The 144,179-nt window shown below is 39.0% G+C and overlaps 3 protein-coding genes across 8 annotated transcripts; 1 reads left to right on the top strand and 2 right to left on the bottom strand.

Moving 5' to 3' along the window:
• Window positions 1-55,222: 55,222 nt before the first annotated feature.
• On the bottom strand, window positions 55,223-124,444 carry stpg2 (sperm-tail PG-rich repeat containing 2). Of its 6 annotated transcripts, none has more exons than XM_040031613.1 (15): window positions 123,876-124,443; window positions 123,665-123,796; window positions 123,235-123,338; window positions 122,924-123,091; window positions 121,783-121,941; window positions 117,838-117,950; window positions 116,537-116,648; window positions 108,719-108,823; window positions 99,619-99,778; window positions 98,040-98,203; window positions 97,727-97,819; window positions 75,431-75,596; window positions 73,271-73,386; window positions 58,607-58,807; window positions 55,223-57,991 (listed from the first exon to the last, which is right to left on the bottom strand). In XM_040031613.1, the coding sequence occupies exons 2-14, from the start codon at window positions 123,768-123,770 to the stop codon at window positions 58,640-58,642; spliced, it is 1,734 nt and encodes a 577-aa protein (XP_039887547.1). In that variant the 5' UTR covers window positions 123,771-123,796; window positions 123,876-124,443; the 3' UTR covers window positions 55,223-57,991; window positions 58,607-58,639. The 6 variants fall into 6 exon arrangements, with proteins under 6 accessions (XP_039887547.1, XP_039887545.1, XP_039887548.1 ...); XM_040031611.1 differs by having other exon boundaries at window positions 123,665-123,975; window positions 124,109-124,443; XM_040031614.1 differs by having other exon boundaries at window positions 117,838-117,947; window positions 123,665-124,444.
• A 3,177-nt stretch (window positions 124,445-127,621) lies between these two features.
• On the top strand, window positions 127,622-134,050 carry LOC120733424 (bri3 binding protein). Its single transcript, XM_040031609.1, has 3 exons — window positions 127,622-127,954; window positions 129,192-129,294; window positions 129,910-134,050. The coding sequence occupies exons 1-3, from the start codon at window positions 127,778-127,780 to the stop codon at window positions 130,329-130,331; spliced, it is 702 nt and encodes a 233-aa protein (XP_039887543.1). The 5' UTR covers window positions 127,622-127,777; the 3' UTR covers window positions 130,332-134,050.
• An 820-nt stretch (window positions 134,051-134,870) lies between these two features.
• On the bottom strand, window positions 134,871-143,857 carry wdr31 (WD repeat domain 31). The gene is made up of 10 exons (XM_040031608.1): window positions 143,531-143,857; window positions 142,890-142,961; window positions 142,587-142,719; window positions 142,249-142,323; window positions 141,990-142,134; window positions 140,230-140,330; window positions 139,981-140,048; window positions 138,733-138,874; window positions 138,134-138,296; window positions 134,871-138,012 (listed from the first exon to the last, which is right to left on the bottom strand). Exons 2-10 carry the CDS (start codon window positions 142,934-142,936, stop codon window positions 137,816-137,818), a joined length of 1,071 nt encoding a protein of 356 aa, XP_039887542.1. The 5' UTR covers window positions 142,937-142,961; window positions 143,531-143,857; the 3' UTR covers window positions 134,871-137,815.
• Window positions 143,858-144,179: the final 322 nt, after the last annotated feature.

The raw sequence follows: 144,179 nt of genomic DNA, 5'->3' as shown, positions 1-144,179 counted from the left end.
TTTTGAAAAGTACTGAACAATTTTCACACTGATTTTAAAACATTATAGGTTACGCTTACTCCTATATGCACAAAAACAGCACCCTGTTCTCTTTAGTTTGCTGTTTTTCTCCATTTACTCTCACTGCAGTTTTTCCACAGTCTTGACATTTAAGGCATTGAGCACATAAGGCACATAAGGCTGATTATGTACTTGCAGCATTTTGCTTAAACCGTGGCCTTTAATGATTTTGTTTCCTCTTACCGGTCGATGAAGCTCAGAAAAAAAGCAGGCATATTGTGGATTAGTGGCTAGACAGAGAGAGAGAGAGGGGGGGGGGAGAGAGAGAGAGAGAGAGAGAGAGAGAGAGAGAGAATAAGGCAGACCAAAAAAAGATTGAGTGACAGAGAAAGGAGTGTGAGTCAGAAGCAGTGAATCAGGAATTTAATGATACCAGATAATGCTGGGATGAGATATTCTGGGAACCGTAGCATAGATACCCACGAGAAACATCCACATTATAACAGTGAGAAGGGAGGAAGTCTGATTTGGCCAAAAATATGCTCTAACAGAATGATAAAAACTTTGTATGCAGTGAGTAAACTAGAATTAACTTAGTGAATTAAAATAAAGTGAATTTTAAAAAAAAAGAACCTTTTCCTAATCTGTCCCGTTGCCTACTGGTGGTGGTCAGAGGGCCTGGTGGCGCCAGTGTCCGGCAGCCTCGCCTCTGTCAGTGCGCCCCAGGGTGGCTGTGGCTACAATGTAGCTTGCCATCACCAGTGTGTGAATGTGTGTGTGAATGGGTGGATGACTGGATATGTAAAGCACTTTGGGGTCCTTAGGGACTAGTAAGGCGCTATATAAATACAGGCCATTTACCATTTATATATATTTTTCCTCATTTACAAGGTGTAAGAACTAACTTTGTTACCATTTCTCAGAAAGACATCTAAACTGCTTTTTCTCCAAGTGTGACAAAAAGATGGCATTTCTGGATATTAGATTATATGCTTAATATGCAGTCTGGATAATATTCACAGTTCTTTTGTATTGCATTTTTTAAAATTTACAACCATTGCTCCCTACTTTGTTGAAGATCTTTTGGCAGCAATTACAGTCTCAAGTCTTTTGGAGTATGATGGTTTAAGCTTGGTACACCTATTTTCGGGCGGTTTCTCCCATTGTGTTTTGTGTTTGGTAACTTCTCAAGCCCCATCAAGTTGGATGGGAAGCGTCGGTACACGGTACAGATCTCTGCAGAGGTATTTACTTGGATTCAAGTCTGCGCTCTTGCTGGGCCACTTGAAGACAAAGCAGTCTCAAAGTCAGTCCTTCTTAATTTTGGCTGTGTGTTTAGGGTCATTGTCCTGTTGGAAGATGAATTTCTACCCCAGTCTAAGGTCCAGAGTGCTCTTGAGGAGGTTATCGTCAAGGTACATTATGGATTTCATCTTTCCTTCAACCCTGACTACTCTCCCAGGTCCTGCTACTAAAAAACGTCCTCACAGCATGATACTACCACCATCATGGCACCCCTCGTTGGGGGCATTTCACATCGGGGACAAATGGTTAACCTTAATTTTCAGTGAAAGCCTAACAAAAGCCCGTCAAGATTTCTCTTTACAGCCAAACTTATAATTCACGATGCTGGAATTTTAAACTATGAGTTACTCAGTGTGTCTGCTTCTCTTTCGGTCTCTTCTTCAAAAGCCTCCTGTCCCCTGAAAAGACACCAGCACTTACAAAAGGAAACACCTACGGACATGAAAAGTGTTCCCCCTGAAAGTGAGAAACATAAAACCTGAATTTAAAGAAAAGCGAAGGAGATGAGGCCAGAGGAGGCATGTGAACACAAACACACGCACACATAAACATGCACGCAGGGGGGAGAAAGCAGAGATAGTGTTGCATGATATCACAGAGAATCATCCACTCATATGCGTCTTTTCTATCTTCACTCTGACTATGCCACAACTCAAGCTGATTTTCATGGTGGACAGGATTTGATTTTCCCTAACCAATCACTGGAGACCAAAGTGTCTGCCTGAATCTAAATTACTTTTCAGATCAACACTGATGCTTAGCCATGCAAACATGATGGTTTTGCTGGGGATTTGGGAGCAGAGTAAAGTCAAAACAAGCTACAAGTTCGGGGCAATAGTCAGGATACAGGGTGGCCATGTTTTGATTTCCAAAAAAGAGGACTCTTGGCCCAGTCATGAAGAACTTTAATAATACTGTTTGCTTAAAGAAAATGTTAACATATTTAAATGATGCCTTCTCTGTGCAGTTAATGAATGGTGAAATAAAAAAATGTGATATAGGCTTTTACAAGTCAACAAGGGCAAAAAAATAACTTAAAAACCTCTGGAATTAAATAATGGTACAGAAATAAGGCCTCATCTGTATAAGAAAAATTACCAGTACCGGGACGGTACGAGGGACTTTTTTTTTTTTTTTTTTTTTTGCAGTTTGTCTGAAAAGCTGCAGTTGCGCTTTGGCATCTTTTAAACATCACTAGGCGCTGCTGCGCGCTGTCTGTCCCGTCTATGAGCGCAGAACAACCGCTCACAAAGCAGCTGCTCAGGGATGAAGTCACACATATGGGTCCTCTGTAGGGAAATCCGGACATTTTCATTAATCTCGAAAATCCCCCCGGATGCCCCGGACAGAACGTGAAAAGTGGACATGTCCGGGGAAAAGAGGATGGTTGGTCACCCTACCCTGTGCATATACTGTAGTCCACATTGTTTTTGCTCTTTTGTGATACCAACAGCTTAACAACACTTGGCAATGGCTTGAAGGTGCTGTTAGTCCCACCCATCCTGCTGATTGGCTCATTATTAGGCCTCCTGTGGAGCTTATTGGACAGATTTCCAACAAAGACCGTGCTAGTTTATGTTTAGATGCCCCACAAATCAGTCACTGGATGGAGGGAACGGATTCAAAGGTCTGGCCCCGTGGCATGAGATGGTGGCTGTAAATGTGTCTTCCAGCATAAAATGCCACCAAATACAATGAGCTCTCTCTAGATGAGCAGTGTCAAAGGTTCCACTCCGCTGAAGAAATGTACAATGCATTCAAAGCTTAGAACAGTACTCAACCATTATCAAGACCCGCAGCACAATATGAACTCCGTATATCAGCACACCTCGTTAAGCTGTCATAAGCATGAGTTATAGCAGTGCAGCAGACATGACAGAGGTCGTAAAGCTGTCTGCTAGTATAACTAGTATGTCATAAACTGTACTAGCCACTTAAGCTTGGCTGCTTCAATAGTAACATACGTCAGGGTAGCTGTACCACAAAATGTCAAGTGTGGGTAATGACCTCCCTCACAGTATAAAACAGGATTTAGCCTTTAAAATTGCAAGAATCAGTCGGCAGTTTTCTGATTTGTTCTCTGTAGCAGCTAATATTAGATCCAAGATCCAAAATCACAATGCTTCATTTATATTTGTGTATAATTTGAACGATATTTGAATTTAAAAACTGAGGTTCTGTTTGTTTGTATAGCTGCTGTGCCACGATTTATTGAAAAGATCAGTGTAACAGTCTGCAGATATCACACCAGACTAGCACACAGCAGAAATGTGTTGTTGGTTTTAATTGAATTTGCCTTCATTTTAATGACTCAGCAGATGTTTCACTGCAGGTGAAATAGACTGTGTTATGTTGATTTAGAGACACACTGTGACAGGCTAACCTGACAAGTGAATGCAATACACGGGGGGAAAAAACATGGCTTTTTCACAAAACATTGATTTTTTTTTTTAATTTTTTACATTCCAATGTCCTTGGAAAAAAAAAATCAGTGTTAGTTTTAAAATATTTTTTAAAGGAGGTATAAAAAGTAATACCACAGATTTTTGGGAGGATTACCTGAAGTGCTTTTGTCTTGTTCTTTAATTTTGCTGTTTGAAATTTGAAGTTTCTGACTGAGCTGATGTACTGAAAAACTTCAAACTTCATTCCCTTTTTGAACTTCAAAATCTCAGTGTGAGTCCAGGGTACAATTACAGGTGACCAAATATCATTTTAATAATTAGCTTTAGTCAATACCTTTTTGATTGTTCATGCTCAAATGGCTTTTTTTTTTTTGGTTAAAGGTTAAGTGTGCGCCAGTTTGACTTTTGTATTGATATGCATGAGCTACTTAATGATAACAGTCCAGTTCAAACATGAGAGCCTACTTCTGCTCATTGAGAAACCGTAGCAAAGTATGTGTTGTTCCTTGCTGCAGTCTTTTTCTAGTCTGCTTGAACTGCACCCGAATCTAGCCAGAGGTAGGCTAATGCATAATGTTTAAAAATGTCCAATTATTTTTTTGTCTGACTGTCACTGCATCAGCAACACTTCTCTGAGCAGAAAGACCCCCTCTAACAGCCAGCAGGAGGGTGTAAGTGACAAACAGCAGCGTAGGGGGTCCAGTATCACTCATGGCCAAGATCATGATTTTTGCATTGAATCACAACATGAGCACAACAGTTCAGAATGGCCTGTGTGTGAAGCATCTCATCATGTTCGCCTGCTATTGCTGGACTTGTGTGTAGAGTGACTTTCTACAGAGTAAAAACCTCCCAGTTGAAACTGTGAAAAAGTTGATCTTGGCTGTGTGTCTCAAAAGTTGTACGGCTTTGTTGTCTGTAATTGTGTTTCTGTAGTGATGGCTGGAAATATCACTCTTGGGCTTCTATTAAAAAACTGACACCGGCTGGTCATTTGGTAAAAGCTTCTGTTATTTTTACAGAACATGAGATGTCTCTGGATGTTAACTCTGCTCTAATGTTAGTGCTGTTAAGTTGTTTGTTCAGTTTCCCCCTGCTTGCATTTGCAAACTCCTTAAAATCCCCTGTTGTGCCACTTTTTAAGATGTTTTATCAAACTGCTTGTTTTAACAGAGAGGGTTTTTCTAATCCTCTTCACAACAATTAGCAGTGAAAGTTGATGAAATGGCAATTTCATAGTAACTTAACATATTTCTAAACTGCTCTCATTGCTTTTCCCTCACATATGTACTTAATTAATGTGGTATGTTGGCTTGAGGTGGTATCTGTTGCAGAAGTATGTGAGTTCATTATTTATTTATCACAATTATGTGCTCTGATATTTACCATAGCTTATCAGCATTCTGTGTCTAAAAAAAAACATTTTTCACAAATTAAGGTCCAGTAAGCTATAAGACAACAGACTTTTATTTCTATTGATTTTCATAACAAATTCAAGTAGCAGTTCTAACAATTGATACAATTCTGCTTTTGCTGATGGCAGAAAACCTAAGACGGTAAGACTAGTTTGGATATGAATCATTACATAATTTTATCATGTCTTACTTCATTAAGTAACAGTCGCGTTTCAAAACAATTGGTGTTTATTGGATTCCAGCTGTTGCTAAGACACATCGAATGCAGAATTATGGTCTGTCTCCTCACCATTAACAGAGATTTCCATATGCTTGCTCCAGATGCCCAGTGTCTCTACTTCGAGCTCATTATCTGCTCTCTGTTTACAAGCTGGCAGAAAGGAAATCATATCTCATTCCAAGTGCAGCTGGAAACATTTTGATATTCAGCTGTCCATTTATTTTAAGTGTATGCTTTGCTCATTACAAACACCTCTTATTCTTTCATTATAGGTAATAAGATGTTATCAGATATTATCTGTGCAGAATACCAATGTACTCAATAAATGGATATCTGTTTCTCAGAGTTCTTCCATATTTCCATGTCAAACAGCAGCAATAATGAATAGGAAATAGGAAAAATTTACACTTAAATCACACTTCGGATCGGCAGGAAGAAAATATTCAAGTTGTAAATCTTTACAGATATACACTCTGTAATTTATTAAAGGAAAATGGCATAACAACAGTCACTGGAAACCAAAATCACCAAACCTTTGAAGGCCGGATTGAAAAACACACCAAAAATCAAAGCTGAAAACAGAATAAATTTCATAGTGTGGCTCAGTAATGTGTATGGCCTCCATTTGCACTTCCGACAGCATTTGGGCTTGCTCCTAATGTGATGGTGTCGTGGAGGATCTCCTAGGCCCGGGTGCTAGGGATATTTCAATCTGATATTTGGATCAGCCATCAGTCAGATACTGACTCAAAAAGCTGCATTAAATATAAATATGACAACAAGCCAATCCACAGTCTGACACGTTCTCCATGGTTCTGTATACCTCTCGGTTTACTTTGAGCTACACCAGCATCAAGTGGCAGATGATCAGTTGATGCTAACAGCATGAAGCTAACAGCAATAATACAGCAGGGTGGGGGCTGTATTATTGCTGTTTAAACAGCTTCCATTTGTATGTTTTTGTGCAGGTTTTTTACTTACCTGCAACTTGTGGTCAAAGTGAGCCAACCAGAGTGAAAAGAACTGACGACAATGATGCTTTCTCTCACTCACTAGCTTGCATTAGCGCATTACTGCAAACAAGTTTAATGAACAACACCAGTACATGTTTTATTTTTTAACTGCATTAATTCTTCCCTTTTTTTCATATATTATTTAACAAATACACATGAAAAAATTAAATATAATTCGATGTATTTATTTGTTACATTTTATTTTGTAAGTTAGAAACGTCATTTCAGGTGGAGTGTCAAGTTTCCTTACACATAAAATTATTAAATTAATAAATATAAAATTATTATTACTTGCGGCAACTAGTAAAAATTGGAATGGGATGTCCCTCGTTGGTGCTTCAGTGAGCTCCTGGACAGTCTGAACAATCAGCAGATGCACAAATCCATAACACAGCCGAGGTTATCAGGGTGGGTGAGTGCCATCAATATCTTTGTCATCCGGAAACTGCCAACAGACTTTGGCAACCCAGAACCCACTGCACCAGGTGTGACAGTGGGTCTGAAGATTTCATCCCTATACCTAAAAGCAATCATGGTTTTACGAGCTAGCACATGGAGACCTGTGTGGCATTGAAGGATATGCCCCCAAGGCCTTTGCTGACCCACTGCCAAACTGGCCATGTTGGTTGCCACAGTGTCTCAAGAGTCGTTCAGGTCTTTAACATGCTTTCCATCTGAACCTGCATTTATCTGTGGAAAGAACATGGGACCAGTGGTAGACATGCCAGTTCTGTGTTCTTGGACAAACACTGATCAAGCCATTCCTGGTGCTAGGCTGTGACCACAGATTCCAATAAATGATTGGTTACACACACCATACTCAATCTATTTCTGATAGTCTGGTCAGAAACAGATACCATAAGTACTCTGCTGGAGGTCCTTTTGTAGGGTTCTGGTTGTGGCTGTTCTCCCTTGCACAAAGGAGCAGATAGTGTTCGTGTTGCAGGGTTCATGCCCTTCTGCTGGCCTATATGTGTTAGCTAGTCATGTGATGGCAGATAACTGCCTGCCAGTACTGACAAAGATCCCAACAAAAACCAAAACTAGAGAAAAATAAACTACTATTTTTGAAAACGCAGCTTTTTCTATGATTTCTCAACCATAAGCCGTCTCCACAGGCGTTTCAGAGAATATGGCAGCACATCCAACCGGCCTCACAACCGCAGACCTCGTGTAACCACACCAGCCCAGGACCTCCACATCCAGCAGGTTCACCTCCAAGATCGTCTGAGACCAGCCACCCAGACAGCTGCTGGAACAATTGGTTTGCACAACCAAACAATTTCTGCACAAACTGTCAGAAACCGTCTCAGGGACGCTCAACTGCATGCCCGTCGTCCTCATCGGGGTCTTGACCTGACTCCAGCTCGTCGCCGTAACAGACTTGTGTGGGCAAATGCTCACATTCGATGGCGTCTGGCACGTTGGAGAGGTGTGCGCTTCACGGATGAATCATGGTTCACATTGTTCAGGGCAGATGGCAGCTGAGAATGTCCCAGTTCTTGCATGGCCAGCATACTCACCGGACATGTCACCCATTGAGCATGTTCGGGATGTACTTGACCGGCGTATACGACAGCGTGTACCAGTTCCCACGAATATCCAACAACCTCGCACAGCCATTGAAGTGGAGTGGACCAACATTCCACAGGCCACAATTGACAATCTGATAGACTCCATGCGACGATGTGTTGCACTGCATGAGGCAAATGGTGGTCACACCAGATACTGACCGGTTCTGGGTCCCCAGACCCCCAATAGCGCAAAAAACTGCACATTCCAGGGTGGCCTTTTGTTGTGGGCAGTCTGAGGTACACCTGTGCACTACTCATGATGTCAGATCAGCATCCTGATGTGGCACACCTGTGAGGTGGGATGGATTATCTCAATATAGCAGATGTGCCCACTACCACACATTTGGACTGATTTGTGACCACTGTTTGGGAGGGATGGTTATATTGTGTATCTGGAATGAATTTTAGGTCTCTACGTCCATCCCATGGGGAATGGGAGCAGTAACAAAGGTGTTGCGTTTATATTTTTGTTGAGTGTACTTTAAAAAGTAACTGTGGAAAGTAAATTTATTAAAAGTTACGTTGTTGCTGAAGTTTAGATTTGTGACGAACAAATACAAATAAAATTTAAAAAAAATCAGCGGGCTATTTTAAAGGCTATCAATTTCTGGAGCTTCTCAGTTTTTTACCCTAAATAACCATGGACACAAAGCAACATTCATCAAACTGTTATTTTACAGTTACCTGCAATTTAATACACTTTAAACCAACAGGACACCAAAGAAAAAATATAATCATTGTGTTTTAAAATAAATTCATGACATTTCTGCATGAATATTTTACAAATTTTACATATTTGAAGCAATTGGACCTGTTTTTCATAATGGCTCCATTCTTCTTCTTTTTTTGTAAAAGCCTGCAAAGCCCATCATCAGTCCATTGCTTTTAAAGAGCATGTGACCAATAACAGGACTGAGCTCTATTAGAAGAGCTCTTTCTCCAAGCGAGGTGGATAAGTTTGACCCTGCTGTGAGAGAAATTAAAGGCCAGGGCTGTTAGTTTCCACTGCCTTCGCTTTGTCATTGTATCCTTTGTTCGTGCATCTTTTTCTGCAGTAAGGAAAAGGATGCAGTATGCATTGCCTCGTTTCCCTCTATTTTTTATGCCTTTATCATTACTTTTTCTGCTCTTGTGCTTTATTTCATACTCTTCCATCCCTCCATCTCCCCTCCTCTTGCTTTTTTACCACTGCCTTTGTTTTGTTTTGCCTTTGAAATTTGCGCCTTACAGTGTGATAATAAGCTGTCTGTCTAGGGGTGCAATGGCACCCAAGAGTCACTTTCGGTGCTTGTGCGTCTGTATGTGTGAGCTTTGGTATGTGCGACAAAAAAAGACAGCTGAGTATTTGTACGAAAGTGCCACAGTCCCTTTCTGTTTGTGCGTGTGAGTGTTTGTGTGAATGCAGACATATAATTGTCTGCAAATGTGTGTTGTGTGTGGACGTGAAGGAAAGTGACAATCAGCAAGTGTGAGCGTGTGTGTGTTTGTGTGGCATCTGTCAGTTTCCCTCAGACTGTGAAGGCAACCCACAGAGCAGGAAGCAGGGAAAGGCGCCACACCCCCCGCTGGAGAAATAGAGAATGAGCAGGGCAGATAATGCCCTCTTATCTTCCCCACCAACCCCCTCACCTCCCTTTTCTCACTCTAACCCACCTCCCCCGACTCCCCAATACAGACACACACAGACAGACACAAACTCCCCCTTCCTCTCCCAGCACACTCTCAGCAGGGGGGAAAAGCTTTAAGTTGGATTTGGTAGTGGCAGCGGGAAGAGGAGGGGTACTCACGTTGCAAAGACGCCAACCTCATAACTCACACAAACAAGCATTCACATTTTAGCCAATTTGCACAAGAAATAAACCCGAGTGTACAGAAACATGCACACTATCTCAAATTTTAACTTGTGATAAAACTGCCTGTAGGAATCTTTATGTTTAATTTAAGCAGGCAACTTAATTAAGTGTAAAGACTGTGTTTGTGTGTGCGTTCAGTTTGCATTCACTCAGCATTCATTTGTGTCAGTCAGGATTGACAGAATCTGAGGAATGTGCAGAAATTTGTCAGGATGATAGCAGACGTGGCACGAGGATTCATTCAGAATCTACGCAGGCAACACGAAAATCTGTAGGGATCTCAGTTGCATCTTCCACTAAATGAGCAACTTGTTACAGATTTGAGAATTTGTTTGTGCTCGTCAGAAAGTTTTTTGTTTTCTGCATCTGAGGTTGTCATGGTAACAGTATGTACATAGTAATAGCGCTAACCATGCCCAAATGATCAAACTTGAGTCTTATGCAACTGTAAGCAATCACTGACATTAGTGATATCAGATTTAAAGCCCGGGGTTGAATTTTTTTTGTGTTTAATTTGTTCAAAATTGATTAGATGATTGTTAGTGTCACAAAAGTTTATTTTCCTTTTTGTGATACTCCTCCTTTCTTTTTATGTCCATACGTGTCTTCCTTTGACCACAAGGATCCATATGCATTAAGATAGCTGTCTATTAGCCTTGGCTTTCTGAACACATTCAGATTGTTCCATCACCCACACTGGCTGATGCACTCACGCTTGCCTTATTTTACTTTGGGTTTCTATCTTAGACCTCCACTGGCTTTCAGATACCTAGACCCAGACCAAGTATGTGGGATTCCACCATCCCCCATCTGCCCAACTACCAAAGCGTACCCTGGACTCTTGGCTGTGCATCCAACGAAACCCACCCATGAAACATACCTTTACTCCCTCTCAGTCCAGGCAGTTATTATCTTGTCAACTTGCAACCACTTTCAAGTTTGTAGTGAAATCTTACATCTTTTCTCTGAGTTACACTGTAAGCTCTGTGGTTAAAAGCTACCCTGGTGATACATTTCCCTTCTTTAAAAAAATCTTTACTTTTACCTTCCCTTTCAGATGATTTGTGACAGAAGTGTAGCAGCAAGAGTGAAAGGTAAAGGTGATAAGATGGTAGTTAGACCTGCTATGATGCTATGATGTATGGTTTGGAGATAGTTGCACTGACAAAAAGACAGGAGGTAGAGCTGGAGGAGATGGAGCTGAAGGTGCTAAAACTTTCAGTGAGAGTGATGAGGATGGACAAGATTAGAAATGAGTACATTAGAGGGACAGCTCAGGCTGGGCTGTTTGGAGACAGAGTTAGGTTGAGAAGATTTAGGCATGTGCGGAGGGCAGTGGATGTAGTGGACCAATGATATGAAAGCTGGAGTTACTAGGCAGGAGGAAAAGAGGAAGAGCACAGAAGAAGGTTCATGGATGTAGTGAAGGAGGATATGTAGCTGGTGTGACAGAGGACAGGGTAAGATGGAGGCATTTGATTTTCTATGGCGACCCCAAAAGGGAGCAGCCAAAAGAAACAGAAGAAGAATTCTTGGGTTGTATACATCTAGTATAATAGTTTCAATTTCCTGAATGATATGAATTATTCCATACCTGTGCAAGAAACGGATTCCTCCTCAACAGGCAGAGAGTGCCACATCGAGACAGCACCCATTATACTTGTGTTACAGCAATAAACTTCTGCACAACAACTGATAAGACACAACCAACTGTGCTTCACAATGCAAACTCTGTAGCATGCAAACAGGAATAAATACATTTAGACAGTTAAATTGCAAAAGCCCATAGTGGGGACCACTAGTTAGCCAGTTAGCACAACAATCTGTGAGTAGACAGGAAAGGCTCTGCCACTACAGTATAGTTAACAATAGAAATGACGGAGGAGGAAAAAGAAAGGTCAAAGACACATCTAAAGAACCTGTGCAGGTCCTCCACACCCAGACAGGGGAGCATGCCATATTTAAGGCTAATAAGTGTTTTCCTGAGGGCTGCATATTTTCTGCCATGGGAACATTTTGAGTTTAAGCCGAGTGACAGATAAGATCCCATCAAGAGAATGAGCCACTAAGATGACTTGGTTTAAAAACAGTGGCAATTTTTGCCATTTCAGTCAGAGTCTGACAAAGTCAACAATTTTCCACTAAAATTTCTCCAGAAATGTCACTAGTTTATATAATTTAAGTACAGTTTGCTATAATACTAAAGTCAGAGAACCCATTTTATTTAATGTTTTGGATATGTGGTTCTATTTTATCTCTGTTTTGTTTATTTCATTAAGAGGGACTCTGTATTCTGGTGGCAAGTAGAAAAGCCACCAGAATGTTTAAAAATATCCCAGTTCAAATTTGTGGTGATACCACCCAGCGCTAATAGATACTGAACACCTTATCTTATTGTGTGCACTCTCTAATCTTTGGTAAATCCTTTATTGTTCTAATTTAGCTTGAGAAAGTCACAGATGATATGATTCTGATTCAGTTTTTGTTCCTGGAGCTACTGGCCATGAAACGTACCACAGACTGGTTTATAGTTCATCTAAGGTGATTGTCATCGTTAGTTGCAAACAAAAAGGCAAAGGCTTTTGATAATGTATCAAACTAATATCAGGCTTAATACAATCTCTCAGACATCAGTCACATACAATGGAACTGCACGGTATCAAATCAGGCAATCTGTGGATAAAATTAATAGCTTCAAGTCTGCTGATGATTATAATCTTCTGATTGTATTATCTTCACAAGCCCCCAGTGGGAATCTACGTGTATTATAACAGTCATTATTATGTTTATAACTGTAGTTGGGGGAGAGGTGTGTGTGTGTGTGTGTGTGTGTGTGTGTGTGTGTGTGTGTGTGTGTGTGTGTGTGTGTGTGTCTGCGTTTTTGCGTCTGTATCCCATTATCTCTGTCGTTAAGCACAATAATGGCACTCACTGTGGGCACCTCAGGCTATGTTTTGAAGATCTCTTGTGCACACACACCGAAGCTGTCTTCAGGCCTGCATCTCTGCCTAATTGGAAAGGGAATAGTTGCGGTGTGGGCGATCACACCAAAGCCCCTAGCTCATTGACACAAGGTTAAAGACCCATTAACTTGACCAGTAGAAAAATTGAGGAGAGGACAAAAGGGAGACCGGGTAGACGAGAGATAGCAAAAAGGAGAAAGAAACATGCAGAGAATCTCCAAGGCGGGCCTCTGCAAGCTCATTAATGTGAGCACCTGCAAGCCCGCCCAAAGCTTTGAAAACACCATCACGCAGCATGGAAGCCAGAGTAATGCTGTTTACAGGCCTGCTCATATTTGAGGTCTTTTCATAAAAGATCATGTTCGAGTTTTTGTCACAACACAATGTAGAACCGGGCCTGAAGAGACAGTCTCCTAGTGTTTGCAATTACTATTAAAGAGGTTAGGTGCTACAGTTGCTAGAGTTTGGATGATGGCATTCATTATGTAAATAATAAGTAGTTTCCTTTAAAGAGACTCTGCAAAAGTCAAAAATACATATCACCTGGTTGACAGAGCACTTTATTTGCAAAAGCAAAGAAGAAGCAGTAACCACATAATAAGTTCACCACACATTATTTATTGAGTAAAATGGGGACTGCAGTGATCTGTTGAGGTTTTTCACTTTGTGTGTGTCTTTGTTTTCATGTGCGTTTTTAAATCAGTGGGCACATAGGTGTGTGTGTGTGTGTGTGTGTGTGTGTGTGTGTGTGTGTGTGTGTGTGCGTGTGTGTGTGTGTGTGTGTGTGTGTGTGTGTTATCATTCAGAGCACCACATCAATCTAAAAGTGTCGAGAATGGAACATCCTCTTTCCTGTTTTTGATTTTCTGAGAAGCACGGTGCTGAAAGTAGTGAAGTCCAGAGGGTGAAGGGCTGGGCAAATCAATTCTTTTTGAGCTGAGCTTTTGTCTGAACTCTAACGCGTGTTTTGCTTCTGAAATCGAATGAGAAGGCTTGTAAAAGGAATATTCATGTAAAGAGAATAATTAAGAAGGAAAAACAGTTTCTGGAATCTTAATATGGCCTTGCCAGCGTGGTGCCTTGACTTGATACACGCAGAGGTCGGCTGATGTTGAGTCAGTTTGATTATTATCACAAAATATTTGCACACATTTTCACTGAAATCACATGCCCTGCAACCTAGCAAGTGGATAAAAAAAAATCTAGGGGCCAAGTTAAACTTGCCCACTCAATTTCTGTTTTTCCTTTGTACTTCTCACCTCACAGCTCCTATTTTTCACTTTTGAATCTGCCATCTTTTATTCTTTTTGATAATCCTCCTCCTCGCTCATTTGTTTCCCTACTTTTTTCTTTCACTTTTTTCTTTGAAACTATTTTACTGTGCGCATCTCATTATAGTGTACTTTTTTTCATGTCTTGTGCATGTCGATGGAGCATTCATTACTTCTTCCTAGCCACACCTACCCTAACCTAAAACAAAGACTTGTCCTGATAATGAAAGATATAGCAGTAAAACAGCACAGACAACACAGGAATAACACCTGTCCTGATCGTTTAGTCCTCATGTTGTCCTTGTAGAAAGTGGCATGTGTTGGTGTTTTGTCCCTGCACTCAGCACTGAGGTGTTAAACTCCCACTTAGCTCTCAAACACACAAGTCTTCCCTTCAGCTCGTTTACATCATTTGAAGTGACAACATCCCATTGCAGCCATGCATACGGGCCAAAGTCTGTTAACCCAGCACACACCCTAATGTATGCAATCACAGATACACACACACACACAAAACAATGAGTGCCAAGACACAGCAAATGTATCTGACATGAATGTTCGTAGACTCTCGCCTCTTTCACAGGAAACAACTGTACCGCAACAGAGCGGTGACTCATAATACAAATAGCCTTCGTGTATTGTAAAGCCTCAAAAAAGACTATGAAAGAAATAAAGAAAGAAATCAAGAACCTAAAAAAGGGAGAGGAAATGAGAACATGAAAGGAGATGAAGAGATTGACAATGAGTCTATGACTCTCTGCTCTGACACTTACTGCACACAGCATGTTGCACTGCCAAGCATTCTTTTGTTTGTAACGTGATTTTTCTTAGCCTGCTCTTCAGAAACAAATTACCTGAGATTGAAAAAAACACAGAATTATTTCAGCTCAGTTTTATGGCGCTGTGATAGTGTATAGATACCAGGTGTTTGTTTTGTCACAGTCAGAGTGATTTTACAAGTAACATATTTAGGCCGAAAGGTGATTAATTCCATCCATTCATTCATTAATTTCCAGCTGCTTACCTGAGTGTGTGTTGGGGGAGGAGCAGTCTAAGCAGAGACACCCAGACCTTCCTGTCACCAGCCTTGTCCTCCAGCACTTCCAGGTAGACACTGAAGCATTTCCAAGCCAGTCAAAAGATGCAATCTCTCCAGCCTGTCCTGGGTCTGCCCTGAGGCCTCCTTCCAGTAGACCATGCTTTCAGCCCCTCACTTAGGAGGTGCCCAGGAGGCATCCTGGTCAGTTGCCCGAACCACTTTAACTGACACAGAGTTATGGTTCTACTCTGAGACCTTTTCCAAATGGCCAAGCACCTTATCTTATCTGTATGGAAGAGTCCAGTCACAGTCACGCTCATTTCCATCACTTGTATCCATAGTTTCATTCTTTTGGTTCCTATCCAGAGCTTGTGGCCATAGATGAGGGCAGGAATGTAGATTGACTGGTTAATCTCTCTTCACCACAACAGACCTGTACTGTATCCACATTACTGCAGGCGTTGCATCAATCTGTCTTTTAATCTCACTCTACCCTTAATACTTAAACATACAACAACAACTTATCCCCAACCTGGAGTTCATATCACCTTAGACCAGGGATCGGCAACCTGCGGCTCCGGGTGGTTTGGGAAAATAATTTGGGTTTTTTTTAACCCTCTCAAGGCAGGCGTTGCCGATCTGCAACAGTTAAAAACTAACAACCTGATTACCCCACATGCATATTTTATGCGTTTTTTTTACTCAGAAGTACCACTGCAGGACTTGGTTGTGCATTAGCAACAAAAAGTTTAATTTGAGTCTGAGTGGGTTAAGTAATTAGCTGAAGTGTATTTTATTTATGTTAGTTCTTTTTTTAAACTTGTAGTTCTAAATTGGAAGATTACTGTGATATTGAAATATAAAAATAAAATTATATTCTATTATTTTTTTGATCGCTCAAAATAAGCGTCACACTTGCGGAAGCCGATATACCCACCGAAACGCCGTGCATTTATCGAGACTTTCAACCCCAGGTAGGCCAATTATGGATCTTCGGATCCAGATTATGTCAGCAGCTCCACCGTGAACTATGTTAAAAACAAACACCGCTCACGCTTCACAGATGACAGCTTACAGTCCTGCATAAAGATGAAAGTGACTTCGAACAGCCCCGATTTGCAGACGCTGTGCGCAGAGGTTCAGGAGCAGAAAACCCATTGTAAACATATCACGGTAGACCCGACGATGTTTCCATCAACATGCTTTTCAGCATCACTTTATTGACCACTTTTCACACACAGTAGCTGTACCCACACAGCCGGCTGTAGCTTTTCAGCCCACAGCCCGACATACACCAACAACAGCATAGATAGCACAGACGTTAAGGCGGCGAGGCGTGATTGTGGGTGCCGCTCAGGTGCGTCCGCCTCCCCTGCAGCGGCGCTGCAGACCACGCCCCGCAACACACATCAACCAGGTAAAATACATATTTAGGCAGAATTTTGCAAATACCTATTTTTCATCTTTTAGCAGCATAGTGCTTCTTTTTTTTTTAAAGTCAGGTCAAGGCTCCAAAAGCCCAAAGGTGATATAAGGGTGGCGGCTCACAACAGTTTTTGTTTGCTACATGGATCATTTTAGTTCAGCTGGGTGTCTTTCCTTTTGTTATATTTCTTTAAGAGTTCAAAATGTGTTAATTACATAAATAAAAAAGTAATTTTCTCTATAGCACTTCATGGATTTAAGCAACACACCTTAGTTGTTCACACAAAGCTTAAAGGTAAAAAAAACAATATATACAGTGTTATCTTCATTTTAGATGTTAAAAAGTATTTGCGGCTCCCAGTGTTTTCTTTTGCGTGGCTCTTTGGGTCTTAAAGGTTGCTGACCCCTGCCTTAGACCCATGTCTTCAGCTTTGGAGGTGTTAATTATCATTCCTCCTGCTTGACACTTACCTATGAACTGCTCCAGTCCAAGATGGAGGCTGTCCACTGATGAAGCAAAAAGAACTACATCATCTGCAAAAGAAGAAAAAAAAAAAAAGCAGAAAGGTGATCCTGGAGTCATCAAACCAGAGACACTACTACACTACTGCTACTTGAGAAATTTTGTCCAGAAAAGTCATGAACAGAGTGGATGACAAATGCTACACTACATATTTTTTGAGACTATACGTCAGAACTTGGTATCAAGGAAAACTAGAAATTTGATCAAATGTGATAAAAGACTGGAACTATGACTTTGTAAACCTTGCCATGTAGTTTTGCTGCACATACCTAAAAGAAGTGTAAAAATAATACAAAGGAAAATAAAATAAAAGTGTTATTTCCAATGCTTCATTCAAAATCCAGTCTCCTCTGAAAGTCCACTGACTTGTACTCTGCCGCTGCCTTCTTCCCTTTAAAGTGGATTTCGCAGCTTATTCAACCTGGAAGCCGCCAATTCATTCATGAACATGAATTAGAAGAAATAAGTTTTCCATTAACTGCTAAAACTAACTAACTCATAATACATCATAAGAGAAAAACTAAAAGAGAGGTAGAGGGTGACTAGCAGAACACAGAGTCTGCATGTTAATGAAACATTCACAAAATGTAATCTATCATTCCTGGATGCAAATTTCATTTTCATTTTCATGAACAATTTTTTAATAGAAGGACTCACATGCATTGATTTTGTCCATGTTTTAAAGGGACAAAAAAGTAAGAATTTGGATGTTGGAGAAGTCATTACACCTTTTGTATCTGACACCACATTTTTCTTCTACTGTCATTTTCACTCATTATCCAGTAAAGTTTAGAACCAAAACTACTTGGTAATAGTCAGAAGAAGATGAAACTGAAACATCTGGGGGGGGCATAACAATCCTTTTCTTTATATTCTTTGAAAGATATTTTCTAAGGGTGTTACTAGTCACAAGGGGATGCTCATAATCAAAACGCAGAAGCTAAGGCAAGCAGAAGAGCACAGCGAAAATAAGAGAGATATAATACTGGAAGATGTTAGGCAGAGTAAGAAATGCACTGAGCAGATGGTGGTGTGCTCTCAGGTGTATAAAGACCTGCAGAGAAAGATCTGTTGCACAGAGGGAAGGCGGTAGAGATCCAGAGATAGGTGAATAATGGGAGGTGCTGAACAGGAACGGAAGGTTGTGCGAAAGCTACAGAACATGGAAGTAAACTGAAAAAAAGAGCTTAGAGGAACTGGTTAACGGAGGCTGGCGTTCAAGATCGGAAGAGAGGATGAAGAGAACAGAAGCTGGGTGCAGTAAAGGCACGGATGGAGGCATGGTGAGCAGGTTAGAAGTTGAGGTGAGAGCCAGCAGGATACAAGGTGACCAAAGAGATGAAAGACAGGGTTAGAGGCAGTGAAAGTTAGAACAACTCAGATATGCTTCATAGGTGGAAAGAAGGGTGGATGGAGAGGAAGGAGAGTAATAAAGGATCAAAGAAAGATGTTTTACAGAGCAAATAGATGAAACGGGGCAAAGATGGAGGGATGGAGAGACAGACCAATAAAAGGAAGAACGTATGGATGAAAGGGAAATGGGTCACTTACAAAGTATAGAATGGAAGGAAATGAAAAGGGGGGGCAGGCAGATAAACGGAGAGAAAAAAATCTGCAGATATAGACAGATTACTTATGGAAAAGATAACAAAAGGCAAAATTTGGCTGTAAGGATGGAGAAACAGGATTCAGAAAATGCCAAGATATCAAGCCCTTCCTACTTGATCTTACATATATTGTTTTCTTATGTTTTTAAGCTTAGAAGGCGTTTTCTTTCTCCCTCATCTCTTTAACTCAACGGCCACTTTTCTTATTTCTGTCTCAACATGTTAACATCAAGGGTGACCCTTTTAATTAATGAGCTCTTGAGCTGCTGGAGAGGTTACCTTAGGACAGAGTAGGGCTTGATGTTCCCTTCTGCTCCCAGTCATTAAGGTTAAGTTAACTTAACCAGCTCTACTTCACACTTGCAATAAAGATATGTGAGTGGTTTAATTCCTCTCATTTGGCTTTTGGCAGGATAGCAATAAGAGTATGTTAAAGTATCTATCAAGCATGAGCTTTCCTTATCTTTAGCCAAGTGCTTTTCCTTGCCTTAAAGGAATAGCTAATAGTAGAAATATGCTTGCTTGCTTGCTTTCTTACCAAGATTGATTTCCCATCTTCGTGTAAAAGATGAAGCCTAGCTGCCTGTAGCCTTAACAATCTGTCTGGAGGTAACACAATGCTGCTACCTTTGTTTCTTCGTAAGCCACACTGATTTTATGAGGTCGCTTTTTTTTGTATTCTCAATTTCTCAATGAAAACAAGACATCAGCATTGCTCAACCTAACCAAAACTTCAATTTTACATGCCCTTGGTAATATATGCAAGAAATCTAGACTAATAATCTCCTCAAATGCCCAGAAAATTGCAAACCAAAACGTCTGACACACACACAAACACACCAGTTGCAGCTTGTACATCACGTCTCCACCTTTTGTTCCCTCTTCCTCATCTACTCTCTTTTCCCCCCCTCTCTTTTTGTTTTATACACATGATGACCTTATCAATGCAGCTGTCATAAATCCCTTCTACATGCTTGTTTTGTGTGTCATCGAGATGAGGAAGAGTATGAGAGAGAAGGTTACAGACAGACTGACAGAGAAATCCCATTCTGTGTTCAGCGTGAGTGCACCTTTTATCTTGTTCCCTCTCATTTGTGAGGGTTTGATCAAAACATTTACCGACGTGCCGATTGGTACAAAGACTAATCAAATTCGCATATAAAATTATGTCATAAAACTGGACTTCACAGACTGATAAACACACTCAAACACCAAGCCTGTCCCACATGAAGTCTGTCTTTGAGCGTGAGGACATGCTGATTGATTGGTGCCTTGGGGGAGCTGTCCCTTCCCATTAACATCTATGTGACTGTGGGATTGTGTGGATTGTGTGGATTTTCTGCTAGCGGGGTCTGTGTGAGCATTTCTTTTGTGTTAGATGTTAGAATTTTAAAAGGTTTTCCATTAACAGAAATATAAATCAAAGCAATGTCACCCCAAGATCCATTTATTAGCTGTTCTGGAAATTTTAATCAGATAACATGATGATGATGTTTGCTGAGAAATTAATGGATCTGTAAACAGATATATAGTACTATATTTGCCTATCAAATACAATATACATTATATTCGTACATGTACAGTCATTGTACACCCTCTTTCAGTTTTAAAGTTTTATGTATCAGGAAAAAAAAACATCCCTAACTGGTTTTATAATGAGGTAAATACAACCTCAGATGAACAATGTTACATGACATAATACATCGTCTCATTATATTTTTATCAAAAAGTAAGCCAAAACACAGAAGTGGTGTGCAGGAAAACTAAGTACAGCTTACTGCTTGCATTGGAATGAAGAGTGTAAGCAGAAGCCAGGTGCTGCTAATCAAATGCACTTGATTAAATGATCATCAGCAAGTGTGAGCCCCTCTATTAAGGCAGCAGTGTTGGCAGTTTGCTGGTCTAGAGTATTTAGGTGAGGAGAGACATCAGTAATGATCTCAGAGAAAGAACTGTTGCTGCCCATCAGTCTGGGGAGGGTCATAAGGGCATTTCCAAATAATTTAAAGTCCATCATTCTACAGTAAAAAGGATTATTTACAAGTTGAAAACATTCAACAGTCGCCAGTCTTCCCGGGAGTAGATGTTCCAACAAATTCACCCCAATGTCAGGCCATGCACTGCTCAGAGAAACTGCAAAAAAAAACAAAAAACCAAGAGCTACATTTGAGATTCTACAGGCCTCAGCTGGCATGATAAATTTTAAAGTTCGTGACAGAACATTTAGAAAAAGACTGAACAAGTATGGCTTGTTTGGAGGGTCTAGCACAGTGGTGCAGGGGTGATGATTTAGGCTTTTTTTCTTTTGTTTGAACAACCATTCTACAGAGTGGCTAAAAAGAAAAGAGTCAAGGTGTTGAACACTTTAACCCGACTGAAATGTTCTGGTGGTAACTCAGCAGAGCTGTGCATAAACATATGTCCACCAACATCAATGACCTAAAACAATGTTGTGAAAACAAATCTCTCTCTGGTGAAAGCCATCTAGACAGACAGGCAGACAGACCAGGCTCTGTTTATGCATTAATATTTGACCTTGGAAACAGTGCTGTACTTGATGAACAATTTCACTGAAAGGCTTCAGAACACCTCCACCTACGTCAACTTTTTGGTTAAGTTGTTATGTCAACTTTTGTTTCCGAGGTCAAGAATGAACTGAAATCATAATCGTGTACTGAGCCAGTTAGATAAATCATCCTCCACTAAAGTACACTTTTGGCTTGAGTTCAAATTTGGTGCCTTTCGCCCATAAACAAACAAAAAAAAAAAAACATCTGCCATGCTCTAAAAGTATTTTTAGCAAAATCCTACAATCGTAAATTTCTTACACATTTGACATGTGGAATTATTTTGAGCCTGATAGTTAATGATAAATGACTTGTGCTCATATATAAGCAATTTATATATAAGCAATTTGTCCTCAAAGCATTAGCTGCAGTTGCATTTTACCATAGCGCTGCTTTCTTATTATAAATGGATCTCTTAGATATAATAAGATTACCTCATTCCTTACTTTTGTTCTTCTCACCTCATCTTTCCTTTTCAGAGTTTGTATGCTACGCTGAATGCTAATTAAGTCTTCTGTGATTATCTTTGTTTACAAATGAAATAATTACAGGGTATGGATTACAAATTCATGCAATCAAATTGCTAATTACTTTGTTCTATATTTAAGAACTAATATTTAGTAACAAACAGCATGTCTTCTACTTCTTCTTCTTCTTCTCTAAACATGCTATGATCAAAACAACTTTCCCCATTACTTTCTAAGTAACATCCACCAGACTATACCAAATGTATATAGCTTGCTTTCACTATATGACAGAAAATACTGCACACAACACTCTGCCCAGTGTAATGTGCAGAACTGTAGGAAAGAACACCCACACCCCCAGAAGCTAAACAAGCCCTTCCAATCTACTTGTCAAAATTATATTGCTTTGACCTTTTCCCTTAGGTCTACCTATTTCCCAGTAGCTATATGCAGAGATTCACTGAACTGCTGATGTCTGCACCACCTTCCCTCTTTCTACACATTTGGATAAAAAGGTGATCTGGGGGGAGAAAATATCTACACCTGCAATTTCAGCTCTTAATTTATACAGACAGGACACACGAATGGCAAACTGAACTCCCTGGAGCGTTTTTCTTTACCACTCAGCTGTTCCAGTAAACAAATGGAAAAATATATGTGCTTTGAAAATCGACTCGCTGGTTTTCTATGTTTGTGTGCTTACCATGTGGCTTTCCCCACATCAAGTAAATTTGTGTGAAGGACTTGAAAAAGGGCAGCTACAGAGAGCAGATACTTGTTTACCCTCTGTTATTATTTGTGAGGATGATGTTGTTGGTAGCAGGTCAAAGAAAATTACAGTTATCTAGCCGTGACCTTAAACAACATTGTACTAACGGTTCAAAGGTACCTTGTAAACAAGGTCAACAGATTTTAAGCTAAGTTGGTCATAACTTGTTTTTCAAAATGCAGTGTAATAATTGCACCGGTTTTACCATCTACACTTTGCCTTGCTGTTTATGATTGACACAAGTCTTTATACTGAAAAGCTGTGACTGGGTTTGCAGTACATAGTCAGCTGCTTAGTACCAGCACTTTCCACACAGACCAAACCAAAGCAGGGGAATCTGCTTGTAAAACATCAATAATTACATGTATGCACTCTATAATCTTTTATGTACCTTTCAAAATTATGCAAACTGCCAATTCCATTTCTATGTACCCCTATACCATCAGAGTCCAGAAGATGCAGGGTCATTGTTTTTCAAATATTTTGTCTGACCACAGATCAGTTTGCCACTTTGCCTCGGTCCATGTTAGCTTAGCTTTGGCCCAGAGAAGACAGATACATTTCTCGATCATGTTCACATACATCTTCTTATTTGCATGACAGCGCTTTAGCCTGTATTTGAGGACAGCACCACAAGCTGTGTTCACAGACAATGATTTCTGGAAGTGTTTCTGAGCTCATGCCGTGATTTCCACAATAGACTAATGCCTGTTTTTAATGCAGTGCTCCCTGAGGCCCTGAAGATGACGGGCATCTAATACTGATTTTTGCGTACAGAGATTTCACCAGATCTCATGTTTTGATGATATTATGCACTGTAGATGATAAGATATCCAAAGTCTTTGCAATTATCAATTGAGAATCGTTATTCTGAAATTGTTATACAATTTAAAGACACATTTGTCTGCTGATTAATTTCTGTGCCCATTGTTACTTCTGAGATGCTCTGCCACTCTTAGAAACTCTTTTTATTTGCAGATGCGTTTTTGACCTGCCACCAAATAATCTAATTTGTTTCACAATGTTCCAGCTGTTTCTTTTTAGTACCATGTACTTTTGCAGCCTTTTGTTGCCCTCATTCCAACGTTTTTGAGACAGACCGCTGCCATGAAATTGAAAAATGTTGCAGGTTTTCTGTGTTCTGTTGTGAAGATAATATGGGTTTATTAGGTTTGCAAATCATTGTATTCTGTTTGGATTTACATTGTATACTTCATGATTGTAGCTCAGGGGTGGGCAACTCCAGGCCTGGAGGGCTGGTGTCCTGCAGGTTTTAGACGTGTCCTTGATTCAACACAGCTGATTCAAATGGTTAAATGACCTCCTCAACGTGTCCTGAAGTCCTCCAGAGGCTTGGTAATGAACTAATCATGTGATTCAGGTGTGTTGACCCAGGGTAATACCTAAAACCTGCAGGACACCGGCCCTCCAGGCCTGGAGTTGCCCACCCCTGTTGTAGTTGTATATTTTGTCCCTCCTGACAATGGGTTGTCACTACTTTACAGAAGCCTTGCCAGTTGTGACCCAAGCAAATTTTTTTCACCAGCAAGTTTTTTTTTCACACTCTGAGCACTGTTAAAAGATCATCAGATACTTACAACTGTGAGCAGTGTAATGTTTGTGTATATGCAGCCTAACATCCGAAGCAGTGTAACACAAAGGTTATCCATTGTGTCACTAATTCATTTAAAATGAAGAGGATGGAAAGCAGGGTTGTCTGAGTCAATCTATGTCATAGATGACTGTTTCCCAGTGTCCTTTGATTCACTGTCCTCTTGTCACACCCTAAGGAACAAGTTAGCACTTTTATGCGTATGCATTTGTGTGTGTGTTTGAGTGTAACCCGAGGCAAGTGCCAGCTTCTACGACCAGATTCCCCCACCTCCAAGCGTGACACGTTAGCTAGTGGCAGCTGAGGGCAAGGACATGATGTGAGGGTTAGATAAAGGTGTGTGTGTGTGTGTGTGTGTGTGTGTGTGTGTGTGTGTGTGTGTGTGTGCATGTGTGTGTGTGCGCGCACGCTGTTATTCCCTTGCACTACTGCATATGCACTTTTACCTCTGTGTGCAAACAGTGTACATCAGTAGTACATGACATAAAATCACTGACCATGATTTTTAAAACTTCCCTCATGCTGGAGTGATCGCTCAGGCTCTTGGCCAAACAGTCATAAAGTATGATTGACTTCCACCACTGAAGCTTTTATTTAAATGTGAAAAATCTCATGAATTTTTCACATTCATGAGATTCATGAGATGTGTGTGTGTGTGTGATTTACATTGCTGTGCTTGAGAGCCACCATCTACCGGAACCAAATTCCCTGTGTGTGTCTGCACATATACTTGGCCAATAAACACGATTCTGATTCTGATCTGATTCTGATGAAATTGTATAGCACTCCCCAGACTTGTGGGGCGATCGTGGCTCAAGAGTTGGGAGTTCGCTTTGTAATCGGAAGGTTGCCGGTTCGAGCCCCGGCTTGGACAGTCTCGGTCGTTGTGTCCTTGGGCAAGACACTTCACCCGTTGCCTACTGGTGGTGGTCAGAGGGCCCGGTGGCGCCAGTGTCCGGCAGCCTCGCCTCTGTCAGTGCGCCCCAGGGTGGCTGTGGCTACAATGTAGCTTGCCATCACCAGTGTGTGAATGTGTGCGTGGATGACTGGATATGTAAAGCGCTTTGGGGTCCTTAAGGACTAGTAAAGCGCTATATAAATACAGGCCATTTACCATTTTGTTAGCCTTGATGATATCAAGTTGACATCACGTTACACATGAATTTAGCACTCATGTTTACTGTAATAATTTAGTGTATTGACAAGAAAGTATTTCAGTAACTTAGTGCTTGCCCAAATGTGTTCAAAAGCATGTCTGTCTTCTATTCACAAAAAAGTCTTTCTTCAAATCAGTGCATAAAAAGTCAGCATTATACTTATTATACAATCTTCAGCTGACAGGTATTTATCATATTGGCATGTTTCAGCAAGACATGGATTCAGATAATATAAATCCATATCTTAGAACAACTTAAACATGGAAGGAAAACATTAACATATTTTTGGAGAAGCATTTAACAATACATAAAAGCTACACAAGTTTTTTTTTTTTTACTCCAAGCCTTTCATGATGACACATGTGATTCACTAAACATGAGGAAATTTTTTAGCCAAGCTAAATCTGTGCTGAACAGGGATCACTTAAGCTGAAAAGGGGTCATTTGTTTGCCCTCTTTGGAGTACACTAAAGCCCACTCCACTTTACATTAATAATCCTCATTCCACCTGTTAAAAACTGCCGATCTGAATTTAAAGAGAGTGTTGGCTGACATTGACCACTGAGGACAAATACAGCCACTTTACCAGCTTTATTCACCTTCAAATAAAGAGACCTCTCTGCTGCAAACACTTCAAGTTTGCACAAAACAGCAGAATAAAGACCGATCCCAGAGCAACACAATAATGACAGTCGGTTGTAGACAACTTTAACCAGCCGATAACAAACACACAAGCACTAAGCTAAGGACACACTCAGATGTACACATGTTGGTTGTGTGTGAGTGTGAATCTTCCCTAGTATACTATAACCTTACCCTTCACAACTAAGTGCTGAAAGCTAGCCTAGTTCTAAATTATCGAACAACAAACATCCTCACTGCGTGGGAAAGAATTGATTTTATAAGTCCACATAAACATAGAAACACACACACACACACACACACACACTCGATGGTATAACAGTATATGTATTCCTGCCAGGTTTGACTCGTGCTTATATAGAAACTGCGATAGCTGCGAGTGTAAGTGGCATAAATGCTTGCTTGAAATGAAAAGATCAAAGTAAGTCGGTCTCAGCGATACCTATTCTGATCTATTGTTGTAATGAAACAACTTGCGAATACACGTTGAGGGCTGCTCAAAGACAAGCAAAGAGGAAGCAAAGGGCAAAAAAATATCCACAGAAAAGCTGCTGGAAAAAAGAAGTGAGGAGTGGAGAGAAGAGGATAAGGAAAGGGATATGCTGGGCAGGTTAAATGTGGTGTGGGGATACGGCGTAATAAAGACATCTTGCCTCGGAAGCTTTAGTGTTCTTGTGAGAGCTGCAGACACAAACAGCAGAGGGATTAAATACAAACCTTAGACCCTTCTTCTCCTCTCTGTTGTTGGTTTTATCACTTTATGGCTCTTCTCTTCAAATCCCTAACGCGCACTTGATACATGCTGTTTTTAAACGCCTTCTTCAAAATAAAACTAAGCTGTTATTTTTTGCCTCTAATTTGTGTTCTGGTATTATTTTCATTTATTTTTTTCATTTTTCTTTCAGTATCCTTATACAGCCATACTCACTCACTCCACTGAAGTTGAAGAAATGGCCATAAACATGAATGATCTACAGTCATTACAAAGTTTTCATCATTCCAAAAATAAATTTAGCCTCACAGACCTTAACAGTCATGTGATTACGTACACAAGCATCAAGGTGCACTGGTCACTTGGTCCAGACCAAAAAATCTACTCGGAGGAGCATTTACATTAGATTTATGATCTCTTACTCCTGAACCACTTTGATTTTTACAGATAAAGAGAAATTTAAGAAATTGAACTTCCCCTTCTGATGACTTGCAGTAAATGTCACACCATGTCACTCCTAAGACTACAGAGACTACGAAGCTGTGAATCTTTGTAGAGCTTACAACACTGTTTTGTTTTTGTTGTCTTTTTCCTGTGTTTTACCACTTTTTTTTACTTTCCCTCACATCCACTCTGAGAGATTTTGCAGTCTCCCTACGGGAATTTGCCAACATGTGTCCTTATATTCTCAGTGATTATTATTCTCTCAAGTGAGTTTATCCTGAGTTTATCCAAGCACTTGATGTTGCCAAGTGCTTGCTTGTGGGAGTGGTTTAATTGTTGGAGTTTTCTCTGTATTATTGTAGGGTCTTTGCCTTACAGTATAAAGCACGACACAAGTCGAACTGATAAATTCAAAACCTTTGATGACAAACTAGCCAGAAATGCACAGAAGGAATCAAGGGTACTGAACGGGCCAATCACAACAGTTGTGGGCTGCACCAATGCAACAAGTATTATATTATGATGCAGGATTTAGGAGGGGTTCATACTTACACCATAGATTTAACATAGAAGTATTAAGTCTGTGCTCAGTTAGTCTCAGTTATGTTTTGCTTGAGTAAAATTAGCAGCTGTTTCATTGTTTCATGCTAACGATAATATGATGAGAATCATAAAAGGTCCATTATACAACATAAAAAAACAGAAGTACAGAGTCTCATTATTAGCTGAAATATAACATGCACATAAATATTTTTATTTCTTTGGATTTTTAATGGCACCAGCTCTAGACTGCTTCTCACCTTTTCAACGCAGTGTTAGATGTTGCTCTTTTGGTCTATTTATAAACATGGGGAGCTCTGTTTTGTTTCAAAGGTAGGGAAATACACAGTCTGAATGCACAGTCAGTGTGGCTTGAATAGAGAACCTTGGATTACCACACACACACACACACGCGCGCACACACACACACAGGGATGAGCAAAGGACAATGTTACAACACAGTATCTGTACATGGAAAACTGATTTTTGCTGTAATCTTCATGATTATAGGAGATTTAAAAAGAAAGTTATGCAACTCTGCACATAAAAAAATCAAGGCCATGGCTGATTTAAATTTGAACGCTTTCTTCTTTAGAGTAGTCTCCTTGTGCATCTCTGGACTGCTTCCAAAGTTGCTGTTGTGTGTGTATATTGATGGCATCAGCAAACTTAACTATAAAGGAAACATCAGTTTTGTGTCAAACTGACCCAGCCTTGATGTATAGGATCATCACAGAAGCAAGCTAGCTCCAACCACAAACAGGTTTTCGGTGGAAGAAGAGTGACCAGGAGCTTACTCGACAATATTATTTCATTGAACAGAATGAATTTGTACCCCAGGATGAGTCTGACAAAACTGAATTCTACTAGAACATCCTGAGATGTCTGTGGTGCATACCATTTTGTGATCTAATTTTCACTCTACCCCAGCTCTGCTTGTCAGATCTGACTCCCTGCAGCAGCTTTGTCCTCTTCTCCAAAATGAAATCTAGCATGCATGGCAGCTGCAAGTTCAACTGGTCAGAACAGCACTCTGGGGAGCAGTCTGAAAATAATAGAGGGACTGGAAGTGGTACAGTGGCACACGAGGAAATATAGCGAGCCAATTTAAATAAGGTGAGATTGGCTTTTAATGAGAAGAGTATGAGACAACAGCCTGTATATAGGTTGTGATCATCATGTAACTATTATGAGTACTAGAGGCCACGGTCATTTAATATGGTCAGCTTGTTAACAGTACAATGCAAAAATTGCAATTTCATTTCATCTTTAGGAAGCACTCATTTAAGAACACATGCTTAGATGTAAAACTAACTGTAAGATATAGAGCATGCCAGCTTCATATTACAGAAAGCTTTTGCTTTCTTTGTTAATCTAGTAATTCAATAAAAACTAGTCTTTTTTTTTTCCCCAGTCCCTGCCTAAAACATGAATTCATGAACCGCAAGAGACATGAATCATAACAAATTAGCAATCAAAATCAGTTCATTATACCTTACTCCAGGAAAGCCCCTTAATTATCCACAGTGTCCCATCATCCTCACACCTCAGCACCTGGATTCTGGAAGAAAAGATGAAGCACGACTGCACAGCAGACCGGCATTAAGAGGAACACCCAAAGTTAGCAAAGAAAGTTACTCCACTTTTCAACCAGATGGTTGATTAACAGGCTTACATGAACGTGGAGTAGGCTTAATGTTCTGGTTTGAATTACACAATTATGATGTGTGTGTAATATGAGCAGCTCCATCATGCCCTGAAAAAAGTGCTTTAATATTGCCCCCACATGCCAGAAAGTCCAGCTTGATCATAAGACAGATCAAAACCATATCACATAACCTAGTCAGCACTGACACTTGAGGAGTTGTGACAGCTCTGTTGGCCAAATTTACTCATGAGTAACTTTCACCGATGGAAATGTCTGTCATTAGGAGTTTCTGCTCGCTTACCAGAAAAAAAATGTAAAATGTAAACAATAAATAAAAAATAAACCTTGGACAAAAATGGTTCCACATGTCGCTCCTCCCTTATCTCAGATGGAGTAAAAATAAGACAGAGAAGCTACGTGCGTCTGGGACACGCCTGTGGTTGCTTGGCTGCATTGCTGTCCCAGCATCACAGTGACTCCAGGAGGGGTTGGTTCATCAGATCAAACTTTATTGCCAGCCAGATCATTACCCGAGGTTACAGATACCCTTAAACAGGGAGTGGAGGACACACCTCACACATCTTCAGTAATACTTTTTATGTGTCAAAACATAATCATCTGTTTCCAGAATGCCTGTAATTTTACGCTCACTCACATAAGTGGCAACCTGATGGTTCCCGCTTCTCTAGGCTTGACGCATAATGGGCATTTGGCCAGTGAGACACAGAAAACGAAGCGATCCGTGTGATAACACTCACACACACTTTTTTTTTTTTTTTTTTTTTTTTTTTGATCAGAACAGCTTGTCTTACTGACTAACACACAAGTCTTCACGGACCATTAACTTGCTCCAATTAAAACATGAAGCAATATGTTGTTTTCCTAGCGAGAGTTTTTAGATACTCCTTCATCAGCCCTCGGGGATGACACCTTGAGTCTATTTCTGCGTCTTATCCCTGTGGTCATTCACATATGGTTGTTTGAGGCTTCTGGGTACTTACAATATGGTCAAGGAAAAAGTGGTTACTTTGAAACATTTTTTTCTTGTGAGATACTTGTACATACATAATACTAACTTGAGAAAGAACTCTTTCTCCCAAATTTCTTTGCAGTGTCTATGGATGAAAAAGGAACTTAGCATATAGCTAACCGTGACAAAATAACTCATTGCTATTGGTTCAAATTCCTTTGGAAATCTCTTTTAGACCTTTTGTCAGGGGCTGGGTTTGTGACCCAGCATTTTGAGTTCACTTTGTATTTTTTGATTTCTTATATGATATCAAATCAAATCAAATCAAATCACTTTTATTGTCACATCACATGTGCAGGTACATTGGTACAGCACATGTGAGTGAAATTCTTGTGTGCGAGCTTCACAAGCAACAGAGTTGTGCAAAATACAATAATGTAAACAAGCAAAATACAAGAATGGCTACATCTGAAACTAATAAATATATGTACAATATATGATAGTATATGCATTTCTGGATGTGTATACTAAATATTTTTCTACGTGTGTGTGTGTGTGTGTGTGTGTGTGTACACATATTTTACAAATTAAATAGAGTAAACAATAAATAAAATATATAAAAATATACAGAGTTGAGACATGTGCAAAACAGTGGCATTACTGTACAGTATGGAGTGCATAATGTTAAAATTGATATTGAATATATGCTTAGTTCTGGTGTTGCCATTATTAGTTAGGATTTAATTGAGTTTTATTCTAGTTTAGGTTTCCATCTATGTGAGTCTGTTCTTGTCTTCTGTGCTAGTTGTCTTGTCTACGTCTCTCAGTGTTTCCTGATTTATTTTGAAAGTCTTGTTTCTATGTTCATTGTGCTTAATGTACCTTTCCCTGTGGTGTCATGATGTTCATTTGTGTCAGCTGTTTTCCCCATACGTTTCCACTTCCCCGTAATCACCTCTGTGTATATTTAGTCTGTGTTTTCTTTTAGTCACCGTCAGGTCGTCAAGTTTCATGTATTCTGCTCGGGTTATGTTCAGGTTTCATGTTCTTGTACATCATAGTTTCTCGCACGTCCCTGGTCAGGATAATGCTCGTGTCGGTTATCATAGTTATCACAGTGTGGTCAACAACAAAGTAACAATTGGAACTTTAAGAGAAAGGAAAAAATACATTTATTTCTGTACCTACAGGGTACAGAAATGGTAAACACAGCTAAACTCCTACAACATTTTCGCACTACCTCCTACGTAAATATGGCAGCATATAACATATTTCTAACACAGCATATAAAAAATAAAGTGCAAGTACAACTGCTTTAGCCTTGGCAGTTGTGACAGCCACTTTTACAGCTTTTGATTCAACTCAAATGTTCATTTTAGGTTCTAGTTTATGTTGCTGTATTAGAGTGAAAAGTTGTTTTTTCCCACTGCAACTTAGGTGTTTTTCCCCTGCAGACATAGCAGCTTTGATAACTATTACTGTTCTAATTTTTTTGCAATATGAAATAACATGTGCATGGCAATAACGACAGTGCCTTACACCAGTGCCTACCTCTTTATCAGAAATATTTATCTAGAAAATATAAATACTTAATCAGCCTTGGTGCATATTTGTGTTAACAAACAATCCTATAGCTATTTGACACAATGGATTCAAATTAAATTTCTCAAACTGATTTGAGATAAATATGGGAAACAAATTATAATATGTCAACTTTAAAATGACTAAAGCTGATCTAAAAGAGGTATTGGGGGAAAATAACAAATTAAACATTTTTAAACAATATAAATGAACTGAAATGTGAAACTTCACTCTTGTAACAAACTGACACTATACTGAACTTAAAATTTAAAATATATATATACGAAACTATCATAACACTGACATCCTTGTGGGTAATTCTAGACACAAAGCACAGGGTAGTTTCCATCTTTTCTATGTTGGGTGAAGTTTTATATTGTTTAAACTTATAACTGTTTATTTGAAAAACAAGTTTAATTTATTAATGACAGTTAATTCAGCAAAAGAAATTCATCTAAAATGTACAATTGTGTATAAGTGGTGATGCATTAAAACCTAGTCTGCTTTGTTTTTTATTGCTTTTCTGTATGGCTGTTTGTTGCATTTTATAGCTCATTAGTCATTATTGAGGCAACATTAAATCTCTTAGCCAACGACTGACTTGGGAACAATGTGTGGGTGTGTGAGCGTGGCTCCTTAGCCACATTAGACTGCTGTCTATCAGTGTGGGAATGCAGACAAGCTGAAGAGATTTAATGCATATACAGGAAACTCACTGCTGTCAGTGTGCATTAATTACTGTAATATTGAAGTTATGAGACAGATGCAGCCACCTAGGTACAGTTGTGTACTTATTAGATATGTTGCTAACTTTCAACTAGCACTTCTTCTTTCAGCTGCTTACTTTTAATTGGTTGTACAAGTGGATAACCTGCTTCCACCTCACCCTCTCCCTATATGCTCCTCGGTCACCAACCCTCTACCTCTCCTCCTTCACTACATCCATAATTCTTCTTTATAGTCTACCTCTTTTCCTCCTGCCTGCCTGCTCCATAATCAATTTTTTTTTTTGTCCACCATATCCTCTATCCCTCCTCTGCACATGTCCAAAAAATTTCAGTCTTTGCTGTCCCATGATATAGTCACCTCTTACTGGACATCATTATAGGGTGACCACACAAAGCCCAGCTGGAATGAGGAGACATTCCTCATTTCATTTAATTACATATTTAAATGTTGATTTCAGTTCTGCTTGTTTAGGGAAAAAATAGTTATAATTTTTTTTTTTTTTTTTTTTTTTTTTTACAGCTCATTATATTTTAATAACTGTATTACTTCAATGCAAAACTGTACATGCCATGGCCAGAAAAATAATTTTGTCTTATCAAATCAAATCTGAGATCTTTGTGACTCACCCAGGATGCCCCCTACCACGAAGTAAGCAAATGGCACACATTTAGTTCACTCTTCTTGCTCTCTTAGCTACAAGCCAGGTTAGCTTATCTCAGCTCTCTTCCATTTTTATTAACATGAGCTTTAACACTTTATGGCTGACTCAAGTAAGGTGACTACTGTTACTTTTCTGTGGTACTGGCAGCGCTGGTAGCTACTTCTCACACACCGGGGGAGACTCGCTGCCTACAACAAACCTGGCCGCTGAGTGAAGCATGGAAGATGAGGACTTAATTTAGCAACCTATTTGTTGTCTGCTCTCTGCTGCTCTGGGCACTGTGAACTCCTGCTGGAGTTCCCCGTTAAACTGCTCCACTGTACACTGTGCTGTGATTCTCAATTTTTTTCTATAGTTTCTGGATAGCCTGTAAAACTGAGTCACTGCATTTTGGCTCTCTAATTTAGCTTTGTGAACGAGCTGAGTACCGCATGTATGATGTCTGTGGATGTGGTGTATCCTGGTTTAGTCGAGACATTTTTTCCCCCAATGAGCTGCCTTATTGGAAACACTGATGAATAACAAGGTATGCCTCTTTGGATGCACTCATTTCATTACATGGGTTTGTTTCATGTCTTGGGACTGATTTTTGTCAGATGACAGTGCCTAAATGTTGCATAAATTAATTAAAAAAAAGGCAGTTTTCAGTTGTTCAAATAAAGAAACAATGAGTGATATGATGGCTATGACCTAAACACATTGTTTTTGTTTGCACAATAAATGAATTGTCTCCCCAGCTCATCTACATATGCAATGGGAATCATATGCATGGGCATTAAATGGCATGAATCTGCAAGGATGTTTAAAGAATATAGAACAGAGCACAGCATGTAGTCCAAAGCTCTCTGTGTGTGTGTGTGTGTGTGTGTGTGTGTGTGTGTGTGTGTGTGTGTGTGTGTGTGTGTGTGTGTGTGTGTGTGAGAGAGAGAGAGATCATGTGTAGCATAATCTGTTTGAGAGAGCCAGGTCTGGGGATTTATTCCACACGAAACTTAGCCCTGCAGGGGTTTAGAGGGTGTATAGACACACTCCCTGCAGCATCACTGGTCATGATGAAGGAGGCAATTTGAAGTTATGCTCCTATTTTCCTGTATAATAGCTCAATATACAGAGCAAAACTGGACAGTCTAAAATATGCATAAATTGGGGTGTTATAGAGGCGGAAAGAAAAACAGGAATAGCAAAGGAGAGATATAAATCTTACTTAAAATGTTTTTCTTTTTTTTAAAAAAAATGTCTCCTTCACCTCTCACACTTTAGTGGTTCACACAAAACTACATCAAGACATAAAGCTCCACAAATTGTAAAATATTTCTCTCTGTAACTTCATCAAGCTACTTAATCATGGTAACCTTGCGTGGATGTTTTACTTCACATTACATTTTCAGAACGGCAGTGAACTAAAGGGACACTATTAGAGTCTTTAAGTGTCCTCATAGTGATATATATGGAAAAAGAGCAGCATAAAAGCCTCCCAGCCATTTCACAGTCGCGTAATCTCCGGTAAAACAAATATAATATCACAGTCTTGCATATAGACAAACAAGCCAATGGGCAGGAAGCACATAGAGTAAGATACAGCTATATTAATATGGAGCTTATGTGACAGCGATTTATTTTTGTCTATCTTTAAGCCTGTGTTCACAAAGTGATCATAATTAGCAGAGCGGTTATTAGCTGAAGAAATGTAATGTAAATTTGAGGCACACCAAAAGGCATCCAGCATGAATAGCAGTGACTGTTGTAATTGTATATTGCCTTTAATTTCACAAAGCTGTAGGTTTGTTTATACTTACAGGTGTAAATGTAATACGCTAAGGCAGGAAATGAAATTTTGAAACGGTACTGATAAGAGCAAAATTGGCTGCAGCTTTAGTAACGGAAAAAAACGTAGAGGTCACTGCACCCAACTATATCTGAAACAAAATATCGTTATATTAGGTCCATTTATCAAATGTCAGCTAAAGCCAACACTGCTCGTTATCGCTGTTTCAAAATGGTCTTATGTATCCGCCTCTGTCAGACCTAAGGAATGTGGTTTGTATGTGGTGTATTGTTTACAATGCCTCTCGTACCACAATCTGTGACACAGTAGTGTTGAAATAGTCATATGTCGAAGTGTCAAAGGGTCGCTTCCCCGGTCAGATCATTAAATTTCCAGGTGCCCAAAAACACCTGGCTGGGGTTGAACAATGGGTGGCCCCACATCAGCTATTATTATTGCAAATGCTGTGTTACAGCTGGTTGGGGTAGTAAAGGGCAGATCCCATATCAGATCATTAATGCCTCCTGCAGAGCTGAAACTGAGAGAGGAGGGAGAGGCTGAGGAAGAGAAACGGAAAGAGTTAGTGAGGCAGATAGATAAGATGATGCCTCATGAAGTGTATTATCTCTAATCGAATTTTTTCTCCTCAACTCCACAACCAGTGTTGGGGAGTAACGGAATACATGTACCGCCGTTACGTATTTAAAATACAAAATATGAGTAACTGTATTCGTTACAGTTACCGTTTAAACAGTTACTACAGTTACTTTGTTGAAATAAATGGACTACACGGCGGTACTTTCCCGTTTCATATTGTCGCGGGTCAGGACTGTTTGGGTTTTGTTTGACAGCTACGTTCTGTTGTTCCAGGCGGCAGCGTTACAGTTGCCATGGTTACAGGGTGACGCTCTCTCTGCGACTGTGTGTTTCCTGGGTGAGAGAGCGCCTTTTTGTTGTTGTTGTTGTTGTGCTAAGCTAATGGGCAGAATGCTACTGGCATAGCCCTAAAGAATGTAGCCTCATGGGCAGTGTAGTCCGTGCTGCAGGGAGAATGGACTGCCATACCCGTGATGTGTCTGTGAGCGCGAGGAGGGAGAAAAAGTAGAGTTGAAAAGTACGACTTGTCACCGAGCAGAAACGGGAGCTGGAAGCATGTAAATATAATAATAACCACTGCAGCCTGACGAGCCCAGTTGTAAGTACGCTATTAAGACTCGACTGTACACCGTGTTCGTGTTTTCCTCCGAAACAATAAGTTCCGTTGGAGCAGCCTTTCAACACCTCTCTCTGTCTCTCGCAAGCAAAGTTGACCCAGACAACAAAGTAAAGCTAGTTTTCAGCTACGAGCCCGACACGGAACCCGACGTATTAGTCAGAGGTCCCTTTACTACCGTTCGGAGCCGCGGACCTTCAGTAATAGTAATAAATCACATTCATGTAGTTGTAAACAGCATGATAATATATTAAGTAATCCAAAGTATTCAGAATACGTTACTCTCATTTAGTAACGTAACAGAATACGTTACAAAATACATTTTGGGGCATGTATTCTGTATTCTGTAGTGGAATATATTTTAAAAGTAACCTTCCCAACACTGTCCACAACATAGCCGCAAAAAACTTGTTACCTGTGTAGCCATCAGACTAATTAAGAATGACCACCACTCTGAGATCCTACACAAAGATGGAACCACTGCATAAAATTAGAGTCACAGTTGACAAGAAGACTGGAAAGAACATGTGAACCTAGCTTGTGAACAACCAGGTGGTAGCCTTTGTGGTGTCCTCCTATTAAAACATTCTTATCAAGTGTTTATCTGTTTATTGACCGTACACAGCAGTGTCCAAATGAGAGTCCATTTACGATGGCATCTTTATGTTATCTAAAACTTGTGTTTCCACCGGTAAGAAACCTAATTTACGTGTAAGACTGAAAACTGTTCAGCTGCACATCGTAGCTACATAATTTACATGCCTGCCTTCCTACCTGACTTGCGCTCAAGTGCAACTACAAAAAGCCCTTCCAGTGATCACTTGGGGTCAATGAGTGTCTGCGTGTGGAAGTGTGAAAGATGAAAATGCAGAGGGAAAATGAGAGAAAGAAAAGGGAGTTGTGAAAGAGAGAGACATCAATCTTCCCTGTGCCCCCTGTGGTCCAAGGTACCTGTCCTGTTTCTGACATCAACAAAGCCAAGCCTTCTGGGTAGTAATCAATCAGTCACACTCCGACAAGCTGGCGGAACTGAATGGTCTGTTAGTGCGAGTGTGTGTGTGTGTGTGTGTGTGTGTGTGAGTGTGTGTGTGTGTGTGTGAGTATTCAAGTGTATGAATGAGTGAAGGGAGCACATTAGCCAGGCTAAAGATGTGTAGAAGGAGAGAGATAATGGAGTGTGGACGGTGTGGAGAGAAAAAAAACACAAGTGAGACCTGTGTGTGAAGGAAGAGCAATGAGGAAAAATTACAGTACAGAAAGCATGAATTTAACAAGATTATATAGAGAGTAAATGGCTGAGAAATGGAAAGGAATAAAGGGGGCTGGGCAGAACAAAAAGACTGAGACAAGCTATTTTTCATAAAATCACACAACCTTTCCTGTCTTTCACTATATGTAACTGGCCCACAAAATGAGAATGGCTGCATAAGCATGCAACTGTCTCTAACACTAACAAAAATAAAAAGTCCTCTGTGAGAAGTCTCTATTTCTGTTGCCACATATGGATGCTAGGGTCAAAAGTTTGCAAAAACAACATGAAAGCATGGATCCATCCTTCCTTGTATCGATAATTTAGGCCCATGCTGCTGGTGATGTAACGGCATGGGCATTAATTTCTTGGTGCACTTTGGGCCCTTTAGTACCAACCAATGGTTGATTCCAGCAGTATAACACCATGTCACAAAGCTCACAGCATCTGTGTTTGTGAGCATGTGTGTGTAAGAAATAAAGGTAAGAAAACAGTGACTGCTGTTGGCTCTGATATGCTTGTGTTCCAATCAACCATGGCCAAGCATGCAAAATACCAGGATTCTGACACCAAAGCATCATCATTAATATTATGATTTAAACCATTTTCATGCTGTGATATGTCAAAATGTTTCCCATGAACCATGGTGGGCTTGCAATTCCCAGCATGACTCCACTACAAAAGTAATAAACACCTGCTGACCACAAGAAATTATCACAATCGCAGTTTTAAGTTGAGAAGCATCATCAAGATGCTTAATCATGGTAACCTTCACATTATTTACTTCACAGAATTTAATTTAAATATATTTCTATGTAATAATAATAATAATAAACTTTATTTATAAAGCACACTAAAAAACCAAGGGTATACCAAGGTGCTTGACAAAAATAAAATAGGAAAAGGGAGATGGGAGGGAAAAGAGGAAGGACCAGGTACGTATCAATTATAAAAACCTTGACAATCATAAGATATATTTGAAATTATTATTATGAAGTATCAGGTGATATATGATGCTAACTATATTCCATAATATTTCTTTTACTTTACAGCCAAAAGTATCCTTTGAAATAAATGTCAATATAATTTATAACACTGGCTTTCTTACTTATTCCAGTACCACTGGAAGAGTTGCACGTGGCCATTGCTCACGGTCATTTGGTGGAACACTAATTACAATGTACTGTACTAATCAACTCTACTGGAAAAAGAATAGAAAAGCATTTTTATTAGACAATCATTTTATTTTATTTGGGTTTTTTTTCTTTCCTACAACCTTGTCTTTTTACAGAATGTCTTCTGAATGTGATCAATGAGTCCCTGCTTTAAAAGTCCAATAAAAGAAAACTATAAATGTCACTGTAAAAGTTTGTTTAAAGTTAAAAAGATTGTTGAAGGTTGTCAGGGGATTTTTAAAGCCTCATTCTGCTGAAAGATGTCAGTTTACATGTTTTCTGAGATCTCCTTAATGCCCCTTAGTCATCTCGCAATGGGATGTCAGACCACCAATCCGGCACTACAATAAACTGGCCCTCGTAAATCACTAAGGATCTCTATTGAATTAGCCCTACAGTCAGATCAAATCTAGCATAATTGGTTAAATGCATTATGCTGATTAATTGGTTCTGCAAGCTGTAATAAAGTCACAAGCAGCTCATGGAGAGCAGATCTTTGTTTTGTCTTTTTTTTTTTTTTCATCTTTTTTTCCTTCACTAAGAAGTCTTTACGAATGACTAGGCAAATGAAAGTAAGTATCCTCCTCCTTTTTTACTGTCAGTCTCCCACTCAATTCTCCTTTTTGATTGTTCTTCCATTCTGTATCTTAGGCTTCCAGTAAAAGCTCTTTTTGCCGCCACCCCCTTTCTATCTCGTTATCTTCCTCCCTATCTTCTGATGCATAGGCTTTTAGGAATGAAAAACTTTGCAAAGCAACAAAACTGCCCATTCTAACAAAGAAAATCCCATTCTTCTTCTCTCTAATCACAGCCCCTTCATCAGTAAAAGCCCGAAACATGCTGCCTGTATTTAAAGGACTGCTTTTGTGCTCTGAATAATGCTATAATTGCTGCACACATTTTGGAGAAAGAGCCACAAATCCAATAGATGTTCCAAGAGGAGAACTATTTACACTTATCAAGTATTTCTTCAGCAAAATCCAACTTCTCAGAAATTGACAAAACCCAGTCTTCTTTGCACTCATTAGGTGCTGAGCATAATCATCTGCATATTAAACCTATGTTTCATACAGAAATCCTCAAAACCTCTGCTAAGCTGCCGTGTTTTTGTAGTAAAGTGACTCAGTGTGCGATCATGGGGTGTAAAAGAGTAAAGTAGTAAAGGGAACCACCTGATTTGCTCTATAATGTTATGCTGTTCATGCAAACCAAAATTTTCCTATTCTTGTTTCATATTAAAAGATTTCCACCTTTAATCTTCTGGAAGGCTTTGCCTGTGGAACACATGCACAAACTCCTAATTGCTTCTTATAAAAACGAATCTCTAATATTTGGATAGCTTGGACTTTTAAGCCTAATCTGACTTTTATATATTGGAATAAATGAACACCAGCTTAAATTTTTAAACGTCTCTTTTGGGTGTTTCCCCGGTAATAATGATGGGAGTTAAGGATATTGAGTCCAGACTGGATAAGCTAATAGGTGCAGGAACCATTACCAATGTGAATAGTCTAAGTTTAAGTCTAAGGTTCTGTCTTACAGCTTGAGATTGTTAAACAAAACTGGATAGATGGTTAGTCATGAGACAATCTGGGAGCCCATCTGTTACCCTGCTGTCTTAGTCTTTGGTATAAACAGCCAATATTTCAGGCTTTCTGCTAAAGCCAAGCTGAGGCGTAAAATAAGGAGGCAAAAAAAACTGATACATGACTATAGCTAGTGGACGGCATGTGAGCACATGTGTTCCCTCCTTAGCTACCTGCTTATAATTTTACCCACAGCCAAAACCTTCTAAAATATAGCTGTTCATTGTAACTGCAAGTGGACTACAAATATAAACCAGAAGTCTTGTAGGACTGAAAATATTGGTTCTTGGCCTTTGTATTCTGTATATTTAGAAGCAAATATTGGTTTATCTAGATTAATTATATGAAAGCACATTCTGCCATGGTGAAACCATAAAACTGAGTATGCAGAGAAGCACAATGTTTCCGACAGGTTTGTGTCTCTTTTTGAAGTTATGAGATAAGCATTTGTGATTTTGCCATCTTTGCGTTTCAAAACCTGATGTCATGATAAGGCGCAGATGCGACTGTGAAGCCACACGCTTATTGGCTTACAGCTTGTCTATCACAAGTCATTATCCAGTGACAACATCCTGGATAACTCTCCTTTCTGACACTTGTACTGCATCATAAATGCAGCAGAAAAATGTTTAGCCCCCAGCAGAGGGCTGTTCTTCCAACAGACTTCTATCGAACTAGAACTCTTTTTGCAACCACAGGTATCGCCCTCTGGTGCCCTTTAAAAAGAATGCACAAGTTTGAGGCAATAAGTTGCGGAAACATTTGTAAAATATCTTTTGGGGCGTGGTTTCGATTGTTTTGATATGTGTACAATCACCACTTAGCGTGGTTAAGCATATAAATGTTCATTAGGTTTTATTTACTGAAGCTATATTTACCCTAAAACAATAACAGGCTACAGCTAATGTGACTTGATCTTTTGCCTGAAAAGTTTGCTGTACCATTCATATCATGGGAAATTAGAATAAATATTTATCACGTATGTGGAACATGTCCCTCGTCAACAGAGATATTACACAGTCTGTTCCTACAGCAATCTGGCCGCCAAGCATCAAGGCTATCATCCAACATCCATCCAAAATATCAATCTCTCAACTGACCCAGAGCTACAGCGTTATTGTAATGAGCATGTCATGCTTTGACACGACTATAAGAAGGAGGCCCTTCTCCGTCCGCATCGTCGCCCGGCAGTGATCCTGTTTGACAGATTAAGCTTTTACCAGAGTTCTCTGGCAAGATACCAGGAAGGATCTTTTCTGTGAATGAAAGCTTCTCATGTGTCCTTCTTCACTTGAGACCATATGCTGCTACTGAGTAAGGCTACATCCATTCTGTTCTCTTTGCTGCTTTTTTGCTTTTCATTTTGCAAGAGAGTACAAAATGGGCTATTTTAATTAGCTGAGATGGAACATATTTGGGCCTCATGTGTTCCTAGTTTATCCCATTGTGTAGAAAAGAGTCTCTCTACACTGTTTTTTTTTGTTTTGTTTTTGTTTTTTTTGTTTTGTTTTTTTAATGTGCATCATACAAGGTTGAGAACTAAGGGAGACAGAGCTGTTGCAACAGTGGCCCCCAGACTCTGGAAGTGTCTCCCTCTGAGCCGGAGATCTGTGGACTCAGTGATCTCTTTTAGAAAACAGCTTAAAACTCATCCTTTAAAACTTGCTTTTGAGAAACTTTTGTTTTGATGTTCTAGCATTTTTTTGTGACGCATTTTGTGATATTTATCTCAAAAGGTACTATATAAAAATTTTCCTTCTTTACTTATTCATCTTAGATTGCTTCAGCAGTCAGAAAACCTTTACAACATGAATGTCACTATCATGCGACGGTGCTGGTGCTCAACTGTAGATACGAAAAGCTTTTCCACTGCATCACTCTATGAATGCAAGACTAATTACTGGTCATTTTTGATCATTATTAGTGTTTTAAAATGTATTTGTTTTAAATGCTTCCTTTTTCCACTTGAAATACAAGAGAATTTATAGATTTTAACAGCTAAGGCATATCTATTTTCAGAGACTTTTTGCAAGTCTCTGAAAATAGATATGCCTAGAAACAATACAGATTCTTCTGTTAATACAACAACAACTAACGTGTTATGAGATTCCAAAAACTATCATCCTGAAAAATGTGTTTCATACAGGAAAAGAGTAATGCTTTTCACAGATTACAGTATGTGTGTGATTTATTAGCAATACGCATGGGGTTATATTCCTGCACCCACTGTCATTCTAAAGTTAAACAGGAGATTAGACAAAAGTTAGACTTGTGTGCTCATCGGCCCTGGGTAAAAGTAATTTGCAAAGTAATTATCCACAACTGGAGTCTCTATTACCCAGGGACAGCATTAGTCGATGGAAACCGCACACAGTGTATCTTGTCATTTTACGCAATTCTTTCATTCTTGCATGATCTTGTTGCTCCTCTGTCATAACACACACTGGATGCAAAGATATCTACAGCCTACATTGCAAAACATAGTGCCTAGATAGTTATGCAATTATTCCTGTAAAAATTGTGTTTATATGGAAATCTCTTGGTGGGTTATAATGTTTGCACCTGTACACACTGTTTTTCAGGAGTGTTTAGTTTAATAAATCTCTACAGTGGAGATGGAAAATAGAAAATTCAGAGAGCTCGCACACCCACAGTAGCCAAGTGTGCACAGTGCCCATTTTGCATTTTGGCATGTCTCCTTTTTCTAAGAATACAGCAGGACAGTGCACACCCCCACACACACATATACAGACGCCTTGTGCCTGTCCATGATCCTAAGTCTTAAGGATTATATATGAGCTGTCAATACTCGATCAATACCTTGTCTTGTTAGCTAAATGAATGTTGTAGTCAGCCAAAACGGTGACTGCAGTTGTAATAAAAGCTGATCATTTCTAATCCATAAAGTCAAAAACAAGTTGTCTTTTAATTAAACCCTATTTAGTCATTACTCATAAAAAAACCAAAAAAACATTGCTCTGTGTTTGTCTCAGCAGACAAACACTAGTGTGCCAAAATTTTAATTGACATCTGTTGTTTGTTTCTCTTTTAGGTTTATTCTCTCTTTTTTTGTGCGTCATTTCCCTTGATTATTCCTCCTCTGTTTTTTATTTTAAACTGCTGTTTTTCTGCTAGATCAACTGATTACAACAGCAGCACAAACATTTAAACCAAAAACAAACTTTATAGTTTTAGTTTCAAGGCATCATTATTCAGTGTACTGGCTGATTTTACAAATTAAGCTAAAGTTAATTAAGTTGTATCTTGTGCGATCGCTAAACTGCAGAGAAGGTTTGTTTTACAGCCGCTGAAGCAGTGATCCTTTTCCTTGTGTGAGAAAAGTTAAAGCACTGCACCTCACAATTTTTATCAATGATTGACAAGAAAAAAAGGATCCGTGTTTAATTTTGGTTAAATGAAGGTCAGCATGATAGCTTCAGAAAACCCTTTTATGTTTTTCACAACAAAGTCATATTCATTCACTTTTATTTGCACCGCAACTAGTAGGCGAGTATTTCATATTATCACGTATCTTTATGTTATACCTTTGGATAATTTCTTTTTTTTTAAAAAAACAATGCCACTGTCAAGTAATATTGACACTGTTGTCTGTCACAGGGCAGAGTCACAGACAACCAGTCTATGGGCCGGGCTTGTTTATACTGTCATCGGTCTTTGCCAAATGTAGAGAAGACTGAATTAATAACATACAGAGAGCCGAATTGAAACCAATTATTAAAAACAATGAAAAGTGTCCACAGCTGCATTTCTCCCATTTGTGGCGAAGGTCGTTGTCACTCCCTTTCCTGTTGTGGCCCACTTTTCAACCAGTCAGCATTAGACCTACGCTTTCATCATTCAGGTTGTGTAACATGCTGTAGGGTTTTTGGAGGACTGCAATGCAAGAATATTTGCATACGTTGGATACCCCTCTCCATAGCCTCTGCACAGACAAACAATTACCCAAACAGAGCAGAGCTATGCCATAAATTAAACATCAAAGTTTGTTTGTTTGTTTGTTTGTTTTTACCAAAAAATGAGTTTAAGTCACAATTATCAGGTGACCACAAATCTTAAAAAATTGCTAACCTGTGTCAGCTGAATGCATTTCTGGGTTGAGCAGTCTAAGCAGACAAGTCCAGACCAACCTCTCTCTGGCTACTTCTTGCAGCTCGTCCAGCGACACACCGTGGTGTTTCCAGTATGTCACAAAACTCTTCCCCCAGGAGGCATCCAGGAGAGATCCTGATCAGAAATCAAGACCACTTGAACTTGAGCCAAGACCAATGTTAAGAAGAAGCAGCTCTACACGAGCTTCTTCTGAATGACTGTGCTCCTCACAATCTCTAAAGGATTGCCTTGCCACCTGTCGGGGGAAGCTAATTTCTACCACTTTTATCTATAATCTCATTGTTTCGGTCACTATTCACCGAGCCGGTGGGATGAGGGTTAAAAGGTGACGTAAGTCTTCTCACAGTTTTCAGATTTGCCACATTGCTGCACTGCATAAAGCATATGCATGGCCTCTTTGTTATTAATGGAGCTTGCATACAGGTTCACTGAAAATATTAAGTTTCTGTCATGTTAACAAATGATGCAGCATGCTCATAATCAGGCAATCTAAAGAAGTGTGCATCTTTTTCTAAAGTGTAGCTGTGTTGCCATTAACAGAGAGAAAGGAGAAGTATGAATACACAGACACAACAAGGAAAGGGTGGTAGCTCAGACAGCCCTGCTAGCTGGTCTGTTTTGCTGGGCCATCAGGTGGGCAAGCATGACTAAAAAACTCTAGTAATGTCCACAGCTCTTACAAAGACACAAATATATTTAAAAAAATAGAGTTATAGGAATTCAACAAGAGGTTGGATCACAAAATCTGCATGAAACTTTGTCCCTGTTATTATTTAATGCTTTCATTATTTTATTTTGTTCAGTTCTATTCATTTATTTATTGGTTTAAGATGAAAGCCAACATTCATCTCATCCCCGGCACAACAGCAGCAGCCAAGAATCACTGGGTGGTGGAATATCAATTTTGGATACAGAGTGGAGGAAATGAAAAACATTTCAAACAGAAACACCATCTGCCAAAATTCAAGGTTTGGAGAGTGCATTGTTGTGACACTGATGTAAATTATGTAGCAGTTCATGTCAGTACTTCTGGCTTGATAATTACTGCCGCAAAGGCAGTGTTTATTTACTGTTAATCCTGAAATCAATGTCACATGATTGCACAAGCACATTCACAGATAAAATATAAGTGCAGCTGGGAGAGGGGGGGCTGATTGCTGACAGAAAAATTAAATAATCAGAAAGGTTGAAATGAAAATCACATCTTCCACATTGCTTGGATGTGAAATAACAAAATCCACTTGATGTTCAATCTGTTTGGTGCCTTCCAGCCCTTCATGCCATCTTTGTCCATCAATCTCACATGAGGAGAAAGATTGGATTAACTTCATTTTTTTTCCAAGTAGTGTTGCTTTTTTTAAAAAAAAAAAAAGTAAAATTATTTGGCAATCTGCCTCTGGCTTCAGAAAATAGCAGTAACCTCGTTTTGGATGCAATATCACAACTAGATGAATATGCAGCTGGCAGTGGAATCATCCCTCCTCATTCAAGTCCAAATAATGTCTTTCAAACCAGAAAGGCACTTTCAAATGCCATCCTCTGCAGATGTCACTGACCTACTTCATAGTTTAAAAGAAAGTGATTCTAACGTATACTGAAAAATCCTTTCTTGGCCCGTGCACCACTTCTCCAAGTTTTATGAAATTCAGCTTGCGAGTTGCATGATCCTGCTGACAGACATCTAAACAGATAAGACAGTTGGTAATGATCGCATGCCTCCACCTCGGCACGCGCTCTGGCAAAGGATTAAATCTATGAGTTTTCTCTGCTGAATGTTTTCCTTTTGTCTTCACAGTTCATGCCTACAAAGCACACTTTTATTCACTGGCTCAATCCCATTATCTCAGAGGCTAAAAGAGTTGCTTTTCTTCCTATCCATCTACAGATTCAACTGACCTGACTTTGCAAATATTACGTTTTTTGTAATCCTTTACCCTTGTGCATTTGCCCTCGATGTTCCTGCTAACGCCTACTCACATTCATTTCCTTTCCATAAAAGTCTTCCTTGCCCTGTGATCTGAAATCAAACAATGATTCAGTTCCTTTTACTGATGAATACAGGCTATGCTGACACATGCTCACCTCTCTGCTGTTTATCATTAATTAATATGATTTGTTCTCCCACCATCGTTTTTATTATTCAGATACTTCTGAGCATCCTTCGGCGAACTTGCATGCCTCTTGTCTGTTCTTTGTACTCCAACTGTGAACTAAAATGAACTTTGATTCTCACTGAAGACTCCCATCTGTCATCAAAGCTGAAAGTCTAAAATGAGCTTTTTATCTGGATGGAGGATGGGAGTTGTCCTGAAAGGGAAATCAATATACCTTTAAAACATCAAACTGCACAGACATGTTTAAAAATGGCTTCTCCCAGCATGTCCTAAAATAAAAGACACACTTACACAGGACAGGAGGGTGCAGCAAAACCGAAGGTATAGTGACAGCTCTTGTTTTTGTGGAGATTCTGGTACCAGTTTTTTAACACATTCAAAGCAACTGCTGATTGGGATATGCTAATCAGGATACTGTTTTTGCTCATCTTTGTGGCAACGCAACCCTGGTAAAAATCTGTTTGAAAGGGCGCTTTGATAATGATACTGAAATGAACACAGATGACTGTGCAAATGAAATCGAACCCCTATTCTTTAACTGTAGTCTCCTGATGAAGAAGGAGAGTGGAAAAACAAAAAAGCTCACATTGGAAAGCTAAGCAGCAACAAACATTGATTGAAATTAAACCTAATCCCCAAGCGTAATATAAATGGGAGTGGAAAAAAATGTGCGGCTCCAACATAAACGAAAAAAGTCAGCTGAGACTGAAGAAGTCACTTGGATGAGTGATGAAACGTTTCTCCCACCGAAAACGCTACATCCAGATGAACACAATAAACTTTTGGACATTTACTTACCTGGATGATTGAGAACGCATCAATACGAGATATCTTAAAGCACTTAAGGCACCTACTCTAGACTAAATCTAGGGTGGAAAAGGTTAAGAACACACATGTACCCTGTTTCAAAGTCAAATGACAACAACCCAGGAGTCCTTAATTTATTGCATTGGTCTTCGGTTGTTCATTTATCCATTAATCGTTTTTCGTTTGGTTAATTTTCTATGTCTTCTCTTTCTTTTTTTAAAACTATTTTAAAGGAGCCTATTGGTCTTTAGCAATAGTTCTGTAGACTTTCTGTAGGTCTTTCCATGTTTTTCCTTTGACATTGGTTGCTTTTTCAGTCCAGTCCTGATCTTTTCGGATGAATTTTTGTTTTTGTTTAAGTCACTATGAATCATTCAGTGCAAGCATAAAAAGGCATCTCTGTTTCTAGCAGCTAGTTGCAAAAACAGATAATTTGTTTCCATTTCTTTACCAGAATCTATGAAAAATATTAAAAATAACACATTTTGATGGACACAAGACACCTACAAGGTGTTTACAAAGACCTGGTAGCCAAGACCTTCCATCCTTGGCCACGGTGTGCCGTGTGTACTTAAGTAATAAGAAAAAAAACAGTGACCTGACACAGGACCTGAGAGATCCATGTGGCCTTTCAGCTAATCTAGCTGCTATTTGCTGAGGCTTCATCAGTGTCTATGGAAGGGTGGCTGTGAACGAGTCATTTTTAAGGAAGAAAACCAACAAGGAAATAGAATAGAGATATGTTACATTTCACAAGGACTGAACTCAGAATTAGTCACGAGGTCTTATCCAATCCAACTTTTACATTTGTGTTCAAATTGTTATACGTGTGGAGGAAAGGGGTAAAATAGTGAATGTCAGCAACCATCTCTAAATTATGGTGGAGGCTACATCATGGTTTGGGCCTGTATTTTAGCCAGTGGTCATGGGGATTTTTCCATTGGTCCTGAGTTCTGGTCACATCTTGGTCCCAAGTACAAAAGTTAGTGTTGCCCAAGAAACCATTTCCATTAGTTTTCAGCTCCAGTGCAAACTGCTTATGTGTATCTTTCAATCCAGTCAATGTGCAAGAAAAAGTTCAACGCACAAGAAACTACAAACAGATAAAATACAGATACTAAGCAAATTATTATAGTGAGAATAACTGCAAAAAACAACCGGGCAAAAGAACCGCCTCTTACAAATTGTATAAGAAACAAACTAGGGGTTAAGTAGTTAATTGGAGAACTAGAAAATATATACAAAGAATATTTTTCTGTCTCAATGCAGGCTGTCAAATGTAAGGATTTGCAGCTTTTCTTCATTTACATCTTTTGAAAGTGAGCCACTTTGGGTTACTGACAACGACTAGAAAGGAAAACTAAAGCAATCAAAGGCGCAACTGGAGATTAGAGAAGCTTTTTTCCCCCACACTATAGACGATCATCCAACTCATAGAAATTTAATGAAGGGATTAATGAAAATGATCATTAGTTGCAGCATTAAAATGAAATATTATGTGAGACGTATATAATTAAAAGCAAAGTTTAACCTGCTTTTGGCACAGCAAACAGTTCTGGTAATCGGTTGGTATTTTTCAGGCATAAAAAATATTCACCGGTTTCATCTTCTGTGTTTTGGACTTGTCAGCACAACAAGTTAATTAAAGTTGTAAACTAAACCCTGCTAAGCAGCTTTTCTGTGTGTTTTCTTTCCACTTTCAGACAAAGAATTGGTTATTTTTAATGATAAAATCAATTGTAAAAATACTTGCAGCCCTGCTCAATTATGCTTTTCCTGTGCTTGCTTGCTTTCAGTTTCACTCAGTCTTTGCAAAAATTACTTGATCACTTACTTTTAACCAGGCTGTTAGGCACCATTTAACCAGTAAATAGCTTGTTTCTAATGAGACTCTGCATTTAGAAGATGCATGTCAAAGTCTACAGCACAGTCAGACAAATGACAATGCAAAGGGAGTGAAATACTTGACAACATAGAACAGCTTATTGTATCATATATTCTAAAAAATAATACATAATGATGAGAAGAGCCACGGTTTTAATAATCACGCAGATTTGTTTGTGTGCTGTTATATTTATGATTCTCTACTTTGCATGATTTGCCATGAGACAACGTTCCAAACAAATCTGTTCAAGAATGAGCCTTGATAATGGCACTGAGATGAACGCAGCAAAATGTGGAAATGAAATCAGACATCTATTCTTGAACTACAATGCCCTGATGGGGAGAGACAAAGGAGGAGGAGGGAAGGGCGTACAGGTAAATTAGATTGAAAGGGAGAGAGAAGGACCAGTCAGCCGAATGTCGAGGAAATGGAAATAAATCAAAAAGCCTGAAAAAGAAATGATATACTGTGGTAAGATGGAAAAGAAGAGAGTAGCAGGAGGGAGGAAAGAGAGAGCAATGTCAGTGAGGAACTCTGAGGAGGAAATCAGCTGCTTTCTAATGGGCGCTGATTGCATCTCCTCCTAAATGTCAAGTACATTTCCATTTAAAGTGCCCCGCTACTTAAAAAGGCATGATGAGAGGCACACCCAGACCACACACTCACATACACCCCCACACATACGTACGTGGGCTAATACACGCAGTCACACAGTTCACAGATTCACAAACACAAACAGGAAGGTAAACACATGTAAGCAAATGGCACAATAATGCACACAAGAACATTTGTCATTTCTTCAAACATCTCTAAGTTCATGAATCATGCCAAAGTGACACATCAGCCAGAATACACTTCAGTCTCATCAATAACATCCTCACACACACTCACACACTTCTTTAGCCTTCATTTTCAACCCACCCTCAAATCTGCTCTGAACCAATGAGGCATGTGCTCCCACCGGGGTTTGGTAATGAGTGCCAATCAGGATCACCGTAGCCAACAGCGAAGACCAGGAAGATAGATGAGTGGCCAACAGGCCCCACTGCGCTGGAGTGAACAGAGCTCAGGGATACATTCAATATGTCACAATAACACACACATGGTCTACCACCCCAACAGCCCCACACACACACACATACACACACACACACTGAAAAAGCTTGGTGCGTGACAAGAACACATTTTCCCAGCATCTGCCAACACGCAGAAACGGAGGCAGCCGTTCTTTATTATCTTCTCTGTCACATATGCACAACAAAGGAAGCTCACAGGCATTCATGAAGTAGTCACAAAAAGCTTGCACAAACACAATATGTGCGCATGCAATTTCACACTCTCGGTTTCTTTATTTTCAATCAGCTCAGCGACCGCAATTCTCACATCCAAAGTGCTCTAATGCAAACAAAGAACTTACATATAACAACATCTCAGCATTACTTTCACAACTTCATGAAATGAACTAATATAATAGGAAACTAAAGTCCACCTTGTGATAGTCTCACACTATCCACAACACCACTAAGTTTCTGAACCACACCAATATTCAAACTCACTGTGATGTTAAACACAGAGCGGAAAAGTGTTATGACTGAAAAAAAACCTGTCTGTAGACACATAAATGCCTGCCAAAACCTTCTGTGTGGTAGTCTCATCTACAGTCGATGACTTCTACTGCATTGTGCATTAATATGCTGGGCATAGCAGCAGGAGGTTACAGGAGATGGGGTACACCTGGGGTCCAGCTCAGGATGTGGCAAGGGTTAAATGGAGGGAACTTGTTGTGACCTTATATTCCACTCCAGAATAAAGAGGATAAGAAGAATAAACAACATGATTTTTATTTGTATGCTGTTCATAGTAAGGTGCTCTGAGCTCTCCGTGCATCAAGAATGCTAAAATCTTCCTTTTTAAGTGTATTGCAAGAGAGGACATATGGTGTGACTTTTTGTACTTACACATCCTTATCCTATACTACACCAGTTTGTGTGGTGAATATTATACCATAGCGTGCGTGCACGTGTGTGTGTGTGTGTGTGTGTGTGTGTGTGTGCAGAATTGGATATTAGCAGCATCAGTGCGCATCTGACATGCACCGATCAGGTATAATATTATGACCACTTGTGTGATATTGTGTTGGTCCCCTTTTGCTGCCAAAACAGCCCTTACCAGTTGAGGCATGGACTATCTTAGACCCCTGAAGGTTTTCTGTAGTTTCTGGCACCAACATGTTAGCAACAGATTCTTTAAGTCCTGTAAGTTTGGCCTGATCCTCCATGGATCAGGCTTGATTTGATTGAAATCTGGGAATTTGGAGGTCAAATCAACACCACAAACTCATTGTTGTGCTAATCAAACCATTCTTGAACCATTTTTGCTTTGTGGCAGGGTGCATTGTCCTGCTGAAAGAGGCCACAGCCATCAGGGAATACCGTTTCCATGAAAGAGTGTACGTAGTCTGTAACAATGCTTGGGTAGGCGGTACCTGTCAAAGTAATATCCACATGGATGGCAGAACCCAAGGTTTCCCAGCAGAACATTGCCCAAAGCATCACACTGCTTTCTTCCCATCCGTGCATCCTGGTGCCAGGTGTTCCCCAGGTAAGCAATTCAGATACACCCAGCCGTCCATGTGATGTAAAAGTAAACATGATTCACCAGACAAGGCCAACTTCATGGGCTTCATGGTATCATGGGCCCACTGTTGGTACTTTAGGCGATGGACGGGGGTTTTCGCATACGCATGAAACTGTGATGCACTGACTATTCTGACACTTTTCTATCAGAACCAACATGAAGTTTTCCAGCAATTTGACCTACAGCAGCTCATCTGTTGGATCGGATCACATGGCCTTCACTCCCTAAGGGCATCAGTGAGCCTTGGCTGCCTACGACCTTGTCGCTGGGTTACCACTGTTCCTTCCTTAGACCACTTTTGATAGATTCTGACCACCACACCTTAATATACCACCACTAACAGGTGCCACAATAAAGAGATTATAAGTGTTATTCACTTCACCTGTCAGTGATCATAATGTTATACCAGTTTGCTGTATCTGTAATCTGTAATTATGTATCCCTGAGAAGAGAAAGTGAGGCTGTTTGAGAGTCCTACCCAGTATTTAGCATGGTTTTATATAATGAGCAGTAAGTTAAATCAATATCTCTCTGACAGTCTCAGTAAAGACTGAAAGTTATCTTTGTAAAGATATAAATTATGAACAAGCTATTGCACTGATTGCATTAGAATTGCTATACACTTCATATACTCATTGCAAACATTCACACAAAAATATACTCTGCTACACAGCTCAGACTCTTAGAGTATGAATCAGTGCTCAAAGGCAAATCATACATCTAAATGCGAACATTAGAAAAATGTCCACAATTGTATTAAGAACATGCTAGCACACGCAGCCATATAATATACTCTTCAAACACAGATAACCTTTAAAGCCCACATACTGCACAGCTTGGACTTTTTCACAAGCAGCAAGTGGACCTGTGTAGTAACAGTGTTAACATACGTAGTCAATAACAGCTCAGCGACATGTGCTGTACAGAATATCAATAAGAATATTTTGATATTATATTATATATCATACCACTTACTCTCAGTCAAATGTTAACTAATGCTCCACACACATGGTAATGTGGCCAGAGAACTTAAAAGCTGTGTAACAGTGAATCAGTGCATCAGGAGAAGCAACCTAATGTAATACTGTCTTGATAATGATTAAAATAATTACACAGCTGGAGAAAAGGCTTAATGTAGTGTCACATCAACATAAGCTAATCTGACCCAACTTGAATATTGCAAAAAGAAATGGCTAACACCTTGATGTTATTCAAAAAATAAGGAAAATAACAGGAGAAGAAATGGCCATGCATTTAAATCCCACTTATTTTGTCATTAAATAAAATGGTCTGTTGCATTTATGCCAACACCATAAATAGCCCAAATAATATTGTAGCATCAACATATACTAGTTTAACCCGCTGCTAGATGGTTGCCAGGTGGCCAATGGTATCATAATACATTAAGTATAAATGAAGTTTTGTGGAGCTAAATTAGATTTTACTGCGGTGAAATAAAGCTGATATAATGTTTTTATAAGCTGTTATAGTTACATAAATGTTAAAAACTGGTCATGTTAGCCTGTTGCTACAGGGTGATGATGATGACATCTTAATATCTGCTATAGATAAGAACCTTCAGTCTCTTATGATGAACTTGTGTGTCAAGTTTGGCTGCTTAGCTCCTGATTATGTAGTTGGCATACAAATAAACAAAAAAAAAGGCAGTTTTCATGTATTACAGTTAATAAATAACTTCTGGAGTCATCATTACAACAAAACTATGTAAGGCTAGTTTCCTCTATTGTTTTTAAAAGCCTAAACATGTAAATAAGTGAAATAACCTTCATCATGATGAACATCAAGATTCTGAGTGTTTAGCAGCTGAGTTTAAATATGTTGTGTGTAAAGTGTACAGTTCTTTACATAAGTGAAGAAGTGTGATATGTAAAGTCTCCTGAAGAAAATGTGCTAATGAAAAAGTACTGCTAATACACCAGGAACAAGCAAGTGTTAAAAAAACAGAGTTGACAACTTCAGCAAATAAGGGAGACAGTTCTCAGACACAAATGTATTAATTAGTGATTTGCAAGTGATGAGACAGAGTGAGAGGCGCTGGAGAAGCTGATGGCATGACTCAGAAATTACGTCAGCATGAAGTACTGAGGAAAGGAGCTGCAGAGATTTGGGAAATATATTTTGATTGAAGCTGTTGATGTTTGGAGGGGTAGGGGTGGGGGGGCAGCTAGTTTTTAGTACTGTGTGAATCACATTTGCATTTTTTATTAATCTGAAGGAAGCTCCACGCACCTGCAAAAACACTGGGAGATCATGAGATTTTTTTATATTCAGTGGATGATGGCAAAGACAGAAAGAAACGCTATAAAGGCATTAAAAAGCTTTACGGAGGCTAGTGTACCAGAATACTTATAGCCACAGAAGCGTAGTCAAGACCAAGACAGTATTTTCCATGTAATCCAAGTACAACAAGCAAGTTTTTACTCTTGAGAGAATTTAATTGTTTGGTAAATGTAATTTCTTAAGAAGCAGCATCAGCATCAAGCAGCTGCTTGACATCTCATAAAAAAATTAAAGAAGTAAATAAAAAATGAAATATCCATCATTTGCCAATTTGTGCTACTTTAAGGCAAGAATCACCCACAGCAGGTGGAGGAAAGAGAGAGGAGTTCAGAAGTGATGACCACAGAACGTAACCCTGGCTCATTCTTCTCACTGTATCTTAATAAAGCCTCACAGTCTATTCTGCCCTTGTCAGCGCTTGTTAACCTGCAGATTGATTCTTCTGGACTACTGTACATCTTCTTTAATTAAAGTCACCGGCTAATCTGGCTTTCCACCAAGCTGTGTAGCTGTCATCACATGACGATTGCAGTTGAATATATCCCATTAGATTTGCATGCATTGAAAAAAGGAGAGGTAAAGTGATCTGAATATTTTAACGTGCTTCAAAAAGCATCAAAACAGAATGTAACTCTGTCTAGTTCTTCTCACTGTTCTTCTCACTGTATCACAATGGAGCCAGTACACTATACTTTCAATATAATTCAATATATGATTGTGTTAAAACCCAGTGACACGTGTGGATGAGATGGAAAGCCCCTAAGATCATAAAAAATGTGTGTTTACATCAAAGCAATAAAATTTATAAGGATTTGTTAATTAACCTAAATGGCGTTTAATGATACAGAAAGGTTACAAGCACTTAAACACATTGAAATAAACATTTTGTAAGTTACAATTAATAATATGGTGAATGCTAGTTTCACTATGAATAATCCAGTGAAATCCTTTTACTGGGAAAAACTTTATTTTCACCGTTACCCTGTGAAGAGAAAGAGAAAAACATACATTCAAACCATCACGATGATAGACTTATTTAGTAATTTGTGCAGTTTTGTCTTTTTTAAAACGTTGATATGCCTTCACTAAATAACAGTGTTTATCACACAATATGAATGTTAATTTTATGCTTGGTTTGGCCAAAAAATTATACATTTGCTAACATATTTGGACAACATATGCCCAAACATTTATTTCCCTGAAGCAGTTATTTCTGGGAAAGAAAGCTTTAGCAGCTGTTAGTTTTTTCGTGTCTTTTTTTTCCACCCATGCATTTCATGTACAAAAGTAACCAGTAAAAGCACCCATTAACTTACCCCCATTTTACAATTATCAAGAGGTCTGTCAGGGACAGTTTCAAGGTTTGGCAGAGTTAATTATATTTAATAAGGGCTCACAAGGAGAGACGGTGCTTTAGTAAATGAGGTAGTAAAAATCCATTTATCTCCCAAAGACAATAAATAGCCACCATCAGGACACAGCATAAGGACACAATACAATATTTCTTCATCCCACACAAGACATGTGTAAGTGACAGTGCTTGGTGCTGTGTGAGAGATGAGAACTGAAGAGAAAAAAGAACCCATTTGTGCATCGATCACTTTTATGCCCCTGGTCTGTTTGCATATTTTAGACCTATAAACAACATGAATGATGTGCCGTGTAATGCACCATAATCGAGATTTATTCGGAGGGTGTATGGGAAGGAGATGTTCATGATCTGAGAATCAGGAGGGGCAGTTGCAGCTGTGTGTGCGTGCTTGTGTATGTGTGTGTGTGCTGTGATTTATTTGATTTAATTAGATCGCCGATGTAAAACAGCTCGCAGGGGGGGAAAAGGTAAAAACGAGTGCCGAGGGAGGCATAAATAACACCACGCTCTTTCCTTCCTCTCTGGCTTTTTTCTTCCTCTGGCTCTCCTTTTCTCTCTGATCTTCCCTCTGCCTGTATACAATCTCTCTTTTTTTTCCCTTTTTTTCCCCCCATGTTCCACTGGACTCCTTTTCTTCAACCCTATCCTCTTTTATGCTTCCCTCTGTCTTGGTTTTACTTTACATCTCACCTCCCTCTCTCTACCTTCTCCTCCCTCTGCTCCGCTCCCAGCTGAATAATGATAGGGGGTAAACACCTCATTAGGCTAAAAGGCCCACAGGAACAATCAGAGACATGGTACTCAGTCCAACCTGTTACTCTGAATGTTCAGAGAAACATTTTGAACACGGCAGGGCAAAGAGACATCCCACACAGTAAAGGGGGAGTGGGTGGTTTGAGTCATTTGATGGAACGGTTTTTATTTTTGTTTTAAATAGATGGCCAAACTGCATCCTGGCAACAAGATGTGCACGCAAAGTGTCACCTGTGCTTCTACTGCAGATTATTAAAACACTTGTTGTTGTTAACTTTGTCTGAAAGTGAGGAAGAACTCACACAACCATGAGTAGCTGATTTATGCCGAGCAATCAGCGGAGGTAAGAGACATAAATCTACACTCTCCGGTAGTAACTGCCAGTAAAAGTAGTTCATCCAGCATCACAAACTTCTATCACCTCATCACATCCACCCATCTTACCTACACAAGGTCAGGAACTTTTGAGCAGGCTTGAATTTCCTAACACGTCGAGTGAAAAAACATCCTTGATTTGAGAAAGTATTCTCAGACTGCTGCTGAAGATTTCAGCAGTCTGAATCAGAAGACACTCCCAGCAGAGTGAAAAGTGGCCGGTCAGCTGAAGCTCCATATTTCACAGACATATGAAAGTCTTTCCATTCCCTCTGCAAACGCACAACGGCAAATAAGTGCTCTCCAGCAACATCAAACTATTTCTTTAAGGTTAACTATTTCTTTCTTTTTTTTCCCCCATCACGGTGCCACACAGCTTTACTATAAAACCTCTTCTCGACTCTTCAGCCCGTCTCCACTTTTAGGTATATCAAAGCCCAACAGCGAGTACACTTAATATTTCATACCGCAGTCAAACCTCAGCTCTGTGCATGATTAGTAAAACTGAGTGTACAGCACCAGGTAATTCCACAGTAGATAAGCTGTAGCGTTGTTTTTACAAGGAGAATATAGTTCTACAGGCTGCTGCTGTTGGTTTAGATGTATATGTTGTGCAGCATGTGTATGTGTGCATCAATGCGAGGACATACAACACGTCTATGTGACTTCCACACTTGTTTCTTTGGCAGTCATTGCAAATATACATAATACTTGCTTCATGACTTATGCATGTTAAGCACTAATGTGTGGCAACAAATTTATATGAATTCTAAAAATGTGCTGGTTTACTGGCATTAACTAAGGAGTAGCTTCTCATGACCTTAAGATGCATCATGTGTGAGTTCAAAGATTAATCGTATATGAAGCAGTTTGCTCGCCAAGCACTTTAACTGTGGGTCAGCTTCTGGTTTAGTAGGCAACTCTCTTGTGTATTTCCCACACCGTCGTACATCAGTCAGCAGTATCCTCCACTCCCATTGATTGCTCCAATCACTCGCCTCAAAGTCCAGATTAGTTTTACTCAGGACCCGCCCACTTAGGGTCACCAACAGTTGCATTGACTGTCATCTACACAAGTCATTAGATTTTATTGGCGTTTCTCTAGCTGCTACATCGCCATTTGTCTCTTCCTGTGTGTACGCCCCATCAGGGGTGTGATCTATGCTAGCATTCATCCAGCTTTACTGTTATTAACTATAACAAGAAAAAAAAAGTACTGTAGCAAAACCTTCACAACATTTTTAATATTTGACTCATTTATGCCAGATTGGATCTTTCGATGCTTGACTTAAGACAACAACATGCCCTATGGAATAATAACAAGTTAACAAATCAGCAGCAGCATTATTATCAGCATTATTCATATGAATGCCTTTATCAATGTTACTGATATACAAAGTGGTTTATACAGGGGGAAAATAATCCACAACAGCCAACTTCAGATGAAATGTTCTTAGTAGGTATACAGTATCACTCTGTGACAATAATGCAAAGTCATCTTCTTCCAAAGTGCTGCCTAAAACATTAAGGAAAAACAAATATGTTAATCAGTCAGCATTATGCACTGTAAACTTGATGTTTAAAAAGATACTGGCTGTTATAATTAGCTTAAATGAACTGTAATTTACTCTGAGGGCAATTTCTAGCACTTGAAAAACTGAAACCTATTACCAGAACAACAGCTCTAGGGAACTTCTCTGTTATTTGATAGCCCATTCTGGGCTTAGACACACACTCAAACACAAATATCACACACAGTAAAACAAACAGCTTGGGCAGATTGCAGACATAAGCTTTCAAAAAGTGGCTGGGAGTAAAAACTACGCCAAATGCATAATGAAATGCACTCATACAACATATAAAAATATTACTGTCACTCACAATTAGTCTAAAAACCTCCTAAAGCCTGATATTGAATTACAATACATATTGTAATTGCACATTTCTGTTACTGTATTACATGAACAAACTTACCTTGTTTTCAGTTATTAAACTGTAACTTTACTCACTTATTATCTGCTATATATTCAAACAGAATGAACATGACATCAATATTCATGAAAACTCAACTTTTCTCAGAATATGAATTTAAATGTAATGACCTGAGGACTGATCTTTTCCCCCCACTAACCTTTCATCTTTAAACTCTGACCCACAAAGAACTCTATGAACTGCTGGTGGCGATAAAGGTGTTGGGTGTGCTTGCTTTAATGGCCTTGTGGGCTGTTAAAGGCCCATCAGCCACACGGGGGGAGCAGCTGGGACTCAGAGGGTTGTTGAGCGTCACGTTGAAGGTGCCCTTCAGTAGTGTGTTCATAATACTTGGACTCAACTGCAGAGACATAAACAAAACAGAGATGAGGGACAATGAAGGATGATGAAAAGTTAAATGGGTGTTCTCGGCCACCCCTCATTTCTTCACATGTTGCTTGGAACATATGCAAGCATACCTGGAAATACAGGTTATAAAGCAAAACGTTTGTATAATTCTAATGAGCTTGATGAAAGTCAATATTTGGTATGGCCACTATTATTCTCATAGCCTGATCTATCTATTACTTTTGCAAAAAAAGTAATTAGATTACTGTTACTTTCCCGTAAGCAGGTTCGTTCCTGCGTTACTAAACCGTGATTTTGTTTGTGAGAGTGTCTCATGAAAATGAGCAGTAACAGATGTGTGTAGATCAACAATGAATAATAGTGCGGGACAGAGTACGACCATGTAGCGTTTAAAGGTTGGAAGTACTTGCATTACTTTAAGTTGGATTCTGTAAAAAGTGACAAAAACATTAGCGTCCGCTGTACACTCTGCGTGGGAAGAAAACTTCTTTCTACAGTGAAAAATTAAAGTTCAAATCTTAGCAAGCAGCGAGCACGCTGCCACAGGAATGTGAAATTCAGAGAAAAAAACCCCTGGATCCCCCCACTGACATGAGCGCTGTGGTTACCACATCCAATTCCACTGGGCAAACTTCCACCGGCCCCACTCCTGCTAAACAGGTGAAAATAGACTTGAGAGCGACAGGACTTAGTGCTGCTGAACCATTGTTTTTATTTATTTTTTTGCTGTGTTTTACTTGCATCTATTTGAAAGAGTGAGTGTAAACACAAAATATAATTTTATTTTATATGCTGGAATATGCAGAAAATAGGTTTAAATGTTAAACAAATGTCTTCATGTCAAAGACTGTTGCATATAATTTAATTTCTGCTTGATGCAATGTGCATAAAGTTAAAAGATTAAAACTAATAAAAAAAAATGTAAAATGACACTTTTTCATTTAATTAAATTTTATATGATGGATTATGCATAAAAAATAGAATTGGGCTGAAAGGTCTATTGCTTTATTACGTATTCAGGTTGTGTATCATGTTTGTTTTTTTTAAAAAGAAACTAAGTAATACGGTAACTAATTACTTTTGAAAATAAGTAATCAGTAAAGTAACTGGATTACTTTCTCGGAGAAGTAATTAGTAACTAATTACTATTTTCAACTAACTTGACTAACACTGGTGGTGAAGATGCATGTCTCAGGTCCTGTGTCAGGTCTTTGTTGGATTCTTTTCAGATTTTTTTCAGGCAATTTTCGTCTGCTATATATAGTTTTTTGGGTCTATCACTTTTCACACTGACACCATTTTCAGATATGTCCTTTTATCCATTTGGCTAATGCCTCTTTAGGTAGAAATGGAAACTAACTGTCACGATCTGAGGAGGCAGACCGCGCCGTGGTGTGTGTAATGGACCCAGGTGCGTACACACGAGAGTAGACTGGAGTGAACTTAACTGAAAGCGAGCCTTTATTATGGCTGAAGACAACATGTACAAACAAAGCAGGGATAGCGTGACTAGGCTATAACTAAACTGGGAAAACTAATACTGTGACAAACTAAGAAAACTCAGAGACTATGATGATCACTGCAAAGACTGACCGTGAAACCATGGACGCGACACAGACTACATGAAACACAGAGACTAAATACACATGAGGGATGATCAGGGGAAGTGGCCACACATGGGAGCACAGCTGACACACATGAACCCATGAACCTAACGACAGGAGAGGTGAAACTAAATACACTGACATTGAATACAGACTTTCAAAGTAAAACAGGAAACACTGAGATTAGACATGACGTGAACTAAACATAACCACGCAGACATGACGCATGAACCAGGGAGACTTAGTACAGGGGAAGACAACAAGACTAAACAGCAATCTAGAAATTAACTAGGTGAACTAAGCTAAGGCACAAATAAATACAAAAGATACAGAAAACTCAAACACTGGGTCGCTCGACCCAGGACCATGACACTAACTATGTGTTTTTGCAAAAGGCTGCTATTAACAAAGTACCAAAAGATATAAATTAACATTGGTTCTTTGCTACGTTTGTCTGTTATGTGTAGACACACCACTGGTTCACTTAAGTTAGGTGGCTTTTTATGCTTGAATGATTCATAGGTCAGTGTTAAGTGGCTTAACAAAGGAGAAAAAAAACATTCTTCTCAAAAGACACAGAACTGAACTAAAAATGAGTGAAAACGCAGCCAATGTCAAAAAATCTTTAAAAAGACCTTCAAGCCTAGGTTATTGCTGAAGATCACTTTAAAATCTGGCTCTTTCCAAAGAAAATCGTCAAGACTTTTGCACATTACTGTATATTTTTAAAAAGCGAAAGAGAAGAAATAGAAAATTAACCAAAAAAACCCCAAAACAATTAATGCATAAATGAATAACTGGAGGCCAATGCAATAAATTCAGGACTCATGGGTGGTTGTCATTTGACTTTAAAACAGGAGTAATGAAGTGTTCTTAACATTTAGGGATTTAATCTAGATAAACTTCAGTGAATTCACTCACAGTGTATGATCCTGCTGACAAAGGTTTTGTATTGTCTTCTAACACACATGGTCTGCACACTTACTAATTTCTTGACGAAGCTTAAGAAATTAGTAAGTGTGCAAATTTATACTAAATTTCTTCAAATTTAGTATAAATTTGAAGAAAATTTATACTAAATAACATATATTATATTATGGTCAAACATTTTGTTCAGTCCTACCATGGACTGGTAACAGATCCAATGATATAAAGCCCAAATAATTTAAAATTAAATAATTATCTGAAGGGCTTAATTATTTCCAATATGCTTTTAGAGCGAGGGGTCATTAAGGTTAAAATCACAAACATGACTCAAAAAACCCTTACAAATACTGGGTCTGTTAGTCCCTGCTGGAGGGGGAGTCTTACAGAGGAAAAAACTAAACAAAACACCACGTTCACTTCAAAGTCTGCCCCCTAAAATCACCTCCCAAAAAACCCACAGACATACACACATATATATGCTCTATGTACTCACACACTTCATCAGCTGTCCTACTCAGGTACTGCTGAGCCTTTTCTGCAAAGCTCTATCTCCCTCTCTCTCACTCGCTCTCTCTCACCCCCCACTACCTCCATATAACCTCTGAGCACGTACGTGCACACACAGACACGCACACATCAGTATGCCAGAGGTGCTGCAGCAGGATTTGAGAACACTGGCGGCACGGCTCAGATCTCAGTATTGATCCTAATGGGAAAAGGGTTGCAGGTTCAACTCCAGGTCACCCTCGGGGTTACTGGGGAGGTCGAGGAGATAGGGGAAGAGCCCTTGGAAGTGACGACACCATTGGAATGGCAATGATGAGGGAGATTATGGGATGCTTGAGTAGGTCAAAGAGGGGAGAAGGTAAAGGGGAAAATTGCAGGTTGGTAATTGGTGGTGGTGATTATGTTACTTGGTATGTATGAAGACATATTCAACCGCGCCCATGAGCACAGACGAAGGAGTGCAGGATGCACAGTCGTCCCTATAACACACACACACACACACACACACACACACACACACACACACACACACACACACACACACAGTGAAGGAACGCAAGCATTTGCTACCCACAATCCAGCAAAACAAGAGACGCAAGAGAATCAAATTACTTTTCATGAGCAGCTCGTATTTACCAGTACTTCAGTCGGCCAAAGAACAGATTATACACCTTTAGAGTCCGTCCGTCAGTTTGACACAAAGTGTAGATGGAACAGGCACGAGGTCTGTACATAACAACCCTGCGAGATCTATTCAGGAAAACTTTACAAGACTGAGAACAAAATGAATGCCAGGTACCAAAATAGATTCTGATCCAGCCAAAGAGTGAGACAAATATGGAGACAAGGACCCAAGACCCTAATCAGGCTTTAGAAGTTTGTGAGCTCAACAATTTTTCTCTATTTAAGGCATAGCACTTGTGCTCCACTGACCAGTAGAAAAGGCTAGAGAAGGTCCTAGAAGTACATGCCAGCAAAACCAGGTATTTTGAAAACTATGAAGGACTTTATTTTGTACAGCTTGCTTCTTTTTTGCAGGAGCAACACTATATATAAAAATATGGAAGATGAATGCTGTGTGCATAAACCACAACTTCACAGAATCCCTTTAGTCTTAAATAAATAAATAAAAACAAAATAAAACAACAAAGATCTAGTGTGTAACACACTGATTCGTGCTATTTTTCTTGCCAAAACTCCAGACTTCATAGCTGGTTAAAGCCATGCAAGGACCTTCCTTTTTAAATGTATTTGTAACTCCCACAGTGAAGTATATTCAACAGATTAACAGTCAATTAAACTGTACTGTAGTTTCCAGCTCTTTTAAAACACACATTTTCCAAAGTCAACAAGAATTAAAAGTAGGAACATGAAAACTCACACACAGTGAGAGCCCTTACAGGCCACAGGCATCACACTGAGAAGCATATCATAATATGTCAACTGCGTCAAGAAAACCTTATGTTCTAAATCATAGTGACTAAGAGCCTGAGTAATAGTAGATTTTTATGAAGGGTGCCAATAAATACATACAGTATATATACTTGTACAGCAGAGTGATATTGAAATTTCAAATCTAAAGAGTTGTGCAGCACATGAAATAGAGCTTTACTCTATTTCATGTGCTGCACAAAGTGCTGAGAGTATTGTCAAAAATATACTCTTTAATTATTAAACTACCACTTATTTATTTTTTATTTCAAATGAAAAAACTTAAGTTTCTTCTTTTCTTGCGTCAGTATGTGTTTTGTACTCATCTAGCATATATATATACCATTAAAGAGTACAGCATTTAATGAATATTTGTTTCTGCTCGACATCCGTTCCCCGAGTCGTTTTACATTTCCATATTCCATCCACACTTTTCTCTCTGTTAAATGAAGCTCAGCCACTAAGAACAGTGTTACTGTATGAGTGAGAAAGGTAATCAAGCCTGCTCAAGCAGGTACCTCACATAGTGCATTTAATGGAAACTCTAAATGAACCTTCACAGTGGACAAATGCTGCTCAAGTAGATAGCTTTGTGACATTATGTACATGTATGGACGAATGATCATGCGCACACTTATGCTGAAATAGCTACTGTTCCATTACATGAAAAGTCTGCTTCAGATTTCAGACGCTCAGAACACATTTCCAGCTGTTGAATTTAACTACCCTCTTCAGCAGCTCAATTTTCTGCTTTCTGTCTCTCTGCTTCTCTTCCTCCACGCATTTTCACCACCTTTTCAGCACCAACTCACCTCTACCGCCGTTTCCCCTTCTCTCTCTCCCCCCCCTGCCTCCTTCTCATTACTACCATGCTACACTCTGCCTGCTCATCTTCTACAAGCACTTATTTATCTCCCTTTCTGCTCCACTTCATACTATATTTAACGCTGCATGGCCCGTGGTGTCATATAGAATCCCAGTCACACAGCTAATTACTGAGCAGCGAGCTTAAACTTGCATTTCGCTATTAAAAAGGAACTTGACTTCCTCCAGCTAAATGGAGCCATATGATTATGTACAATGCAATAGAATCAGTCTATAACCCATGAATGAAATCTTTTTTTATGTTCTTGTATGGGGCCTTTACTTCATTATACATATGTATGAATACCAGATGGACATCTAAAATTATTTAGATCACATGAAGGTTGAAAATAAAAAAGTACTTACAAAACAGTGTGCAGTGCTTCTGGTAAGAGGCATCATGAGTAATCTGAAATGCCAAATCTAGTTTACCAAATTGTATTAGCTCATCTTAGAAGTGACTGGCAGGTTTGCAACATATGTTCTTCTGCTGCTTAAGGTGGGATTGAGCCTCTTGAAGCCTCTAACACATTGCAAGAGAAAGTCATTTACACCTACAAAAAAAATTCCAACTGACCTATCATGCCTCCTCCAGAGGCATGCATGAGAAACTGGTGCACCCAAATGAAGTATATACTTGGACAGAAGAAAGATACAAATTATGCTGTCGGAGCTCTTGGGCAGCCAGTGGAGCAAAACTTAGGGCCTAATTTACTCATCTGCAGCTCACTTCTACAGAGAGCATTATTAGCTGATATTGAAGATCTAATCATGTAACTACGCTGCTACAAAGTTTAGCAAAACCAATTTACTCTTACTTTGAGACAATTATCTACCATCTTTAAAGCTCTCTGTGATGGTTAAAGTAGCTGCAGACAAACACTCGATGTGGATCTCAGTTCAATACAACTTTTACCACCCAACCCCTTGGGGGAGAAAGGATGGAGATAGGACAGGTTGAGGTGGGAGCAGGATCATATCAGATTTTTCAACAGTTTTACTAGCTACAGTAGAAATTCCCACAGCTACACTTCCCTCTTATAAGAGAAAGAAATAAAGCAAAGAGAATGATTGTCATCGAGAGAGCAATGACAAAAACATCCAAAAAGATTATGATAGACCGACTTGAATGTCAAGGAAGGTGGTAGGTAGGCAGACTCACCAAACATTTTGAGCTCCCAGAGGAGAGAGGTGTATTTACAGCGTCCTCCATCTTGTGTGATACTTACAAATAAATGTAGAAAATGTATCAGCTCATAACAACCAAAAAGAAAAGGCACATAATCTTAACAATGCAACCTCTAACATCTTTTTTTTTCCCCCAGATATTTTTATTAAAGTTTCTGCATCCATTTTTACAAAAGACAAATTGAACAATATGCCGTTTTCTTTTTGAAGAACATAAAACAATATGAAACATACACTCCCACCTCATAATTATAGGAGTACCAGTGGGTGTACAAAAAGAAAAAAGAAAGGGTCCAATCTAATAATACGAATAGTAAACCCTGGAGTACAAGATAACAGTTCCTAAGTGTACGAGAGAGATGTGGAGAGTTTCAGAGCCCACACCCCCACACAGACACAGAAAAAACAAAACACACAAACCAAGAAAAAGAAAAAAACAAACAAAAAACCCCACAAACATAATGAGTGGTCAGCTTAGTTGTAGAGATAAGTCAAATCTGTAAGAGAAAAGAAATATGTATAAAGTAGGTAAGTAAATGCCATCATAAGGCGCAGGCACAATAGAGTCCATATACTTAAACTTAAACATCTTACTTAAACATAAGATAAAATAAAATAGAATAAAGTCTGAGCTGGCTAATTGGGAGCGTTGCGAGACCGCAAAGTCTGAACATGGTCAAAAAAGGGTTGCCAGGTCTTAAAAAATTTGGCCATAGACCCACGCAGGGTGAATTTAATCTTTTCGAGTTTGCTAAAATGCAAAGCGTCTCTGATCCAGATTTCCCAGGATGGGGGAGAAGGGGACTTCCAACATAACAATATTCTGCGTCTTGCCAATAAGGTGAGAAATGCTACCAGATCCGCTTGGGGCGTCGGCATGACAACTGTATCAGGAAGAACCCCAAACAAAGCAGTTAAGGGCACAGGTTGGAGGGTTAGCTGGATGATCTTTGATAAAGTCAGAAAAATATTAATCCAGTATTGTTTGAGGGATGGACATGACCAAAACATATGTATTAGAGAGGCAGGTGTTTGATGACAATGGTCGCAATCAGGGCTAAGGTTGGGGTATATTTGAGCTAGTCTGGCTTTAGTCCAGTGTACACGGTGCAAAATCTTACATTGAATCAGCCCGTGTTTGGCACATAATGAGGAGCCATGGACCCGGTAAAGAATTTTATCCCAAGAGTCATCCTGAATCACACACCCCAAATCCTGCTCCCATGCCATTTTAATAGCCGAGGTTGAGGAGTTGCCAAAGGAACATATTCTCCCATACAGACAAGAGATCAGGCCCTGTGATGAAGGGGGAGGTGATAGAAGGTTATCAAAGTCATGACAAGGAGGTCTAGATGGGAACTGAGAGGATTTCTCCTTAACAAAACTCCGGATTTGTAAGTAGCGAAAAAAGTGACTTTTTGGAAGGCCAAATTTCAATGAGCGCTGTTCAAAGGAGGCAAATGTATTCTGAATATACAGATCAGAAAAAGACCTGATACCCAAGGAGGCCCACAAATAAAAAGCACCATCAACTAACGAAGGCTGAAAAGAGGGATTTTTCAAAATGGGTGACTGAAGGGAAAAAAAGGTCAACTTAAAATAACGACGAAATTGATACCATATTTTCAAGGTAACTTTGACAATAGAGTTATTATAAGAACCTGCACTCAGAGGCTGCTTTTGGGCATAAATCAGGGCTGGTAAAGAGGATGAGGCACAAGAAGAAGTCTCCAAACTCAGCCAGGCCGGGGCATTATTCATGCCTTCCCCCTGTAGCCAGTACCTGAGAATACGAATATTACATGCCCAATGATAGAACATAAGGTTTGGTAAAGCCATCCCCCCCATCTTTTTCGGTCTTTGAAGATATGTCTTGCGTATTCTAGGGTTTTTTTTGTTCCAAATGAACCCAGAGAGAATCTTGTCTAATTTAACAAAAAAGGAAATTGGGATAAATACAGGGACACACTGAAAAAGAAAAGAAAATCTTGGGAGGATATTCATTTTAATTGTATTTATGCGCCCTGCTACAGACAGATGGAGTAGAGACCATCTGTCCAAATCCTGCCTAACTTTCTCCACAAGTGGGTCGAAATTAAGCTTGAAAAGAGCATGGAATTGACTTGTAATTTTAACCCCTAAATATGTGAAGTTGTCCGATACAACTCGGAAAGGCAGTGCTGTGCACTGATATTTCTGTGCAGCAGCATTCAGGGGGAACAGTTCACTCTTAGCGAGATTCAGCTTATAGCCAGAAATAAGGCTAAACTGTTCAAGTATTGAGAGCACCAAAGGAAATGAGGATGCTGGTTCTGAGATGTAAAGAAGCAAATCATCTGCGTATAAGGAGACCCTTTGTTCTATACCATTTCTAGTAACCCCGGTGATACCTGGGTTTGATCTCAGCGATATGGCCAGGGGCTCAATTGCAATTGCAAAGAGCAACGGCGACATGGGACAGCCCTGCCTAGTCCCCCTAAACAGAGGAAAAAAGTCAGAACATGTGCCATTTGTTTTGACAGCGGCAAGCGGGGAAGTATAAAGAAGTTTCAACCAGGAGATGATTATTTTACCAAAGCCGAATTTATCCAAAACATAAAAAAGGTATCCCCACTCGACCCTGTCAAAAGCCTTCTCAGCATCTAAACTGATCCCAAACTCAGGGCTGTTGGAGTCTGAGGGATTGTAAAGAACATTAAACAAATGTCTAAGATTAGAGAAGGCATATCTCCCTTTAATAAAGCCTGTTTGATCCGGGTTAATTACAGATGGCAAGACTGCTTCCACACACATCGCTAAAAGTTTAGCAAGGATTTTATAGTCCACATTTAACAAAGAAATGGGACGGTATGAGCCACATTGTAATGGATCCTTATCCTTTTTTAAGATCAAGGATATAGATGCCTGCAGTAGAGAGGGTGGGAGGGATCCAACTTCCAGTGAATGCTTATACATATTTATCATGAGCGGGGCCAGTTTAGGCATAAATTTACGATAGAACTCAACAGGAAACCCGTCCTGTCCGGGACACTTAGAACACTGCAATTTGCTGATAGCTTGCAGGATCTCTTCTACAGTTACTGGTCCCTCCAGCTGAAGGCTGTGTGTCTGATCAATTGATGGGCGCTTAAGATGATTGAAAAAGGAGTCCAAAGCCTCAGTGCTAAATGCACACTCAGATGCATAAAGAGATGAATAAAAGTCTCGAAATTGGTCATTAATTATTTTAGGATCCGTAGAAACACCGCTTGATGTCTGAATCCGAGGAATGGAATGTGCAGCTGCTGCACTACGAAGCTGATAGGGAGAGCAGTTTACTGGCCTTATCCCCATACTCATACTGGGAGTACTGACACTTCAACAACATCTCTTCAGCCCGAGCAAAGGACAGGTGATCAAACTCAGTCTGCAAAGACAGCCTGTCATTATAGACCTCTGGTGCCGGGCAGACAGCATACAACTCATCTAATTGCGATATGCGTATTATGAGCTCGGACAACTTTGCTTTCCTTTGATTTGCCTCAAAACCAGCATAAGATATAATATGTCCCCTGATAAAAGCCTTAAACGTTTCCCACAAAATGGAGGGTGATATTCCGGGTGTAATGTTTGTCTCTATAAATAAGTCTATCTTGGAATTCACAAATGTGATGAACTTATCGTCTGACAGCAAGCGTGTATTCAAACGCCATGGAGCTGGTGGAGAACTTTGGCCCACTGCCAAATCTAGAGTCAACGGAGCATGATCTGAAATGACAATAGCACTATGAGAGCAAGAGCGAATCTGTGAAGTAAGTCGACTGTCCAGTAAAAAGTAATCAATACGAGTGTATGTATGATGAACAGGGGAGAAAAAGGTGTACTCTCTACGTGTGGGGTTGAGAAAACGCCAGGCATCAATAACAGAAAATTCTTCAAGGAGCATATTAATAATTTTGGAAGAGTTGGATTGCCTACCAGGCTTATTTGAGGATCGATCCAGCGGCCCGAGCCAACAATTAAAATCGCCACCAAGAACCAAACAGTGGGAAGACAAGTCACATCTAAATGACTATATAGTATGAATTTACACACAGTTAACGTAGCTAGTGCCAACAACTAGGGCTGGGTATCGTCACTGATTTCTAGAATCGATTCGATTTTGATTCACAAGGTCCTGAATCGATTTGATCCCCGATTCGATTCAATCTGATTCGATTTGATTTGAATCAGGTAAATTTTGCCTCAGACAGTCAGAAATATTATAATTCTGATCACGCATCAGTACATTTCCATATTTTTATTTCTATAAAAGGAAAGCTGACACTTGCGAGACTTTATCAAAGGTGTGAGCATCACAGCAGATGCCTTTGTGTCAAAGTAACTGAGGATAAAACAGAAAAGCATGAAGGCGACTTTCCTGGCCTAGGATTTTATAGCAGATGACCTTAAAAATATTCTGCAGTAGATCAAAAACGAAAGAAAACCATTAATCAACACATGAACATTACCCGATGCTGCTGAAGTGAAGCAGAGCAAAGTTACAGAGGTTTTAAGAGACACAGCTAAGCCTTTTGCAATTTTGCATAATTTTAAAAAGTTTACATTTGGTCAGTAGCCTATTGAACAGCAGAAATTAGGTTTTCTTTTCGGAAGTAAGTAAAAGGAAAAAAAAAAACAGGGGCCGACAGCGCTGTAAACAACGGTAGACTTGTACGTAACAAGCAAGCGAATAATGCAGAAAACAGATTTTTAGACGGGAAATTGTTCTCGAAGTACAGAGAGAGAGAGAGAGAAGCGAAGTTTGGATCAATGGTCAATATTGTTTGGAGAGAGATAAAAACCTGCAGCTTCAGAATCAGCGCAAAAAGGGCGTAAACACAAAGGGCGGACCCGCCGAAACATCAAAATAAGCGAGCTGTCAGCTTTCAGCCCCGACCGTGTCTGTGCCGTCGGGTGAGAAAGGCAACCTCTCACTGATTCTGATCTGTCGGCGGGTCCACGCTTTGTGTTTACGTCTTTGTGCAGAATCCGTGTACCTGCTCTCATTTCCTGTTTAACTGTTTGGTGGTTATTGAAATTTTGTGAGGTTTAACCTGAGATTCTGGCATTTCGGGCAAAGTACATTTATATTTAAAAATCGATATCACGTTATCCAAGCCAGAATCTATTTTAATCGATAAATCGATAATCAAAACCCACCCCTACCAACAACCCAAGGCAGTAAAGTTACAGATGCAGACAAATTTGTTGGTACCATCTCACAAAAAATAAAAAAAAAACTTTACAACCAATTAGCAGTCAATACTCTACTGCATTGCCAACAAGTTGCACTCATCAGGGCAGACTGATTCAGTCTGAACATTCAGACTGAAAATAGAAGGCGATTATTTAACAACTTTTGCCCATCTGAGAGCAACCGAAGTCAATTTGAATTGGGCTAAAATTGTTTGGAGACTGGCCACCTTCTACCAGGCAGCCAGTGCAATTTCCTTGCAGTGAAAAGCGGCCACCACAATTACTTGTAATCGGTTGTCAAATGCAAAAAAAAACAACAAAAAAAAACAACACCTAGTCATAATGAGGTTGCCATCCTATTTTAACCCTAATAAGACTGATCTATTGTTAAGGCCTCTGACTCTGACCTAATTCTTCATGCAAAAGTTTTTTTTTGTTATTTTTTAAAAAGCACATTAATGCATATCAAACCTTTGTATAAAGTCTTATGGGAAAACGTGCATGTTTAGAAATCCTGTGAGGAAACAAATTCTCACATGCCAAGACTGACTTACAAAAAGATACTTTGCTGAACTTGTGATGTAAACTGCACAGAGGAGGGGAGAAACTCTAATTATGCTGGAGACAAAGGAAAAACAGACTGAAGACTCTAGAGATACATCTGATATATTAGAATACAAAAGTAGAGTTGAGCCTCTATTGGTTATCTCTCTGTGCTGAACCCTGACTGAGCCCTGTGGTGTTATATCATAAACAAACTAAAGGTATGACTACAATAAGTATTGTTTATCAAATGCACTGTGACTACCCTGAGGCCTGACAAACATGGAATGATCGTCATTTTTCATCAAGCATGTGCAAAGTATATTCTTTTGAAGTTTACACTCGCTTTGTTATCCATTGTTTACTTGGAACAAGTCTTCCCCTTGCTATTGCCGTTTCTGCTCTTCTGGCACATTACACAGTGTGCATTTACCAGTTACTTTTAATTTGTGTTTTGCTGCCTGATTGGCATTATCAGTCAGGTGGATAAATTCACCAGTGCCGGTCATATTCAATTAGGCCTGCAATGTTGCTTTAATTATCTGAGACATCTCACCACTACTGTGCTGATACATTTATCACATTTTACTAATGTGCTAAAATTTGATGGTGTTAATTGAACTAAAATTGTGTCTGTGTCAGTGTCTCGAAACACCTTTTGAGGCAAATTTCCTATATGCTTTTGAAGGGCAAAGCTTCTGGAGAAAAAGTCTTCATATTACAGATACAGGTAAAACTAGAAAACAGGTAAAGCAGGGAGAGAAGAGACACAGACTGTAGACTACAGAAGAGAAGACAGTAGAAAGCTGAGAGATAAAACTACACAGAGGCAGCAGGCAGACTGGGACACAGGCAGACGGAGAAAAAAAAGAGCTCTGTGATAACATCGCACCCATGGACATGAACATGATGATGAACTGTGTAGTGAGATTTGAATCAAACCTCGGGTTTTGTCTTTGATGTTCGCCATTCAAAATCAGCGGGGACTGGCGAACAACATTAGCACTTTCTTCTCACTCACACACATTCACCATCAGTGGAAACCCAAAGCTGTAATCTCTATTAAAATGCACTAAAACAAAGCAGAGAAAGATTATGCTCTGGTTAAGTTTCATTACAGCTACATTATGCTTCAGTCATGAAGTGCATTTGTCTCTGTCAGTCCTCTGTGGTGGCTGTATTAAACGACATTACACTTAATAAAAGGCATCTATTTTTACCCAGTTTAATTCAACCAGGTAGGTCAATTAAGAATAAAGTCTCCCACAAACTGAAAACCTGCCCTGTGCAGAAAAGCACATCAGCCCAGGAAAGATATTGAAGTTTGGATTTGTTTTTCTTTTTTCTATTAAGCAATCAATTTCTTCCGCACAGCTCAAGGTCACTGGGAGAAATGTGATAGATTCTGCGGGGATTACAACTCAAGTAGTGTCAGACGTTCTGGGTATTATATCTCAGGTCTACACGACACACACAAAGAGCAACCGCTGTGTCCATATATGCTAAAAACTCAGCATGCATCTGCACACTTAAACTTAGGTCTGTAATGTGTCAGAAGGTGAGCCTGGTTAACTTATGATTTCATGACAAATGAAGCAGATAGAATATCTGAAATTGATTCAACTGTGGAATTTGTATTTCAAAGACATGCTAGTGAGAGGTGCCATTGTTAGGCTGAAAAACCAAAATAAACCTATCAGAGAGAGCAAAATCTTTAGTCGTGGCTAAATTACCAGTCTGGTACAAAAGGAGTGCACCTAGCAGCTCAGCAACACCAAAAGACCCAAAATACCACACAAATAAAGTGTATGAAGACAGAGTTATTTCCGGGGTTAAGAAAAACAACTTTACAACACCCGGAACAAGTCAAGAACACTGTTAAGGAGATAAGAGTATCACTGTCAAAGTCTACAATCAAGAGATGCCTTCATGAATTCATAAAATGTATAATGTGTATAAAATGTCTGTAATGTAACTTTGTTAAACCCTTGAACGTCAGTCATATAATTGTTTGATTGTAAATCCACTGTGGGGGTATACAGAGGCAAAACTATACAAACTGCATCAAATTGTGGACATAAATCTACTTTAGTTCAGTCAAGCGCACTGGGAGTATGGTACAAAGTGAGGATGTTTTACAAGGCTGACATTAATAGATCTTTTTGTACTGTTACCCAATAAGTGTCAGGTCCTGGGCTGATGTTCTTGGGAACTTTGAATCGATCTTCTTTGGAGGACATCAGTGCCAACTTTGGAGCAGATTTTACACTTGGGTTGTACTGGCCGGGGCCTGATGAACACAAACACACTTAAAAGCCAGTAAACATACAAAGAACACTCTTTTTACCTTACCGGACTTAGTATAGTTTTGTATTTCCTGATTAGTTTTTATTTTTATTTATTTTTTACGTTTTGGTTTTAATTTGATTGTAGTTATAATTAGTTTCCTTTTCATTGTTTGAAAATGTTTATTTTTAGTCTAGTTTCTATTAGTTTTCGTCTTAGTTCTAATCTTTATTAATTATTATTGTATGGCAGGCATGTGTCAGAGGCAACATTTAGCAAAATCACTACAAGTATTACAATAAAAACACAGAACCTTTTCAAAACAGCTCACTCACAGTCTTGTGGAAATCCAAAGTCTCAATAAATATTTCTATGAAAGCCTCATAAAGGCAAATTGTGATAACATTTTTACCAAACTAACAAATACAATATGTTTATTTTATTTTCATTAGTGTTCCAAGTTCAAAAAATCATTTCAGTTAGTTTCAATTCTTTCTAAAAGTCTAGATTTAAATTTAATTTTAGTTAACTAAAATCTTTTTTCACCTTTAGTTTTTCATTTAGTTTTAGTTAACTATAATAACCTGGCCACATACTATCACCTTCAGGCTAAGCAATCATAAGATCTGAGCCAAAAAAATCCCATCATATTCTTAAATTGTTAGTACAAATCTATATTTCTGTTGATTATCAAATTCTATACAAGTTTTAGCACAATTAAAACTAAAAGAAGTAACTGCCATGTGACTCTCTGGATAAAAGGTCTACAGCAAAGCTGTGGCAGATAAGAATTGTAATTGTTTTTTGTAATCTCTGGAAAATGATATACCTGCATAATACTGGACTCTGATGTGAATCAGAGGATGGACAGAGGATGGACACAATCCAATAAAACTTCAAAGCTAAGGTTACAAGAATAATGCTAACACCCAACTTTTAAGGAGTTATGATAAGAACTTTTACAATTGATTTTTTAAATGGTTTAATGGACCCCTGGGCAAGATATTATATTCACTGCATTTAGAATTGTGATGAGGGGACATAAAATATATAAAGAATTCATCATTGGTCTAACAGCTTTAAAGTAAGACAACAGTAGGTGCTATTCAGCCCCAGTGGCTAAATGCAATCAACTTATGACTACACACATGGTTAAAAACACCTTGAGCAACTGCTAATGTCACAGATCATTATGAGCACCACAGTCATTAATTTTTGCTCAGAAATAATGCATAGCTAAACGCTCGGTCCTACCATTATCAGAAATATGATCACGTTAGACCCAGCATGATAAGTAATATAATGTTCCATATATTATAGACCTATTCATAAATGCAAATTCAACTATGGGGGGAAAAAAAGCATGTGCATATCAGTGTGCTTATTGTGCGTCTCTAAGTTCACGTTAAGTGTCCATATACGCGTGTCCACATAAGTGCTTCAGGGTGGAGATGTATAAGTGTGTGCGTGTTTGCGTTCTAAGCAGAAACAATTCTGCAAACAGTTCAAATCTATTTATATGCAAATTGGATTTTGGTTAAACGGTTTGAGGTTTCTCCTGGGTCGAGTCCCTTGGTGAAAGGGGGCTAGTCATAAATTATCCAAGTAAGTCATGAATCTATCAATTTTCGAACAACATTTTTCAATGGGGGTGTAACTCAGGTAAATATTAGGTTTGAGGCCCATAGAGATGAAACTAATTGGACTGTATGATAGCAAAGGGAGGCACAGTACAGTTTGTGAATATTTAGCTCTGAAAAGAAAGGAAGGACTGACCCACACATAGACCAAGCCGTTTCTCTTTACATAATGTCCTTGTGGGTCTTTATTATAATGTGTCTTGAGGGGGGCCACTGAACCTGTGGAGCCCAACAACATAGAAGACCAAAATGCTAGACGCAACAAAGCTAACACTTGAAATTGGGTTTAACGCTTTGTTTAGTGTTTAGGTATTCAGTTAGGCATTCAGCTGTGGAAGGGTTATGGTATGGGGCAGGGAAATGCATTATTTTGATTGACAGACCAAACAAAAAAATCGAGTGCTACACCTGGCACGCTGGAGTTACTGTGTAGGAAGAAATCATTTCTCGGTGCAGCAGACAGGAAGCAGCTTTGCCGTTTCTTAGCGTCTTCACTTCGGGGTTCTAAGTAAGAGTGGCCATTAACCTTCTCAAATGTCTGACTCACATTGTATCTGCTGGGTGCAGGGGAATCCTACAAGAAGAGAAAAGCAGAGCATAGGAGAGTAATGATATATTAGAAAAAACTGACACTAACATTTATGCAACAAAATGAAATGCACAAATGTGCAGTTTCCACTTTTAACATTTCACAGCTGCAAGGTCAGCCATCTGTTATTAGAACACACTCACATGATCCCATTTATTATAGTGTCACTCATGTATGCATGAATATTGGCGTGCAAATGCAAGGTAATCCAAACAGTGTCAAATCATCTTCGTCAGGGCTATTGTTTTTATCTAGAAATAAAACAAGCAGTGAAAAACTACTTTAGTTAATTGATGTCAAAATGCAAACTAGAATTTAAAAAACTGAACAATTTAACAAACTCAAACAATATTGTGAACTTACAAAACTAAAAATAAGTTGCTTAAAAGAAAAATGCACCAATAATGATAAACACATGCACAGTTGTAGTGTTTGTCATTTTGGTCAAATTTGTCAACACATGTTTGTGAAGAATGAAATATCTGCATAAGATTTACAGTTATGTTTAATATGGCTACTGGTTTTTAGGCGGATAGTGTGCAGTTTGAACTGCGATACCTGTGTGACCGCACATATTCCCCCCCAGGGAGGCGTCTGAGGACATCACCTTGGGAAAAGGCACCCACCCTGTTGAGGGGCCCTAGTGTAGCACGCAACTCAGGCTCCCTTCAAGTACCTAACGGTTATCGCAACTTCGGAAGTGACGTGATGCACACAGACATCATCTTTAAAAGCCTGAATGGCACAATGGCAATCATAAATGCCATCATGTCCCGTAATTGTAAAACGGTGTGAAAATGGAGTTGGCGTACAAAGTGAAATTCAGCAAAGCCACCCTGTGCTCTGACAGACATGCACAGCTGGAAACTGAGAATATTTCGAGCCTGAAAAATGAGATCTGCTGATTCAGAGTTTGCACACTTTTTTGTGAAAAAAAAAAAAAAGTTTAGAGAGAAACTCAGAGTTTGAATGTGTGACAGAATGACCAGCAGCTAAATTGCCAACTGCTTTCTGCAGCCCAATCAACCAGGCAGGCTAAGATGCCGCGATATGTTTGAAGTTCATGGTGACAGAGTTCGCGGCAGGGGCAGTACCTGCCTGAGCCAGTAAATTTGGTCCAGCTGAAAAGGAGAAAATTAGAAAATTTGTAGAAAATTTGCAGAGGTTAGACAGAAGAGCTGCGAAGGCAACCCACACCATGGTTGCCGGGCAAGACTAGATAAGACACTGACATTGACGGCTCCACAGGTGGTGGATTAAGCAAGCCGCTATTTTCCGCATTGTTCAGATCCAAAGATAATTCATAGCTGTGCACAGTGATGCAAATAGACAGGGGTTGGCTCCATGTCGAGGTGAACTCGGATATCTGAAAACAGGGACAGGTGTTTCTTTTTTTTTACCCTTGTCACCTCTGAGTGTATTATGAACTGCACAGCTTTAAAGAACTTTCTCCTCAAACGTTAGCTCCGGGATACCTTTCAGGAACTTTGTTGTGCAAAACAAGCTGCACCCCTGAGAAATTAAATTAGTTAAATTAGCACACCCCAGGCAATCTGCTCACCAAAGGGAGCACTGCTAGCACCAACAGGAGGAGTTAAACTAATGTTAAACTGGCAGCTGACAACAACGCCAACTAGTAATAGTTAACTATGATGACTGAGCATTGTATGTATGTGTGTGTGCTCATATGTGGGCCTCATATGTGATCACATCTATCTTCAAAACTGTGACTATAAGTGTCTTTAACCAGGACATGAAACTGCATGAAATCTATCTGTTGTACCAACCAAATCAACCTAAATGTGCACATACACTGAAAGTTTGTAGATACTACACTCCTACAAAAAACAATGTCAGAAACAGATGGCATCTCCAACATGTCACAAGTAATTTCTTGCACATAGACTACATATCAGATTATTATAACCTTAGTCTTTATAATAAATATTAATACATAGCTAATTCACAGAGGTACCCTTGGTGATACCAGTGATAGAATTTTAAATCTGAAATGGAGAATGGGTGAATCGCGGGTGAAACTCGCACTTCAACTGCTGCAGAGGAACCTCAGTTACTGGGGATTTGTCAGTGGGTCTCTGAATAATTGATGCTGAATGCTGAATATAGCGGCACGATCCACTTATCCTAAACATAGGAAGGCTGTCATTTACCTCACGCTGTCATTTCCCAACTGCTGCATTCTCCCTCTCCTCCTAGGGAGCCGTCCATCTTTAATCACTTTTAACTGCGGCCATTTAGCTTTTCATTATAGACACAGCAGGGGGACAAGGTGGCAAGCACAACATGTGTACAACAATATAACCGTACACAAAACATGGAAACATTCAATTTGAAGATGCACATAGAAAAAAATCATTTCTATGTAAATGTAAAACTGAAATTGAAAGAAGGTGAAGAAAACAGTGACACGGTCTCCTGTAGTTTGCCTGGTTTGGTTGGTGTCATGGTTGATTTAATACAACTGACACCTGTAGGCACATCTGTGGAGCCCTATGGTCTATAATTATACCGGAATATGGAACAAACCATGTTCCCAGTAGTAGTCATCAACTATTGACAGCACTCAGGTTGACTTTAATTACACACCCTTGACATTTAGACAGCTCAATACTTGCCTTCTACACACACACACACACACACACACACACACACACACACACACACACACACACACACACACACACACACACACACACAAACTTTTCTTAATGATTCTGTCACATTGCCCTTGTCTGTCTGAAAGTGACTGAGTGAATAAATACAGTAGATGCTAGATACATGTTTGTGACAGCCAATGGTACAGAACAACATAAATTAAATATTTTTATGTTGGTATTTTTATAATGCAAGTCTATCAGAAATTAACAGAATATAACTATAAGTATTAATAAGATATTAATTAAGTAATGGTATTTTTCTAATGCATGCTCTCACTGAAGGATTAAAAAATAACTACAAAAACTGAATATGTATGCGTCTCCACATCAGTTGTTAGACCTCACATTGCTGTGTCAAGTGGCTGGTGCTATTTGAAGAAAACAAATCTTTTCTCAAGAGGGCTGCTGCACAATTTCACATTATAGTGAGGGTCTCTGTGGAGCATTCGGTTTATTCATGAAAAATGTTTGGAGCACACCTCTCAGAACTGTTACCTTGATCAAGAAAAATGAAGTTGTGGGAACAATTTTTCCTTGTACAAAATTTTATGTTTATTACGGTTATTTCTAACTATTTTATTCAAAATTTTTACAATTTCAGCCATCATATACAGGTATATGTATAAATGTTGGTTATTTTTTACTTTTTCATGCACATACATAAAGTATCATTTCTACAAGAACAGCCAGAATACTATCCTTTAGTATTCTCACGCATCCTCATTCACAGCTTTAGAAGAGTTTCACCATGGCTAAATCCAAACACAAAGTGAGATATTTCATATTATCTTTTTACAGTATAGCCTTTCTTCCGCACCATCTCCTCTCATACTAATGACTCAAGCACACTTGACAGTGGCTGTATTAATGATCTGGCGGTACGCGTAGTGACAGCTTTGACTAATGGTCAGGCATAACATATGAGGTGTATGTGTGTCTCTGTCCATGTGCACATCCACGTGTGTGTGTGTGTGTGTGTGTGTGTGTGTGTGTGTGTGTGTGTGTGTGTGTGTGTGTGTACATCCCATTCTTCATCATCTCATTACTCTTAAAACCTTTCACTCTTCTTTTCAGAGTGGAATGCTATTTTCAGACTTTCAGACTGTACTTCCATGCTGGATATAATATATTTTGACTTTCTACCTCTCTCTTGCATATATGTATGTATGTGTATGTATATATAGATAGATAGATAGATAGATAGATGTGTGTGTGTATGTATGTACGTATGTATGTGTCTTCGGAATAATATTACCTGTTTCCAGTGCAAAGACTTTCGAATCCTTAAATTCTCTGTTTAATTTGCTCTCAAGTGTAGGCAATTAAGACAGTTAAGTCCATGCAACACTCTACTTACTTTTCAAAAGTGCTTAGACATCTGGGGCTGTGATCAACACCCAACAAGAGTACTGTTGGCCTAAATACTAAATAATTCTAGCAAAGAATTTCCCTTCAGCAAAGAAAAAACAGTGGGAGATTGTGTAGTTCACCCAGCTGCTATATAAAGGGTGTTACTGGTTGATTTAGAAGAAAAATAAATTAATGGATTGTAAATCTATAGACACAATAATATAATTTGTTTATATGACAAGCACTGCACCATTTTTTTGTTTAATCAGCAGCATTTGTTTTATTTTCTTTTGTGTGTGTTGTTTTGCTTTGTGTAACAAAATGGAGTGATGACATTTAAATGAAAGGAGAACACCCAGAAAGCACTGTCTATCAGTGTGTCATAGGCACAGCTGGTGTCTCATCACAGAGCCTGATAACCATCTGTCTGATTTTAGTAGTGGAGGTATGGTTGGTGTCGTAAGGCCTTAATGAGGTTTTAGACAGGTCTTCAATATAGATGCAGTGACAGAAGGAAACCATATGGGTCCCATTTGCTTCCTACTCACACTTTATGGGCAGCAGTTATTCTAACAATTTGCTGACAGCTACAATTTTCTGCTGTGTTTTGTAGTCTTGTAATCTTGCTTTCTCCTTAATTTATTTTTATCCTTGTCTTTCCTTGCATATTTAATATTACCTTATTGCCTTGCCTTTCTCTTTCTTACTTGAGTTTCTTTTTGCGCTGATTTTTGCTAGCTAGGTCTCCATCACTCATTCTTTTGCAAAAGTGCTCAACTTCCTGCTTTAACAAACTTAAATCTACACATCCATAGCTGGTTGGATTCTGAGGAACAATTGTATGGAAGTTTTACATTTCTGTCTTGATGAACCACAGTGAACCGAGACCTAACACGCTTTTCTTTTTTTCAGTCACATTTACTGTTATAATCAGGGATGCTCATATTAAATATTGCCTGTAATCCTTGTAGGCCAAAGCTCAGGCTTCAGACAGCTTCCGACAGTGTTTTATAATGTCATTTGGAAGAAATATAGTCACCTCATTGATTAAAAAGAATGCTTTTATGAATGGAGGGAGGAATTGGCTTCAGTAACATCAGGGGCAGAACAGTGGTACAGTGGTTAGAACTGTATTGTTGCCTCAGAGCTTAAAAGTCCTGGGTTTGAATCCACCAACCACCCAGGGCTGAAGCAAATTAATGGATGTAACTTGTTTCAGACAAAGGATGAACTGACGCTCTGCACCAAGGCTGAGTAAAACCCAACAAAGTTCTTCTAGTGGCGTCCAAGAATACAAATCTGAAGCTCAAAATGTGAGCATAATAAGTTCCCTTTAAGTGACTCCTTCTGACTGATTTATGCAGCAATCATAGACCAATCTATAGAGTGGGGCAGGTTAATAATCCTGTATAAAGTCTGACACCCACAGCTGGGGCCTTGATGATCTATGATAGATCCAGCAGTGTTCCAGAAGTGCCCAATTGAGTATAACACCCACGCCAGGCCTTACACCTTACTGGGCTTTACTTTTCCTGTTGTCCCCTGGCCGCCTGCCTAGATGACTGTGCACTTGGCTCCTAAAATCATCACCTCCTACTAAACAGCTGTCCATAGCCAAATACACACAAAACACACAGCTGCTGCATAAAACGGATACATGCCCACACCTGCATATGGCAGCACACACACACACACGCACTCAAAAAAAGGCACTAAACACACAGCTGCTGGCCACAGCTGGTGCCCATAGTTTGGACAGAGAAATACACGTGTACATAGGCATGCACATACACAGAGTGGACACAGCTGCTTAACACATGCGTCTCCTTCATCAACTCGAAGAGTGAGACAAAGAGAGAGAAACATCGAGAAACCGATTAACCGTCAGAGAAAAAAAGGTAATGCGAGGGGAGAAAAATATCTAGAGATGGTCAAACCAAAAGATAAATGGTATACAAGCAAAAAGAAATCTGTAAAGATTAGAACAAACAACTGAAGCTGAGAAAACTGGCGGCATAAGTGAAATGCAGTCCTCTTAATAGACAAAGACAAGATCAAATTAAAGAACCAGGCCTGCTACATCTCACTTCTCCTAATCCAATCTACACGTGGAAAATAAGTTTTTAATTTGTTTAAATACTGATCTCTATTCTGGGCAGTGTCACAGGTCTGCAGGTATCTGCTGACGATTCCATTATTCTCAAATAAATAAATACAAATGGGACCCAATCTCTCGCTACTTTCAAAAGCAGGTCGATACAAATAAGATTTGACAGAGCATCGTCCTGACGCTAGACAGAAAAGATGCATCTGAAAGGCTTCATTTATCAAAATCGCAGCATTTTACATCTGGCTTTGTATTAATGCTGCTAGCTGACAATATTTCTTATTTGACTCACTCTAAGCAACTGATTTGAAAGAAACAGTGGACACGTGAAAGGAATCATTACCTACTTTATTAAAGACTTTCCTCACCAGAAAGCAGAGGGCAGACTGGTGGATGTTAAACTGAAATGTTGTTTCAGTGCTTGGCACCAAACATTTAATTTAATCCTAGAAAAGCAAGCTGACCAGAGAAACTTTTAATTAAGTTTCTGAATATGCTTCTAAATGATGCTTCGATATTTTGGCATAGAGCATGTTATAGTAATGGGTAAACTTTAACAAGTCAAGCAGATGACAGACAACCTTATTTTTTGCCTTATTTAATTAGCAAAATAAACAGTTTCCTTTTAAGTAGCATTTTAGTGTAAGAAAGGTTGTTTACATTGATGATTCTGATCAGAATCATCAATCTGTTTGTTATATGTCTTATAATACAGTGTAAAGATGTGAAATCAATGGAAAATATCTGCTAATTAATTAAGAAAATGTAAAACAAATGATTTTTTTTGTCTGTACATGATACAGATATGAGTATTTAATGACAACAGCCCAAACACCATACCAGCAATGCACATGATGGGTGTGGCCTCTGCAAACGCTTGTTGTACTTTTATGAATTTGCCAGAAGTCATGTTGTGTTTATCCACCTTCTTTCGTAAAACGTCTTTTATTCCGAGTCACAGACTGAGGAGGGGCTGTTTTTCAGTTGACTTGTTTTATAACAGCGAGACAGCAGGGAGGTAACAATAACCAGGACTTCACAGCAAGAGTGGAAGAGTAGGGGGGAAACGCCAGAAAAAGAATTCCACCAAGCGTATGTGATCTTTTTTCTTCAAGCAATAACTTAGATAGCATCCACACATCATCAAATCTGAAAGTGCAACACAGACAAGTTCCCCATCTGTGCCCTATCACACATTTTAAGACGTACTTGTGTTTCTCTCTCATTTCTTTGTCTTTCCTCTGTTGCTCGTGCATCCAGCCGCATTTCCCACATTTATTCCTGTGCCTCTGACGCATTCCTTTTACTGTCTCTGTGGTCTCCATTATCTCTAATCTTTTACATCTCCCCACCCCCTCTACAACCCACAATACGCTGTCTTTGTACACTGAAAAAGATTTGCAACAATGTGCTACAGTGTTACTAAACATCTACATTTTCATCAGTTATGAATCAATGAATATGTAGCCGTCTCACTCAAGGGAAATTAAGCTTACCACGCCTTAATTAGAGGACAGGTGGGATCAGAAAAAGACATTTTTGCATTAAGCAAGTAGCTATTAAAAGAAGTACCCTTCAACAAGTACCCGTTGTTTACTCTTAACCAATATTGACATTTTACAATAACATGTTTCAGTGAAGCTTGGAACTATAATGGTGTCAAGTTTATTTATATAGAGCATTTCGGCACAGCAGACATGTAGACCTGTGCTGCACAACAATCAATAAAACAATGGAGAAAACCAAAAAAGTAAGAGAACATAATTACAGGCATAATTAAAACATTAAAACTATGAGTCTGAGAGCTTCAATCAATTCTCTCTAGAAGCCAATCTAGTGCTTAGAACTATCAGAGCTATCAGTCAGCTGAAATAAGAATATAACAAGGGGTATAAAACTGTAATTTCTGTGACTGATATTTTGGGACAAGCCCATGTAAGAATTTATAAGTGAAGAAAGGGTTTTAAAAATGAATCCTAAACTCCACAGGTGGTTAAATATGTTCATGTTTCCATTTACCAGCCAGGAATCTAGCAGCAGCACTAACTGCATTTGTGATAACAGCGCCTTGCCTACTCTAAATAAAGAATATCAGTCTGGATGTGATAATCACCCTCTCATTGTTTTTAAAAGAAAGCAAAGGTTTGACTTTACCTAAAAGTCTTAATTGAAATAAGCTATTTGATGACAGGTTTAATCTGCAACTCTAATTTCAGGGTGGAAAAAGATTAACAATTATACAGAAATTGACATGATACATGATTCTTTATATGAAAGTTACAGAATGAAGTGATATTTGTGAACTGAGCTTTCTGGCATCAAGCGAGATTAAAAACCAGGATTTCATTTTTATTCTCATTGAGGGCGAGGACGTTCAGCAAAAGCCGCATTTTAACCACAGCTAAATACAATTTTCTTTATCGCATCTTCTATGGCACCTTTATCAGTCAAAGTATCTGTCAATAGGCTCTGAATATTAATCTTTTATGTGAGGACTGACAGGAGCCTAACTGAGAACATGTATGTTCTCCTGAAGATAATCACTCTTTATTTTGGACACTACGAGCTTTTGGCACATGAGGTACAGGATGCTGTGATGCAACAGATAAAATGTGACTGATTTAAATGAGAGCACATCCTTTGCCCTCTCAAGCAACACAAAGAAATGTTCCCTAATCTGACACCTCCAACAGCAGCATGACATTATCTATAATAGCTCCCCAAACTGCCAACCTTTCATATCGTATCAGTGCTACTGTTAAAGTTTGTTAGGGTTAGGTAAGGTAGCAAAGTTCCTTGATCCAACTTAAGACAACATAGTTTAGTTTAAGGCATTAATTAAAGGCAGTAATTTTGGTTATTGTCACAACCAGTGGTGATAATGGACAAAAGAAATCAGCATTTCTAGCACAAAGTAAAGTTCAACACAGTCAGGCTTTCTTCACAGTTTGCACTTCATTTAGTGGCTTTAGTGAGATACGACTTAACAAGCTGCACATATAATACGTATTCCCCCAGCAGAGACTATATATTGTGCCTACACTAGCTGTAAATAAAATAATTGTTGGAAAACAGGCACTTCCAGCGATTTTAAACCAAAATTCAGAATATAATTCCCTCCGTTTTGTTTTTGATTCTCTCAGCTGTAGACTCAGCTCCTGTTTAAGGCTTTGAGAGTAAGGATTAAATATAAAAATAGAATTCAAACATAGGCTCACTCTCTGGACAAATGTCATCTGCAACAGTGCAGATGTCCTGTTTTAGGATCACATATTAATGCTATGTTATAGAAAAATAAAACTGTTATAAATTGTTTGATGTCAATAGATAAACAGAAAACCAATGAATAAAGATCCATCTAAGAAGCTGTATGTCTTACTGATCCTCATCAGGGAATTATGAAGACTAGATGCTAATGAAAAACTTTAGATCCACCAACTGTCTGTGCACAGAGGTCCGATGGGTGTTCCAGGAAGTGGGTTAGTGACACTATTTTATGGAAAATCAATTGGTCCGTAGGCAATGGTTTCCTGCCTGCTGATCTCTAATCTGGAACATAAATTGTCCCGGAGCAGGTTAGGATTACAGCATAAGTTACCATGGCGATTTACTCCAGTGAGAAGGGAAAAACCCTTAACACTTAAATTACCTGGATAAAACAAGACCTCAGGACAAAAAACTGTGGTTAAAGTGGTGCTAAAGTCTGCTAAAGTCGTTCCTGTGAGTAAACATATGTTGTTTTTGGACATTATACTCACTTGGGAGACTCTCTCCAAAATGCTGTGTAATTTTTGGTGTATATTCATGGTCTGAATAATCTAATCTGGTTTTAATGAAACCCAGGCACTGCCTTTAATAGCAATCTCACCACAAAGAGCAGTGAAAGTTTTGTTGTTGACTACAGTTAATTAATATTGTAAGAGGTCATGGAAATCCCAACCTCTAAAAGTCACCAGCAGAACCTTTAGCTTTGTCATTATATGCATTTATAAAGCAGCTTTACCTTCTCCTCTCCCTCTCTGTCGCTCACACACACACACACACACACATACACACATACACTCAAAACATGTCACAACATCAGACCTGCGTGAGTACATATAGTCCCACTCATCTTCATCCAACATCTGGCTCAAGTCAGTGAAGTGTCACTACTGTTTTGGTCAAACAGGCAAAAAAACACATTTATTTTTTTCTGAATAAATTTCTAGGCAACACTCAATCTGACAGTTCAAACAGTTTCTGACATGATAACTCTTAAGTGCTATAAAATACCTACTTGTTGTATTATATGTGGCTACCTTGTTGTGGCTCCTAATAAGCCTTAAAACTTGTGGATCCACTAACAAATCAGTCTTTGCCCCACTCCAATGAAAACCCTTGTGGAATTTCAAGTTATCACTTTGTTGCACTTTATTGCTTTTTACTTTTAAATATGGGAATCCCACTGTATCTTGTTTAAATGTTATCCTAAATAGTGTATATATCTTTATAATGATTCACCATCAATGTTTGAGGTATGATTAGATTTCTCTCCCTAGGATCGTATGAATTGTTTTAAAATTTTCAAGGGAGGTGATGCTGAAAAAGGCTATTTTACTAGCAGTATTAAATACAGGACAATATACTTTAACCTGTACATTCATTTTGAAAGTCTTATTATATTGCAAACCTTAACCAAATATAGACATATAGCTGACGAGTATTCATTATGTATTATACAGACAGTTTCTATCCATATATTTTCTTAAGCACCTATCAAATTCAGAGTCACAGGTGAGAGGTGGAGTACACCCTGGACAGCTTGCCAGTCTATTACACTCACACCTACAACGAATTTAAAACACAACATGCATCCATGTCTGTAGACTGTTAGAGGAAGATTACCTGAACAGAAAAAACATAGCCACAGGGAGAAACAAGCAAACTACATTTGGATTTGAGTGCCAAAGTTTTTTGCTGTGAGATATTCAGCGCTGACCACTGTGCCGCCCACATTTGTACTTCAATCTTAATAGAATGTATTCCTATAAAGTAAAATTTATTCCTATAAAGTTTGAGCAAGCAACCTGTTGCTGTGGCTAAATAAGCATTTGCATGCAGAGTTCGCATATAGTGATCAATTTTAGCCAGTGGATCCAAACAGAGCAGCAACAATCCTGCTGGTATATGATACCTGGAATGTAATATGGAATATGATACCTGATACCTGGAAAACAAACAGGGCACACTTCACTGAGCACAGAAAGCTTTTGTATGCATCAAGTATTAGTATCCATGAGGACTGGTATTCAATATATGCCAGCCGGGGTTTGACTTTGTGTCGGATCTGAAAGGAAATAAGTGGTATCGCACATCACAAGGAGGAGGGTAAATCAGCTCGCACAACAGCACATAGCCGTAGGTCATTTCCTTTCTTATTTTGTTTATTGCTGCAAGCAAACAGTGGAGAGTGAGCGAGTATAGAAAACACAAAAAGATAGAAAAAGGGAGTCAAATCTCTCATCTTAAAAAAAAAAAAAAAAAACAGTCAATACCGCTACGAAATGCAACAGCAGGAGTCGTTCCACCCCCTGTTTCCTCTTCACTTTTTACTTTTCTATCTATCACATTTATGAAATGTTCTCAAGATATTCAAAGCATGATGGGAGTGTTACTGTCTGATGCCTCAGGGTAGAAGTGTCACTAAGCGCTCATTCAATCACTTAATTGTGCGTGTGTGTGTTGATCTCCTGTGTGTGAACCACTACAAATTGTGTGTGCATTAATAAGAGTTTGCAAATGGACCTATCTAGACATGTTTCTACATTCCAGGTGATATCGGAGTAATATGTATGTATTTATGTGTTTATGGGTGCATTTCAAATGAGTCGCGTTCACAGTAACAGCACTGTGTGTCAGTGTGTGTGAGCTTGCTTAAATTCTCACAGGGATTCCCATCATCATCATTACCCAGACAGCTGACAGTAAAATCCATATCAAATCTATAAGTCTATTTTCCTGTTTTTGTTCCTTTCTTTCATCACCCGACTCCCTTGTCTCCCATAAATAGAGGCTGCACCATGACATGCCATTAGCTGTCCATGGATATATCATAAAAATGCAATGAAACACAGAGACAAAAAGTCAATAAGTGACAAACCCTGGCCCACTGCATATTTTGCAACTCAACCATATCTCGCCCATGGCATATGCAACTGTCACACTCTCTGACTGAGTCCCGCTGCTTTTATTTATCATCTTTAATTTTTCACCACTTGTCCTCCCATCTTTCTCCCTTCATTTGAACTCTTTTTTTTTTCCCTCTTCCATCAAACCCCACCACCAACTTTCTACCCAGTTCCTTAATCTCACCCCCTTCATTCTCTGTGTAATTTCGCCACATGGGTTTCCACATTTCGGTTCATTCTGCAGCGCAGAGCAAGCATTGATGCTCTTCAGCTGGATAAATGTATGTTTAGCAAACACTCTAATTATCTCAACCAGAGCTAATAGGATAGATAATTACACAATATACACAGAGGCTCTCTTTCGCGTTCTCTTTGTCTCTCCTTCAATCCCTCCTACTGTTTCTTCCATTTAGTTTCATCTCTCCTTTAATTTTTCTGTCTCTCTCAAATCCATTATGTGTGGTATCTTTTTCTGAGAGCAGTATATTGTTTTTTGCACTTGTCATCCACATTAATGAGGTTTTTCTTCACTGTGTCAGCCCTTGTCAATGATGTCTCTCTGTGTCACTACACACAGCATCGACTGAATAAGAATTTTATGCTGTATATGGCCAACAAAAGGGATAGGAGGGAAGCACAGCAATTTAGAATCCACATACCTCCCCTTGACAATATATTTTTGACTTGGTGTGCATCAATACTGGCAGGACACTCTGGAGCTGCCTCACACACTGTAGGTACAGTAACACCTAGCACAGTTACATATTTTAGCATTTAGCGTTAACTATGTTTTATGAGTGAATTAACTTAATTTCAGTACATGGCCCTTATTACCCATCATTCACAGGAACAAAAGCAAAATTATAATATATGAGTAAGTGTAAAATGCACACAGCCTGTGTATTATCTTAACAAGCAACAGAAGGAGCTGCCAAGCGAAGGATGGAAATGTCTCCAGCTGAGAAGTGCTCCCTTTTTTCTATTTGTTTTCATTATTATTTTGGCACCATTGATATATTATGAATCTTGCTTCCAATCAATGTCAGCGGTACATGTAATAAAAAACATGTTTAATATCGTCTCTCACTGATTCAGTTTCTCTGAGAGAGAATTATGAAGTCTTCTTCATTGTCAGTAAAAGATATTAGTACAGATAAAGTGAAGTGTGTTTGACTGACAGAGACATTATTGCTTGGTTACAGTTTCTTCCATGAGGCAAAGAAAATTGCAACAAAAATCTTCATATTGTTGAATATTTCATTTGGGGGGGGGGGTCACTGGCCAGCTGGGGCCCTGCATGTGTTCACTCTGATACCAGGACTGTAGGGTTCCTCCCATAATCCAAAGATATTTTTGTTTAAGATATTGGTGATGTACCTGTGTCAGAGCTCACATTTATATGAGAGTTTCCTGTGTTAGCCTTGTGTTAGACTGGTGACCTGTCCAAGGTGTACAAAACCTGCTCTAGTTAATAACTTATTGTGCTCACTGAGTTTTGAGCTTCTAGAAGGTAGGGGAGGCCAGTGAGGATACCAAAGCTATGCTATGTTTATGCTGTCTTTTCATCTTGGTGTTACAATTAAACTATTTTCATATAATAGTAGATGTCGATATGACCATAGCTGAGGGTAGGGGCGTAGATCAACCGGTATATCGAACTCTTCGCTTTTACACTCAGCTGTCTTTTCAACACACCAAACCACTACAATCAACCATCTATTGATCTCCCACTTCCCTCTCCCCTCACTCGTAAACAAGACCCTGAGATACTTAAACTCTGACCCATAGTGGGCATTCCACCCTTTTCCAGTTTGTCAAATGTCTGAGTTAGATGTTTTTCTTTCATTGCACTAAAATACATACATCTTGAGGACTATTTTTAAATGAGGCAAAACATCTGAAGATCTCAACTTGGACCACTTTTACATGTTGTCATATCGTAAGTCACAAATGCCCCCAAACTGCACAGATGAACAGATTTTAATCACATTACATTTATTGAGTTTCCATGGAGCGTTCCCTTTTTCTTATGTTTTTGAAATAGTTTTTGTATTAACTTGTGTATATCTGCCATAATTCACACCTGTTCATTAACAACAACAGCATACAGTCAGTATTTAGAGTTGTTACAGATCAGACATTAAATGAGGAAAAACCTCTTATTTTCTGTTGTGCTATAAACATAAGAAAGGGCAAATTTCTCACACAAATCTGTGCTTAAATCATGCATACAGACATTTCGCACAAATCTGTGATTCATCAATATTTTCATACCTGGATTTGTTTGCACTCTACGGTCATTATTTATGGTCATTATTTGGAGTTTTCCAAAACGCTTTAAGTTAAAAAATATTCACAATTACAATTAAATAATTAAATAAAAGATTAAATTGTATGTAAAGAAAACAAAATGCTAAATGTGAGGGTATAGGATTTCATCTTTTAATTTACAAATTTTTCTAATATTCTTAATCTCATTTTATTTTACCTTTAGTTATGTCGTCTTTCATTAAGAATGACTTCTGTTATTGTTGGATGTCATCACACACAGTCTCATTTCTTGGCATTTAATGGCACCGCTGATGCTGAAGAATACTGATTTTTTTCACTGCAGTGAGTTTCTCATCTCAGACTGACAGATCAGCTGCTCACTGATCTCAACCTGTTTTCTTCTCTTGCTTAGTCTCGTAGTCCTATAAACTTTGATGTCCAAACCTTTGTTAGTTTTGTTTTGTTTGTCTTTTTAATTTGACCCACAGTGAGTGTCTTGGAGGAAATGATAATAACAACCTCTGTCACTCCCATGGAAACACTTTGGAAAGCTGCATATTTCCTGGCTTCCTCCTCAGACAGTACTGTTTCAGTTTCTTGAGTATGACTTTCTAATCTTCATCACTGCTCAAGCCTATTGGTTTAAGGCCAGTGCGCACATTTCATGAATCCAATCCAAGGGTGTCTGAACAACATGAGTCAAATGTGTTATTTTTATTCATTTTTAATTCTACCTACTTTAGGATTTAAACTTCAGTACTGGCAAAACTGATCATTTATACTAATTGAGAATATAGTAATGAGATAAATGAAAAATTGCAGGACTGTTGTTAATGCTGGAAATAAACTAAAGCGGAGAAAGTTGCAACCTTTCACTTGCTGAAAATACAGAATAATGAGGCTCTGCTTCTTCGGTGAGTTTCTGCTTTAGTGGTGTAACGGTGGTTAATCTAAGGTGTTGGCTGAACTTTTCACTTTTACCCCATGGATTTTTTTTTATATATCAAACAATACTCTATTTACTCACAGTCATTGCATTGTGTATCTCATTGGATTAACCAATAAGTGTAACCCACTGTCCACAATTCAATGACATCACAGGTTACAATGTACCCCTTATTAAAGGAATAGCTAGCACCTTACGATAAACCAATACCCTTATCACTGACAATTCCTCACTCTCACTAAATAAAAAAGAGTGAAAATCCACTAGAAACTTTATTAATCTTATCACTGGTAACAGAGATGATGTAAAGCAGAGACGTAGTTGAAGAACTTGACAGACAAAATGCCAAGTCAAATTTCTCTCCTGTCACTTCAAGGGACAAGGCAATACTTCACTGACTTATAGAAAAGGGAGGAATTCCACTGCCTCGGGTTGAAACATAGGTCCAAATTAAATTCTACCCTTATTCTCTGCCAGCACTGCCTGAGGGTATCCCATGACCTTTGCGGGAGAAAGGCCAGTGTCAGGAAGGGTTGGACAGGAGGAGGAGAGAATGTGAAAAGAGGTATATGAGGTGAAAGAAAACAGTGATGAAAGAGGGGGGAAAGAAAGATGTAGGGAGACCAGTCCAGAAGTGAAGAAAGAAGGGTTGGGGATCAAGGGAAATAATACTGGAAAACGCTCTGGATTAAAGTGGGAGAGAAAAGCAAACACTCATTTAAGCTGTGCTCTATACTCATAATCATCTCTCCTTTCATATCTGCCATTTCCCAACAAGATGTGAGTCTTTCTTCTCCCCAGACAGGTAATCACCCCCTATCAGATCCAGACCTGTGGGTAAAGTGCAGATCTGACATAGCTTCAAGTATTTGAACAAGTCATGTTGTGTTTGATTTAAATTGTCAGAAATTTAAGAAATCCACCACCAGATAAGACTCCACAAAATCTTCCTATTAAATTATGCAGTACTTGTTACACAGTATACACTTATCAGCCACTTTGTTAGGTACACCTTGCTAGTCCCAGGTTGAATCCACTTCTCTCTTGAAAACTATTTTTTTTCTGGCATAGATTCACTAAGATGCTGGAAACAATCCTCTGTGCTTTTGCTTCATATTGACATGGCAACATCACACAGTCGCTGCAGATTTGTCAGCTGCACATCCATGATGCGAATTTCCTGTACCACCACAACCCAATCTCTGTTGGATCAAAATCTGGTGACTGGTGAGGCCATTTGAGCACAGTTAACTCACTGTCATGTTCAAGAAACCAGTTTGAGATGATTTGAGCTTTGTGACATGGAAGTAGCCATCAAAAATAGGTACACAGTGGTGATAAAGTGATGGATATGTCTAGGGTGTAAAAGTTGTCTGGGAAAATCCCAGCAGATCAACAGTTTCTGAAATACTCAGATCAAGTCTTCTGACACCAACAACAATGCCCTGTTCAAACTCACTTAAATGAATTTTTCTTCCTCATTCTGATATTCACTTTGAACATCAGCACGTTGTCTCAGCCAAGCAGTTACACAGATGACCTAACAAAGTGGCAAGTGAGTGGCTATTAGGAACTGTTTAGTCATTAAATCTTTAGAAAACTAATTTGAAATTCACTGAGAGGAAACTTAATAATAGACTCCTCCCAAATAATGTGGAACTCGCCAGTAAACAAAAAAACCTCTTTAAAACAAATGATCAGAAAAATAAAAGTCACACAGTAATAGCAAAGACAAGTTAGATGACAGGTCTCCTGGATGTTTGTTTAACGCACTGCACAAAAGCAGCTTCTATCATTTCAACTGACATGGTGTATCTTTTATATTTCTGATTTCAAAAGCCATGAAATGTGAATAAATTCTCCAGCAAAATGTTGACCTTTAATACTAATTGAAGCTTTTAAGTCAAAGTACAGAAGACATAAACTCCCACACATAAAAGAGATAATAAAGACACACTTTTTGCCTTTATTCTTTTTTCCTGCTTTTTTGCCTTCTCATGTTTGTGATTGCTTTCTGATTAGACTCTTTTAATATCCATCCCAGTGGGGGACCGTTACCAGGGATACAGCCTTGGCTGAAGCACAGCATGTGGCTAACTGTTACAGCTAAGATGTCCCCAGGTGATTTTTCATTAACTGGTCATAAAGGGGGCTCTGTGTGCAGCAACTACACTTAGCCTCAGATCGTCCCCACCACGGACAATTTGAAGGTGCTATTCCCCTATAAACAAAACCACAGACAGATGTAAGCGAGGAAAACAGAGTGGCGATATTGTAAATGAAAGCTGTTTTTTTCTGCTATTTTGAGAATGATGTTTTGATTTTTTGTTTGTGTTTTTCCCCTAGCCCAATTTGGAATGTACAAAATCCTCTGCACTGCAGTGCTCGTCTCTGTTAATGCTGTTTGCCTGAGGAGAGATGCAGACGGGCATGTGCTACCTCTGAGACATGTGCCACCAGCTGCTTCTTTTCACCTCGACTTCAACAGCCTCCCACCTGCAAACATGACCAATTATGTTTGCGTGAACACACAACCAAGCTGGAGGTACTGCGACTGGGAACTGAACCAAGTTAAAGCCGTTGTTAAATATTTAATCAGCTCATGTCTCCAGCATGTAATGAAAGCCTCCTGCTGATCATTTCAACTTGCAGACATCCAATCCTGATCAAAAACTATTAGCACATGACAATGTCAAAATCTGAACATTATGCAGATTCTGTGTAGTATGCTGTCAAGTTTTCTACTGCATTGGAATTTAGCAAACTAAGGATTCTAAGTGAGTCAGATCATCCATCAGCACAATATACTGCAGCTTGACAGAAAACTCAACTGAGCCATTGTCATGAAAAATAGCAAACGCTGCAGACAGATATATGAGGTAGAGACTAATAAAGAGGTGATCAGCACCACAATTCTTGATGGATCGCTCGCAGTTTTCTAATTAGTCCCAACACTCTCACTTGAGCTCATTTGTGATATGCAATAAAATCTGACAGATCTGCATTATCTGAATGCATAAACAATGTAAAAATGTATAAATATATACAGCGTGCTTACTGCATTTTTTGCCAAACTGCCATAAAAAATACAATGAGAATAAAAGCTTTAACAAATGCCCTGTTTTGCCTGATGGCATTTTAGTGGCAGGCACACAGTACAACTCATGAGGCCAGCAAAAATAATGTTTTGTACTACGCAGATAGTTTTATGACATTATTTTTCTGCTGTGCAGCTCATAGCACCATGAAACACAATTAAGTTAACATCTTTTGCCCAAATGACAATGATCTCTGATCTCACTACAAGGCAGAGCAAGAGAATTTTTTCACTGGAGATTGCCGATGTGTAACATTAGTATGCTAAGTCGCAAATGGAGACGCATTTGATAATATTTTCATTTCTCGCACATGTCAATTTCTAAAGTTGAGCTACTTATGCAATATCGCGGTTCCTAAGCCCTGCTCCTTTGTCCCCAGAGTCCTGCTGGTTTAATGTCCTAACAGGTAGTTAATGGCATCCAGCTGGTGTCCACGGTGTAAATCCCTCTCTGAACATACAGCAAGAACAAAATCCATTAAGGTTATGTGTCACGACCAGTGACTGTAAAGCATTTTTGGTTTGTGCAGAGGGGATGGAAAACCACTGGGACTTCAACGTCATCTAACTTGGGAAATATCATTATCATTATTTTTTAATATTTAACTTCAAAGGGACTTAAACTGTCTGAGTTTCCTATAGTTTTAACTATTGATATAGTATAGTAACCAAATGGGATATAATAAATAAACATCACAATAATGCAGCACATTAAAACTGACAACAAAAAGTAGGAATTTCATTTGTCACCTATATACACACACAAACATAGTAAATGAATATGTATATAGGCAGAAAGCTTTTAATCAGCTTCTTTGATGTACATACAGTAAGTGCACAGCCATGATTTCGAATATGAAAAATCTGCGACAGCAGAGTGTGAAGTCAGATTGAACCGAAATATTACAAAGCAGCATCTTGAAGTCTAAATAAGTTCATTCTCACTCCTGAAAAACACTGAAAAATTCAGGCACATTCACACTGTGAGGAAAAGCTGCGCACTCTGCCAGTCAGTCTGTCACATCACTGTGCCATCACTCTCTGTCGCGCACACACACACACACACACACACACACACACACACACACAATAGAAAAAAGTCATAAAGGAGCATACAGTTAAAATAAGAAAGAATTGTTGAGTGCCTGCATGTACACACTTACCCATATTGTGTAGTTTGTTGAGTGTCTATAAATAATAACACTGCTGATATCGCACCAATTTAATTAGAGTTGCTGAGAAGTGCAAACAAGTTCAAGTGGACATGTCAAGGCATGTTCAAGATTACTTGCCAGAAATTGATTTTTTCTTTGAAACATCCTGTGAGAGTGATATGCAGAGAGAGATGCACATGAATCTCACAAGATCAACTGAATCCAGTGATGCTAGAGTTACAGTATGTACCTACAGATCTTTGCCCACGTTGCCAAGTGCAAAATTACCCTTTAAACATTGTCTTTGTAGAGAGCACCAGTTTGCAGTGTTAAAATCAGCTCTGGGGACCTTTGCCTCAAGATGAAGATAACGCTTCTAACCTTCAGAGTTAATCAGAGTAAACAGCAGCTGGTACCCAGAAGGGTACTTGAAAGTACAAATTCTGCATCTTTAATATTCACTGTAGGTCAGGCAGAAATTCACATGTTCACAATTTTTCAGTGCAGGAGTTAGTAAAATTCAATCCCTCACATCCAGCAATTTCACATTTGCATTATTTATATGCAAGTAAATATTGGCATGTCTCATACAGGGCAAAGAAATACTGCTTCACATTCGAAACAGTCACTTTTTGCCAGTTGTCTGTTTGTTTAGATGAAAATCTGCAAAGACGTGGGATTTATTATAATTTTTTATCAAATGTAATATTAGATTTAAGCATGAAATATACCACCCAGGAATAAATAAGTCCTTCAATTTACAGTGTGTGTGCAGTTTCCTTTGGCTGTGTAGTTATCATCTTGTGTTGAGCAGTAAATTGATTCACTCTTGCAGGACTTCACATCTGTGAATATTTACACACTGAGGACCCAGTATGAAAAAAGTCCTGATCTCTCAACTTTAAAAACAAAAGAATATAAACCAACATTTGACACTGAAAAATTAAAGATAATAAAGATTAAATCATGATGCCACCCTGTTACACGGACCTAGAAACCGGCCAGCGACCTCTCATACCCATCAGTTACCAGGGAAAAATGTATATATTTGCCAACTGGTTGGTGAATATACATTGCTGGGGTTTGATGACAGTACCTTTATGCACACTACCTGTGCATAAAGGTCAGTCCATGGCCCCCTCCAAACCAGAGAAAAACTAGAGAAAAATGCTGAGAATGAGATACACAAACCTACACCAAAACCTTCCTTGTGATTGTTTTGGAGTCTGGAAGGTTCCCATGGTTACCTGCAATGCTTCTGTGCATGGAGGATCTCAACTTGTCTGCAAATGCTCATGAACTACTCAGTGAGCAGCAGTAAAACTCTGAAAAGTGTAACGCAACTTTCACTTTGAAGACAAAGCCAAAATCTGTTTCCAATTTCCAATTTCCAATTCCAGGACACTTTTTCCAAGTTGTCCTACCAGCACCTTCCAATAACAAGTAGGTTTTCTGATCGCATACTGCTCTGTCGCTGGTGGTTTGTTGCTAGCCTAGATTCCAGCTTCCAGTTGCCTAGGTAACTCTAATGTATGTTAGGGTATATCACTTAACAGTGTCCTGCGTTTTATTCGTAGCTGCTCTAATCGTTTGCCTTAAAGCTGAGAAAGGTTTAACTCGGGACCCGCAGAGTAAGAAAGCAAAAGTTAACATAAACACCAAAATTTCTGGGGTTGAGATGAATTATTAAACACTTTAAGATAACCAGTTGCTGTAGAAATCTTTAAATTCAAGAATAATATCCTTATAATGGCATCTAGAAAAACAACAGTTTGAAGACAATAACATCAAAGTATTTAATATTGAATCATACAATTAAGCCTAAAAGCATAGCTTCCTCTTGTTCTAATTTTGAGTCACACACAAAACAGTTTGATCATAAATAAAATAAATAACTGCTTTGAAAAATAATCAAAGTAACACTGAGAAGTGGAAAGAGTTTGGTATGTAAATATATGACAGATTTTGTATTAAGCAAAGTGGAAGAGAGCAAAAGGAGGATGTTCACAGGAAAAGTGACATCACAGAGGAGAGGAGCAAGAAAATAATTATCACAGATATGACCTGTTTTCTTCAGCTTAAATGAGCATTAGGAGGAAAAAGGAAAAGAAAAGAAGACAATCTGAGAAAATGGACTGCTGTGATGGCCCATTTATGAAACTAAAACCTTGGCACGCTCTACTGTTTTACTTCATTTCGGCTCTTCTGTTAAGTAGGTTTGAGAAGATTTGCAACATAAACTTGATCTCTGGATGGAAAATTGTCCAACAACAACAACAACAACAACTGTGGGAGAAACTGGGAGACAAACTCAGAGAAAGAGGAGAGAAAAAGAAACTTACTTTAGCCAGCAGTGGTGAAGCCAGACGCTCTGTGACCGATTTAAAAGCCGCTGTGTGCTGCTGTTTGTAGCTCTCCTCTGTCTTCTTTTCCTTCTATATGCAAAACATATGACAATGACATTAATGTGCCCATACACGTGACAATATGAACATGCAACGTATATGCAAGACTCTAATCAAGCTTAAACTTTTTAGGAGATTTTTTTAAATCAAAAAATATTGACAAACATATTGACGAATCTGGGACTAATCTCTAAATGATGTGATGAATAACACTGTGAAAACTTCATGACTTACTACTAATCTGTCCTACCTCATACTGTGCTGGACTCGGGGTCTCGACAGATTGCTTTTTGTAGAAAAGGGAGCTGCGTTGAGAAGAAGAGCCAAAGCCTCCCGTCTTGGTTTGAGAAAAAAACGCCTTTTTAAAACTTTCCCGGGCTAAGCCATGCTCAAAGACACTGTAGGAACCTGGACCTGGACAGACAGAGGTGTTCACTGTGCATTTTTACACACCTGACCTTAAATAAAGCAGTCCAGGACTACATCGTAATTGGTTGTTGTTCTACTTTCCCTCAAAACCAGCACTTGTTAGTTTTATCTGAAACAACTACGATGATGCAAATCTTGCCATTAAGGCACAGCTATTAGACACATGTTGCAGAGGTGTAACTTTGGCTTAGTGGCACATTTGGCAGGGTGTGTAGCATTCATGTTGTGCTGACTGGGAAGTGACATCTGTGCTACACCTGTGCTACAATAACTTTCATACGGAGGCATTTTACTGCTTTTCTAACATCTGTCTCCTCTGCAATATGTTGTGTTTACAGATGTATTTCAAAAAAAACTGAAGAACGAACAAATGGTCCTTTGCACTTTAACCTAAGAAAATACATATTTGTTATGCAGAATTTGTTAACAGACACACATGACAAAATGCAGCAATATTCAAATATTCAAGGTAGCACAAGTGAAAAACATTAGCATTTTCTGCTCAAGCTAAAATAAAACTAAGACTTTGCCAAAAACTTTTAAAAAAAGCAATAAAATATAACTAAACTATCTGTATAAAGTGAATCATCAGAACCATAAAAAAATTAAGGCAGCTTCTTAAAATCAATCATGTGATGCATCACATCTGTCAGTTCTGCTCCACAAACTGCAGAGAGATGTTTGGAAAAGAAAATACAGAAATAGATTTAATGTTGGTGTGCTCGTAAAGTCTAAGGGTTGTTTTTACATAAATGACTGCTGTTCAAAGTAATATAGGTAGCAATGCCGAAATAGACGAGGCACTAGTTTTATTATTCCTTGTGTTGTATTTCAAAGGCTTAATGCAAGCAGACATCAGAAATTAATCATACCTCTATAAATAAGGGTTCACTCATGGGACAACACAGCGTGCTCTCTCTCACACACACACACACACACACACACACACACACACACACACACACACAGACACACAAGTCACGTCACTTTCATTTCTTTTCAAAATGTTAACACAAGCTGCAAAGTAGTACTTATTCTTAATTATTACTTGTTAAATTGAGTATAATGGCCATGTCAGGTTAAACTCTGATCTTTCAGAGAACATGGCTTGTTTAAAAAAGCATCAAAGGCTAATAAATACTGTCCTCTAACATTAAAAGGCAGCAATCAAGTGCAAGTCATGTTTGACATGTTATGAATATTAACTGAAAAGCCTCAGCTATTAACTAAGAGAAAGATCTATGTTTCAAAATCTGTGCAAAGCAAGAAACCCACAGTTTGGAGCAACAATTGATTACTAGATATCTGCTAAACTACATTCTACCGGTCAGAGGAAAATCACTGCCTGTGCATTCAAGTACACACAGACATACACACACACAACAAAAACACATACTGACCTGGTGTGGTGCCTTTTCTGTGGTTAGAAGAGAAGCGAGGTGCAGTGACACCAAATGGACTTTTCTTTATTCCTGAGGTCCTCTTCAGCAGCTCCAGGGCACAGCGCGGGTCATTATATGTACCAACAGGGGGCGACACTTCATTCACGGGGCCAAACCTCTAATGGAAAGAGAATAAAGAGAATGACACAGATGAACGAGTGAAGGAAGAAACACAAAGTGAGGCGTCTTAAGTCAAGTATCCGGCACACACTGAAATTTCACAATTCAATGTTTAACAGCCCTCTTCTATCGATCAAATAGAGACCAACACAGTTTCATCTCCTCGGTGTCCATCTGGAACACAGTAACAAATCCAGCTGCAAATATCCACAGACTCCGCTTCAATCAGTCAAAGCTTTACTTTACCAGAGTCAGCTGGGCCCTCATCTCTGTCCAGGTCATTTGGGATGAAAAGCAGTGGTGGAGGAAGTTCCCATGGTGATATGGGTTTGTTTTTATATCAACAGTCTTTGTTCCTAATAAAGACGTTTTTTGGCAGAAGTATGAGCAAACATACACAGCTGAAAAAAATCAAGAGAGTTGGGGAAATCGTGTAATGATTGAACTGGGGTTAACATACAGTAGATATTTTGTTGGGGCACAGCAGGGCTTTGAGATGCTAATCTGCAAGCACTAGTTTGATTGGTTTAAACGACTACTGTATCACATTTGATAAACCTAAGTCATCAGCATCATTAAGTTTCTCCCCTTAAAACCTAAATAAACTGAACAATACATTTTTAAAAATTCCAGATGTAGCAAATACTGTAAGATACAAATTAAAACTCATATATACAAATTAATATTTAATAATTATTTTTAAATTCGTCAGAAGATTCAATAAACACTTCATTTAAAAAATAAATTTCTGGCAATTATTTAATAGTTCAGGCTTTAAAGGGTTAACATAAAAAACACAGGTGGGGCAGATGACATATCAATAGCATAAGCAGAGTAATAAATGAAAGTAAAGTTATTGCATTTCATCATGAGAAGGACACAAATTTCATGACAATTCATTCAAATACTAATTGAGATATTTCAATCAGTAACAAAGTCAGACAACAACACAAATCACTATCCATAAAGCCATAGTTCTTTCCTGCCTTTTTGCCTCAAATCTCAAATCCCAATTACATGTGGAAAAGCTCTTCTGACAAAACTAAAAAACACTAAAGGCAAAATAGAAAGAGCAAAAGTGATAATGAAATCAATGACACAAAAAATGAGAGCAGAATGCATACAGAGAGAACTAAGTGGCGGGATAGAAAATGAGATGGAGAAACAGCATCTTCAATGCAAAGATAATGATTCACACAATCAGGTATGTAATGTTCTTTGAACATTTTGCTGATGGCAGCCTCACTTCCAGGGTGTTTCTCTAATAGTCTATTATAACAACACAGGAAACCAAAGAACCAAAACAGATAAGTTGCCTTTTTAGTCAAGATTACTGAAGGTGAACTATGCTTCAGTTTAACTCACAACGGAACCATTCAGCAGAGGAATACAAATCACCTGATACCTTCAAATGGCAGCGAGGCTATATTAACAATGCCTACCCCCACACAAGCCACAGCCAATTCCTCAAATGACTGATGTTCAACTACAGAATGGTCTTAAATATAATGTATTTGGAGGCATGCCAATTATTGATTTACAGTTTGCATTTAAACAAGATGCAGCCTATGGAAAATTAGTTGTGGGGTAATGAAAATTGTGTTAGTAATGCACAGCTGAATTATTGAGCTTTTTTTAAGATAAAAAAACGTGAAGGGAAAATAAAGGAAGAAAATATGTTTAGATGGAAGAAAAAAACTGAGCGAAAGTAGAAAATGACACAGTGGGGAAGTTTTTTGGGTTCGAGATTGAAAAGAGAAGAACAAGAATGACAAGAAGAGCTGTCCCAGGGCCAAACCACACTATTTTTTCAAACGCAGTTATAGAGCGGGGGTTTGTGACCATCTGTCAATCTGATTCTGGCTTACTGGCTCTGAGTAAAGTCCTGTTAACAGGCACATTTTCCCTCTTTAACTGACATGCTGAGCTTTGTTACCACTTCACATGGATGCTGGATTTTTTTTCTGCTTCCTGTTGTTCCATTTTTAAGCACATATGATGAAAAATGCCAGAGCAACTCTTTTGAAATTCAAACTCAAAGCCAAAATGTTCATTGGCACTGTTGAGTATTTCAGTGACAGAATGTTATAACGACTGTTAAAGTGAAAAATGAAGACACGGAGAGAAGTGAGACTATAGCCCAAGTACAAGAGCTCTCACTGGTGCCATTTGGCAACAAACAGCTATAAGTTACACTGTTAATGTCAGTTTATACTAAGCAGAAAGGAGGTGGACTACAAAAAGTGAATCCTATGGTGGCACAAAAAGGCCAAGATGTATAACCTTAGCCAAAATGTCTACGCATACACAGGGTGGGTGACGTGAGTGTTTTTTACATGGTGTGTTAGTCCACTGAGCATTCAATATCAGGTCTGAAGAACGTAACGTGTATGTGGGTTTGTGTAGGTCGGAAGAAAAAGGACAAAAACTAGGAGAACAACTAAAATTTCTGATAAATTCTGAGATTATTTTGAGTCTGAGCTGTTTCACAAATTCAGAATAGAAACACTCAGCACACATGCTGCCAGCGTGTAAATTGCTAATAGGCTAGAGCTTGACTCAGCACTCTGCGGTAAATCAGCAGAGACAGTCAAATTTACATGAATAAAGTGAGATAAAAATTTCTTAATGATAAAGTCTGAAAGCAAAGTTTGATCTAGTGATTTTTATTTACATTTTTTTTCAATAATATTCTTTTGGCAAACTCATGTACAGTTGCGGTGCTAAGTTTACATATACTCATCATGGGCATGAATGTCATAGTAATCATTGGCTTTTAATGAGTTCTTTGAACAGAAATAATTGTATAGCATTAAAGACATTCTTTCTTGACTTTAACCCCCTAGGACCTGGCGTCCACATATGTGGACATCACATTTTGGGTTATTTAGACCAAAATACTCAATTTTAATCTACAAGGGCCTGATATCCACTTATGAGGACATTATACTGCTACTGTTGTATCGAAATTTTAAATGAATGTCCTTATATGTGGCTCTCATTTTTCTTAGAAACAAAAATTAGGTTAAAAGAAAAAAATCTGGTAATTCTTTGTTTTTACATTCATCAGGTCCCAATCAGCCCAAAAAGTGAAATTAAAAATGCATGCTGTGGAGAAGTTCAGGTCTTAGGAGGTTAAAGAACAAGAATTGGGTGCACAAGTGATGCTGTATTTTACCTTGACAAGCCCGAGGCTTATTAACTTCTCTTTGTGAGCATGATTGACTACAAATGGTAGTTTGTCTTTGACAGCATAAAAAGGATTTGTTCGACAGCACTCTTGGACTGACCAATACTCAGTGCAATGGAAAAGTTAATGGAAATCAGTGAAGATCTAAGAAGCAGAACTGTAGATTTAACTACGATCATTAGTCCTAACAACTGTATGCAAGTAGAAGTTGTTCGAATGTGTCACCATTTGTAGTGGTGACACACCTTGGGTCTGGAAGAAGACCCAAGGTGTGTCACCCACAGACAAAAAGAAATTGGTGCAGATTTCAGAAACCAATAAGGCTCAAGTTGGTCATTAACTGGTCATTAACAGTGTCACTGTTCACAGTGAAGTGAGTTTTTGATTGCCGTGGACCAAGATGGTGCCAACGAAGAAAGAAAGAAAAATCAAAACCTCAGCTGAAAGCTGCAGCTGCACACGTGGACGAGCCAATTGGAGGACGGTTTTATCATCAGACGAGACAGATTGAGCTATTTGGCCTCACTGACAAGAGTAATGTTTGATGGGGTAAAGGTAAGTTTTTCAATCCTAAGAATACTGTACCAAGAAGAGAGGTCAAATATCCAGCCAGAGTAAGATAAATAAAGATGTATACTGTACAATTACACAGGAAAAACAACAGTTCAAAAGAAATCATTACCGTAAAAGGCAGAAATTACCATGATATACATGCCCATGATGAGTGTATGTAAATTTCTGAACACAACTTTAAATACTATCAGTGTGCTGCACATTAAACTCAAGGCTTTGTTTCTAGGCCACATCAACAGCAAGGGAGTAAGGAACATCACGGTTTGTACTAAATCACATCTAGATCACAAACAATAGCATCTGCTAGATACAGGGAGTGCAGAATTATTAGGCAAATGAGTATTTTGTCCACTTCATCCTCTTCATGCATGTTGTCTTACTCCAAGCTGTATAGGCTCGAAAGCCTACTACCAATTAAGCATATTAGATGATGTGCAACTCTGTAATGAGAAGGGGTGTGGTCTAATGACATCAACACCCTATATCAGGTGTGCATAATTATTAGGCAACTTCCTTTCCTTTGGCAAAATGGGTCAAAAGAAGGACTTGACAGGCTCAGAAAAGTCAAAAATAGTGAGATATCTTGCAGAGGGATGCAGCAGTCTCAAAATTGCAAAGCTTCTGAAGCGTGATCATCGAACAATCAAGCGTTTCATTCAAAATAGTCAACAGGGTCGCAAGAAGCGTGTGGAAAAACCAAGGCGCAAAATAACTGCCCATGAACTGAGAAAAGTCAAGCGTGCAGCTGCCAAGATGCCACTTGCCACCAGTTTGGCCATATTTCAGAGCTGCAACATCACTGGAGTGCCCAAAAGCACAAGGTGTGCAATACTCAGAGACATGGCCAAGGTAAGAAAGGCTGAAAGACGACCACCACTGAACAAGACACACAAGCTGAAACGTCAAGACTGGGCCAAGAAATATCTCAAGACTGGTTTTTCTAAGGTTTTATGGACTGATGAAATGAGAGTGAGTCCTGATGGGCCAGATGGATGGGCCCGTGGCTGGATTGGTAAAGGGCAGAGAGCTCCAGTCCGACTCAGATGCCAGCAAGGTGGAGGTGGAGTACTGGTTTGGGCTGGTATCATCAAAGATGAGCTTGTGGGGCCTTTTCGGGTTGAGGATGGAGTCAAGCTCAACTCCCAGTCCTACTGCCAGTTTCTGGAAGACACCTTCTTCAAGCAGTGGTACAGGAAGAAGTCTGCATCCTTCAAGAAAAACATGATTTTCATGCAGGACAATGCTCCATCACACGCGTCCAAGTACTCCACAGCGTGGCTGGCAGGAAAGGGTATAAAAGAAGAAAAACTAATGACATGGCCTCCTTGTTAACCTGATCTGAACCCCATTGAGAACCTGTGGTCCATCATCAAATGTGAGATTTACAAGGTGGGAAAACAGTACACATCTCTGAACAGTGTCTGGGAGGCTGTGGTTGCTGCTGCACACAATGTTGATGGCGAACAGATCAAAACACTGATAGAATCCATGAATGGCAGGCTTTTGAGTGTCCTTGCAAAGAAAGGTGGCTATATTGGTCGCTGATTTGTTTTTGTTTTGTTTTAGAATGTCAGAAATGTATATTTGTGAATGTGGAGATGTTATATTGGTTTCACTGGTAAAAATAAATAATTGTAATGGGTATATATTTGTTTTTTGTTAAGTTGCCTAATAATTATGCACAGTAATAGTCACCTGCACACACAGATATCCCCCTAAAATAGCTAAAACTAAAAACAAACTAAAAACTACTTCCAAAAACATTCAGCTTTGATATTAATGAGTTTTTTGGGTTCATTGAGAACATGGTTGTTGTTCAATAATAAAATTATCCCTCAAAAATACAACTTGCCTAATAATTCTGCACTCCCTGTAATGTTATCTTCATAGTTTAGCTACCATTTTCCATTTGTATTCAAATATCAGATGACAAACGCGATGTCTTCTTAAACACTCCATACTGATGCATACATGAAATTCATTTTTTATGTTCTCAGGTTGTCTCTGCACAGCATTAGCTGCAGAAACATTTCTAAGCTCCTTTTAGGATTTTGTGAGAGCTTCACGGCTCTATGCGTATTCAAGCATTATCATCTATAAATTAAAAAAAAAAAAGAAAAAAAAAAAATCACGCAATCCACAGACCGTGATTTTTATTAAAATGTGTGGATTATATGAGGAGTGATCAAAAAATTTTGTGGCTCAACCAATAAAAGGCACCTGATTTAAATTTAGCTGTTGTACCCTTCAAGGTTGTCACACATCTGAATTCACATGAATTCATGGAGCAAAGCCTCATAAATGTCGAAAAATGACAGGCAATCTCCTGACTGCATTCCTGATATCATGAGACACTTTAGGGCTTAAAGATTGTGAACTCCTTCGCTGAAGACTGCTGTTTGCTGTCTGTGTCATAACCACTGATTATACTTATCATAAACGTTGGATCACGGGAAGTCGTCCAGAGGTATGTATGCAGAGACGACCTTGAAGAGGATGGTGGATGAATTTAATTTACATATTTTCTTCATCTACCTTTTGGTTTATTGTGTACAGAGTCCCAAAACTTTTCATTTTCACATCTTAGTGATTATTTACCATCAAATTCAAAAAATGAGGTTGTATTTGTATTTTTTTTTAATGAGGGTATGAATGGGGAGAAGCAGAAAAAAAACAACCAAAAAAAACATGGGGACAAATACAGAAACGCATTAAGTATGGCACACAGAAAGGTCTTACAAGCGATCAGACAACGAGTAAATAAATAAAGGGACTGGACGACTGGAAGAGTGAGACCAAATAAAATCCATGTTTTCACAATGTGTCAGATTGATGCTTTGATATTGGAAAATTGGGAAGTCAAAGGGAGGAGAGATGGGAACTGGAAGATTCCAACTGTTCCTCTTTTATCCTTGCCTCTCTTGCTTCTTTCACCCCTCCCTCCTTTCCTCGTTTCCTTTCCATCCCTCCACAGGATAACAGTGTCAGATGGAACTGGACTCACAGTGAGACGAAGATCTAAGAAAACTGTCGCTCTCAGTACTTCACTGAAGATGACTTGTGACACATGCACGCACGCACACACACGCTTCTTGGTGGGTGTCAGTGACGACATCACAGGGTCGACGCACCAACACAGCATGTGGTCGAGGAAATTAGGTCATAGCAAACTGTGACACACACACACCCATGCATGCACACACATGCATAAAATACATCCAAGAATCTAGCATTGGCCGTTTTCACCAGTAAAACTTTTATGTTTTAGATCTAATAAAGGTAGTTTTTGGAATGTGTTTATGCATGTGTGTGTATATCTGTACTGTGCTTGCATATCAGCAGCAACTTGAATCTGAATCTATCTGCACCTAATATACACACAATCTGAATTCGTAATTATGTGTGAGAACATGCACTATCACGTGTGTCAGAGCGATAATGAAATCAGTCTGAGAATTTCACAGGAGTAGATCTGTGGGCCAGTGCCACAGAGGAGGAGAAGACAGCTATTCCTGAAACGTGAAACTACACATTTTCACGTCCTTCATCTTCGCTCCTCTGAGCCTCTTAATAAACTCATCTTCACCCCTATCTGAAGAATCCCTCCAATCCCAGCACATCAATTAAACAAGCCAAGAAGGGCTCAGTGTTGTGGATCTGTAACTGATCTGAAAGTATTTCATATTAAAAAGCAATCTCCTTTGAGATATTGTACAGTAAATTGAATATATTTGATTCCTGTAGATTATGTCCAAGCCATCATATATTTCAGCCTGTCATCAGACTCAGCGCTATGAGACCACTGGTTTGAGAAAAGAAGAAACACTTTAGGACTATACCTGGTGTAGTACTGTCTAGTGCTATATATAGCTTATAATGGGACTGACTACATGAAAAGAATTCAGATTAGGAGGGAGTTGTCTCAGACAGTGGATGAACTGAGAGGTTGTACTATGGCGCAGTATAAAATAGATAAAGATTTGGAGTCTAAGAATAAATTTATGGATTTGCAAAATGACCGTAACAGTTCCTCTTTGAAAATGATAAAATATAAAGGTGTGTCACCAACCCCTTTATTCATATTCTATCTTACAATCAATATCATGTCAACTAGACACTTGCTGCAGTTGCTAGGAGACAGCTAACTACTACATAAATACCTAACTGTAGTACAGTAGCTACTGGGGGTTATAACTCTGATACAAACAGAGGTTTCATTAATAGATATTAATAATAATGATTTATTTTTACATAAAATTAAAAGTAGAGAAATTATAGAAGCATTCTTGCATTTAATCTAAATCTGTCAGATCGTGCAGACCAGAGGAGAGGACCCAAATGCAGTTGCATGGACACAGGGGCTAAGTGAAGGCAAGCAGTTTATTTAGGCTGATAGACAAAAAATAATACAAACGTGAGAAAACCAAACAAATTACTAAACTAGAAAGCTAAACTGGGAAATTAAACACTAGAAACCTGGAACACTTGGAACATAGAAACACATGGGAGGTAAACAGATGCTCTCACAAAGGACCAAGGAAAACAGAGACAATATACACAATGTGGGATGATCAGAGAAGTGGAAATACATGGGAACACAGCAGGAAGAAATTTGCACATAACGAGACAATGGAAGCAAAACTAAAAACCATGCACATCAGATGAGGGACTGACAAAATAAAACAGGAAGTAGCATGCACAGCAAGACTCAGACAAGGACACGCAAGCTTGACACTAGGACAGGGATAAACAAACACGAGAGAACACAACAGGCAGGAAGACAAGGACGAAACACAAGAAGAACATGGGAACAGGTAAGGGAGACAAAACCCCAAGACATAACTGGGATAAGATAGAGAGAGAGAGCAGGAGACACAGAGCATGAAAACAAACAAACATGGAACCATGGCAGACCTAACATGGCAGACCTAACATGGAAGATCCTAAGGGCAGAACATAAAGGTGAGTGTAAGAAGACAGGAGGAGAACACTAAAGAAACACTAAGACAAGACTGAGGGATTACAAAGTTATTGCAATACTGCCCAGTAAGATACAAATAAATGAACTGACATAAAATCAATGCAACAGCAACACGAAAACCAATACATAAAACTGAAATATACCATATTATCCTGAAACCAACATGGGTTACCACAGACCTGTCTGGACTGTACCTCAGTTTTTGAGAGGAAGGTAGAAGAGAATTTCGGCAGGCCGCCAGGCTCAACAGGTTTCTCAAACTGACTTCTGATGTGATAGTGGCCTGGACCAGGAACTCCCTGTTGGGAAACAGAAAGTGAAATTTACAGTACATCAAAGGTGAAATTTATCGGGATGCATTTAAATGATTTCAAAAAAAAATAAATTCAAAATTCAAATTTTATTTGTCACATACACAGTCATACACAGTACGATATGTAGTGAAATGCTTGGACAACTGCTCGTGACCTAAAGAAAACCAAAAAAAAGGAAAGGCTATGAATAAGATAGGAAATAAATATGAAAAATTAAAAAGGGTAAATTTAACTAGGAAGGAATAAAATATAAATTAAGGTTAAAAATGAAATAACTGTACAACACAAATTAGAATGAAGGGTAAATTTAACTGGGAGAATAAGATAAAATATATAAATTAAAGTTGAAAATAAAATAACTGTACAACAAAAACACAATAGAACTATATAAGAATGTATGAAGAAATCTAAATATAAAAATATATACACAATAACAGCAGCTGTACAAGTATTAACCGGAAATGAAGAATATAGTGACCAGTGTTGTGCAAAAACAAAGTCCAGAAAGTCCAGTGTGTGTGTAAGAACTGTATGTGTGGGTCAGTACTGTGTGGTGGTGTGATTGAGAGACCATATCGCCTGCGGGAAGAAGCTCCTCCTCAGTCTCTCTGTGTTGGTCTTCAGGGAGCGGAATCGCTTTCCTGACCTCAGCAGAGAGAACAGTCCGTTGTTGGGATGGCTGAGGTCCTTCACGATCTTCCTGGCCTTGGTCCAGCACCGCCTGCTGTAGATTGAGTGCAGGTCAGGGAGCTCGGAGCGGATGGTGCGCTCAGCTGACCGCACAACCCTCTGTAGAGCTCGTCTGTCCTGCATGGTGCTGTTCCCGAACCAGGTTAAGATGTTTCCCGCCAGGATGCTCTCTATGGTGCACGAGTAAAAGTTCCTGAGCACCTTGGAGGGCAGTTGGAAGTCTCTCAAGCGTCTGAGGTGGTAGAGACGCTGACGGGCCTTTTTCACCACGGTGTTGATGTGACAGGACCATGACAGGTCCTGCGTGATGTGAACTCCGAGGTATTTGAAGCTGTCCACTCTCTCCACTGGGCACTCGTTGATGACGGGGGTCTGGTAGTTCCTCTCCTGCTTTGTGCTGAAGTCCACTATCAACTCCTTTGTCTTACTGACGTTTAGAAGGAGGTTGTTCCTCTGGCACCAGTTCTCCAGATTCCTAATCTCCTTCAGGTAGGCCGTCTCGTTGTTATCAGAGATCAGGCCCACCACGACGGTGTCGTCAGCAAACTTGATGATGGTGGTGGAGCTGGTAGTGGCCACACAGTCATATGTGTACAAAGAGTACAGCAGGGGGCTCAGAACACACCCCTGGGGGGCTCCAGTGCTGAGAGTGGTGGAGGCTGAGACATGTCCGCCCATCCTTACTGCCTGTGGTCTGCCAGTTAGGAAGTTGGAGATCCACTGACACATAGATGAGCTGAGTCCCAGATGCTCCAGCTTGGTGGTGAGTGTGGAGGGAATTATGGTGTTAAATGCAGAGCTGTAGTCTATGAAGAGCATTTTAACATAATTCCCCCTTCTAGTGTCCAAGTGAGTGAGTGATGTGTGGAGGAGATGAGAGATGGCATCGTCTGTGGAACGATTTGGACGGTAAGCGAACTGTAGTGGGTCCAGTGTGTCTGGTAGTGAAGAAATGATGAAGTCTCTGACCAGGCGTTCAAAGCACTTCATCACTACTGAGGTGAGGGCTACAGGGCGATAGTCATTGAGAGAAGCAGGGTGGGGTTTCTTCGGGACAGGAACAATGATGGACTCTTTGAAGCATGTGGGGATCACCGACTGAGATAGAGAGATGTTGAATATCTCAGTGAACACAGGAGCTAGCTGGTATGCGCAGTCTCTTAGGATACGACCTGGGATGCCGTCTGGTCCTGCTGCTTTCCTGGTGTTCACTCTCTTGAAGGCTCTCCTTACTTCATGCTCGGAGATGACGAGCACGTTTCCGGTGCTGGCAGCATCTTCCTGTCTGCAGCCGTTAGCGCCGCTAACACTAGCATTGTTGGAGACCTTAGCTGCAGCCTCGAAGCGAGCATAGAAAGTGTTCAGCTCGTCTGCCAGAGTCACGGCCGCGTTCGTCATACCGGTTGTTGGTGCTTTATAGTCCGTTATTGTCCTTAGTCCCCGCCACAGGCTCCTAGAGTCACTCTGTTGGAGTTGTGACTCTAGTTTCCTCCCGTAGCGCTGCTTCGCCTCTTTCACCGCCCTCCGCACGTTATATGACGCGGCTTTGTACGGGTCCATGTCCCCCGTCATGAGTCCCGTGTTGTAGGCAGCGGTGCGGGATCTCAGAGCGTCGCGGATGGTTTTATCCACCCACGGCTTCTGGTTGGGAAACGTTGTGATAGTCTTTGTCTCCACGGTATCATCCGCTAGTTTCCCGATGAATCCCACAACCGCTTCCGTAAACACGTTGACGTCATCGTCGGAGCTGTTCCTGAACATGCCCCAGTCTGCGTCATCGAGTGCGTCCTGTAACGTGGCCACCGATTGGTCCGTCCAGCGCGCGACCTTCCTCTGAACCGGAACTTCCTGTTTCAGCCTTTGTTTGTATTTTGGCATGAGGAAAATGGCGGCGTGATCAGATTTGCCAAACGGGGGGCGGGATTGTGCCTTGTAGCTAATATCACCTTTCGTGTAGCTGTGTCAATAAGAAAAACAGGAGAAAAGCTGAGGAAGTGAAAGAAACAGAGGATAGGATGCAAGGACAGAGTTTCTGAGATTGTGCTTTCCTGTATCTCTTATGAATGATGAGCACTCACTGGCAAGGAGAGGAGGCTGAAATATCAAGAAGATCGAACGGAAAAAGAGCAGAGAAAAAAAAATGCAGCTAATGATGAGTAACTTGTGAATACATACAGGAAAAAGCCCTTTTCTTTCTCTGCTCTCCAATTAAGTCATTTATGTAAAGAAACAGAGCAGAAAAAACAATCAGCATTAAGTGTGCACAGTGTTTGTGCTTTTGTGTGACCGAGCTGTAATAGTCATGTCATACGCCAACTTAAGAAGACTATGTAATTTTGAGGCAGCAATCATTGCATCTGGCAAAGCAGCAAACAGCACTCACAGAGAGGCTGACAGTGAGAGGCTAAGAAAACCTGGACACTTTCTTACAATCACACCTACGCACATTTCCACGCTGCCTGATACAGAGCTGGGCATTTTTCTGTCTGTTGGAAAACAACAAGGTTTCTCTGCTGCAGGTGGTTTAACTAGTTCTGCAGTAAGACATCACAGAATTCTTTGGCCATTGTTAGCACTGTGAGGGGGAAGCTCAGTGAACCTCTGGACCTTCCCCATGCCATAGGACAGCTCAGAGTCTATTAATGAACAATGACTAGATTGCCCTCTTATTTCCTTTCCTCTTAATCAAATTTGCCACGGTGTGCTTCACGTACAGTAAGACTGCCACCATTTTCTTAGGAAACCTGTTTTACTGATTTGCAGCACATACCTATAACATTTTTTCCACATTTAATAATGATAAGAAGATATGTGCCTGTTTTGTCATTCATAAGAATTTGGTTTGCAAAGACTTTCTGAAGAGATGTACAATGCTTTTATTTCATCATTGCATATGCAAATACATTTGCATATGTGCTCAAAAAGAGTCTACAAAGCTGGCTGGTTAAAAACAAATCCAGTAAAATACATGTGTAACTTGAGAGAAAGGAACTCTGTGTAAAGGTTTCTGCATGCAAGTTATTGCCAAGTGTTCAAGAAAAACTGTATTCTACCTGAGCACTCAAAGCACTTTATATAACAGACCTCATTCTCCCATTCATACAAGCACTTTTCCCCCCCTAAGCTTAAATGCTTTCTGTCTAACTTTCACACTCCGATGGATGCATCAGAGAACAGCTCAAGGGTTGCCCAAAGATATCTGCCATGCTGTCTGGAGTAGCCAGGGATAAAACCATCAACCTTCCGATTAGTAGATGACCTGCTCTACAGCCACGCCAACTTTTTACAACTTCTCTATTATTTTAGGGTCTTTGCCTTAAATATATAAGGTACTTTAAGGAGACCGTGGTTGTGATTTGGCTGTATTTACATAAAATTGAATTAAACAGAACTTTAAGCTTTTGTGTAGTGTCTTTGTTGATACAGTTTTAAATCAAACCATATATAGACATTCTTAATTTTTTTTACAAAGATAACAATGCCTTTCTGTCCCAACACACATATTATAATTAAAACGCATTTAAATGAATATATTGCATGCCCAATAGGCTCAATTTACAGTTTTAGAGGTAGGTAATCCTGTAAGTTAAACTTCCTGCCAAGAATTCTTCCTTCTTCCCCCCTGGGAGCTGTGCTGCTTCCCTGTTTCTAAATATATCACATGCTGCAAACATAATATCACCACCCGTGATAACATTAACATGATATTCACAGCATTTTAAAGGTGAACTGACAGTGTAATTTGTATATCCAGGGTTATATCAGACACTGCACGGGTACAACTTTATCTGTTTTTCTTGTGTTTGCAGGGATGCACACTGTAATGGTATCTTAAAGTGGTTTGCTCAGATATTGCCCTAGCTATGTCAGAATGTCTATTTAATGGGTAAATCCTGCACACAGACTCTTAAAGTCTATAAGACACCAGCAGCCCCGAGCCATTAGAGGCAGACTGTCTGCTGATCTCCAGGAAGTAAAGGTGTTTGTCCTGAGTGTCCCCACTGTGGGAAATGACCCATCTGGTCAGTGTATGTATGTGTGGGAGTACATATGGGTTGACATGTGAGATACTAATGATGATGGATGGAGGTGCAACCAACATGGTTGGGGGTCCAAATACAGCATATAGAACACACAAAAAATACACAAACAGTAAAGTCAGTGAGAAATTTCAGGTAAATTGAAGGTACGTGTTTAAACAAACTGTTTAACGGTTAAATATAGATAAAGAAAAGTGAAGAGAAGTAAAACAGCAATAAGAGGCTGTGAGAGACAAAAGGAAAACAAGAAATGGGAAAAACATAAATGACAACAACAAAAAAAAAAACAAACTAAACTTTACCTTTTTTCATGAAATCCAGCCTTTACCTCGCCCTCTCTAACCCACCGATCGGTAAAATAAGGCATCACAGAGCATTACTCTGCCAGCACAGTCAAGTTCATATGCAGGTGAATAACTACCCTCTACTCATCCACTTCCAATATATTAGTCTGTAGTAAAAGCTTATGTTTTACTGCCCCCTATGAGATGAACTAGTGAACTGTCTTTCAGCTTAGAAAAATCCATTAGGAATCCAACATATTTACCCGGTTCTCCATGTAAAAATCACACGTTAGTTACCTGTTAATCAAAGGCCTGTTGTTGAAAGGTACTACCATATACATTGTATTTTAGTGTAATTAAATAATAACATGACATGCTCAAGCAGAAGGTTAGAGGACTCATTAGGCGGGGTCAGAGGCAGTGCTCATTTTTCAATCATAATGTGATTATGATGGCTTTACATTAAATGGTACTTACAAAAGGACCATAACACAGAGATCATTTTTATAATTAAGTGTGATTAGATTTATTTGTGGTCAGCATGCAGCATTCTCAGGGAGAAAAAAAAACACATAGTGTGACAGTGCTGTTAGTAAGTTTCCTGCCTCAGCTTGTAGCACAGCTCACTTTGTGTGCTCAAGCTTGTTTTTCCTCAGTCTTTTTAGTTCCAAGGTTGGTTAATGCCTTAAAAATAGCAGGTTCTGCTGTCTTGTTATTTTTTCTGATTTTAGAGTAAGACTACTGAAACAAATATGAGAAAATATCATAAAATATATAAGTAACACAAATAAAATTAAGCCAGTGACTTCAATGTCTATTAATGAGCATAACTGAGCAAGATTATTTAATAATTGAATGGACACATTCAAGTCTTTGTTTTACAAAAGCATAATTCAACATTATTCTTGTGCTGTATTGTACTATGTTGGCTAATAATTCATATAGTAATAGCTCAAATAACTACAGTGCTGTGAAAAACGTACCTCGCCCCATGTGAAAAACTAACTACAAATGGAGAAAACTTTAAACCAAGGAGAAAACCACTGCTGACCAAAAACAACACAAAGCTTCGTCTCACATTTGCCAAAAAACATCCTGATGATTGCAGAGACTATTGGGAAAATATTCTGTGGACTGATGAGACAAAAGCCAAACTCTCTGGAAGGTCTGAGTCCTGTTAAATCTGGTGTAAAACTAATGCAACATTTCACAAAAAGAACATCGTACCAACAGACAAACATGATGGTGGTTGCATCATGGTCTAGGACTGCTTTGCTGCTTCAGGACGACTTGCCATAGTTGATGGAGCCGTTCTGCTCTCTACAAGAAAATCCTGAAATCGAATGTCCAGTCATCAGTTTCTACCTTGAAGCTCAAGAGCACTTGAGATAGATAGATGCAGCTGGACAATAAACCAAAAAAAAAAAAAAAAAGTCTGGACTTAAATTCAAATTTGAGATGATTTGGCATGACCTTAAACATGCCCTCCAAAAGTGATGAGAAATAAATCACTGTCAGTTACTGCAAATGCTTGACTGCAGTTCTTGCTAGCAAAGGTGGCACAACCAGTTATTAGGTTTAGGGGCAATTACTTTTTCACACAGGGCCAGGTAACATGTAAGTGGAACTGGATGTGGAAGGGGAGAAATACTTGTTCATGATACTGCATAAGTTAGTTGCTGTCAGCTCTGTAGAGCATTTGTGTGTTAGTGTTTTGCCCAGTGTTTTCACAAGCCACAGCTTTATTTTTCAGCTTTACTTTGATCAGTCATTTTGTGCAGCAACAAGAAACTTCTCTTAGCCAAAATGATCCTATAAACTAACTGACAGATACATGTCCAAAAACTAAAAGACTGAGGGACCAGTTCGTGAACATAGTGGAGTAGTCATCAGCTAAAGAGTCAGTTTAGCTGATGTCTTTACAAAAAACCTGTAAAGACCAAAAACAAAGATGAAAGGAGAGTGAATATCGCACTGACGTTAATCGAGTAAATAGAGACGTGACTCAGTAAACGTTCTGTGTCTGCTTGATGTCTGCTACTGCGTTCACCACTCCACTAGGCTAACAGCGTGATAGCACTGGAAGGTGCTGGATTTTGCTGACATTTTAATTATCACTTGTGACCAGAATGGCCACTCTTTAGGATAATCATTTTGGTTACTTAGAATGTGAATCTCCTGTCACTTAAAGTTGGCTCCAAAATCAAGTCAATCCCCAGATGCTCAGTTTAAAACTTTACTTGCTTGATGCAAAAAACTGTTTTGGATTCTATGGCTAATTTTTCTCTTTATTCCCACTTTCTTTTTTAATAACAAACAGGTTGAAAATGCACTAAGAAATAAAAGTAATCAAGATCATGTGCATCAGCACTCTATGTGACATATGGGTGCCAACCAGAGGGAGTTGTGTGTTTGCTAGGTGTCACCTCAGCTGATTCCAGTCATTGAACTAGACCTCTTGACTGTGTTGGCAGTGTTTGTGAGCATTTTAATGCATTTATTGGAAAAATTATATGGCTTGTATTTACTGTAGTGATCAATGCCACCTTGGCTGCATCAGCCTTTTCCATACAGCTTGTGAGCTCAGACTTTAACCTTGATTCATGCCCTCTAAAGCTTTTTTTTATCATTGATTTAAACCTGTATATATAGAATCAAAGGGATACAAAGTCATGCCAACCCACCTTCTTTTCTGCCTGCATGGACACAAGTTCATGGTAGCGAGGGATGGCAAGCTCAACTCTACCTCTCTGATCCTTTTGAAGGTTCACATTCTCGTACTGTGTTTCTGGGACCCTACAGGAAAAAGAGGCAATGACAATGTCTTTCAAAATAGAAAACATAGGCAAACAAGTATTATATATACAAAGGGGGAGGTGTTCAAAAGCATACAAAATAGAACAGAAAAAATGAGAATTGGGGAAAAAATATATTGACTGAGTGGCAAAGACAAATGTGGAGTGGAAAAATAAATAGAAAGAGAACAGCAAAGCAAAGAAAGTGGGAAGCAGGGGAGAAGAGTGGAAAGTTATAATCCAGAGTAAAGGAGCTCATAAGGATGAAATGCCTGTAATAACTGTAACAGGAGCAAAGACTGAATATACTGTTATTTTTAAACATTTCCAGTAGTCACATGTGTGCCACAGACATGGCTATGTGGATGTTTTAATGTCTACCTGCATCAGTAAACCACCTTCCTTTTTATTACTTCTGCTGCCAAGGGACAATGATGCTCGAATGGTTTGGGTTCTGTTTGATCAGAAGGTCAGAGTTTCAGCCCCAGCCACCACTAAAATTAACCTGCTGAACCCTTTAGCAAGGCTGCTAACCCTTTCTGATAAAGATGTACCATATCATCGCTGACACCAGCTGTCTAACAACGGTGATGCACAGTCAAAAGAATTACACTGTGCTGCAAAGGAAACGTGACAAATAAGGGCTTCTTCTTCTTCTTTTTCTTCTAAGTCAATTCCTTTATGAATAGCTGAGCTGAGTGTGTGCCCACCCATGTAGAAGTGCTTAGTAAGCGCCATCCTCTGTGGCCATCAATAGAAATGGTATTTGAAAAATGTCAACTGTAATGCTCCAGCTATAGGATCAAAGTAATATTTCACTTTGGAAGAGCAGCCTCTCTATTCAGCACACATCTTGGTAGGAGTTCAAGAGCAGTGAACATCTGAGATCCCATGCAGGGTAGAGTCTTATCTAACCACCCTCTCAGCTCCTTGCTTCAAGATGTGAATTTGTGAAAATAAATTCCAAATCCATGCACCGGTGGTTAGCCATCAAATCGATTTAAATATCAATATTTCAGAACTGCACATGATGCTACATGGTTGTTTGGCAAGGCTCTCCATAGGTACTGCAAACTTTAGGAGTTCCTACAGAAAACTTACAGAAAACCAGGCATGTAACTTCAAGTTACATGCCTGGATTGTTAATTAGCTGTCCATGGGACTGTTTCTAGCAATGATGTGATACTCACAGTTCGGGGTCATATTGTCCTGGAGCTGGTCCCACATCCACCTTCTCCTCAGATCTCCTCCCTGTCATGTTGCCAAAGTGGATCCCTTTATATTTCTGTGTAGAACTCGTCTCCTGGAAATGAGAGGAGAGGAGAGGAGAGAAGAGAAGAGAAGAGGAGAGAAGAGAAGAGAAGAGAAGAATATTTGTCTTCCAGCCCATATTCTTGAAGATTGAAGGAAATATGAAATTATGCCAGGTGTAGATCCTCTATATTTTATAGCTTGCACTTCCATTTTACAGCTTAACTATTAAGAAAGACTTCTCTAGTGGGTACTAGTCTGCAGTACTTTGAGGTAACATTTGTGAATTTTTCTCAAAAACAGCCTTCCCTTTCCCTCTCTCTCTCCCTGCATTTTTACCTGCATTTACCCAGTCTGAGACTTGCTAATCAATATGCAGAATAAATAACTCAAAGCTGACAAAGCAACCCAATTTTAACTTACAGATGGCAAAAAAACCAAATAAATTTCAGCAGTGGAAACAGGTTTGCATAAGAGCCACAGAGGGAAGATTACACTTTGAAAACAACAATGGTTGCACAACAACATCTGTATTTGAAACTAGTATGAAAGCAGTCCCCTTCACACCAACACTGAAACGATTAACACCTCACACAGCCACTCGATATTGGATTCTTTCTCTGATTGATATGACATTCTGTAAATGAGCTAAAAAAAAAAAGAAAAGAAAAAAAAAGAAAACCTAAATAAATAAAAATTAATGCAACTACCGGTAATAGCTAAATTATTGTTGGCACTCTTGTACCAGCAGTGAGTGTCTTCTAACTGAGAATGAGAAGGGAGTAGGGCGGAGGAAAGAATGATGTTTGTTTAAATGGTGAAGGTTCATGACGGATATTAAAGATATTCAAATGCTTTTTTGTGTCCTATATATGCACACACATGCCAATAAGCCCTGATATTATATTACATATTAATAAAATACATGTATATATATTATTAATCTAAAAACTATGCATCTATTTTCCTGTTTAGATTGGTGATAATGTATTGGTTACAGTATCATCAATCCCAAATTCAAACAATTATCTGCTGCTGCCTCATTCACAAGGAGTTGCCATAACAGAGCAGCTTTTTTGATTAAGCTGATTTTTTTACCCAGTGCCTTTCCTGACACAATACCCAATGGATGGACTGTAGCTCTACTAAATATAAGAAAGATTAAATGCTTTACAGCATTCTGTTCATAATATGTGATTCATATAAGTAGCCTTCTTCTCAGTTTGGTCTTCAATTCAAATAATTCATGTTTCTGACAATGGCATAAGTCTGCTGCTTGCAGCTCAAAACTGAACACAGAAAAAACACACAAAAAATGTTTGCTAGATTAAAAAAAAATCAAAGCTGCAAACCTTTTTTCATTTCTCTTTTAACTTCTTCCTTGACCCAACTGTCTGTGTTTATTATGTGAGGCAGGTTATGGAGGTACTGCCAGGCAGTCTTAAAAAGTTTCAAACTCTGTGTGGTGCCTGTCTCCTTATTTCAACTTTAACAGTGACTGGAGGACAAGATCTGAGGTTAGGCCCCCTATGATCCCACAATCAGGTTTCAAGGAAGGGAGATAGGAAACAAGGATGTTCAAAAAAAGCAACACTTCTCTACTGCATACAGACACAAACTATGATGATTTTGCAGCCGGCGCTGAACTCAGAGTCACAAATTGCCTATTTATGTCAAGGAAAGCTTTTAAAAGCAAAAACAACATTGCAAATAGAGGGCATAAAGATGTGCATTCAGATATGATGAAATGGAAAGGCAAGATATGTATTATTTAGATAAAAATTTGAAAAAGTGGACTAGAAAAAAGGGCTGGTAGGGCTGTTTTTGTGGCAGGTTCAACACATTGAAACTCCTAATTGTGTGTTAGGTAAACTTATCCACAATGTGCCAAATGCTGATTATGTGTAAAATGACTAATGCATTATGTTAGGGCCGTGATTGTATGGTGTATTATGGACAAACTATCATTCTCATAGGCTTTATTTTTATTTTTTTTTAAGAAATTAAAAAAGCCTGCTGGTATAAAATAAAATAAGAGGTCTGACAAGTGATACAAATATCTGACATATTAAAAAGAACAACATAAATAAAGATGTTTCAAAGTGTGAAATCAACAGAAGGGTCTGATTTTTTTTTTATCTTTTTGGTGTATTTTGCACCACAAAGGATTGCGTTGCAAATCCTTAATAATAATTTACACCATGAGAGTTATGATCAAAACTCTTAGTCTTAGTCATTGTCAGCTATAGGGTCTAACTGGTAAAGACATTAACAATGGTCTGCCATAGCACACTGAAGCATGTTTCCTGGTTAAATCAGAGAACCGTGCTGATATATTGCTTAGATTGACTGACTAGAAAAGCTGAGCCATTATGTTGAATGCGCACTTATTTTTCTGCTTTGTGAAATAATGGTGATATAACACCATGAAAAATAATGTATGTTTTCATATGTTTTTAGAAAATAACATAAAAGATATAAAATGTATTTTTATAGGTTCTTATGTAATGGCTTTACCTCTTTTACTTATCTGTCTCACTAGAGATCAGTTGGGCTGTCAAGTAAAATAAATCTGACATCCCTGGTTCATAACACGACTTTTGCCCAGTAATTTGTCATCACATGTCCTGGCTATCATCAATAAGTGTTCACAGAGCATAACTTGACATGGTGACGATGCTGTGCACAGCTGAAAGCTGAAGAAACAAAGCAGATATTGTACAACAGATTTTGGGGTCTGCAGAGTCTGCATTCCACATCACCATCTGGATGGCTGTTAATTCGCTAAATTTAATACTGCACAATACTGTGAACTAACAAAATATTAAGTGGTTCTTACTGCATTATTCATGGATTTAACATATGAACCATCGTATGTACTTTAACCAATATATCAGTGAGGAATCTGTATTATACAGCTTAGCAGTCTGACTCTGATCCTGTGTACTATGTTGATTTGGCCAATTTAATACACAGCAGTCAGTTGATGTTGTTTCGTAAATACAGAGTCCAATCATATCTGTAAATAAAAGTGATTAAACATGTTTTTGTGCTTCTCAATAACACAAAGATAAAAAAAAAAAAAAGAAGTTTTGTTCTTCTGATGTCTTTCTAATGTCTTATCATTCAGAGATTGTCCCAGGCACTTTGAAGTTATGTCCTCAGACAACCACTTAATTCTTCCTCTGCACACTTTTGAACTCAGTCAGAGCACGGGGTGGGGGAAGTGTTTGAGTTTAAAGAAATAAGTGTGTCAGACGGATGAACAGAGGGAAGGAGACAGACAGATACTGAGGTCGAACCTTCAAAGGGAGAGCAACAGAAGCTGAGTCAAAGGAGAAAAAAAAAGAAAAAGAGCCATGGATGGATGCACTGCTGATAGCCCTAAATCACAGCACGCCTCTGTGCCTGTGCCGGTGTGTTGACACAACCTCGGCCAACACTCAAGGACGCTGTTGACTTCCTCAGGTCATTAACAGATGAAAAATTACTTAATTGAGAGCCAGACCAGCAGGCGTGTGCATTATTTTAAGTGAATACAGTAATATAGCTTGAAGAATAATTACTAATGGCTCTCTTTGTTGGCATGTAAAATGGATGAGCATTGGTGCACTGTGGCTTTTTTAAAGTGGAGCTGCATTCATTAGCTATGGAAATGGTTTTTGGGCCAAGTGAATGAGGTGGGGTGGGGGTTCAGCGGTGCATTAGATCTACCTAACACTAATGGATGTTGCCTCATGGAAGAGAAAGTACACTCAGACACATACTCGTGCTGATTAATGAAAGCACGCATGCATTCACAAATGAGGGTTTCACCTTTTCTGATGGATGAATGTTCAAACTTCAACAGGACTTCAAAACTGTCTGTGTGTATTTGTCCTTACCAGCAGCGGACTGTAGTAGGCTGGCCCCAAGGTTGTGTCCTTAGGAGGGGGCTGTTGCTTACGGAGGACACCCCGGGCATCCTCTTCATAGCCATAGGCCTGGCTCGGGGAGGGAATGGATGGAATGTCTGACTGAAGAGCTAGCCGGAGACCTTTAGCCTGCAGCCAATGCAAAGAGAAAAAAAAAGGCAGGAGAAAAGCAGAAAGAGTAAAGCAAAAAGTCAGGGTTTCTGTTGGAAAAAAATGCCCTGGCTTACAAAGCAGCTGAGCACTGCCTGGGGCCAATAAAAGACGAGACTGAGTGAGGGACAGAGTGAGAGGGAGAACCGTAAATGAGGGACAGAAGATCAGCAAAAGATAGTGAGGGCACGATGAAGAGAAAAAGAAGTAAAAAGTAGAACTGCACCAGTGCAATAGAAACCAGAGATACTGAGGGAACATAAACAAAGAAATTGAATGAAAAAAATGCCAGGAAGTTTTTCTACTGACTTTCTGGGATCTGGGAGTAATGTAAATGTACATTCTTGCTTTTTGGTTAATTACAACTAGCATAAAAAAATAACGCCTACCAAGACGCTCGCGTTCAGCTCTGGAGGAGCAAGTTTCAAACGCACCAAGTTAGGTATCCACTAATATCCACAGATAACAGCTTGTAAAGCACTTACTTATAGCTGATTTTTGCATATATTCTTGAAAAAATTACAAAAGGGATAAACAAGATACTGTGTCATTCATTACCATTATTCCATAGTTCATATATGATATAGAATGCGAGTTTGCAAGTGCACTCAACATTCAAACCAGCACAAACAGGATGAAGAGTCTTCTGTACCAGCTTTGGATTGTGCAAGTTTCTTCTACTTGCTTTATTCTAAGAATAGCAGTATTAAAATGGGTATTACGCCTGCCAATGGGATTTTGCCCCAAATGTACACCAAACACAAAGAGTTAGAAAAGTTTGAAAGGCTAAGAAATAACAACACTAAAGTGGATATGCGGGCATATTCAGCATTATAAAGCCATTGCCATCTATGATAACTGAGTATTTCAGAAGAACAGATGCATGACATAATACAATAAAAGTAGCAAGTGTCAGTACTACTCATGTACTATGCTCTCCTATCTTCACCCATATGCTTACCACTTTGTTGCCAGGCCTTCCAGGGTGTCCTACATTAGCCGTCACAGCCCTGTGTGCCTTTTTTGAGGCAGGCGACACATTGTAGGCCCCAGGGCCTGGAACCTCTGACACCACATCCTCAAAACGCTTGGAGCGGTTCTGAAGACTGCTGCCACCATGGACATTTAACTGAAGAGACAAGGGTTCAACAGAAAGCCAAGCAAAGAGAGAATAAGGCTGGTATCAAAAAATATATTTCTTAAAATATTTGTTTTAAACCATGGACAAGCAACATCGTCATTTAGCTTTTGTAAATTAAATGGATTACTCACTTTAACAGGTGAGCAGTCATAGTGTCCAGGTCCTAGTAAACTCTCACTGTCTTTGGAGAATATTGATTGCCTGGCACTCAAGGAAAGGAATGGTGCATAGCCATCTACAACAGTGAAAATTTTCCCAAGGTAAGATATACAAATGACTGCAAGCTTGCAGGACGCTTTATTTTCTAATACACTTATGTAACTGTGAAACAACAAAGCAGCAGGAACATCTTTTGCTTACATATTGAGTTATACTTCCCAGACATATTAATTTAACTTTTATCAATTGAAAGTGTATAAGCAGATTCAAATCTGTAAGCCCAAATATTCGACGTTCTTTCTTTGCAAGCTAGCTAAATTTAAATTTAACTTAAAGTTTTACAGTTTTCTGAAGAAGAAAAAAAAAGATTTTGGAAGGACAGATATTTTTCCTTGTAAGTACCTGATATCTTGTAACTGGACTGGCTCACATTGTATGATCCTGGACCAACAGCAGACGATGCACCCCCTGCTGTCATGAAGGTCACTCTTGGAGCCCGTCCGTACATGTTTAACTCACAGAGTGGTAGTCTCGCTAAAATTTAATTACACAATAAATACTCCTTCTTTATTCTGCCATAGGGTGTAGCTGTACTTTCATTAAATTATGCTACCAAGGTTAAAAAATGCCTGCCCTGTGCTCCCCTTTGTCAGGACTGCGCTGGTTACTTCGCCTGCATAGTTGCTTGGTTACCACATATTGTTACATGGCAACTGCAGACCGAACACACACGGAGGAGGAGAAGTAAGCAGAAGGACCACAGAGACAAGACAGGCGAGTGAGAGACGTGGCACTCTGAGAACTGAAGTTCATGGGAGAATTCAGAAGAAGAATACAAGCTCCTACATATTTATATCTGTCATAGTACCAACTGCTCTCCAAGTGGAACACCTGCCTTTCTCTTCTCCTCCTGCTGTTCTATTTTTCTTTCTCTCCCTCGTGCGTGGTTGTGCTAGTGAGCATTAATTTTGCTCGCCTCCTCCCGGAGTGGGCGTGGCTTTTCCAAGCTCCCGCTGCAGCACCTGTGCACCATTATTCGCTCACCTGTTGTATTTAAGTCCAGCTCGTTCCGCTGCTCGTAGTTAGCTCGTTTACCGACCCAGTGTAGCAACATAGCTGTTCTCTCTGCTCTCCTACTGGACGAAGCATATCTTCGGAACATAAAGACAACCTGTGAGAGTAAACTAAGAAACGTGCTTTTGACTTGAGGAAAGTCGAAGTCGTGATCAGTGTTGGTCAAGTTACTTGAAAAAAGTAATCAGTAACTAATTACTTCCCAAAAAAGTAATCCCGTTACTTTACTGATTACTTATTTTCAAAAGTAATTAATTACTTAGTTACTTCAGTTTCACGATTTACAACCTGAATAGGTGATAAACGATAGCTCTTTCAGCCCAATTCTACTTTTTCTACATAATCCATCATACAGAATGTAATCAAATGGAAAAGTCTCTTTTTAAAACTTGTTTTATTAGTTTTAATCTTTTAACTTTATGCATCAAGCAAAAATTTAATTATATGCAACATTCTCTGACTGAAGAAATTTGTTTAATATTTAAACCTATTTTCTGCACATTCCAGCACATAAAATAATTTTATTTTTTTTGTGTTTACACTCAGTCTTTCAAATAGATGCAAGTAAAACACAGCAGAAAATAAATAAAATCAAAGACTCAGCGGTCCTTTTGCTCTATTTTCACCTGGATTAATCAGGAGTGGGGTAGGGCGGAGGTTTTACCTCGGGTGCAGGTGTGCCACGGTGGTCAGTGAAAGAATCCGCGAGTTTCTCTGTGAGTTTCCCGTTAAGTCGTAGGACACTCGATGCTTGCTTGGAAGTTTAGGGGGTTATTTTCGCTGTAAAAAAGAAGTTTTCCTTCTGCCCGACGCACAACGGACAACTAATTTTTTGGCACTTTTTATGGAAGTGCAAGAAATCAACTTAAGTTAGGTCAGTGCTTCCACGCTTTAAACGCTGCACCTCATACTCTCTCCTGCACTTGATATATTATCCACTGTTGATCTGCAGACAGCGGTTGTCAAGCACGTGGCACACGCGTAAGTAAGTGTAGTAGTAAACAAGAGCACGCTTGCAAGATAAAAATCACAAAGTGCTCACAGAAGCTAAAACCTAGAAATAAAAACACTGCAAGTTAGTAAGTAAAACTTTTTATAGCACCTTCAAGACGTGCTCACGAGCTAAACCTAAAAATAAAATCAAAAAAGCAAGTCTCACGGTTGAGACATTCTAAAAAAATCGTTTAGTAACGCAGTAATGCAGCGTTCCTACAGGAAAGTAACGGTAATCTAATTACCTTTTTTGCAATAGTAATCCCTTACTTTACTCGTTACTTGAAAAAAGTAATCGGGTTACAGTAACGCGTTACAAGTAACGCGTTACTGCCCATCTCTGGTCGTCATTGCTTTTAGTTAAAAATTACTGCCCTGTAGCCTAATACTTAGTATATATATAATGGAGAACAAATGTATCAGATTTGACTAGTGCTTCTATGCTTGTAGTTTTGGATTCCAGGCAGCAGTGAATTTAAATTTAATTTAGGTAGTCTATTACTTCCAAATAAGTCCCCAGAGACATTTCAAGATAGCTGCGGAGTGGCGAGACTTCCTGCTCGAAGGACTTTGGTATAATTAGCCCACAACGTCTGGAATAAAAAGCTCTTTGAAAGCTTGTAAGGGTCAAGTCGACAAACCTTTTAGCTTTTACCTGATTCAGTGGTGTCTCTATGGGAGGGAGGGGATTGAACTTCAAGAAAATTTCAAAAAACTACTGAAATAAGAGTGAGACTTGCTTTTGGAAGGACTTTGAAGAGACGTATCAGCATTTATTACCTGTATCACCTGTACATTTTTTTTTTGTAACTCTTGTAGTACTGCTTATGTTACATTATTGGCCTTTTCTGGCATGTTTTATTCATGGAGGGGGCGTTTTTTTTTTTGTTTTTTTTTTTAAATTAGATTAGCCTCTATACTTATTGAAGCCATAGTCCCATCCTACCATCTAGTGGTTGAATGTGACAGAGCCTCACCCCATCCCACCCACCACCACTACACTAGTAGTAGTACTACTGATTTACATTTTTGACCAGTCTCAGTTCATTCTTGACCCACTTCTTCCTGTCCCACAATGTAGTTAAGGTTTGGATAATGAGAACTCAGGGGAAAGCTATGCAAGTAACAAGTAGCTCTCTGAGGGGGGCACTGAATTGCATGTATACTTGAATTTCCCTTCACGTCTCTTAGTTAGTGGAGTGTGTCTTTGACTGGACAAATCTCATTAAGTCATTAACGTTACACAGCACATATGATATCTTAAAGATATATTCTCAAAGACCATCTCTGACAACTCAGATGGTGAGTCTGAATTATCATAATTGCAATAGTGATATCCTAAAAGCAACTATATTTATTTATTAACCCATCATGTATTCATATTTTCTTAAGACTCGTATTACAGTTTCACACCTGGGACTCCTTGCATTTCTATTATTCATGTTGCTGACTGGAAAACTGCACCATTACCCAACCTCTGAGAGTACTTCTGATAACACTTTGTAACCTAGAAGAACTTGATGTAATAAATGCTTTCATTTTCTGGCTGTGGTTTAATAAGCAGCTGTTAACATTTCCTTTCTCATAAACACCAGCAAGCAGAGCGTTTTTTTAAACTGAAAAATACGAAGCATGCAGTATTTGTGATGGGAGAAGGAAACTGGACAAATCACGACAGAGATGTACATCGTAGATAACTGACTAAACACGTAACAACGATGGGCTGCTATTTAGCAGTCATTTTAACAGTTTGGGTTCAGCTTAATAATGGTTACACATACAAATTATAGTACATTTACGTTGGGGAAGGGCTGATAGAAATAAGGGGTACGATGGAGATGGGGAATATATCCACCAGAGGGCAGCAGGTTGCCTCAGATGAGTCTAACCTGTTTTAAATTCACGTGAAGGCAATGCTGCTTCTCATGAAAACGGAAAACACAATACCCAGCCGTAAGAGACTAAAAGGGATTAAAATGCATTCAGTAGTATATCACTGGATAGTTATAGTGTTTTTGTATAGAATTTTTTGTATATTTAGATATATAGAAAGTAGATTGTAGATTTAATGCAATTATTTGCAAATAAATCTAGCAAAACACTAATTCCCACTAAAAACGATTTCTTTATTCTTTTAGTGGACTGTAGTTCATATATTTGTTCTCTATCTGAGAAAATAAAGCCGTGTTAAAGGGTATTAAATGTATTAATCAACTCTGCAGGTAATCTTTTACTAAAGTCTCCCAAATGGCAAGTTGGTAAAGGCGAAGATCGAGAATTTTACAAAGCGTCCGTGAAAGCGCCACAAGTTATTTCTACCGTCACGGCCAGCGTCGGTCATCGCCCGGCAAGGTGTCGCTTTCGGCAGCTAATTACCCGTTTTATTCCTCGTTTAAGTGGAAAAATTTTGATACACATTTACTTTTGACACCCTCGGCACTTGGGGCCATGGAAAGAATCAGGTTTTTCGTGTTTTTCTTGGTGCTTTCCGCGTCTTTGCTGGGCAAAGCCGAAGCGGGCAGGAGCAGGACCAGCAACCAGAACAGCTTCCGACGGGCAGCTAACGGCATCTATCAGACTCTGAGCAGCGTCTTCGGAGAGGACAACATTAGAGGGTTATACAAGGTCAGTTAGGCCCATATCATGCTAAGTCGGCGGCTGGCTTTGTTCATGAGCCTTATCGTAGCTGCCATTACGGTTTGTGGTCCAAGCATGGCGAACAGGAAAAGGCCTGGTTAATAATTCCACGGATGCCATTTTGGAAAAAAAAAAGCCTTTATCGCCCCCTTTTCTGTTTAAGTCGGTAGAAAAAACCTGGGTATAAAATCGTAGTAAAGACAGAAATGTGCTTCGTATTCTTGCATTCTTATTTGTGTGTGTGTGTGAAGCCAAATCAAGCCACGAATGAGTGAATCTAAATTTAAATAAAATAAGTATAGCTTCATTGATTCACAACATAACCGCCTTTATGTTTCTTTATGTATTAGAAATCTGCTTTTATTAAGGAACTAGTGGGGCCTGCTCAAGTGATCTCATTGGCCCTGCGGCATTTCCTGCATTTTGAAATGTGATGTTATTTCCTGCATTTAGCCGCCAAAGCGTAATTAAGTCAGATATGTTGAGTTGAGTAGTTTTTCCTGTAGACTTAACAGTGTAACATGGAGCTTCATGTCTTAGTGTGCATCTGCTTACCTGATGAACATGCAAATAATGAGTGCCTGATTAAAGTTATGGCATAAGATAGTGATGTGTGGATGTTAAACCACTGTCTCTGATACTTACATCAGCCTTTGTGACTACTTAAATACAGCTGTAAATGCTTCATTGCATCTGTGACTTTTCCAGCAATGTTTATGTGTGCTGTGAAAAAGAGCTACTAAAGCGGGCAGCCAAAGGGTTCTTATGAAAACACTGCTTTCACGGTGTAATAAAAGCACCTGCTGCTGTAATGATAATCCTGTATGGCCACTGTTATATCAACACATTAGCTACCTGTCCATTTGAGAGTGAAAAATAGTCGGTTCCCTGGAGAGTTGGTAAACAGGGGTTTGATTTATAGCTGCAGAGACCATGATGTTGGGTCACTGCCAGATCAAAAGTTGTAACACACCCATAACTGCCCTTCCTGGTTTTAATGCAGTTCTTTGCATACTTTGCATAGAGTCCCTATGAGCACAACATCATTCATAATATAGGTTATGGACTGAAAAGCCACCAAAGCATTGCTTTATTTAATAGTTGGGAAATGCACATTGTAGTCTGACCGACAGACTGCCATAATTCATAGGAGACGATGATGCACTCAGTACATGGACGTTATTTTTCACCCTGCTTTTGCTATTGGTTGTTTATTTTCTCATAGTTTTTCTCCAAAGCAACGGAGAGGTTTGTCCATGGAGTGGACTCTTTCCTGGACACCATCTGGAAGATCTGGTCGGATCTGCTGGATGTGATGGGCATTGACTGTAAGTCTACAAATTGCTGCTTAGGACATGTCAGTTAGGAATGTCCGAATGATGAAGGCAGGTAAAAAATGAAAAATGCCAAGACGTACAGTCCCATGAAAAAATATTTGTCCCCTTCCAGATCCCTTAGTTTATTGCATACTTGCCACACTTGCATGTTTCAGGTCATCAAACTAAATTTAATATTAGACAATATTAATATCAACCAGAGTAACTAAAAAATGCAGTTCTTTAAATTATTTCATTTTATTTATTAAGAGGAAAAAGCTATCCAAACCCGCCTGGCCCTGTGTGTAAAAGTAATTGTGCCTAAATATTGCCAGATGTGTTGAGTGAAGAAATCACTTGAATAGAAACTGTCTGGCTAAGTGAAATTTGCTAAAGGAGCTCAAAAAGCAACACATCATCATGATCTAAAGAAACTCAATTACGGATGAGAAACAAAGTTGCTGATGAAACATGTGAGTGTGACAAAAATCATAAATACTTTTCAACAGCACTGTATGTTTAAAATTCATCTTCCTAGATCGCATCTGAAATTATACATGCTTCTGGAAACAGTTAACAATTTTAACTTCCTCTCGTGTCTCTCCCTTTCTCCCTGTACACATGTAGCTTCAAACCTCAGCCACTACTTCAGCCCCACATCTCTCACCAGCTCCCCAGCACGTGCCCTGCTCCTAGTCGCCGCTGTGCTCTTGGCCTACTGGTTCCTGTCTATGTTCCTGGGGGGTTTCTTTTACCTGCTGCACGCTGTGTTTGGACGCTTCTTCTGGCTAGCCCGCGTCACTCTCTTCGCCCTATCCTGCCTCTACATCCTGCAGAAGTTTGAGGGTGACCCTGAGCGCGCAGTGCTCCCGTTGTGCTTCATCATGGCTGTGTACTTCATGACAGGCCCTGTGGGAGCATACTGGCGCCGTGGCGGTGGGGCGGGTTCACTGGAAGAGAAAATCGACCACCTGGACACTCAGATCAGGCTGCTCAATATCAGGCTGAGTCGTGTAATAGACACCATTGAACGCACCGGAGACCAGTAGGCACATTTTAGGTTGAAGCAAAGATGAGTTTGGGGGGTGGGTCCAGGGGAAAAACTGATGTATTTGATAAGAGAATACTGTCTCCTACACACATCTACAGCAACAAAACTACTGGGTATTTACAACTCTATTGTCAGTTGGGGACAAAAGTACAAATGAAAACAGTATTTTAATGGCTTGAATTGATTTGGGTAACAAGAGAAACTGTTGAATTGGAGCTTGCACAAAACCAAACAAAAATTTTTATTTTTTTTTTCCTTTGATTTTTTTGTTGTTGTTTTTTTTTTTTTTTCCCAAGTTTTGGAAGGTTTTTTTTACATCGCTGAGGAAGTTGTCGGGAGATGTCTGAGGTTTTCTAAATGCTAGCCTACTTCTACACCTCAGCTACTTTTACGAAACTCCTCTATTTTAAATTTTTAAGGTTTGCTTAGGCACTGTCAATGCTTGTGCTTGATTAATAAGCATATTTTACATATATTTACTTAATTTGATCCTTGTAAATGACCTGGGGGTTAAGTCTCAGTTCTTGTCCACAAAAACATTTTTCCCCTTTTTTTTTTTTTTTTTTTTTTTTTTAAGCTACTGCTATAGGAGGGGGTAGGGTGTGTGGTACCGGGGGGCATTGTTGTTTCTAATATGTATATTCCAGCTGTTGGAAAGTTGTCCATAGCAAGATTTATTTATTCAATTTTTCCATCCAAAGTGTTGAAATGTAGATCTAGTTTGTTGAATCGCCACCTTATAGTGACAAAAGCTTGACATCAGGACCTCTTTTTCTTGAATATGTGTGTAGATGCAGTTCAGTGACCTACTTGAATATGTGTGCGTGTTTGTGTGCATGTGTGAGGGGAAACCTTGTGAAATGGAAAAACACTGTATAAAAAGTCAACACCAGAAAGGCAGCAATATCTCAGGGACTCACCCAACACATGTTGAACTCAAATGAGATATCAAGTATGCTAAAATCATGTATTGGTCTCTTCACAATTCAGATGTGACTTCTCATTTTTTTTCCAGCATCTTACAATACTTTGTGTTGAAATGCTGGAGTTTAAATCTAGCCTTTTATTCTTTATTTAAATGCCAGCATGGAGTTATTTTGGTGATCTGAACTGTAGCTAATCGTCCTAAATATGTAAACTGTCTCAACACAGACGCATCTGTTATGGTAAGAATTTTGAATCAATTGTAATAGGATCTGACCTGAATTTGCAGATTTAAAAGGTTTTAGTGCCTTTTAATACTGCTGGGAAAAAATTGTATTGGCTATTACTTAACCCTGCTTTTGAAACTAATATGAAAGTGATTATTTCTCCTATGAGTATTTTAATGGTAGTTTAAAACCAGCCTGCCTGATTCATGCACTAAAATGTTGTGTTAAAAAGTAATACTTTGGGTACATTGTTAGTTTGGATCACCATAGCTCTCACTAATTTGTTTGATATATTTTTTTTTTCTTTTAATTGTATATTTCTGAAGGTGGTTTTCTCTCATCATCTCATTTGTTACCATGGATTGGTGTAAGAGAATGTCCCCTGCACTGCTTGTCTATGTTTATAGCATGTCTTCCTTAATAATGTCCCAACATCCTTTACTCTAAATTAAAGTTATTAAATCTGAACTCTGTAATCACAGTTTTGTTATAACAAATGACCCTAATGCTGTGCAGATCTTTCTTTTGGAGGTGGTGGTGGTGCTGATGGTTGGATGAGTTCATACATCAAACATCATGATTGTGTTAATCATTTTGATTAACAACTACCAGTATATGTAGTGGGCTGTAATTTTGTTTCTCTCAATAGTGTGGGTGCTATGACATGCATTGTAAATGAAAGGTGTTGTATCAACCGGTCAGGGTTGCAGTGGCCTTCTGGCTTCAGAGTATACAGGGTGTATCAAAGAGAATCATCTGATTTAAAAGTGCTTTAATTCCGTAGGTGTTCACAGGTAACATGTTGAGCACTTGTGAACATTGTAGGTTTTCTATGTAAAACTTTAAATTCAGCCATACATTTTAAAATTTACTGCTGTCTCCTGTATGTATATCTTTAAAGAATATAGCCGTTAGAATTGGATGGTTCTTTTTTTTAAACACCCTATATAGTGGACTTTATCATACAATTTGTATTTGCTTATATACTATTGGGAGAAAAGCTCCACCCACCAACTGCTTTTATTTTGAAGTCTGTTACTGTACTTTTAAGGGTCGTTTTTGTTTTTTTTCTTCAAACCGATACACTAATAACTGTACCTTGAAACCATGATTTCTTTGTAGGTTGTTATACCATGAAAATCTCATCTTCTGTAATTTTAAGCCAAGTATAGAAAAATGAACTTGTTAACTGATTCCCAGCGCTGTTTGATAATTCCCATGGAGTTTAGGTTGTCATTAAACTCCATCTCAGAATTAAGCCTGATGATGGCAAACTTCAATAACTATATAAACTCTTAGTGTCTCCTTATTTTGCCCAGAGTGCCATCAGCCAGCCCAGGTCACCCATATATCCTGTGTAACTGGAGATTTTCCTGCATGCTTAACTTTTATGCCTATAATGTTGCATTGCATTACAGTATATTCATGTTATTGACTGCCTAGGCAGAGCCCTTAAGTATGTGTGATGGGGTTGAAATAGCCAGAAGTTAATTACTTTTGGAATTGTGTTATAAGTGTTGTTCTTCTGCACTGATGATTAAACTGTGTATGCTGTTTGCTATCATTACAATCCTGAGCCGGACAGACTCTCTCCCGTCATTCCATTATCACTGTGTCGCTGACATGGAGTCAAATTTTAAAGTACTTAAAACAAAATTATCATTTTTTGAGCTGTAAATGAACAGTCTGGCCAGTGACCTTTGTTTAACTACTGGCAGCATGTGAGGTAAATAAAGGTATAGTGTGTGATATTGATGTATGTTGATGGGTTTTAGTATATGATGGTATTATATTGAATTCGGAAAAGGCCATGCAGTTGGTTTAGAGCGAATTCAGGATTTTGGTGGCTATTTATCAGACTTTAAATTCTAGACACTGAAAACTGTTTAAAAACAGATACAACTTGAAACAGTTTCTCTTTAAAGTACCCAGAAGTTCTTACACTGCTGTCTAACATCTGGAAAACACTCACAAACCAGCTCCAAGAGGGAGGTGTTACCATTCCTTTTAGATATTATGGAAGCAATTGTTCATGTTTTAAGTTGCTGGCCGCTGTATGTCTCTTCATTTACCATGTAGATGTCAAAAGATGCCAGTAGATCCTTCTCAGCATAGAATATATGCTGCATTGAAATTCTATTTATTCCATGTTAACAACATCATCTGAATGACATGTACTTCTTTCTTTTTAATGTACTGTATCTTGTGTATTTCTCTGTTTTCCACATAGCCTGCTTTTATATTGTGCCGTGCCAATAATGTATTTTCTTTTATTTTTACTTCACTTACTTTCTTTTGTTATTTGTAACTGCTGATTTTAGAGTAGATGCAGATGGCTTTTCTTTTTCATATCACCACTTAATGTTTTTAGGCCTTTTTCTTTCTTTCTTTGTTTTTAATGAGTATTTTTGTACTCAGTTGATGTTTGAAGAGCCAAACTATTCTGCCTGCTGTTACTTTGTTTGGATGTTTGTGTTTATGAAAACTTGTCAGTGGGGATGCAGTTCTTTTTGTGCCAGAGTGAAAATGAGGTCCAGATTTAAATAAACACCAGATTATGACTGAATGTCTTCCACTTTATGATTCATTAATAATTTTAAGATCTAAAGTTTGTGCATGTGTGAGAGAGAGAGAGAGAAGGAGAAACACATTGCTTCATGCTCAGTTCTTTCATAATACACGATAAAAGTAAATGGCTATTTGGTTTGCAATTCTTCACCTGAACAATTGCTTCAATATTGTAGTATTGCTAGTAATTACTGGAAGTGCTCTTTCAATTATATTTCTAACACTAGGTGGTGCTAAAAGGTTTTATTTGGTTGCTAAAAGGCCGTGGCTGTTTGGGAATAGGTGCTCCCATTCAGCCAGATTGGGAATTAAATGATCACTTTTGGCAGCAGTTATCCCAGCAAAAATACACAATACTGTAAAAAGCTGTATATGCACCTATTTACACTCAATACTCTTATTGTAAGAAAGTGCTCAGCCTATAGTTCAACCTATAGTTCCTGTATGACCATCACAAATGGAAAGAGCATTACTGAAACAGTGAAGTAAGGATTGGAAACAGTGGGAAAACGGTGATCTCAAAACAGGCTTTCGTGGTAAAGCAAAACAAATAACCTTCAGAAAATTGCCAGTGCCTGATGAGAGAAAAATGAAGTTGTACTTGGCAGCTTTCCTGTGTAAACTTTACCAACACGAGTGTTTTGTTTTTTAGATTTGCATCTCTCAAATTCATGGTATTACTACAAATAGTTTCATATAACCGTGTTATTAACCTGGATGAATTTAAAGCAGTCCTACGCAAGGTGGTGGATTAAATATAAGGCTGTGACCTAGATAAAAAGTCATCAGACACAAAGAGCAATAAAGCTTTACCACTATGACACGAAATGCTTTTATTGCTGTATTATACGATATCAAACACACAGAATGAACTGAGTCATCTGGCAGCTTGACAAATATCCAAACAAAACTAAATCTCACCTTCTCTACCACTGGTTTTCTTCCCCAAGGGTAGATAGAATAACTGCTGTGGGGACTCCTTAGCACCTTTTGACAGAACAATCCATCATACTTGGAACAATCCATCACCGAAACGCATTAGTTTCCTTGCAATCTTTAGTTGCTACCTATCATCTATCTGGAACAAGCCCATTTTCAGCAAAGACTACACCAACATGCACTCCCCCGACACTTTATTATATACGCTATGCTGGTACTGGGTCACTTTTGACTTCAGAAGGGCCCTAATACCAAATGACATGGATTCAGTGAAGTGCTGGAAACTTTCCTTAGAGATTTTGATCCATATTAACATGATAGCAGCTGCTACAGATTTGTTGGCTGCACATCCACGACATCTCCTGTTTCACCACATCCCATAGGTGCTCTATTAGATTGAGATTTTGTGATTGTAGAGGCTGCTTGAGTACCATGTCATGTTCAAGAAAGCAGTTGTGGGTTTTTTTGAGTTTTGTGACATGGTGCAGGACGTCATCAGCTACAATACTCAGGTAGTCTTTGGTATTTAAACAACGCTCAGTTGGGACTGAGGAACCTAAAGCATGTCAAGAAAATATAGACACCATTATACCACCATAAGAGGATACAAGGCAAGATGGATCCATGCTTACATGTTGTTTACACCAAATTTTGAGACTAAAATTTGAACACTACGCAGAAATCAAGACTCATCAGACCAAGCAACATTTTTCTGATCTTCTATTACCGGTATCTACTTTTGGTGAGTTCATGTGAACTGTAGCTTCTGGTTCCTGTTCTTAGCTGACAGCAGCGGCACCTGGTGTGGTCTTTGCTCTAGCCCATCTACTTCAATGTTTGACAGGGCGTGCGTTCAGAGATGCTCTTCTGTAAATCTCGGTTGTAACAAATTGTTATTTGAGTTACTGTTGCCTTCCTATCAGCTCAGATCGTTCTCTCTATTCTCCTCTGACATCAGCAAGGCATTTTCACCCAGAGAGCTGCCACTTGCTGGATATTTTCAATTTTTAGACAGCCATAGTGATGGCTGTGTGGGAAAATCCTAGCAGATCAACAGTTTTTGAAACACTCAGACCAGCCCAACTGGCACAGTTGAACAAATGTAGCTAATAAAGTGACTCTGAGTATATTCCACAGATGAGCATCCATATGTTGTATCTGAACTCATCTCGCAGCACATAAACTATAAGTTAGTCATTGTGGTTCTCATCCCTGACCAAAACCTTTTTGTTTGATTAAATTGGAAGCTTAAGCAACAACTGTCCTTGTGACAGATGGCCATCTAGATCTGTAAAACAAAAAAGGTGAATGCTGTTGTATTTAAACTGTTTAAACCTACACTGTAAATACAATAATAGTTTGTTTCATATCTCCAAAACAAGTTCAGTTATTTATGAAAAGGGTTGCTAAACTGCAGCGTGTGCTTCAGCATCTGCAACACTTAAATTCTTCATCAGCCTTGATTAAATAAGATCTAAAGTAACTGCTGGAAAGTTTTATGTGGACAGCCTGCACAGCATTTCAACTTTAGTTTTGCAATATTTCGTATTTTCCGTGTTTACTGAGTCAACGTTTTATTAAAAAAGTGGAATTACTCTGGTATTTTGCATAGTACTTTAAAAAATTACAGTTAACACTACAAAAAACATTCAACTATCAGCTGCTTTTCACAAAAATATCAGGATCTCTATCTTTTTTTAAAAAGAAAAAAGTCTTTGTCCATTTACGTTTACATGGCAACCAGATGTGTTACAGTTTGGTGTTGTACTGACCTGATCTTTAAACCCCAACAGGTTGACGTTAAAATACAAACTAATAAATATTATCAGCATACAAACAAGCTCTTTTGCTGACATCACATTTGCTGACAAACAAAAAAAACAAAGAAAAAAAAGAAACATCAGGAAACAAAAAACGATTGCTTATTCTGGGCTTCAAATTCTCCTTCATGGCTCATGATGTATAAAAACTGACCAAACAGCAGGTTCACTCCTCCTCTTTTCACCGTGCATTAGTTTGTATTTAATTGAGTGCTTAAGTTCTTGTACTGTTAATTATGAGACATCCACTCAATCTGATCCTTTGTAATCTGGGCAGTTCAGTTTGTCAAAAATAATCCACTAGTCCAGTTGTTCAGTTGTTAAGATTAATTAGCACCACCTAGTGCCAGAACTGTCAGTGGTAGAAAACGGTGACCAAACTGCAATCATCTCACCAACAAAAGCAAAACAACATCTGCACCAAACTATAGCAGCTCACAAAATTTTGTAAATATTACTTTGGGCTAAATAGACAACATCAGCCAGACAAAGTAAGTCAATGTATACAGAGCCTAGACCAACAATACAACAGCGAGAGGCTGTCTAGTAGTTTTTGGCAATTTAGTTAACTGTGCAAGAACTTGAACCACTCAATGTAAACTACAATCACCTATTGGAATGGCTGTTTACCCTCATGGTACATATTTCTAAATAAAGTGGCAGTTTATATATAAAAAAAAAAAAACCAGGTAAATCCTGCCCTCCATCATGTTACTCTGGTGGTGACTGTAGGTATGATTTCCTGTTTTTAGTCCCCATGAAGAGTATCTATGCTGGACATCCATGGTGGGCCAGTATTGGACAAAAGTTGCATCTTCCATACGTCATTATTGTCACCTCTTTTCACTGCATGGCAGTCTAATAAATCAAAAATGTTTATAGAAATAAAGTCTGTAAAAAATAAATAAATAAAATAAAATGACTTGATTTCCATAGCCAGCGATGCGTTCTCGCTGAGTCTCTGGCTGTTCACATTATAATTCACACCTGACACTCCTTGGGTGTCAAAAACGTGCCACAACTTTAACATCCAGACCCCCTGCACCACCTGCACCAGAACTCTGAGCCTGCTGTGGTCCCTGGTCCACCTGGATATGATGAACGCCATTGTTAAAGCTGGCACACAACAGATTGCTGGAATCACTCGGTGCCAACGAAACCAGTGGACCGGCACCTTCCAGAGACAGCGTCCCTAAACAAACTAAACAGAGGACAGGAGAGACAAGGTTGCAGCAAAGCCAGCACAGAGATAAAAAAGGCAGAGTGGTTTTTCATTATTTATTTTGTGTTGAAATGGTTTCATCAGTGAGTAGAGGTGTTACCTGCTGTATGTTGATCCCAGATTTTGACAGAGCTGTCATGGGAGGATGTTCCCACTCGAGCTGTGCCACCAGGATGCATGGGAAGAAACACACTGCAGGCTGTGGTTTGGAGGTGGCCTCTGTACTCCACAACTTTGCAGCCAGGCTGACGCAGGTCCCAGAGCTAGTAACCCACAGACACAAGTCCACCCATCACAAATCTCAGTGTTTTATGTTCCAAAAGCATCGGCAAAATCAGTGGAGTGTTTGAGATACTGTGAAAAAAATAATCTGATCCATTTTTCATGAGGGCAAAACCTCAACCTATATTATTTTGTATTATACTCACTCTAAATCTCTATATTAAATTGGAAGTTGGAAGTGAAGCCCACAAGAAAATTAGTCAAAGACAACAAACACACAAAACAAATTGTGCTGCATCAGTTCATAATTTTAAACTGGCAGAGCAAAAGAAATTGTTCATTCCAATTAGTGTGTCTTTCACACCAACGTAATACAACCCAGACAATAAATAACCTAATGACAGCCTCAATCTACCCAATATCTGTGCATTTAGAGCTTTACAGACAACAACAAACACATATCTCCAGAGGTCTTACCGTGGCTTCACACCCCTGTCCTCCAAAGCCATTGCTACTGGACACCAAGTAGTTTCCATTTGGAGAGACATCACAGTGGGTCTGGATGTACTGCTTAGCTGGAAAAGTATTGGTCACCTGCCATACACGGCTGTCCCACACCCTGTATACATAAGCAAACCATTACTAAAGAAGGACATTTAACACACGTGTAAGAAAATACTGTGTTTACACATGAGAGTGCATGTCCTTAGGGTCTTCTACTTTTCAGGGTGAATTTTCCAAATAAATCGCAACACATGCTGATTATCCCCAGAACACATCCTAAGTCTCTAAATGTCTTAACTGCATCAAATGCTTAGGGTTCAACATGATCAAGGGGTCATGGATGTGTTATCTAAGTGTTAGGCTCTGTAATCACTTTACTCTCCCAGGATCTTGAACAGTAAAAACTCCAAAAATGTTGGCTTTGGTTTAAAACATTTTCTAAATCCCTTGATTATACATTATATATGACTCACATTTATAGCCTTACTAAAATAAAAAACAAAAACACACAAAAAAAAAACAAGCAGTATTGCTTCGTGTGAGTTTAGGTTCAATGCCGAGGCTTAATACTGTCTCTGGTGCTCTAATTGGCTGCTGCAGCTACGTTTTGGCTGACTTTATGTGGACAACAGCAGTAAGTACTTCAGCATTAAATAACAGGATAACAAGGGTTGCATAAGTTCATGTTAAGGTTTGTGTTACTGTCTGATTTGCTGTCTTGGTGTACTCACAATATTATCTTTTTTCTTCTATGGCATTTCAAAGGCAGAAAGCGTGTTAGCTCCCAAAGACACGAGGTATTTTTGAATTTCAGCAATAATTTAGAGATGGGGTCAGGTCACGGACAGGAAAAGTGCTACAAAGTAAAAACTAGGTGAACGGTTTAATTTCCCAATCCAAATTTTACCACCAAATGGGACTTGAACTCACCTTTGACTGATTGAACAGTCAGACACGATACTGACTTAGCAGAGAAAATAGGGAAGGCATAACTGAATCTATTTTTTGTGCCACATAATTCAATAATAAAAGCTGTAGATTGACATCAAGTATATCTTTTTCAGTGTTACCGAATGAGAAACATCCCACTCCTGCTATTAATTACACATAAAAAAATCTGCACTCATTTGAGATTTAAACAAATCATCATATTTTACAGCACACAAAATTAATTTCCACTGAATTTCAATAATAATACAGCAAAAGAAAATCCTTCTGTGCCTTATAGTCTTATCCTCGGAGGTCTGGACAATAGAGGAGCTGGCTGGAACCCAGCATACATGAGTCACCTGGAAAGAGACACAGGAAAGTGGAAAAATCTACACCCTGCGGACAAAGGATCTAAAAGTCTGATTAAGTAGCTTGGTGATCTAATTATTTCTCTCATGTGCTCAGGTGTTTATCTAAAGCAGCCCAGTATGCTTAGTACACAGATGTGAACACATAAAAATATAATACTGTTACTCTTACCAGGTTTCTAGATATGTTGTGTCTCTGTTCACATTTTGCAGATTCTATATCCCACAGGCACATCCAGTTGTCACGAGAGCCAGTGCACAGCTTTCTTCCATCTACCGACCATAAAACAAACACTTATATTTGGTGCAGATCGTTAACCTGAAATAGATGTTGGTGTGCTGCCAGAAGTGAAAATAACAACTCTTACTTCCAATAAAATGAGAAAATCCGACATTCCAGGTAGTGCTAACTTTCCTACTAATTAAGGCAAATTATTCAGTCAAGTTGAGAATAGCCATTTATCATACCACAGGACACGCAGAAGAAATACTTCAACTATTATAGCTGCTATATGAATATGGGTTCACTTCAGGGATATTTCATCTTTCAGTATGATTTGGTTTGCTAAGAAGTCACATTTCACACAACACACGCATGAAAGCTGTGGTCAAAAGTTTACATGGAAATGACTGTCATGGTAATTTTGGTCTTTTAATTATTCCAGGCTGAATCATTGTACAGCATACATGTTTAATGATTTTTATAAAACAAGCATTGGGTGCACAAGTTTGAACTTATTTTGGATTTTCTCTAATGCACACAGAGTCAAAGATACGAATACACCCCCACTAACATTTAGTTAAATGTCCCTTGGAAAGTGCGCTTTGACCAGACACTTTTGGCAGCCATCAACAAGCTTCTGGCTGGATATTTGACCACTCGTCTCGGCAGAAATGGTAAAGTTCTTTGAAACTGGTTGATTTCCTGGCACAGACTCAGCTTTTAAGCGTAGTCCATAAATTTTCAATAGGGTTAAGTTCGTGAGGGCCATTCCAGAAGCTTAATGAGCCATTCCCAAATAACAGCAGGTTCCAGGATCATCAGATCAACAATTATACATAAGTTATTAAGATGTATTACAACTTTGCCATCGTCTAGAAGAAGACCCAGACTTTCAGTCTAAGATGAGAGGAATTTGGTTAGGATGTTTTGGAACACAATTTGGGTATCTCCAAATTCAAATTGCACCCAATTCTTTTTTAAAGTTAATAAAGATGTATATTGTACAATCACTCGACCCTGGAAAAACAGTTCATCAACAGATCACTAAAAGCCCAAACTTATCATGACATTGACGCCCATGACTGTAAGTTTGACCAGACCTTTACAGATGAAATTTGCTTATTTTTGTTTATACATTTATAGTAAAAGTGTTCAAAAAGTGAACAACAGAAAAGACCAAAAACAATACTAAAACTGATAAAAATGTATCCAAAACGAAACATTTTCAAACAATAAAAACTAAACTGAAATGAGCTAATTCATTCTGCAAGTTACCTCTAATTAAACTGAACTGGAAACAAAAACTAGAGCTAATTAGGTTTTGTTTTGCTTTTTGTTTGTTTTGTTGTTGTTTTGTTTTTGTTTGTTTGTTGTTGTTTTTTGGGGGGGGTGGGTGCCTTTGTTTTTGTTTTAATTACACCAATTCTGCTTTTTATTTCGTGCTTGTGAAATGTCTTCTGAGGTACCTTTGTTTTTCTTGAATTGATTGTCTGCAACTGCAAAAAAAATGCTTGGGGATAAATAAGAAGCTATCTGTACAAAGATATGACAGAATACACTTACTAATTGTGTTTTATCATGCACTTTAACATACTAGAAATCAGAGACTGGTACATTTACCTTAAGCAATATAACCTTTAAGACAACACTTAAAACATTTACTCACGTCGGAGGAGATTCATTGTGTGTGAGTGCCTGTGTGTATGTACCAGGACTGATAGCTAGTCCATTGACCACCAACTCATGCCCACAGAATTCCTGAATAGGTTCGTCTCCCTGGTTGAGGTCCCACATCAGTACAGTTTTGTCCCGTGAGGCACTAAAGATCCATGTACTACCTGGATAACAAATCACCTGGTAGAGGACAGAATTCACAGGAGATAAGAGGAGACTGGGGAACGTGAAATGTGTCACACGTTTAAGGCGTCATTCCTTTATCAGTTTGTGCGCACACGGTATTGATGTTACCTTGGTAACCTCTCGGTTGTGGCCCTGGAAAGACTGACACATCCGGCCTTGTTTCCAGTCGTACACCACCACAGCCTACAGAGGTAGAGATGCTAATCACACCATGTTTAAGTGTAGTTTTCACAAAATCTATACCCTTAATTCATGGGTTTCTAATATAACCTGTATCATACCTTAGATTCAATATTGTGAGTCTTTTTTGAATTGGGCATTTTACTCTGTGAGCTCTATAATTTAAAATCACTTAAAACCATGATAAAGTTCAATTTGTGGCTTGAACATTTATAATATTTAAAGAGACTTAATAATCAGTACAACAGTTCAATTTTTGGCTTTACCTGGTCACTCCCGCCAGAAACACACAGGTCTGGACTGAGAGTGGTCACTGTGTTAATGGACCCATGATGTGCAGGCTCATACTGCACCACCTGACTGTCAAAGGTATTATCTGTCTTCTCTGCCTGAGATGCCCTGTACACACACACACACACACACACACACACACACACACACACAAACACATAAAAATACACACACACATAAAATTGCAAAAACTTTAATATGTAATAATATATATAATACAGACACACATACGCACACACACACACACACAGAGAGAGAAGGCCTAGCACAAGTCTCACCTGTAGAGCTCAGACCTCTTGCGGAACTTGCTCTGTAGCTTGCCCATGTCTGCCTAGGAACCTGCAGTCACACTAACACACACAGAAAAATGCCATCAAACTGAAAAATCACGCTTCATAACAACTAAACGCACATGTTGTGGTAGTAATGATGAGGGATAACAACTCGGACTTCACTACAACCCTACAGTTCACTTAGTGATCGTCTATCCCAGAGCAGTGCTTAATGCAATAGCTACATTAGGCACACACTTTCTGTGCTTCTCTTGCAGCTAAAAGAACAACAACTAACTACTTTGTCTGTTTTTAGTGAATTAGAAGCCTTGTGTGACATTTTGGTGGAAATCATTCAGCAAACAGAATACAAACAGTACTTTCTCACACACGCACAGCTACGCTCCACCCTCGTTATCCCGGTGTACTCCACTCCACAAACAAGCGACAGGAAGGAGAGGGCTCAAATCCTATTACAGCGGCATCATTACTGTCACAAGGTATTAGTCACTGGAAAACACCTGCTAAGAACTTTGCTGGCGATCATTATGCAACGGTACTCGGTGGATTTTAACCGTAGTTAATAAAGCTGAAAAATGGATGATGACTTGCGCACACTTGTAGTGCACAGAAGCAGGGTTTCTTACCTGTCACTGGCAGGTGTCGTCGCTGGGTGATGCAGAGGCTGAGGAGCTAGCTTGCTAGCATGCTAACTAATCTTTATCTGTCATTCTAAGAAAGATCAATGCATTAGTGGCAGTAGAACATAGACGGGCACGCGTTAAAGCTTGGAAAAGTTGTTATTTTAACAAAAGCGAACCGTTTCCCACACACTGCCATGACAGACCGCTGTCCTAACTGCGTGGGAAAGTGCACAAAAGTGTCTTTTTAACTACAAAACACCCATCCCTCCCTCCGTAGCGACCAGGGAGCGACGCTTTCTCGTAACCAGGCGAGGACGAGGTCACGTGAGAAACAGAAGGAAGTAACCGGAAACTTACAAAAATAAAAGCCTGTTCACTGTTTGCTCTATAACTGGACAAACGTGAACACAAATGAACACAAAAAACACATTTTTTTAGGAATGTTTGTTTTTTCAGGAGTAATCCAGGTGAATGTACTGGCTTTTGGGTATATTTCACCACAGGGTAGCTTACTAAAATCCTCTTTGCTCACTGCAGTGTATCCATTGCCCAAGCTCATCATGTGCACCAAAAAATGCAAAACACTGCCTAGAGGGAACATTTTCTTTTCCAAAACCAGGACTTAAACTACAGTGGTATAGACCTATGGTGG

Source organism: Simochromis diagramma, unplaced genomic scaffold (assembly GCF_900408965.1).
Source record: "Simochromis diagramma unplaced genomic scaffold, fSimDia1.1 OVJJ01000284.1, whole genome shotgun sequence".
In the NCBI taxonomy this organism is placed as follows: Eukaryota; Metazoa; Chordata; class Actinopteri; order Cichliformes; family Cichlidae; genus Simochromis; species Simochromis diagramma.
Note: the sequence above shows the minus strand (reverse complement) of the source record. Positions and strands in the feature narration are given on the sequence as shown.

Bases quoted from the DNA above. Each gene is read 5' to 3' on its own strand.
- stpg2 (XM_040031610.1), bottom strand. From the start codon at position 123,770: ATGTACGGACGGGCTCCAAGAGTGACCTTCATGACAGCAGGGGGTGCA. The intron at 123,092-123,234 runs GTGAGTAATCCA...TTGTCTCTTCAG, and splicing joins ATGACTGCTCACCTGTTAAA to TTAAATGTCCATGGTGGCAG. The intron at 73,387-75,430 runs GTGTAGCACTCG...TGTGTTCATCAG, and splicing joins CAGTAACTCCAGCGTGCCAG to GCCCCGGCCAGTACAACCCA.
- LOC120733424 (XM_040031609.1), top strand. From the start codon at position 127,778: ATGGAAAGAATCAGGTTTTTCGTGTTTTTCTTGGTGCTTTCCGCGTCT. The intron at 127,955-129,191 runs GTCAGTTAGGCC...ATTTTCTCATAG, and splicing joins ACATTAGAGGGTTATACAAG to TTTTTCTCCAAAGCAACGGA. The intron at 129,295-129,909 runs GTAAGTCTACAA...GTACACATGTAG, and splicing joins GGATGTGATGGGCATTGACT to CTTCAAACCTCAGCCACTAC.
- wdr31 (XM_040031608.1), bottom strand. From the start codon at position 142,936: ATGGGCAAGCTACAGAGCAAGTTCCGCAAGAGGTCTGAGCTCTACAG. The intron at 142,720-142,889 runs GTGAGACTTGTG...GTGTGTGTACAG, and splicing joins AAGAGGTCTGAGCTCTACAG to GGCATCTCAGGCAGAGAAGA. The intron at 142,324-142,586 runs GTAAAGCCAAAA...CTACCTCTGTAG, and splicing joins TTTCTGGCGGGAGTGACCAG to GCTGTGGTGGTGTACGACTG.